General features: G+C 53.4%; 1 protein-coding gene across 3 annotated transcripts; it reads left to right on the top strand.

Moving 5' to 3' along the window:
• Positions 1–42,299: 42,299 nt before the first annotated feature.
• On the top strand, positions 42,300–122,256 carry SLC6A6 (solute carrier family 6 member 6). 3 transcript variants are annotated; one of them, XM_059940458.1, is made up of 15 exons: positions 42,300–42,516; positions 54,726–54,763; positions 81,295–81,537; positions 83,459–83,593; positions 84,668–84,902; positions 94,360–94,492; positions 101,236–101,370; positions 102,524–102,627; positions 102,760–102,884; positions 106,549–106,661; positions 111,285–111,422; positions 112,363–112,465; positions 113,055–113,155; positions 115,370–115,540; positions 118,185–122,256. In XM_059940458.1, the coding sequence occupies exons 3-15, from the start codon at positions 81,309–81,311 to the stop codon at positions 118,323–118,325; spliced, it is 1,863 nt and encodes a 620-aa protein (XP_059796441.1). In that variant the 5' UTR covers positions 42,300–42,516; positions 54,726–54,763; positions 81,295–81,308; the 3' UTR covers positions 118,326–122,256. The 3 variants fall into 3 exon arrangements, with proteins under 3 accessions (XP_059796441.1, XP_059796440.1, XP_059796443.1); XM_059940457.1 differs by having other exon boundaries at positions 42,423–42,563; XM_059940460.1 differs by lacking the exons at positions 94,360–94,492; positions 101,236–101,370; positions 102,524–102,627; ... (5 more) ...; positions 115,370–115,540; positions 118,185–122,256 and having other exon boundaries at positions 42,423–42,563; positions 84,668–84,906.
• Positions 122,257–140,879: the final 18,623 nt, after the last annotated feature.

Raw genomic sequence — 140,879 nt, 5'->3', positions numbered from 1 at the left:
TGGGCACTGTCCTGCCACTGCCCACACTGCCAGGGGAGCTGCTCCGTGCCTCCACCCAGACCCCAGCCTCCCACTTCCCTGCCAGAGAGCCTCCTGGCTCCAGGGCTATTAAGGGAGGAATCTGTGTGAAGAAGAGGGTAAACAAAATTCATGATGTGGGGCTGGGGCAGGTGCCCGTCCCTGCTGTGGCTCCGTGGGCTGATTCCAAGGGAAGCCAGCGGCACTGAGCGGGCGATGTTGACAAGAGACTTAATGAAATCCAGAGGGAGGTGCCCTGGCAGGGCCCACCTGGAAGGAGGCCCAGGATAGTAATTAAATTAATTCTGGGGTATGTCCCAACAAGCGCAGAAGCGAGAACTGAGGCCAGGGCCCATTCACTCGGAGCTCCAGGAGTTTGTCATAATTACAGGGAAAAATAAGTTTCAGAACTTACGTAACCCCACTGCTCAGGCCCTGAGGGTTAGGCCCAAATTGCTTTTCTTTTCCAGGAAATTCACTATTGCACAGCTGCACCTGCACACCAGGGTCACCTCTGTGGCTCACAGGACGTGCAAGAGCACAGAACAAGAACTTGGTTCTCGACCCCATTTCTCAGATGAGGCCAAACGAGGCTCAGGGGGTAGAAGCGTCTCGTGCAGAGTCATGTGATCTGGACATAGGACAATCTTCAAATCCCAGATCCCAGTTATCCTGCCTGGAAACCTCTCCAGTGTGGAGACTGTGGGTGAGCAGGACAGAGGGAGACTTGCTCTGCCTGAGAGAGAGGAAAGGAAGGCTCTGGAACTGGTGCCCTCCTTTAAGTATGAGTGGGGGTTGGCGGGCCGAGAAGGGGGAGGAGTGTACCAGGCAGAGGAAACAGCATGGGGGCTGGAAAGAGCAGAGCATGTTGGGAGGAAGTGATCGTCCCCTCGGGCTGAGTGCCGGTGGAGGGCTGGGCTGGAGAGGGGATTGAGGTGGGCTGGCCAAGAGGCCCAGAAGCAGGGGGAGGCACTGAAAGGTCTCCCACAGCTTGTCTTCTTTAATCCTGACAATGACCCTGTGAGCGAGATGCTTCATTGTTCCCATCTGACGGATGAGTAAGTGGAGGCTCAGGGAGTTTAAGACACACAGCCAGGAATTAGAACCCATGGCTGTAGGGCTCAAAACTGCCCCCTTAACCATGCTTCACCGCTCCCAACTCTCCCGGCTTCCTAGATCAGCTCAGCCCGGGTACCAAGGCATGAAGTTGCTCAGGCCAGGGTGGAAAACCATCAGGATCTCCAGGAAGAGGGAAAAGAGAGGAAACTGCTCGCCCAAGGGCAGGGCAGCGGCAGGGGGCTGGCTGTCAGCCTCAAGCCTCTGCAGAGCCGTCTCCAGGGTGAGGAAGCCCAAGACGCATGGCGGCAGGGAAGGGGGGAATTATGGGGAAGCCGGTTCCAAATGAACTGTGGGCTTCCTGGCCAGGAAGTGAGCATCCCATTCCAGGAGGTATGTAGGCAGAGGATGGACAGGGAGGCAGGAAAAGGCAGTCCTGGATCAGATCCCTCCCAAATCTGCTCATCTGAGCTCTCAGGAGCCCCCACTTCTCCTGGGAAAAGCCCTTCCTGGCTGTTGGCAACTGAGGGATGTCATCAAATGAAGCTCCAGGAAGTGGCTATTCCCACCCGAGGGATCCATTTGCTTCCAGAGTGTTTCCCTCTTCAGACGCCTCCAGTACCTTGAAAGCAGTCCCTGAATAGAACCTGAAGGAGAGGTCCTTAGTGTGCAGAGAACTCTCTGTGGGGTCCTGTCTCCCTTGAGCAGGAGGCAACAGACGCAGTAGCACAGAGAAGAGGAGTGACCGATGGGGCATCACACAGCATGGTCCAGGTGGGCCTCCTGGAGAAGGGATGTGGCCAGGCTCAACCCTCTGGGCGAGGCCCTCTCTTTGGGTTAGAGGGTCCTTGACGTCGCCCTTAATCAGGAATGAGAGTGTTTGTTTTTGGCTGAATATCTTCCCGACTGCAGACAAGACAGGACAGAACTGCCCATTCCAGATTTCTGGCAGCTTGGGAAACTACTGTGGGTCCTGACCGGTCACCTCGCTTCGTCCTGGTGACCTAGTGCCCACCCCTGAGACCTGGGGTCTGGCTGCCAGCTTGTATGAGAACCCTGCTTGTGGCAAAAGGTGTTGGCAAAATTCACTGCCTCTCCTTTTTCCCCATCCTTCCAGACTCCGTGGTCCCTCCCCTCAGATCTCATCTCCATAGCTGTTAACCTGGGTGGTTGGTGTTGCATCAGACACAGCAAGGACAAGCATCTTGGGCAAGGGAACAGCATGTGCTGTAGCCCGGAGGCATGACAACAGTGTGGCCTCCTCAGAGAAGGGCACATGTGCTCTGTGGCTGAAGCACGAGCCTCCTGCTGCATGGGTGAGGAGACAGATAGGCAGGTTTGACCAGCTTTCCAAGGCCCAGAGCACTAAGGACCTGTGTTTTATCCTGGGCTCAAATCTTGATGGGGAGCCCCAGAAGTTGAGCAGGGGAGTGCCATGGTCAGATATGTGTCCCAGAAAGCTGCCAATAGATTGGACAGGTGAGAGCATGGAAGCTGGGAGATTGGGGAGGGAACCAGACTGAGAGCCCAGCCCAAGCATGGTACAGAGGAAGAGACCAGACAAGCACTTCCAAACAAGAAAGGCAGGGCCAGGTGATCAGCTGGTTGTGGGCCTGACATGTGGACATTAGGGCCCCCATTATACAGAAAAGGAAACTGAGGGTTAGAAGGAAGTGACTTGCCCATGGTCACTCCTCTAGGGAGTGATGGAGCCAGCACCATAGATCCAAGTACAGCGCTGTCTCTCTCTACTGCATCCGCCTTAGCAAAGTTCACCACCTTTGCCACCTGTGGCCGTGATTTGCGAGGTGATTCACTCCCGCTAGCCAGGCCCTGGTGAACTCCTATTCATCCCTTGATGCCCACCTCCTTAAGGTTGCCCTCTCAGACTGCTGCAAACAGAATCAGTCTCTTTCTTGGGACAGACAAACTCTGGGAAGTTTGTCTGTCCCACTGCCTGGGAGGGCCTTGTGGGCAGAGGGCCTATCTCATCTCTGTCTTCCCAGCACCCAGACCAAGGCCAGTATACAGTAGGTACTCAATAACTGTCAGTTAGAGAGAGATGAAGTAACAAACAAGTGAGTGAATGAAAGAACGATAACACATACACTCAGGAGCACAGATGGTCAAAGACAGGTGTTTTTTTTTTTGTTTTTTGTTTTTAATTTTTATTGAAGTGTAGTTGATTTACAATGTTCTGTTAGTTTCAGGTGTACAGCAAAGTGAATCAGCTATACATATACATATATCCACTCTTTTTTAGATTCTTTTCCCATGTAGGTCATTACAGAGTACTGAGACAAGTTCCCTGTGCTATACAGTAGGTCCTTATGTGGAATCTAAAAATATGGTACAAATGAACTTATTTACAAAACAGAAATAGAGTCACAGATGTAGAAAACAAACTTATGGTTACCAGGGGGGAAAGCGGGGCGGGGGGAAAAAATTGGGAGACTGGGACTGATATATACACACTACTGTGTATAAAATAGATAACTAATCAAAGACAGGTTTTGAAGTCAGACAGGCCTGGACAAATCCTAGCTCTGCGTCTTGCGGGCCAGTGGCCCTGGGGCTTCAGCCCCCAAACCTTGGCTTCCTCCTCCGTGGAGTGTTGGCAGTTGCCCTCGGTGTGCAGCCTGATGAGCAAGTTTGGGAACACACTGATGCCAGACAGCCCAGAGGAGCGCTTGAGCATGTGCTCCATGAAGCCAGCAGGCCTGGGCCCAAATCTTGCCTCTGCCACTTAATGTGCGTGAGTTTGGACAACATGCTTGACTGCTCTGTGCCTCAGTTTCCCCATCTGCAAAATGGAGAATAACAATGCTCACCTTGTAAGGTTATTTTGAGGATCAGATGAGGAAATGCATGTAACATGTTTACAACAGAATGTGGAGAGTAGTGAGTGCCAGACACGGGCTTGTTACATGTGGTTGTTCATGACACGCCTGACATGTGGTGTGTGCCTGACAGGCGAGGGTCCTGCTCTCCCACCCCCTCTCCTCCATCCTGCGGCCCAGGAGGGGTGCTGCGGGGACACAGCTGGGCCAGAGGGGGCTCTGATTAGCTGTCAAAGCCTCAGCCTGTCTCTGCGGAAACATCAGTGGGTCAAACACTGCAGGATCTGCTGCTTCTCCAGACAGAAACCCCACATAGACATCAAATTAACCGCCCACGTCAGCAATAATGGCATTCATTTCAGAAACTTCAAGGAGGAGGAAAATATGAAGCACGTCTTGCTGTGATGGGACTTCAACTTAATGGTTTCAGCCTCTGAGCTCCGCTCCAGAAGTGCCTTTTTAACGTGCTCCTTTTAAATCCCAAACTGTTCCATTCTACTCAGCAAGGTCGATGTTACTATCAGCATGATTATTTTACTTGCCTTTTAAAAAAACTATTTATTTATTTAGGCTGCGTCGGGTCTCAGTTGTGGCACACGGGATCTTCGTTGCGGCATGCAAACTCTTAGTTGTGGCAGGCATGCGGGATCTAGTTCCCAACCAGGCATTGGACCCGGGCCCCCTGCCTTGGGAGTGCAGAGTCTTACCCACTGGACCACCAGGGAAGTCCCTAGCTGCCGTTTTTTTTGAGCTCTAAGTACTAGGTGATGTGCCCAAATTATGTGATTAATCCCTTCAGCCCCATAATGGAGTGTCATTCCTGATAGAAGGAGGAGACGAAGGCTCAGAGAGGTTGCCAAACGAGCCCAAGGTCACCCAGCACGGAAGCAGGGTCAGGAGTTGAGCCTACACGTATCTGACTCCAAAGGCAGTGCTCTTCACACTGGTTCTTAGTGCTGGCCACACATCAGAATCAAATGAGGAGGGACTTCCCTGGTGGCGCAGTGGTTAAGAATCTGCCTGCCAATGCAGGGGACACGGGTTCGATCCCTAGTCTGGGAAGATCCCACATGCCGTTGAGCAAATAAGCCCGTGCGCCACAACTACTGAGCCTGCGCCCTAGAGCCCGTGAGCCACAACTACTGAAGCCTGCGCGCCTAGAGCCCGTGCTCTGCAACAAGAGAAGCCACCGCAATGAGAAGCCCGCGCACTGCAATGAAGAGTAGCCCGCGCTCGTTGCAACTAGAGAAAGCCCGCGTACAGCAATGAAGACCCAATGCAGCCAAAAAAATAAAAATAAAAAATAAGAAAAAGAATCAAATGAGGAACTTTGAAAATGCTGGTTCTGGCATATGGCCTGGGCATCAGGTTTTATAAAGCTCCCCAGAAGGGGGCTTCCCCGGTGGCACAGTGGTTAAGAATCCTCCTGCCAATGCAGGGGACACGGGTTGGAGCCTTGGTCTGGGAAGATCCCGCATGCCGCGGAGCAACTAAGCCCGTGCACCACAACTACTGAGCCTGCGCTCTAGAGCCTGCGAGCCACAACTACTGAGCCCACCTGCTGCAACTACTGAAGCCCGCGCGCCTAGAGCCTGTGCTCCAGAACAAGAGAAGCCACCGCAATGAGAAGCCCACGCACCACAATGAAGAGTGGCCCCCACTCGCCGCAACTAGAGAAAGCCCGCACGCAGCAACGAAGACCCAACGCAGCCAAAAAAAATAAATTTATAAAGAAAAAAAAAGCTCCCCAGGAGATCCGCCAGGCAGCCATGTTGGCAGGACAGGTACAGGGGATGGGGGCTCACACCCAGGGGAGATGCATCTGACGGGAGAGATGCAACCCATGCAGCTCTAACCCTTGCTCCCTCAGCTCCCCTCAGCCCCACAGGAACAATGTAATCATTCGAGACCAAACCCCAGGCTGAGAACTTCCAGAAAGCTGCAACTCCACCACTAGTCAGTAAGGAGGCAGCAGGTGCTGGGGCAGAACTTCTTCCAGGAGCCGCTCTTGGGCTGGCGGCTTGGCTGCGTCCCCCTGATCTGGCCTGGGCCCCTCCCCAGCTCACAGCTCAGCACAGGCGTGGCTCTCCGACCTTTTATTCCTGTTTCAGCAATGGGATCATTTCTTCAAACAAAATCTGGGGAATTTGTCTTGTCCAGACTTTGACTCAGGCCCATTCCTTTTGACATTCCAATGAAATATCTCTGAGCCTGCATCCTCCCTCCAAAAGCTCCCCCCAAATCCACAAACGCAGGTCTTGGTTGCTCATCCACCTTCCCCGAGGCTGGAGGATTCCACAGCCCCTGTAAGATGCTGGCTTCCAATCCTGGTTCTACTGTTTCCGAACTGAGAGGCCTTGGGATGGTCGCTTAACTTCTGTGAGTCTCAGTTTCCTCATCTGTAAAATGGGCACCTACCTCATATTCATAGAAAGGCCGCCAAGATTGCAAGACAGAACAGTGTAACACCCTTTGCCAGTGCCTAACATGCAGGAGGCACTCAATAATGACACTTGTTGTCAGCCTGATTGTGATAGGGGAGGGACAGCAAGCAGCCTAGACTGCAGGCCTCTGGGATTCATACTCCATGTGGCCCACAGCTCTGACCCTGAGTCATTGTCCTGCTGCCAGAGGCTGACTCCAGGTGGCCATCCTATGGGTCATAGGCTGTCACACCCACTGATGCACTCCCTTCCCCTCCCCCCAGGCCACCACACCAGCTTTAGTAATTAACACAATGAGCCTGGCCCTGGCCAAGAGACCCACTGGGTGCCACTGCCCCTCACACCGCCCTCTAAAGCTCTCTCGCTCCACCCCCACTGCCACCACCGTAGTCCAGGCCCCCAGTGGTGCTCATTTCCTCCCTCCCACCCTGTCTCCGGGCTCAGCCCCTTGAGTGGATTCTCCACCCAGCCGAAGCCAGGTAGATCGTTTTAAAGCATTGTGATCATCTGTCACCATCCTCCATGGCTCCCCAGTCCCTCCATCTCAGCCAGCCTCTGGAGTCCTCTTGTGACCTGGCCACAGACTCTCTGTCACCTCTGGTCTCCACTGTATGCTCCACCCACCCTGCACCTCTTGGTGCTGCCCAGGTGTGCCAAGCTCTCTCTTGCCTCTGAGTCTGAGCCTTTGCACATGCTGTTCCCTTTTCCTGCTGGAATGCCCTTTCCCCATCCCCTCTGCTGGTCAACTCCAGTTCATCCTTCAGCTGAAGTGGCTGGAGCCTTCGATCTTCCATATGTGGGTCTCCACAGATGACTTGGGCTTCCTGACAGCATGGTGGCTGGATTCCAAGAGCAAGTGTCCCAGAAGACCAGATGGATGGTGCCTTGCCTTTGTGACCTAGCACTGGAAGCCATTCAGCATCACTCTGTCTTTGCCACAGGCCACCCAGACCCCAGGGAAGAGAACATGTGGACTTTACCCCCCAAAGAGAGGAGTGTCAGAGCCATATCGTAAGAAGAGCCCGTGCAATGGAAGATGTTGTGGCTATTCTTGGAAAACAAAAAACAAAAAGAGGGGGAAGGAAAATGTAAGAACTCAGCACACAGCTGGGGCCACCAGTGCGGGGTCTGATGTCCATGACCTCACTGACTTACAGCTAGTGCTTCGGTAGGCGGTATGGCTCTGACTCAGTCAGGAAAGTTTAGCAATGCTAGTCTCCTCTGCAAAGCGCATGAGGTGTCAGGGGAAGATTTCTGTGTATATTGGAAACATTTACAATTTAAAGCTCTAAATGTTAGTGATCTTGAAAATTCCCCTGTGTTGCTGAAAAAGTAAGATGGGCCACAAGTGATTTCAAAGAGGTCTGGGGCAGGAGAGATGGGAAATTTTCCAAGTACACCTGGCCCACTAAGGATCACGTCCTCTGAGGGCTGTTGGGAGAAAAGGATCTACCTGGCATCCATCTTTCCAACCACAGGAAAGGCCTGGAATATTCTGGGGGGATGTCCAATTGGTTCTGGCATGCACACACTCCATGCAGAGGTTACAGAAGGAAATTGTAAGATGGGGCTGAGGGTGCTGGTGTGAGCAGAACCAACCCAGATTTCCTCTCTTGTCTTTCACCCTGGGTTCTGCTTCCTCTTTCCTTTTGCCAGTTGGGCCCAGATAATTCAGATTTCCAGAATGTGAGGAATCTTCAGACCCCATGGTTTAGCCAGTGACACCCTATTTTGGCTGTTACAGCTGTGGGGCTCCCTCACCCTTGAGCGTTCGGCTGTGCCATGTGGGTCTCCCTGGGCCTCCAGCATTGACACCTGCTCTGTCTCCTTGGCCAGGAAAGGTGAAGCTGTGTGACTTGAATCATGTTCCCTCACTTCTCTGAGCCACTCCCAATAGCACCCTGAGCTGCTGGTCTCACGGAGCAGTTAGGGAATCACCAGACAAAAGTGATTCATGAAGAGACTCTGACAGGCTGTACAGTTAGCACTCATGGTTAATAATAATGGAACTCCATCCCAAGGTGAGAGCAAGGGTGCAGACAGAGAAAGGAGGGATTTAGGAGCTCTTTTGCTTCCAAGTGTGAGTGAACCTTTCACTGAGCATTTACTGAGCACCACCTGTATACCAGGGCCCAGGAAGCACCATGGACACAATGATGCACATGTTGTATGTGGCCCCTGCCCTTGAGGGCTCACTATCTGGACTGTTCCAGAAACAGAACAGTGAGGTCTAAGCAGAGACCTGAAAGATGGAGAACCATCCAGATGGGAGGTGGGAAGGGTTGCTTTCCTGATAGATGGAACAGCGTATGTGAGAGCCCAGGGTCCAGGGAGAAAAAGGGCTTCTGGAAGGTAGAGTTTCAGCACAGAGGTGGAGCTAGAGGGGGATAAATAGTAAGAAAAATGAATAAGTAAAATATATGGCATGTTAGGATTTGGTAAGCGCTAAAGAGAAAAATAAATCAGGAAAGAGGCTGAGAGTGTGTAGGGGGTAGGGATGGGGGTGCCATTTTAAAAAGGGGGAAGGCTGCACTGAACAGAGCCAAGGAAGTGAGAGTCACGTGAGTATTTGGAGAAAGGGCATTCCAGGCTGGGGGAAGCAAGTGCAAAAGTCCTGAGGCAGGGATGTCCCTGCACTTGGGAGGAATAACCAGGAGCCAGTGCAGCTGGAACAGAGAGACCAGGGGAGCATGGTGGAAGGTGAGGTCTTGGCGATAACAGGGCTCAGACTGCACAGGCTTTGTGGGCCACTATGAGGACTTTGGCTGTTATCCCAAATGAATTGGGAGCCATGCGGGGGGCGGCTGAACAGAGGAAGGATGAGGGTTGACTTTAACAATATCCCTTTGGGCTCTGTGAGAAGAGGCTGAAAGAGCAAGGAAGGAACAAGGGAGGAAGCGAGAGAGATTATGGTGGCTGGACCAGGTGGCAGCAGTAGGTGTGGCAAGAAGTGATGGGTTTCTGGATGTGTTTTGAAAGTAGAGCCAACAGAAACTGGAGAGAGAGAGAGAGAGAAGAGAGGCATGAAGAGGGGAGGGGAGGGGGAAAAGAGAATGGAAAATCCATGGCACACACACCTCTGTTCCCTCCTGGGTCCATGACATACATCATTAACTGAGACCTTTTCCCCGTTGATCCCAGATTGGTCCTCAGACTCTTCCTCAACCCAAACCTACAAACCATTATTCCCACTAATCAAGATTGAATACTGAATGAGGTTGGAAAGCAGTCTAGGTTCACACAGGGATGGAAACCATTATTTTGGGACATCTACCACATGCCTGGCACTAGCTAGTTGCTTTTCTCTTTATTTATTATAATTTTCAAATTAGTTAAGTAATTAAGTTCCACCTTTATTGAGATCTAATTGACATATGCTGCTTGTTTTTCACATTCTCTCATTTCAATACTCACAACATACACTCTGTGGTTGGCATCAGCATCCCCATTTCACAGATGAGGAAACTGAGGCTCTGAGAGGTATGGACACTGGTCCAGAATTTCCCAGTTAGGAAGTTTAGCACCAGGGTTCAAACACAGCGGTCACCTATTCCAGTGCCACCCCCAGCTCCCCACTGGACACCTCCCTCCCCACCCTGCCCAGGCCTCACCCACCACACCTGGGCCTCCTGGCCCTGCCAGGCTCTACATTCTGACAGGCTGGTAGAGAAAGGTGTGGGCAGAGCACACCTGCAGGCTGAGAGCCCCGCCTGCCAACCCCCAGGCCATCACCAGGCGGGAAGTTTGGAGGGGTGCATGCAACGACGTTGAGAGCCGGGCGCTGGCTGGGGGCTGGCCCTGCCTGGCCAAGGTTGTCAGTCTCTTCTCTCCTCTGCAAGTTCAGGGCCAAGACTTATTAAGGAAAAGGTAAAACTGAGGAAACGGCACCGTCAATACCGGGAGGTGACGCCAAGCTCCAGGAGGTGGGGCTGGCCGTCATCACCTGAGCCACTCTCTTCTCCAATGGGGCATCTTCCACATAATTAGAGAGTAGATGCGTCTGTCTGTCCTGATGTACTGTGGAGTCTCTAAGAGGCTACTGTGGCTTAGGAGGACAAAGAGAGTCATGATTCCATGGGGGGCTCCAGAGCCAGACAGCCTGAGCTCAGATCCTGGCTCGGCCACTTACCTGCTGTGGGGCCTCGGGGCAGTTACTTTACCTCTCTGCACCTCTTTCCAGGTGAAGAGGGAAGAGTAATAGTATCCACCTCATAAAGTTTGTGAGTATGGTGGGTAGTATACATGTGAAACATTTAGCACGGTAGGTGCCCAGGAGGGCAATAGTAGTACTATTACTATTAGTATTATTAGTATTTCATCATCATCATCATCAACATCATTATTCATCCCTGAGTCTTCAAGATCCATGTGGACCTGAGCAGGTGCCCAGTAATTCTGTGGAGAAACACAGTGACAGCCAACCTCCTTGAGGTGGTAGTGGGGGCTGGGGCCTGAAGGGTATGAGCCCATGTCAGTCACCATCTTGCTGTGTGACCTTGGGCAAGTCAAGTGCCCTCTCTGGACCTCCATCTCCCCTTTGTTCACATGCAGACATACACGAAGGTCCTCCCAGCTCTGCGGCTCTGTGACTAGAGTTTTTATGGGCACCTGCTGTCGGCCCAGCCCAGGGCCACGTGCTTGGTGAGGACTTGATATAAGATTTGGAGGGGGCTCGGGACCTCTGGGCTCCCAGTCCCTTGGAGGGGTGCTTGTTTTCTGAGGAGGGGGGATTGGGTCTTGCTGCCTTTTTGGTTTCCCCGTGCGCATCCTCCCAATCCCCGGCAGGCTGAGGTCCACGCTCTCTCCCTGGTGTGCAAAGCTCCAGCCTTTTGGTACCAAGCCAGCTCTCCCTCCTCCTTCCACACTCAGGTCGGCTCCACCTCCTCCAAGAAGCCTTCCTTGACTCAGGCTGAGTTAGTTACCTCCCTGGGCCAACTCATGGCCTTCTCTCATGAGAAGATGGAGTTGGGGGTTCATCTCTCTACCAGACAGTTCTTGGAGGGCAGGGGCTGTGTCTGACCTGTGCTGTGTCCCTGGCACCATGGAGTGCCAGCCATGTAGGCACAGGGAGTCCTTGATGAATGAAAGAAGGGAGGGAGGGAGAAAGGAATGAAGGAAGGAAGGTAGGAAGGAAGGAAAGGAGTGGAGGCCACCGAAGGCTCTAGTCGTGGAAGGAAGAGATCTTCAACACTGTCTGCCTGAAGGGATGGGATGATGCTGAGAAAAAGGCCAAGAATCAGGAGCCACACAGATCAGGATCTAAATCTGGCTCCGCTCTGTCCTAACTGGGCAAACTTCCCCTCCGCGAACCTCAGTTTCCTCATCTGTCACAAGCAGGCAATCCTCGTTGCCTCTCAGGCAGGCCCACATGGAAGCCTGGTTCCCCGAGATCCTGGAGATGGTGTGTGTGTGGTTCTGAAGGGTCCATGCTCAGTGGGTTTCTGTGTCCCCTCTTCTGGCCATGGGCTCCCCAGAACCCTCCCTGCCTCACTGGCTTCCCGACACCAGGCCGGCCCTGCCTCACACACAGGGTTAGGGTTAGGGTTAGAGTTAGGGTTAGGCTGCACTGGCCTAGCCCCCCGCACTGAGCAAGGGACGGTCGCCCCACAGGCACCTGCGGAAAGGACAGGTCCTGACGAGGTGCCAGCCTGTGGGAGTCTGAGCAGAAATCCAGGCAGGCTGGGCAGCCCCTGCTCACCCCACCCGGGCCGGGCAACCTCAAGCAAGTGACCAACAACTCTGAGCCTCCATTCTGTCACCTGTTAAGTGGAGATGCTCAGGGCTGTCTCAAAGGTTAAAAGAGCTATGGATTCAGAGCCGGGCATGGCCCTGGAGAAGAATCTCACTGTGTGAGAGCCCTTCCCTGTGCTAATCTAATGCCTTCAGTCCTTCTGACCAAGTTGAGGGCTCGGCGCGGGGCGGGGTGTCCTGGGTGCCTCTCTGCCACTGGCTATTCTGCCCTTCAGCGAACAGAAAGCCAGTCTCTGGCTCTGAGCTCCCCCAGGTAACAGAGTCTAGAGAAAATGATTACAAGACCTTATTCTGTCTGGATTTTATTTGTGTTTCTGGTACCTTCCATTCATAGCAGCCGTTTCTCAGATGTGACGTGGCTTTTCCTTTCTAAATATGCTGACCTAAGCAATAGTGTCGGGCAGCAGAGGGGTTGCGCTCAGGGACCCTGGGGCCAGGTGGTCCTGGTTCGAATCCCAGCTGCGCTCCTCCGTTGCCCTGTGCTTTCAGGCAGCTCTCGCCTCAGTTGCCCCACCTGTACAGCACGAGGATAACCCCAGGACCCCTGTCTGGCCTGAGGGCTGTTATGACGGTTGATGTGTATGCAGTGCCCAGGGCCGGGCCCGGGGCACGGTCGGGGTTACCTCTTGCTGTGAAGACAGTTTAAGAAGTAAGTTGACATAGAGCACGCTTGGGGCTAGTGACTGCAGCCATCACGCACGGCCTGGAAAACGCCAGCCTGCCCCGCTCCGGCAGGCCTGCTGCTACCTGCCCGCCTCCCTGGTAAGCCCCCTGGCAGCATCGATTTTAATCTCCAGGCTGGTAAACAAGCGATCAGGTTTCCCAGCCTTTGTCCTGTTACTTGGAGCAGTTCTCAGGCCCTTCACTCTCCTCCCACCACCCTCCTCCCACCAGCACTGCCCCCACCCTGACTCCAAAACCCCCGGTTCCCTCTGACCCTCACCCATGCCTCAGTTCCCTCATCTGTGAGGTGGGCAAGATACCTAGCTCTCATCCCGGAAATGGGCATCACGCTGTGCTGAGAAATGGCTCAAATGCTTGACGGCAGGGCCCCAGAAGATTCCACTGTGCCCTGCACCCTCCTCTGCTCACTCCCCCGGTGCTCAGCCTTTTCCTCAGCTGGGACCCTCACCCAGAATACCCTCCCACTCCTTCCTGCCCACCCATCTTTCCCACCCCCCTGACATCCCACAGTATGGAACCAAGGGCATCACCTGCTACCTGGCAGGTCGACTGGGGCAAGGAAGGCTAGCAGAGGCAGGCCAGACCTGGGCTACCCACTCATTCGACCCTGCGTGCCTCGGTTTCTGCATCTACAAAGTGGGAAGAGTAACCGTTGCTTCCTCACGGGGTTATCCTGGTGGTGCCCTGAGCCACAGGCCTGGTGCACCCTCATGCCCCCATGACTGTATTACTGGCATCATCATCTGTTTGAGAATGAAACGGGAGACAATCCTGCCTTTTGCACGTCGTTTCTGACACTGTATTCAGTCTAAGCACGTATGGAAAAATTCACCTCATCTCTCGCTCTCTGCACACAGCTACCTTGGCAGGGTGGCCCGGTGCCTCTCACCTGCCCACCACCACGTGCCCATCTCCACAGCTGAGAGCCGCGCCCCGCATCCCACCTCCACCGAGGCCAAGCCCTGGAGCACGGCTTCCAGACCCCACCTCTGAGCGGCTCCTCCCCTGCCCTCGCCCCTCCCAACGCCCTCCCACTGCCCCCCTGGTCCCCTGGCCAGGCCCTGTGACGTGTGGTTCCCCAGATATGCCTCCTGCCTTCCTGGCTGGGCCTCCAGCCCGGAGGCCTCTTGGGCTAGCCCCAGGCCGTCACCCGCTGAGATCTTTCTCCTACTTCACAGTTTCAGGCTTTCTGGACAGACCTGGCGGCGGGGGTCGGCCGGGCCTGGTCTGGGTCCTGGCTTCTACCACTGACATGCTGCCTGGTCTTGGCCAAGCTGCTTGTCCTCTCACAGCCTCGGTTTCCCTACCCGGAAAACAGGATCATGTTAGAGATCAAGGAAACATAATTTATGGTGTGGTTCCCACAGTCCAGGCACCCAGCCAAGCATTTCACCCACATGATCTCATTTTCCCTTCCCAGCTGCACTGTGACGTAGGTAACAACTGTGTGCCAAGCACTGTTCCAAGCACGTTATGTGTATTCACTCATTTACTCCTCAAAACAGTGCCGTAGGCAAGGGACTGGCATTATCCCCGCTTACTCATGGGGAGACCGAGGCAGGGGAAGGTGGAGTGACAGAGCTGGGCAGTCAGGCTTCAGAACTCATGCGCTTGGCCACTGGGTGATATGATCTCTGAGGAGACCCAGAGAGCAAGAGTGACTTGTCCAAGTCCACACAGCTGGGACAAAGAACTGAGTCCAAGGATGGAACACTCCAAACCCTACACCCACAAGGCCAGCCACCTAATAGAGTCTCCGTAGAAGGGATTGAATGGGACTCCCACTGACTAAGGGAAGATCACTTCCTGGGGAATCTGCAGGCTCTTCTCAAGGGCTCTCAAGGGCCCCTTTCTGCTTGGGGTGGAAGTGAGCTGTGAACAAGGGTAACCCTCCTACCCACTTGAGAGCTCCTTGACTATAGGGACTTGACCTCATTCACCCATCCACCTACCTACCCACTCATCCTTCCACCCATCCACACACATACCCCATCCATCCACCCATCCATCCATCTGTCCATCCATCCACCCATCCATCCATCCATCCATCCATCCATCCATCCATCCATCCACCCATCCACCCACCCATCCATCCATCCGTCAGTCCATCCACGGACCTATCTACCCATCTATCCACCCATCACCCATCCTTCCTTCCATCTTTCCATCCATTCACACATCCATCCACCTACCCACACTCCACCTTGTATCCACCCGCCCACCTGTCTTTCCATCTATTCATCCATTTTTCCTTCCTTCTTTCCTACCTTCCTTCCATCATGCATTCATCCATTCATCTTTTTATCCATCTCTTCTGTGCTAGACCTGGTGCTGGGCTGTGCTGAGAACCTGGGTGAATTGTCTCCAGTCCCTAATATCCAGGACTCACCCCCCAGTAAGGGAGACGGGGACTTACAATTCAGTGGGATATGGTGTGACAAATGCTATGTAACTGAGGCAGCAGGAAGGGCTACGATACACCAGGAAAGCAGAAGACTCTGCTTAGGGATCAAGGAAGACTTCCTGGAGGAGGTGTCCTTTGAAGGGCATCTGTATTAGCCAGGGCTCTCTAGAGAAACAGAACCAATAGAAAGTATATATAGAGAGAAAGATTTATTTTAAGGAATTGGCTCATGTGATTATGGAAGCTGGCAAGTCCTAAATCTACAGAGTGGGCCAGCAGGCTGGAGTCCCAGGAAGAGCTAGTGTTACAGTTCAAGTCCGAAAACTATCTGCTGCAGAATTCCCTCTTGCTCAGGGGAGGTCAGTCTTTTTGTTCTATTCAGGCCTTCAACTGATTGGATGAGGCCCACCCACATTATGGAGGGAAATCTGCTTTACTCATGGTCCATCAATTTAAATGTGAATCTCATCCAAAAACCCTCTCACAGAAACATCTAGTATAACATTTGACCATATATTTGGGCACTGTGGCCCAGCCAAATTGACATGTAAAATGAACCATGACAGCATCTGACATAAGGAGGAACAGGGGTTCAAAGCATTCTAGGCAGTGAAAACCATCCTTACGTTGGTCCAGAGATAGGACGCAGCTTTCGGACAGTGGATTCCGCTAAGGGCAGAGAATATGGGCAGCAAGGGCAGTGAGTAGGTGGTCCTGTGCTGACACGCAGAAGGGAGCAGTTGCTGAATTCTGACTCCCCAGGCAGATCTGGGGGAAATGGGGTGGTTCACAGCTGACACTGCCCCTCTATTCTCTTCCTCCCACCCCAAGGCCTTGCCAGGCCCAAGCCGGATGTGGTGGGCAGGGAAGAGGGCCTGGCAGGCCGGGCTGCCTCCAGCTGCCCCTGGGTTAGGGGCCCTGTGTCTGCTCTCGGGGAGGGGCAGGCCTGGCCGGGTTCACTTGTGCCCCCCTCTCCAAACTCTGATTTCTCTCACCCCCACCTCCACGCCTCTACCTGTGTGCCTCCTCTGTTCTACTTTTGTCCCCGGCTGTGTCTGTGCCCCCACCCCCTCCTCTCTATCTCTCCATCTCTGAGATAAATGAGGCATATATCAATGGCTCTTTCCCTCCCAGACATTCAAGCATCCCAAATACAGAGAATAGCCAGCTGGAAACATCTCAGAGACCACCTTTCCAACAGCCGGGACAACTGAGGCCTCTGAGTCCTGCCCAAAATCACTCAGCAGGTGCGAGGGGGTAAGAAATGCCTCCCACTGCCACTGACTCAGGGGCGGGCCATCCACAGGGCTTCTGGGCTCTGGGACCCCCTCTCCTCCTCTCCAGCTCCCACAGCAGCTAAACCTAGAAAGAACAGCAGAACCTTGAAACAGCAGTCAAACCCAAGGCTTGCAGGAGGGGCTGGTCGCCGAGGGCCTAGGACTCCGCTTGGTGAAGAACAGGCTCCTTGCAAGTCTTAGGGCAAGAGAACACGCCGGCCTCCAGGGGAGGAGGTCAGGGGCGGCGCCACATGTGGGCCTCCGTCTCTCGGCCTCCGTGACCCCGCCCATCCTTGGAGGCCAAGGCTGGGGCCTGGTTGGGACGTCCACGACCCAGCCCCTCTCTGGCCTGCACCCTCAGAGGCCCCACACATCCCGCTCTTCTGTCCTCCTCAAACCCAAGGTCTGAGGCCCAGGAGCATGGAGTTCAAGCTATGTGGCCCTGGGTGAGGCAAGCCCCCTCCTTGTAAGAATGGAGCTAATCCCCCTCCTGAGCAGGGCTCTGGGGACAACCAGGTGCCAAGTTCCTGGCATTAGCCTCCGTGTGCCTCGCTTTTCTGATCTGTAAAATGGGGAGAGTGGCATCTCCTTCCTAGAGCTGCTGTGAAATCGAGTGAGTTCAAGGTAGAAGTGCCTAGAACAGTGCCGCACAGAGCAGGGGCCATGGCCCTCCTCCTCTCCCTGTTGGCACTGTTATAATCCCTGTTCCCGCCCGACCAGTGGCAGGGCAAGACAGAGAAGATGCCGATTACGTGTGTGTCCGCTCTGGAGAAATGGCTGATGCTGCGATCTTGCTACCAGGGCCACCCAGAGGGCAGGAGGCCTGGACACTCGCCCCAGCTCTGCCGGGTGACCACAGGCAATCCCTGACTCACGCTGTGCCTCAGTTTCTCCATCTGGGACATGATTTCACTCCAAAGCTTCTTCCAGCTCTGACACGAATCAAATCTGGGAAATTTTGGCAGAAGGCTCAGCCCACCTATTTAATGTGAACTGTTGGGCAGACCACCATCCTGGCCCGAGAGTAGCAGTGCCAAGATCAGACCCAGGCTGTCTGACCCAATTCCCAAGCTCTTGCATCAGCCTGCCGTATCTCCCTCGAGGGTGGGCCCGTTGAATCACCTCATGATGGGTCACTCTGAAGCCGCTGGGGACATGGGAGGCAGAGAAAGATGGAGGTTGAAATAGATAAAGCAACAGGGTAGGGTGGAAGGGACCAACAGGGCCCTTGGCACTTGGTGACACGCCAGATAAGATTTCCAGCAGGGCCTGCTGTGGTCTGAGCCCTGAGCTGTCTCTGAGGGTGACCTGAATTGGCTCTTGTGCCCGGTGCGTGCTTGTGTCAAGCCGGTGTCTCCTGCCCGAGTGACGACGTGAGGGTGGGGAGGCTCCCCTGACAGCGGCCGCCCCTGGCAGGGTGGGCGGGGCCTGTGCCAGACACCAAGGGCTGAAGGTTTTGGTGGGTGGGTGTGGGGTGCGGGCTGTGGAAACCCTGCGAGAAGCAGCTGCCTCTCCTGGGGAGGCGGAGGGCGGAGGAGACGGCAGGGGAGGGGTTTTCCTCAGCCCCATCCTTGGGGCGACGTGACCCCGTGTCTGGTGTGTGAGCTGACCGCCGGCTGTGTCCGCGCCGCACCCCAGGGCCCTCCCAGTGTGGGGACAGCGCCAGCAGCCAGCGGCCCTGGGCTCCAGGATGCTCCCTGGTGCCCTTGCCGGCTGTGCCCTGCCCACACCGGGGAGGGGAGATGCAGGTCAGGGCACCTCCCACATCTTCTCCCACAGGAGCCGAGAGAGCCGGGCGGCCCAGGGTCGCACAGCCAGCGCACGGTCTGTGGCTAAAGCTCCGTCTGCCATGGCTTGCGGCTGTGCCCTCCTGACTCCTCATTCTCATAGACGCTGGGCCCTCAGGGCCGCACTGAGCCCCTGGCCCAGGGCAGGGGCCCAGCACATGCTTGCTGAATGAATGAATGAATCAGTCAATCAATCTGGACAAAACTGGAGTAGAAGCCCCTCGGGATCATTAAATATCAGATGCTCTAAACAATGTTCAAGCCTCCCTCTGAGCAGGTACCATGATTATCCCCAAATTACAGTTGAGGAAACTGAGGCTTCGAGTGGAGTCTGGCTCGGGACCGGCTTCTGCAGCAGCCCGGGCAGACAGGCGGTCCCCCTGTGGCCTGTGTGCTGTGTCCCTGGGCTCCCCCTGGGCTGGAGAGAGGCCCACAGATGCGGTTGGTGCGAGGGTGGCTCCTGGCCCCTGGGCTACCTTCCCAGTGGACATCATGTCAAGGCCCCCTCCTGGCTGCCCCCCGAGGGCTGAGATGGCCTCAGTGCTGGCCCGGCTGCGTGGTCTCTTCCCCTCTGTTCGTGGATCTTAATATAAAGGAGGCTGTGAGCCACATCATTTGGGACTCAGTAGGGGGGTTTCTGCCCCTTAGAAGCTGGCTAATCCCAGACAAACTCCTTGATCTCTCTGAGCCTGCTTTCTCATCTGTAGTATGAGAACCAAAATCACACCTGCCTGAACCATTGGGAGTAAAACAGGAACAACAGTTTAAGTAAGAGCCTTTCCATGGATCACTATACATCAGTGAAGAATCAGTGTCCTGCAGCTACATGCACCAACTTGCTGAACCTCAGAAATACACTGCGGAGGGAGAAAAGGCACGTTCCAGAAGAGAGTGTTCGTGTGGTCCTCTTTTTTTTTTTTTTTTTTAATATTTTTCTTAACCATATTTGCTTATTTATTTATTTATTTTATTTTATTTTTACTTTATGGCTGTGTTGGGTCTTCGTTTCTGTACGAGGGCTTTCTCCAGTTGCGGCAAGTGGGGGCCACTCTTCATCGCGGTGCGCGGGCCTCTCACTATCGTGGCCTCTCTTGTTGCGGAGCACAGGCTCCAGACGCGCAGGCTCAGTAGTTGTGGCTCACGGGCCTAGTTGCTCCGCGGCATGTGGGATCTTCCCAGACCAGGGCTCAAACCTGTGTCCCCTGCATTGACAGGCAGATTCTCAACCACTGCACCACCAGGGAAGCCCCTGGTCCTCTTTATAGAAAGATTAAAGACACACACGACCTTTGGTACATGTTATTTGTAGATACATACATAAGTATTAATAGTAAAAGAATAAAAATACATTTGAACGAGAAACACCAAGTTCAAGACTTGGTTACCTTTGCGAAGACTGAGAGGCGCCCAGAGGTGTGTGTTCAACTTGTCCAATGTACCCATATGTCTCAGCATCCTTTGTCCCACCTGTGCCTCGTCCAGGCGAGTGATGCAAGAAGATGGGACCAGCATGGTGGCAAGGACGGGGAGAGCGGGTGTTTTGCAGGTATATTTTGACAGGCATTGCCTCTGGGTTGCCTGTGCCTTTGGGCAAGTGACTTGACCTTACTGAGCTCAGTCCCCTTGTCTGTGAAATGGGGACACACCTGCATGGAGGGCCGTGGGGGCTCAGTGCAGTAATGCCCGTAAGGCACTCAGCATGATGCCTGCCTCGCCAAGGTGCTCATTCAGCCGTGATGGCCTTAGCCACTGTCGTCTGTGCAAGTGTGGGGGTGTGGAAGAGGGGAGAATCTGTGTGGGCCTCTGGAACTTGGGGCTCTGAAGCTGGGGCAGACCCCCAGGAGCCCCCCAGTAGCCCAGGGCCTCTGCAGCTCTCCCTGTGGAAGGAGGTCAGGCCCAGGGACATTTTGCTCCACTGCAATCCCCAAAAATCCCTCCCCATGTGACTCACGGGCCCCACTAATTGGTCATAAGGTTGACCTTGAGCACAGAGGCTGAGCCACACGACTCCAAACCGCCCTCCTCCCATGTCGTGAAGCCCTGGGCCTGCAGGGATCTCCTGCTGGTGGTGAAGGAGGGCCAGCACCTGCAGCCCAGTGCATCCCAGAAAGCCAGGCCAAGGGCTGCTGCACCCGCATCTGTCTGGGCCCCGGGCACGCACTTTCAAGGCCTGGGAGTAGGCCTTGTTCCGTGTCCTTGGCCAGTCTTTCCAGCCCTGAGCCTTGGTTTCCTCATCTGTCAAATGGGGATATGATCGTGCCCACTGCAATCAGATGATGGGTGGACGTTGCTTGACCGGCATAGAGCTACTTTTACTACTAGTAATCATCTCAAGGGCATCTCCAGACCCTGTCCCTGACACAGGACCATACTTTGAAGCACTGTGAGGGCTGTTTCATCCACTGCTGGATCCCAGTGGCCAGCTCAGGCCATGGCACACAACACAGTGTGTGAACAGTTGCTTTGTGTCAAGTAGGAGTTGGGGAGTGTGTCTCAGGAGGCGTGGGCTTGAGCCCCCCATCTGCCCTGACCCCTGTGTGACGCTGTCCCCCACCTGCCTAGTTCTCCTGGACGTCCACACCAGCTCAAACACCACCTCCTCCTGGGGCCTTCCCTGATTGCTGGGCCGGGAGCTTTCTCTCTCTCCTAGGTCCTTTTGCCCTTTGTCCCAGTACTCCTGACACATCGGCCGTGTATGTGAGGCCTTGGCTGGTGTGCGAGGCCCTGGCTAAGGAGGCTCTGTCCAGGTTCGGCAGCTTGTTCATCCTGCGTGGCCCACAGGGCTTGCCCACCTAATGAACCCTCTGAATGGATGGAGTTCTTTCACTGCTTACCTCACCCCTGCACACCAAGGCCTAGCACAGGGCCTGGCACACAGGATGATTGGAGGGTGGGCAAATAGACAGAAGTTCTTCCCTGTTAATTGCAATCGACTGCCTGCGTGCCTCCAAGGTGGGTCCCAGAGATTCTCTCCTCCTGATAGTCACACCCTTGTGCAGCCCCTCCCACCAAGCAGGGCTGTGTAACCCATAGGATATTGCAGAAATGACGGTGTGTGACTTCCGTGGTTGAGTCACACAGCGTTGCAGCTTCCGTCCTACTCGGGGGGAGGCAGCTGCCATGAGGGCAGCAGCCCTTGAAGAGGGCCCGAGGCCTCCCACCAGCAGCCAGCACCGACAGCTGGCCCTGTGAGTCGGCCACTGGGAAAGCAGGGCCTCCAGGCCCAGTCAAGCCTTCTGATGACAGCGATCTCATGAGAGACACCCCCCTAGACCAGAGCACCCAGCTAAGCCACTTCTGAATTCCTGACCCACAGAAAACATGAGCTGTAACCAATGTTTGTTGTTGTTTGGGGTAATGTGTTACACAGTGATGGGTAACTGACACAGGCAAACTTGGGCCAGAAGGATTCATGCAGGAGCTGCCCCCAGGGCACTGGGAGACGACTTGCCAGGTACAGATGACAGGCAGGGGCCTGACCCTCCCACCCTGGACCATGGTGGGGAGGCATGAGCCTGAGGACTGAGGAGGCCGGGAGAGCTCTCTGTCCCAGGCCTCAGCTGGGAACTTTCTGTCGCGAGGAGGCAGATCTGACTGTTGTCAACACTGTTTGTCCCTCTGGGGCAATGTGAATGGAGCTCCCCAAAAGCAGAGAGGCCTCCCTGGTGTCCGGGGCAGAGGACTGAGAGTGTAATTAATCAGAACTGCTGCAAGGCCTGCTGGGTAAGCAGGTCAGACTCTTGTTCTGTGTTTTGGGGATTTTTGTTTCTGTTTTTGTTTTTTTGCAGCATCAAACCCCAAAAGTCAGGACTTCCCTGGCAGTCCAGTGGTTAAGACTTCACCTTCCAATGCAGGGGGTGCGGGTTGGATCCCTGGTCAGGGAGCTAAGATCCCACATGCCTCACGGCCAAAAAACCAAAATGTGAAACAGAAACAATATTAGACTTTAAAAATAGTCCACATCAAAAAAAAAATCTTAGGGCTTCCCTGGTGGCGCAGTGGTTGAGAATCTGCCTGCCAATGCAGGGGGACATGGGTTCGAGCTCTGGTTTGGGAAGATCCCACATGCCGCAGAGCAGCTAAGCCCGTGAGCCACACCTACTGAGCCTGCGCGTCTGGACCCTGTGCTCTGCAACAGGAGAGGCCGCGATGGTGAGAGGCCCGCGCACCGCGATGAAGAGTGGCCCCCACTTGCCGCAACTAGAGAAAGCCCTTGCACAGAAACGAAGACCCAACACAGCCATAAATAAATAAATAAATAAATAAATAAATAAATAAATAAATAAATAAACAAACAAACAAACTCCAATCTCTTTAAAAAAAAAAATCTTAAAAAAAAAAACAAAAACAAAAGTCACAGTTTCCCCGAATTCAGGCACACCCAGGTATGACTAGGATGTCCTCTCTGCCAGGCCGCAAGCTGGGCAATGGGTGCTGGTCACGCAGAGGTGCGTGAGCCTCTGCCCTCTGGGAGCTCAGCCCGGACCAGCCGACATTGAAGGAGGGCCCAGTCCATGCAGGGGCTGCAGACACAACCATCCCCTCCACTCCCACCGCTGTAGCACTGCTCACTCGCCTGGACTATTGCAGTAGCCCCCTCACTGGTCTCCGTGCTCTGTCCTTGCCCCCTGCAGTCTCTTCTCCTCCAAATGGAACTCAAAGTGGTCTTTACAAACGTAAATCAGACCACGTCACTCTCCTGCTCAAAACCCTCCACTGACCCTGACAGAAAAATGAAAACTTACCTTAACGGTGGAAAGCTCTGGGGCCACTACCTGACCCACCTGAGATCATAGACGGTGGGACCACCTGCCATCCTGGGCATCTCTGGGTGGGATGTGATATGCGGGGCACAGCCCTACCTGCAAAATCTTGACTTGGTGAATTCGAGGCGTTTTGGTTCGTACGACATGAGGACACATTAGGTGACACCACGAGGAAACCGGCAGACACCACAGCTGTCCTGGACCCCATACTCAGTGTCGCCAGACACACCCCAAACGCCCCCCGACAGGACAACAGGAAAGTGTGTAAAGTCTGTTCCGCCCGGAGCTGAGGCGCCTGCATCCTGGCACTTCCTGCGGGTGTCAGGCTGAGTAGAAGCAGCCCTGCCCAAGAACGCTGTCTGGCCCCATGTCCACAGAGCTCCAGGACACCCGAACCGGCCTGCAGCAATGGATGGATCCTTGGCTGCCTTGGGCGGGGTGGGGATCGCCTGGAAGAGTGAAGGGAACCTTCTGGGAGAGTGGGAATGTCCTCTATCTTGATCTGGGTGGTGATTGTATGTGTACAGATTCACCAAGCTGCATCCTGAAGATCTGTTCACTGAATGTGCGACAAACCTCAATTTAATAAGGCAATCGAATGAATAATCTTTTTACAAAGTCAGTGTCAGGGGAAGCAGGTGGGAGACTGTTCTAGCTTAAAAGAATTTGACATAGTCGTCAAGTGCGACATGTAATCCTTCATTAGATCCTGGGTCCAGGAAAGAAAAGAAGGAAGGAGGGAAGACCCAGCCACATGAGACATTCGGGGTCAACTTGAGTATGGATTGAGAATTAGGGAATCATTTTAATTTTCTCTAGTATTAATGGTAACGTACTTATGCAGAGGAGCATTCTCGCTCTTAGGAGACATATGATCAAGTATTCAGGAGTCAGAAGGCATAGAGTTCTCAAGTTTTCTTCAAATGCTAAGGGGAAAATGAAAGTGCGTGTGTGTGGCGGGCGGCAGGGGGACGAGTTCCCCGGTGGCCTAGTGGTTAGAATTCCCGGCATTCACTGCTGTGGCCCGGGTTCAGTCCCTGCTTGGACAACTAAGATCCTGCAAGCCAAAAAAAAAAGAAAGAAAAAGAAAAAAGCACACCTATGTGAAGATAAGGCAAATATGCCAAGATATTAACAGTGGTTGTGGGACTTCCCTGGTGGTCCAGTGGGTAAGGCTCTGTGCTCCCAGTGCAGGGGGCCCAGGTTTCTATCCCTGGTCGGGGAACTAGATCCCGCATGTAAGCCTCAACTAAGCGTTTGCATGCTGCGACTAAGACCCAGTGCAGCCAAAATAAATAAATAAATATTAAAAAAAAAAACAACCTAGTGGTTGAACCTAGGTGGAATATATGAGTGTTTATTCTATATTCTTTCAAATGTTTCAAATTTTAGGACATTTTTATAATAAAAGTTGGGGTACAATGAATAAAATCTAAAGGTCTGGCTGTGGCCTGTGTGGTCCTGTGTCATCCTGCCCCTGCCATCCCTGATCTCATCCCCTGTCACTCTGCCCCTCACTCTCCCTGCTCCAGCCACACACGCACACACACACGCACGTGCACACGCACAAGCACACACATGCACACACGCACACGCACGCACAAGGACACGTGCACACGCACAAGCACACACATGCACATGCACACACGCACGTGCACACAATGCACATATGCACACACGCACACATGCGCACACACACACACATATGCACACACGCACACACACTGGTCCAGAATACACCAAGCTCCTTCCTGCCTGGGCCTTTGCACTGGCTGTTCCCTGTGCCTGCAACACCCTTCCCCTCAACTGCCACACGGCTGGCTCTTGTCACTCAGGTCTCAGCTCTGATCCCAGGGGGACTCAGTAGCTCAGTGCTGTCCCAGGAACCGCAGCACTTTCTGACTTCCCACCCTCGGCGATGACACCTTCCTCAGCATGTCAGAGACACCTTCCCTCATGGACACGGAAGACGGCTCCAGCTCCAGTTACCAAGTGCCCTCAGCTGCGAGAGACGGGGCAACAACTTCCTCCCCTGAGCAGTGAGGTGTCCTTCTCTTCTCTCCATGAGGAAAACCTTTCCCGAAAGCCCCTCAGCAGACTCTCTCTTACGTTTTATTGGCCAGAACCTGGTGGCACACCCACCCCAGACCTGTCACTGGCCATGGGCAATGGGAAGGCTGGTGCTCCCTCCCCCTAAAGCAGCGTCCTCTTGGCCGCAGGGGGTGGCGACCGGGGAGACCATGCCAGGGTGGTTCTCCCACATGTGTGGAACTTGGAGATGACAAAGCTCATTTTGCATCTGTGCCTTCCTTTCATTCTTCCAACAGGCCAAGGGAGCAGCTGGTAGTCTCAAGTCCCATTTTTCAGACGGGCAAATGGAGGATCAGAGAGGCAGAATGACTTACTTAGTCTTGGCTGGTCCAACTCCAAATCCCCTGTAAGTACAGAGGCTGCAAGGGCAGGGTGGGAAAAATGTCACGGACGTCCAGGAGCTGGGGGTTCCATGGGACTGGGAAATGCAGCAGGCTTCCCGGAGGGGGTGGCCCTCAATGGTGCCTGGAGAATGGAGGGGGTTCAGCAGGGACTGGACAAAGTGTCAGATGGAGGGAACAGAGTGACCAGGGCAAGGAGGGGCAGAGCACAGGGCACATCTGGGCACCAAGGATGGAGGGGGAGAGCTGGGAGGAGGGTGTGGCCAGACGTCAAGGCCTCCTAGAGCACCAAAGGAGGGGCTGTTCTTTGTTCTGCAGGTAGCGGGGAGCCACTGAAGGTTCTGGGGGCCGAGCCTTGCAGAGCGAGCTGAGAGAGGAGGACTGGAAGGGTGAGATGGAGGCCAGGAGACTGTGGAGGAGGCTGGCACAGAGCTGCACACGTGGAGAGGACAATCGGGGCCCACTGCTTTGGGGAGAAAGTCTCGACTTCCGGGGGGTTGGGCCTCATCTGTGAAGTGGCATCTGCAGTGGCCCCCGCCTTGTGGGGCTCTCACGAGGACTGAAGTTCTAACAGCGCCTGCTCATGGGGGCCTCACCTGCCCTGGGCCCTGTACTGAGAACTGCACTTGCTTCTCGTCGCGCTGAATTCCTGCAGCCCCCTGCGAGGGTCGCGTTATTTGAAAAGCCTCATCCACCACACACAGCTAGGGAAGGGGCCTGGCCGCGGTGTCCTGGAAATCGGGGCCTTTGCCCCAGCTGCCCTGTGACCGCCTGCCTGAAGCCCCACTGAGTCAGGCCAGCCCAGCTCAAGGGGTCCCGGGACCTGCAGTGGCCTCTGATGACCTCACCCACCTCTGGGCCACCTCTCGGGTCCCCATCCCTGCCTCTGTCCCAGCCTCATCTCCCAGCCCCGGCTCCCTCCTGAAAGTGCCTCTGCCCTCGGGCCAGGCAGAGGGATCTGAGCCTCCTGGAGGCCAAGAGGACAGGCTCGGTGCCAGGCGCCTCCTGCCAACCCCGGGACACAGCAATTTTGGTCTCAAGGAAACCTCCCACTTGGAAGAAGTACCTGGAGCCGGCAGGGAGCTGAGGATTCCCTTCCACTGCTGACTGGTGCAGTTCTATCCATCATGGAAGTTGGCACAGCGTACAGCTCTTCGCAGCAGAACCACCGTTGGCAACAACGGCCTCAGGTAAGCCTCTGGCTGGCATCTTCTGAGATGCTTTGGGTGCAGGATGGGGGGGCTTGCCGGCTTCTCAGGTTCGCTCAGGTTTGGAGGCCCCTTAGCCCTAGATGCTTAGTCTCTGCTGCCTGATAGTCCCCTGTTAGGACACTGGGATTCCACTGAGGCTTATCTCCTGTGGCTTCTTGGGCTGAGAGCCCACCACTGTTCCATCCTCCCCGTGAGCCTGGGGAGGTGGTGCAGGGGTGCAGGGGGTACAAAGAGGGCCAGACTCTGCCCCCAGCCTCAAGGAGCTCAGGAGTAATTGCGCAAAATGCACAATGGTGAGACAAATTACCGAGCTCTGTCCCCTAATTCAGAAGGAGCCCTCTGCTTGGCCTGGGGAATGGGGGGATGGACCCACAGAGGGGCTGCTCAAGCAAAGGCATAACAGTGGGAAAAGCCTAAAGGAAAGAGAATCCTTTCATGTGGCTGGTCAGAAGAGTTTAGGGGAGGCAGCTGGCAGTCCTGGTGGAGAGGTAGGCTTGTGAGAACTTGAGGGCTGGGCTGAGGGATTTGATCATTCGAAGGGCAATAAGGAGCCCCTGAAGGTTCTTCAGCAAGAGAGTGACATGTGAGTTGGCTTTTCCCCGGGGGCTCAAGTGGAAGTGAGCCAGTGAGGAGGGTTCTGGCAGAGGCCGGGCAGGAGGCAGGGCCTGAGTCAGGGACGGGCCTTGGCATTACATCCCCATGGCCTGGGGACAGGGAGTGATGCGGCGGGGGGGGGGGGGGGGGCTGACTGGGTGGGGCATTTAAGCCCCAGTGAAGATCAGGAAGAGGCCAAGAGAGGGGACCCTCTAGGAATTCAAGATGGCTGGGCTTAGCCCCTTTCTGGCACAGATAGGGTAACCAAGGTCCGAAGAGGGCCAGGGTCCCACGGCAAGTCTGTGGCAGTTCCGGGCCCCAACCCAAGGCTGTGAGCTCCTGATCCCAGGCTCTGTCTGCTCAGACAGCCACCCCCTTCCCCAACCGCTCTGGAATCAGGCCGCCAGGATTCCAGTCCTGCTCTCCTCCCAGGTTCTGTCACATGGGGTGGATTGCTTCATTTCCCTGTTGGCAAAGTGCAGATGATCGCAGCACCTGCCTCACTGGGCTTCCGTGAGGATTAAATGAACTAACGCGGTCGGAGAGCTGAGAATAGGAGCTGCATTAGGGCAGGGCTCAGGAGCCTTCCCGCCACCGTTACCCTGTCCCGTGTCCCTCCTGCCCCTCACCGTCCTTCCTCCACTCCACACACAACCCTTCCCCCATTTTCTTTTCCCCTTCTTAAAAACAAACAAACAAAAAAAAAACCAGGCGTTCACCTGGTCAGGTGTGTTTCACAAAAACAAAAAGATCAAACTCACAGCTCCCTGGGGGATCCGCCAGCCAAGGGGAGCCTCTCCCACCCACGTGCTGATCACGGAGCCCTCCCTCCTCGAGGTCCCCCTGCTCCTTCTCACCAAAGAGCCTGAAGCTACCACAGCTCCACTGCACAGGTGAAGAGGCCATAGCCCAGAGAGGTGAGGTCATTTGCCCAAGGTCACACAGCTTGGACGTATGAGAGCTGGGGCTGTCCTACCCCAGAGCCTGTGTGCTAGGCCCCAGTGCTATGCTGGGGCGAAAGGCCAGCCCTTGGGGGCATTTACCCAAGAAGATTTCACTCACTCATTGGTTCATTTATTCATTCATCCATGGTCTCTGTGTCTCCTCATGGATCTCATGTTTCTTGAAGATGTAGACTGTACTGTTTGTTTACTTCTGTGTCCCCCAGACCCTCGGGCATAGGAGGTGCTCCTAATGGAACTGAAGAAATGCATACATAAGAGAATATTTGGGAACATAATATGTCCACACTGCATGCCTTCCCTTGCTCACCAGCTCACTCCCTGAGCCACTGTGCTCAGACTTCCATCCCCTGCACTCCACGGAATCCCATCTCCAGGGCCATTGATGGCTGGCCTCCAGGTGGACACATCCAGTTGTCACTGTCAGTCCTCTTCCACTGACTCGGTTAACCCCTCCTCCTCCTTCATGATTCCCATGCTCTTCCCTGGGCTCCCAGGACATGCCCTCTTCCCTCAATCCCCCAACTCGTCTTCAGGCCCCTTTATGAGCTCCTCTTCTGAGGTCCACTCCTTCAAGGCTGGGGTTCCCTTCTCTCTCAACATGCTCTCTCCTGGGTGTTCCCATGGATTCCCTGGGATCTAAAACACTAGTCAAGAAGGGCCTGAAGGGTACCTAACCCTGAGCCACCAACAGGAGACCCTCTATAACTAAGACATGGAGAAGGGAACCAATCTCAGGTGAGATAAAATTGGTGGTAAAAACCACCAACCCCACAAGAGGCCTCACCTTCTTTCTTTCACCTTTGACACAGGAGCAGGAGAAGACCAGCACTTAGTGGGCCTCCTCTCTGTGGCAGGCACTGTCCAAAGTGTTCCTTACTCCTCCCCAGCCAAAGAGGATTGGAAGAGGAGGTATTAGTTAGCTCTAGCTGCGTAACAAACATCTGGAAACTAAGTGGCTTAAAATAGTAGCGACTTATTTGGCTCACAGTCCCATGGGTTAGCAATTTGGGCTTGGCTCAGCTGGGTGGTTCTCTGCTGGCCTGAGTCTATGGTCAGCTGGTGGGCTTCTCCACATGGCCTCTCATCTGCCAGTGGGCTAGCTGGGCTTTTTCACGTGGCAGGGGAAAGGTTCTGAGACAGCAAGAGCAGAAGCTGCAAGGCCTCTCGTGGCCCAGACTTGAAACCGGCACTTCGTCACTCCCGCTGCATTCTGTTAGCCTGAGCAAGTCACAGGGCAGCCCCGCATGACAGTGGTAGCAGCAGACCCCACCTCTTAATGGGGAGGACCGCAAAGCATCAAGGTCATCTTCCAATCTGCTGCGGAGACAGTCTTCATTTTACAAAGGAGGCTGGTAGTGACAAAACAGCCGGGTGGACTCCAGCCCACTGACCCTCCCACAGACCCAGACCTGTGGGCCTTCGAGCTCGGAAAGGCAGGCCTCACCGAAGAGGCTGTTCAGAGGGGTCCCAGGCAGGCCGGTGACAAGCAGGCGCTTGACTCAAGAGGAGGATTAAGGACACTAAATCCGTCCCTGAGGTTTGAAGGGTGGCCAAAGCAGCAGGGCGCCGCTCCAAGTGCAGGCCTCCCTCCAAGAGAGGGGAGCACAGTGGCCTCCCCACCCGACTACCTGGCTCCAGCCTTGCTGGCCCAGCCCACTGGGAATCTGAGCAGCCAGCATGTGCCAGGCCCAGGCATCCGATGACCGGCAATGGTTCCTGCCCAGACTAGCAGGGCACACAGGTGCCACCGACAAGAGCCCTCGGTGTTTCCCCTGGGGGTGTCCTAAGGGCCAAGGCTGAGAAAAATGAGGCTTTGGAGCCTGCCTGTGTAGAGCCCAGCCTTCCTGCTTCCCAGTAAGGGTCAGGCCTTGGGCAAGCTGCTGCTCTCTCTGGGCCTCGGTTCCCTCCTCTGTAAGATGGGATTGAAGATGATGCTTTCCTCACAGGAAGGTGACAGAGATTCAGGAAGACAAGCACATAAAGTGCTTCTCTCTGGGCTGGGCAGATGCAACATTGTCCAGAAATGGTAGCCATCACCAACTATAGCCTAGGGCCCTCAGTCCTCTCTCCAAGGGCCGAGTCCCAATGTGACTGGGGATTAGAAAAGCGACGTGATGCATATACCACATAGTACACGTCACCCCTCGGGGCTAGAGCAGCCCCCATCCATCAGACTGATTTTTCTGTGGTGGAGCTTGACTATTCAAGGCACCTGGGATCAAGTTTCCAGACAGCTTCATAGAATTTCAAGTTTTCCCACTAAATCAGTTTTTTTTTTTTTCAATTTCATTTTTCAACAAATTGTTGGCTATGAGAAGCACAGGTAAGGGATTCTTTGGATCATCGTAATTATTACTCAGCAGCTCTCAGTCTTGGCTGTGTATTAGAATGAGGTGGGGAGCAGGTTAAAATGCAGATTCTTGGGCCTGACACCAGACCAAAGGAATCAAGTTTCAGGAAGTGGGTCCCGGGGAACAGCATTTAAAAAATGCTTCCGAGGTGAGTCTGATGCATAGGCAGGGATGAACCGTATTCTAGAGATTATAAAACAGGGGAGGGGCTTTGCTGGTTTAGGAGGGTCAGGGAAGACTTCTCCGAGAGCGGGACCAAGCTTGAGCAAACTGACTGGGTAAGAAAGGGGAGGAAGAAGGTTCCCAGCAGAGGGGACAGTGGGCACCAACTCCTCAAGGCAGGAAGACACTCAACAGCAAGTTAAGGGAACGGAAAGGTCCCGGGTGGGCTGGAGCAAGGGCGAGCCGCCTCCTTGGGTTCTTCTTTGGTGGGGTTAAGGGGGGAGATTTGAGACCGGGACCTTCCTGAGGGCGAAATCTGTGCAAAGAGGCTCTTTCTCCCCAGAGAAAAGGGAGCAGCAAGGCCAGGGGAGGGGAATAAATTAAAATCAGCACGTGAGGACTTCCCTGGTGGCACAGTGGTTAAGAATCCGCCTGCCAGTGCAGGGGACATGGGTTCGAGCCCTGGTCCGGGAAGATCCCACATGCCGCGGAGCAACTAAGCCCGTGCGCCACAACTACTGAGCCTGCACTCTAGAGCCCGCGAGCCACAGCTACTGAGCCCACGTGCCACAACTACTGAAGCCCACGTGCCTAGAGCCCATGCTCCGCAACAAGAGAAGCCACCACAATGAGAAGCCCGCACACCGCAACAAAGAGTAGCCCCCGCTCGCCACAACTAGAGAAAGCCCGTGCGAAGCAACGAAGACCCAACGCAGCCAAAAATAAATAAATAAATAAATTTATAAAAAATCAAATCAAATCAAATCAGCATGTGTCGGGCTGGGAGGCATCCCGCAATCCGATAACCCAATGGGTTTTAAGTGTTTTTAAGTTATTTTGGTGGCTTTTTGTCAAACAAAATATTTTGCCACTGTCCCTGTAATGGTTGGAGCAAAGTGATGGTGATGTAGGGGATCTGGGGTCCTGCCCCCTTTGACCTTCACCACCAACCCTCCCCAGGTCCCCTTGTGACTCTGAGGAACCCAGTTTGAAAACCCCAGGGAACCAAGGCTCAGAGAGGGATGATGGGATTGCCCAAGGTGCCCCCAGTCACGAGGGCAGGGCTGGGGCAGGACCCTGGCCCCCTGGCTCCCTTTCCTCTGCTCCTTTGTCCTGCGCAGAGTTCCCCAAATCTTTGTCAAGTAGGTCTCCCTGTACAAGTTTTTCTTTTGCTACAACTCACTTATGGGTTGAACTATGTCCCCAAAAAAGATATGTTGAAATCCTAACCCTCAGTACCTTATTCAGAAATAGAGTCTGTGCAGATGTCATCAAGTTTAAGATGAGGACATTAGGGTGGCCTTTATCCAATGTGACCAGGGTCCTTATAAGAAGAGGGGAAATTTGGGGACTTCCCTGGTGGTCCAGTGGGTAAGACTCCACACTCCCAATGCAGGGGGCCCGGTTCCATACCTGGTCAAGGAACTAGGTCCCACATGCATGCCGCAACTAAAGGTCCCGCACGCCACAACTAAGAAGCCTGCATGCTGCAACTAAGACCCGGTGCAGGCTAAACAAATAAATAAATACATTTAAAAAAAAAAAAAAAGAGGAAGAAGAAGAGGGATATTTGGCTGCAGAGGAGGGTGGCCATGTGAGCTCAGAGACACATGGAAAGAAGGCCAGGTGACCCCCGAAGCAGAGATGGGAGCAATACAGCAGCAAACCAAGAAACGGCAAAGATTGATGGGAACAACCAGAAGCTAGGAAGTGGCAAGGAAGGTTTCTGCCCAGAGCCTCAGAGGGAGCACAGCCCTGCCGACACCTTGATCTCAGACTTCTGGCCTCCAGAAATGTGAAAGAAAACATTTTAGTGGTTTTTAAGCCATCCAGTTTGTGGTACTTTGTTACGGCAACCTTAGGAAACTAATATACCTCCTAAATCATTACTCATTTAATTTTTTTCCTTCAAACAGACTCGTTTTTAAACAACACATTTTGCTAAAAAGCACACATTTTGCTAAAAAGTAAATCTCCCATCGCTGCTAGAAATGGAAGACCACGATCCTTTCCATAAATAGTAGGTGCCTTAAAAGTAAAGACAATGAAAACTGGCTAATCTAGCTGGAGGAAGTTGCCTGACGGCTCTGATCTGGGGATATCTTTGTTGGAAAAGAAGATGAACAGGTGACAGAGGGCATTGAAGACACACAAGCGCCCAGCAGAGACCTCTCCATGTATCAGAGGGAGAAAATGAGAATTGAAGAGAGAAAACTCCCTTATTACCCGAAAATGTCTCATCCTGAGATGTGTCCAATGATTAGGATTTCAGGAGTGGCCATCCCCCACCAAGCCCATCCTCCTCTTATGTTTGAGGAAACTGAGGCCCAGAAAGCTTCAGTGATTTGCCCAAGGTCACACAGTGTTGGTGGCCAAGGTTGGATTTGAACCGAACTCCTATGTGCTTTCCAGGAAATTACATGTGAGAGACTTCTTGGTCCCATCCAGCAGCCCCGGGTCATGCTCGGGTGGCCATGGACCAAGCACAGGGACACAGAGTAAGGGCAATAAGCTCTGAAGGCCAAGCAAGCAGACTCAGCCTGTGTGTCCTAATCCCATAGCAGTTGTAGCCAAGTGAAGGCCATGCAGAATTATTACTATGCTTCAAGGCAATTGGACCTGAGCGAAACTTGGCTCACACCAAGCGTTATAATTCAAGTGATGATCACAAGATTTTTTTACTTCTTGATTCATTAGACTGTCCATATCGAAAATCAGGGTCGATGCGGGCAGCCGTCCTTGTCCTGTTACATATAGTCACATGCTAAACAATGGAGGTCATGGGGCCCATCCCCAAACCAGGCATCTCCTTCCCCTTCGTCTGACCAGGTGGCCACCCTCTTCCCTCTCCCTCTGCTTCTCTCTCTTCATCTCTTAGCTTCCATTGCCCGCTATGGCCCCTGTGAAGGAGCAAGGCTTAGAACATAGAATCTGATACACTTGAGTTCAAATCCCAGCTCCACTGTGTGGCCTTGGGTGGGTGGCTCATCATCTCTGAGCCTCAGTTTCCTCATCTGTGAAATGGGTCCCTTCCTCTGAGGTCATGTCTGTGAGTGTTTGCCTCAGCGCCTGGCACATGGCAGAAGCTCAGTAAACAATGATTTTCTCCACCTGCCAGGCTGCAAGCTCCTGCTTTCTCTGCCAAACCTCAACTGCCATGGGAGTTTTCAACATCGCCAGCCATAACGCTAATTGTGCCTTTTTATGAGCCGAGTCCTGTTCCTGCATTAACCCATTTCATCTTCCCAACAACTGTGTGCAGGCCATACTGTTCCTGCCCCAGACGGAGGGGCACACACCTCAGAGGACCTCTCTGGGACCCTCCCCTGCTGCTCACCTTGCCCCAGAATGAGGGTTCTGCAGGGTCAAAGGGAGGTGTACATACAGAGCCGGCACTCTACAGTACCCCAGCCCCGAGTGCTCCACTGTCAGCCCCTCCCGCATCCATCCACCTGAGGGTGGAGAGGTCCACGGTGTGCACCAAGCCCGAGGGTGGACAAGCGGGGCTCCGCGAGGGAGTGCGGGTGTGGCTGAGCTGGAATGGGAGGCGGGGTTGTCCATATAGGTGCGTGTGCAAAGCCACTCAAGGGCGAGGGCGGAGCCAGGGGTGGCAAGAGAGGGGTGAGGGGGCCACCAGCCATGGCCACAGGCGGAGGACGGGTTCTCCCCTGCCCCCACTTGAGGTATAGAACTCCAAGGAGACTGAGAAATTTTCATTCAAACCTGGCCCCTGGCTCGCCATGAAAATACACCTGCCAAGGTGAGAGAGCAGGATAGCTTCTAGTTAACAGCGCAGTAGCTTGATGTGTAATTTGTCAATATCAAGACCGATACATGTGGGTCTCTTTGAAGCCTGGGGGCAGCCCCACCAGTGTGAGGAATGGCCTGGTGTCATCTCTGTTTTCTCAACTCCCGACCCATAGAGGACAATGCATTTGTCAAATTAAGGAATGTGCTGGGCCCAAGGCTTTCTGTACACAAGTGGAGAAGACCAGGCTCAAAAACAGCAAATAGCGTCTAAGCACAAGCGATGATAACACCCCTGGAGACCAGGTTCAGGGCCCATGTGGCAGCCACCTCTGCCCTCACTGCCTCGGTTTCCCCACTTGCACAAGAAGGGCATTGGCTTCTCTCCTACCCCAGGGCCTGACTAGGATCCCCCTTGGTAACCTAGACCTACACCTGTCTCTTCCCTTCCCATCCTCTAAAACGAGCCTCTTACCCCAGGTCAGGCATCTGAGATCTGACAGATAACCTCCTATATCCCCCTTTCCCACCGTCCTCCACATGGTCTTCTCACTTGCTCATGCCAGCTGGCTTTGTCAACTTGGCAAAAATAATCAGAATGATGGAATCATTATAAGGACTCACCTTGTACAAGCCCTGACCTTCACAGTAACCCTGGAAGGGGCTCTAGTGCCATCCTCATTTTACAGATGGACAAACCGAGGTTCAGTTAGGGACTGGTCCCTTGCCTAAGGTCACAGCTGGTAAGGGGCAGAGCCTAGAACCAAATACACGTCTCTCTGACCCCCAGAGCCCACACATCTGCCCTACAGCCAGATATCACAGAGAAGAGGGGCCTTCTCGGCACTGCTGTGTGTCCTGGGACAAATCACTTGTCCTTTCTGAGCCTCCATTTTCCCGGAGAAGTGGCCACGGAGGGCGCCTGGGGTCACCTAGAGCTGACGGATTCTGGGATTCCAGGAGTGGAGCTGGGGCGGCTGGCATGCCAGGGGCCCAGCCCGTCTGGCTCAGATGACCAGTCCTGAGGGCCCAATCAGGCCAGTCTTGGATCAGGCCATAAGTGGGAACAAAACAGTCAGGGAGCTTGCCTCCTCAGCTTTGTTTATTGTCCGGGAGCTGGGAATATTTTGAATTGTTGTGTTTGGGGAGGGAGGGAAAAATAACCAAATATAAGAAGGCAGCCAGCGAGAGGCCTAGGCAGGAATGCAGAGGAATTAGGCCTGCCTGGGTATGTCTAGGAGACGGTGATGCTCCCAGAGGCCCAGCACCCTCTGGGTCAAGGATCCTCCACTCTGACGAGACGTTCAGATTGCCTGGAGAACGTCATTTAAAAAAAAAAAAAAAAAAGCCTCATTTCCTATTAAATGAGGATTTTGGGGGGAGGGTGGGACCCAGATAGAAGGATTGTTTAAGCTTCCCAGGTGATGGGGATCTGCTCACGGCAGTGCCCGTCGGAGGGCTGGGGAGACATGATTGCTGGCCCTGACCCAGAGTTCCAGATTCGGGAGGGCTGGGTGGGGCCTGGGACCGGGCATTCCTCACAGGTTTCCAGGCATTGCTGCTGGTCTGGGGGCCACACTTTGAGAGCCTCCTCTCTGTACTCTTATGACTCCAAGCGTGGTCTGGGGAGCAGGGGCATCTGAGCACATCAGAAATTCAGAGCGTCAGGCCCCATGCCGGACAGTGCCGTCGAATCTGCCTGTGAGCCCGTTCCCAGGAGACTGTATGCACTTTGCAGTTGAGGGTCCAACCTAGGTCACCTTGGCTAGCCATTCATGCCACAGATGGGGAGACCGAGGCACTGAGAAGCAGAGGCCCTCAGGGCTACAGAGCCATTAAAGACCCCTCGGTGCTTGGATCCAGTTCTCTCCGGGGAGGAGCTTCCATGTGGGGTTGAAAGCACAGTCTTGAAGATGGGGGAGGGAGGGGCTTTAACCCCAGCTACACAAACGGTTAGTTTTACAGTTTGTGGACCTGAGTGTGTAAGAGGGGGTACCCAGCACAGGGGTGGCGAGGCATCTGTAGGTGGCTGCGGTCCCATTCATTCGTTCAGCAGAGGTCTGGGGGCACCTACCAAGGGCCAGGCACTGCTCTAGGCCCTGGGACCCAGCTGACTCAGCCCTGCTGTGTGAAGCGGGCAGCCCAGATGTGGAAGCAGATATGAACAGGTAGACATAAAAACGATCAAGGTACACTGACATGGTTCTCTGAGTCAGGGTGAAAATATAACCAGGGAGGAGACATTGGCCTAAATGATGTGAAGGAGCCAGTCCGGGAAGGGCTGGGGGGAAAGTATTCCGGGACGGGGAGCAGCCAGCGAAGACCCTGAGCGAAGGAGTCTGGGGTTTGAGGGAAGCCTGAAGGGCTGTGTGTGTGGCTGGAGGGGAGGAAGAGGTGAGTGACAGAGCGGGGTGTGTGTGTGTGTGTGTGTGGGGGGGGGGGTTATCAGAGGCTGTGAGGAGTGTGGGCATGGGGCCAGCGGGCAGTGTGTGGGCTGGTTCAAAGCAGGAAGAACTCAGGGGCTCTGGGGCTCTTCCATTAGATTTTTCCTGAGGTATTCATCGCATTGAGTGATACGTTCAGATCTAACGTGTATGGGTGTTTGCAGATGTACACACCTGAGGAGGCTTCACCAGATCAGGAGATGGCACCATTCCAACCCAGAAGGTGGTCCTTCCAGCCAGCCCCTCCGCCGCCCCAGGGGCAACCACTGCTCCTATTTCCAAGACCATAGATTCGCACTCCTGATTTAGAGTCCATATAAATGGCCATTTAAACGGTGGTCTGTGGTGCCTGGTGTTTCGGCGATCGCCCCTGGTTTGGGGCATCTCAGGAGTCCTCCATCTGTTTGTCTATTTTGCATAGTCCTCCTATGGATGTTCCGTCTTTTGGTTCTTGGGAATAGTGCTGCCATTCACATGCTTGTACAGTCCTGTGTGGGCGTCTGTTTTCATTTCTCTTCGGTCAATGCCGAGGCATAGAATTGCTGGCAGATCGTTTAAGTGGATTTTTAACCTTATGAGAAATTGCTGAACTGTTTTCTGCAGCCTCTGTGCCATTCCTGCCTCACCAGCCATGGAGGAGAGTCCTGGATCCCTCCAGCTGCCGAGTGGAGATGGGCCGGGCAGGAGGGGACACAGGGAGGAGACCTGCAGTCACCAGAGGGAGATGAGGGTGGCCTGGCCTGGGGAGCTGAGGACCTGGACAGCTGAGCTGCGTGGTGAGTGAATACACAGGCGCACGTGTTCCCTCCCCACAGATTTGTCTCCTGCACTGACACTGTCCCCTTCCCTGGGGCAGATCTGCTGTTCCCACCAAGGGAGAGGGGGAAGGGCACCCTGACGGCCTGCCACCCACTGACCACCACATCAAGGCAAGGGCTTCCTGGGATCCTCTGTGCTCCGGCCTTGTGCTGGGCACTGCCAGGGACCCCTGCCTACTGGGTGCTCCCAGTCGGGCTGAGATCCAGGCTGCTGGAGGGCAATGGGCAAAGTGCTTTGGGAGAAGGAACAGCATGGGGGAGGGAAAGGCGTGGGTGAAGGCCAGGAGGTAGAAAAGCCCAAGACACGCAGGCGGGAGGGTGGGCGAGCGTCCGGTTAACCAAAGGCTAGACTGTGTGCAGCGCTCTGTGTGAGTCTCCACTTACTGCTCACAACAACATGGCATAGGGGGTCTGACCAGTCTGGTTTTACAAATGGGGAAACTGAGGCACAGAGAGGTTACACGATTCCCTCTGGGTCACACAGCCCCTGAGAGATGAGGGTGGGATTTGGCAACAGATAGGAGGAGGGTGGGTGGGCGGGAAGCAGATTCCTGAGGCTAGATGTGCCGATAAAGCCTCTGTGGTGCCACCATCTGTCCGTCCACGTCCAGAGATGTGGACACAGCCGTGCCCAGGAGAAAGTGAACAGGATGGGGCCACTCGGCCACTCCATCACCATCCCTTCCTCTCTTCAGGGAATGAGGTTCTGAGAGGCAGGGAGGCCGGCCAGATGACCCTCGGCAGGGCTGGTGCCAGGGCCTCCCTGCACTGGCCAGATGGCCCAGCACGGCTGGATCCTAGCAGTATTTCAGCAGCTCTTGTTGGTTGCCTGATAGATGGATGAGACGAACTATTCCCTGGCAAGGGACGAAGGGTTTTGTTCAAAGCCCTGGATCGATTTTACGTTATTATTGCCAGCTGCTGAGAAAAGCATCATCGAGCAGCCTTTTCAAAATCTCATTCACTGCCTTTGAGTCCAGGGCCTTCCGTGAGCTCTCCCCGCAATCGATTTCTGTTCTTGGAATGGGAGGAGTTAGTCCCCACGGAATTTCAGGCCAGGATGCCGCTTCTGAAGGAAACCTCTGCCTGGGTTTCCTTGAAGGTCCCTCCTCCTGCCAACATGTTCACTTCCTTGGTGCTCACAGCCTTGTCCTGGAGCTTCAGACACCCCACCGTGGCAGGGGGACAGGGACGTGCACAAAGGACACCCGGGTCTCACACTCAGCCCTTCTCAGGGAACTGGCCGGGTGGGGACTGGCCCCTGGGGAGCCGCATCCCCATGTGGGGGGGTGGTTGATGCCTCTCGGCTCCAAGTGACAGTAGGTAAGTGCCCTGAGGTGGCTCCATCTTGCCACCTTTTCCAGAGAAAGCAGACATTCAAGTCTGTAAAATGTCAACTCTTCCAAACTTTCATTCACGGCAATTAACTCAAAATATTTTAGAGCGCAGTGGAGGCCAAAGAAGTACATCTGGGAGCCGGATTCAGTGCAGAAACACCAGCCCCCGCAAGTTTGAGACCTCTTGTCACAATGGCTCAATGAGTCCGGACTATGATCTCCTATTATGGATGAGGAAACTGAGGCCCAGAGAGCCGGCATGCAGGCCCAAGTCCCAGCAGAAGGGGGTTGGAAACTGGGGGTCTCTGGCCTCCATGCTGGCTCTCCCCACCTCACCCGGCCCTTCTCTGCCTCTTGCTGCTTCGCCTTGGGGTGGAGGTTGGAGCATTTCCTGGTGCCTTTCCTCCTCCTCCTCCTCCTCCTCCTCTCCCTCTCCCTCTCCTGCCCTCTGGGGTTGGGTTGTGGTCTGGCAACCACTAAAGGCCCCAGAATCCCTTCAGTTAAGAGTGTGTGGCCTCTGGAACTAGATGGCCTGCTGAGTGACCTTGGGCAAGTTACTTAATTTCTCTGTGGCTCAGTTTTCCTTTCTGTAAAACGGGGGAGATTAATAATACCAACCTCACAGGGTGGTTGCAAGGATTCGGCAGGTTAAGATATTTAAATGCATTGTGCAGCGCCCGGCATGTAGCTAAGTGCCATACAAGTGTTCGTTAAAATAAATGCAACGAACATTTGTTGAGTACCTGCTGTGTGCCAGGCCCAGGTCTCGATGGAGGTACAAAGGACAAGGTCCTGTCCCTCGTGGAGTGGATGGTCTAGAGGAAGAAGGCAGATGGTTGAAAGGGCCTCATCCGTGGTCCTGCACCTTGATAGCAGATAGCAGATAGCAGATAGCGTCTGCACTGCACTGGCCCACCTGGAGGTCAGCCGATCCAACAGGCCTTCCAAACGGCAGCCCTGGACATGCCACTCCCCATCACAGGTCCAGTGGCCTTCACTGCCCTTGCTCACTCCCTGCGACGCTCAGGCCCACGTTACCTTTGCTTAGGGCCCCCCACTCCTGCCAGCAGGCCTACGCACAGCAGATTCCTCTTCCTGGAACATGCTCCCTCTCCCCTCCCCTCCACCCTTGGGCTTAGTCACAGCCTCCTGGTGGTTCAAACCTCAACTCCAGGGTCACTTCCCTGCACTGTGACCTGCCACTTGGCGCTGTGTGCAGTGACACACAGGGGGTCTGGGGAGTTTTTGCTTGCCATCTGCTCCTTCAGCTCACGGGGGAGCCTCACGCACATCAGGAGAAGGGGACAGGGGTGGGGACGCAGTCGCTCGATCTCCAGCTTTGGTTTCCTCACCTGTAAAAGGGGGGCAGGTACCCTGAACGCAAAGGAGAGAGCTGAGGTGCCCAGAGTAGATGCCACCCGGGGTGGCTGGGGTGCTAGAGGCACTGCTGGTCCCTCGGTGCTTCCTGGAGGAAGGGGCGCCTGGGCCAGCAGAGAAGGGCAGGGAAGGCTCTGGAGGAAGGTGCAGGAGGGTATGTGCCAGTGTCTGGCTTGGCTGGAGCTGCCGTGGGGGCAGAGCCTCTAGAAAGTCAAGATGGCGCCAGAGAGCAGGAGCCTCAGTGAGGAAACCGGGGAGAGATGAAGGGTCACCCACGGAACCCTGCCCCTCGCATGCCTGTATGCCTTCTGGGGCCGCTCCAAAGAGGGTGTTACCCAGCGCTTTCAGGAGGTGGATACAGGCTGGGCCAGGTCTGGCAACGGGGATGGCTCTCTATGGGGCCTGTTTGGCATTTCTTCTTTCAACCTCAATCTAAAAGGTTCTCTGCACACAGCCTCCCAGGTGCAGAGACGGAGTGAGAGAAAGTGAGACCAGCACAGGGCTCAGAGAGGGGAAGGGCATGCTGGAAGTTCCACAGCACTTCCCTCAGGCCTGGCCAGGGTGTGGATGTGGAACGTGGTCTCTGAGGACCTGCTCATGCAAATAAGGACAAGAATAATGGCACATTCCCCATTTTTTAAAAATTTTATTTATTTTTGGCTGTGTTGGGTCTTCCTTGCTGCACGCGGGCTTTCTCTAGTTGCGACGAGAGGGGGCTACACTACATTGCGGTGCACGGGCTTCTCACTGTGGTGGCTTCTCTTGTTGCAGAGCACTGGCTGTAGGCGCGCGGGCTTCAGTAGTTGTGGCACTTGGGCTCGGTAGCTGTGGCTCGCAGGCTCCAGAGCATAGGCTCAGTAGTTGTGGCGCACGGGTTTAGTTGCTCCTCTGCATGTGGGATCTTCCCGGACCAGGGCTCGAACCCATGTCCCCTGCATTGGCAGGCGGATTCTTAACCACTGTGCCACCAGGGAAGTCCCACATTCCCCATTTTCATTTAAAAATAGACTCTCACTTGGCACTTATGTGCCAGGAGCTCTTCTGAGCTCTTTGCACTGTTAACCTTGGGTCTTCATAGCAGCCAGAGAAGATAAATTCCATTATTCATATTTCCATTTTACAGATGAGGAAACTGAGGTAAGGAAGAGAGCCTGAGTAGTCCCCCAAGGTCACCCAGCCAGGGCAAAGCCAAGAAGCCGGGGTGGTTTCACATCACTTTCTCAGGTCACCCTCTGGCCTGGGGGAGGCGGGAGGGTGGAGTGGCTGTGCCTGGTTTTGTGAGGGGGGGTTTGGGGGCTGCATACAGAGGCTCAGAGAACCTGGATGCCGCCCAGGAAGACGCAGTGGAGTGCTTCAGACCTCACCACTCAAGGAGCCCTGGCCCCACCCCATGAGCCAGGTGGGGGTGCCGAGTGGTGAGCTTGGTGGCTCGTGTTGGGAGGGAGCGAGTAGGCGTCGTGGGCTCTCTCGTTCCTAATCGGAAAACAGGAGGGGGCTGAGGACCCGCTGCACTCACTCCTTGGCTCCAGGGTTTGGAAGTAAAGGGCTTCCTCGAAAAGAGCGCTCTAAGGGGGTAGGCAGGGGACCGAGTGCTCGCCCGCCGCATGAGGGTGTGTGCACGCGCGCTCGGCGAGCCCGGGCTCTTTGTGTCCGAGCCCGAGCGCGCGTGCGTGTGCGGTGTGTGTGCGTGCGTGTGTGTGCGTGTGTGTGTGTGTGTATGTGTGTCCGCGTGTGGGGCGGGGCTCGCGCCCCGGCCCCGCCCCCGCCCCGCCCCCGCCCCGGCCAAGCTGGTATTTTTCCACCCAGCAGGATGGGTGATGCTGAGAGCTGCCTGCTCAGACAACAGACACGCGAGGTCAGGAAGAAGCCGCTTATAAATTACCGCTTCCTCCGCGCCGCCGCCAGCGCCGAGCTTCGGGTCCTGGCTGCAGCACAGCTCGCTGGCCGGCGCCGAGTCCCGAGGACCGCGAGCTCAGAGGCCGAGCCCAGCCTAGAGGGAGCGCCGAGCGCGGACCCCGCGGGCCAGAGATCGAGCCGGCTGGCAGCCCTCGGTGAGCGGAACCGAGCGCAGCCGAGTGTAGCGCCGCGGCCGCCCCAGGTACCGAGGGAGAGGGAGCCGGGCGCGCGGAGCCCCCTCCCCATCCCCGCGCCCCAGCTAGCCCCGACCTCCTCCCCGCCCAGGGACCCCGTTCCGGCGCCCCTTTCACCACCCAGGGACGGACGGAGGGTCGCCCGCTCAGTCCCCCCGCGGGGCTGTTATTGTTTCTCGGGCGAAGGGGCTCGGGCTTCTCGTGCGGGAGCCAGGTGTGTGTGTTTGTGTGTGTCTGTTCTGGTGTCTCGATCTCTCTGGGGGTCTACATGTATCTCCGTGTGTGTCTGTGTGTTTCTGAGGGTGGCTGTTTCTCCATGTTCCCAGCAGCATGCACTTGTGTGTCCCAATGTGTGCCTGCTGTTCTGTGACCTGGGCTGTGCGTGTGTGTGTTCTGGTGTGTGTCTGTGATACCTGTGTGGCTGTGTCTTCAGATGTTTGCTCTTGTGTGTCCTGGAGTGTGTCTGTGTGAACCTGTGTGTGTGTGACTGTGTCTCCGAGTACCTGGCTGTGCACGTGTGTGTCCCAGAGTGTGGCTCTGTCTCTGGGTCCCTGGTTTCGGACACTCATGTGCCCTCGACTGTACCCGAGGGAGTGTCCCCGGTGCCTAGGGGGCCACACAGCCAGAGCTGGTTCTCCAGGGCAGGCGCTGAGTGGGTAGAGGTGATAGGGCGACATGGCTCCAAGGGTGCTGCCTGTGTGCAGCGTGCAGGTGGCAGTGCCAACGTCCAGCAGCCTTCAGTGGCAGGATCCAGGCCCCGAGGGACAGCTGGGAGCCAAGTGGACAGCGGGCAGGGAGGGCAGGATGCATCCATCTCGAGACCTTTCCCTTCCTTCTGGGGGTTCCTCTTTTGAGCTGGAGGTTCTCGTCCCCCTGCCACTAGGAAAGCCAGAGAGAGGATCTCAGGGATTTCATCCTCCAGCCGCTGAGGTTCTGTCCTGGACCGGAGGGGGACCTCTGGGCTGCCCTTCCTGGCACTCAGAGGGAGGTGTGTGCTGGGCAGGGCCACCGGCCTGGCTATTTTGGTCACTGCCCAGCCTCTGCCAGATCCTGGCCTCCCCCAGGACCAGCCCCAAAAGCTTGGGAGGCAGCCTGGACCCCCATTTCCTGCCTGGAGAAATAAATCAGCTCAGTAACCGCCCAGACACTTGAACGGAGGGTCTTGGGGCTGAGGTTACGAGGCACGTGGCTCCATTTGGACTTGGGTGAATTGGCCCATGCTTTGGCACCGCTGATGTTCAAATAAATGTCATGGGGGAGATCTTTTTTAAATTTCTTTTTAATTTTTTCTTGGCTGGAAAGGAGAGGATCTCATCCAGAGTCTCCCAGCCAGAAGGAGTTTATTTTTATGAGAAAGAGCGGGTGAGCGCTTAGCAACCGCCTGCCTCCCTCTCGACCAGGGAGTCATCCGGGGAGTGTGGGGTGGGCACAAGGGAGGTGTGGTGTGGGGGCGGAGTGGGGGGAGGAATTTCATCAGGATGGTTTTGGGGGCGTTTGGAGGGGGCCCGAGGGCACTGGCTGAGAACCCACCATAGCGTAGTAGTGGGGGACTGGCTAGAGGTCGTGGGCCTGGCTCAGTCCCCTGTTGACCTTGGGCAAACTTTTTTGTCCTCTGTTTCCTCATCTGTAAAATGGGTGGAGTAAAGTGGCTATGGGGTAAGCTGAGACGAAAGGCAGGAGCTCTTCCCCAGGGAGCTGAGTCCAAGTACTGTGCCTCTGTCTTAGTCTGCAGGCGACCTTGGGTGATTCCCTCAGCCGCTTTGAACCTCAGCTTCGCTGTCTGGGCAGCAAGGACGCCAAAGCCGGCCTCACTGCGTCCTTGAGGGGATTGAGGGAGATGAGGCTGAATAAGCCTGTGGTAAGCTGTAAAGCCGGGCTCGGCTTTGGAGCTGCCGATTAGAGGGTGTCACGAGGTCCTAGGTCACTGTGGTATGCGGCAAGGGCCAAGGCTCACTCTCGAGCTCTTGTCCTTCGGGGATGCCCTTGTACTGACCTGTGGCGCAGCCACAGTCACCTCCCCTGCCCCTTCCCTCCCATCTCATCCTGCGGAGATCCGGTCCCATCTGCTTTGTGGAGTCGGGAGGCCCTAGCGAGCGGGTAGTGCCTCTTTTACAGATGGGCAAACTGAGAGCCGCCCAGAGGACTTTGCCTTGATTGGACAGCGGCAGGATTGGGCTTCAAAGGCCTTCCCTGGGCCAGCCGCGAGTTTGGGCTCTGTGGGGCTTTAGTCACTGATGTCCTGGGGAGTTGAAATTGGACCAGGACCTGAGGAGAACAAGGGACAAAGGCTCCGGGTCTTCAGGGTTGGAGGGTGAGTGCGTGGGCCCCATTGGCACCTGGATTCCACCCCTGGTTACTCATTCTCCCTTCTCTGTGCCTCTCAGGGAGCCCTGCCACTCTTCCTACTCAAGTGTCAGCCCCCCACGAGGCAGTGTGGGCTCTGGGGATGGTGTTTTCTAACTCACCGCCTATCAGCTTGTCAAAGGATTTGGGAGCCTGTGAGACTTTATCTGGAAGTCTTTCCAAAGGTCCCGAAATGATAAGACACTTGTGAGTCATTCAACACATTCCTGTATATAGGAAAGAGGTGAAAAATAAATTACAAGGAACACCTGGGATGCAGCCTGGTCACAGCTGGAAGGGGTCTAGGTGGGAATTCGGGTTGGCCTTGGAACCCCAGGGCCACCCGCCAGGTGTGGGCTGACCACCCCCACCAACTTCTGCCGAAGGTCATAAGTGAGGGTCGGATTCTTCGGGGCTGCATCTCCGAAGAATGCAATCCCATGTTGCAATCCCGTCTCCAATCTCCATGTTGGCTAACTTATCTTGGCCGAAGTGTTTGAATTTACAGGTTCTGGGGAGGAGCCCTGAGTGTGGAAATGCCCAGGGTGGCCTTCAAGTGTGAATGGGAGATCTTTTATAACATGCCTTGTTTCTTTGCTGTTGTCAGTTCTGGCCAGGCACCGGATTCGGGGTAGAATATTGGCTTTCGAGGAGCTCATAGCCCAGAGGGAGATGGGCAGCGCAGCAGCCGCTGTGACCATGCTGCGTGTGGGTGCCGGCGCTGAGCGTGCCTAGGTGGCAGGGTCGCAGGCAGGAGGCATTTCAGCTTCTTAGAGGAGGTGATGCCGGAGCTGGCAGCTTCTGTGGGCAGAGGAACTGGGTGCACTGGCATTCCGGGCAGGGGGCATAACAGGTGCAAAGGGACAGGGCATGAAATAGACAAGCGTGTTTGTAGAACAAGCCTCACAGGGACCCAGCTGGAGAGAGGAATAAGAGCCAGGTGTGGCGGGCCTTGAGCGCTGGGTAGATGGGGTTAGCCTTTATTCTGAAGGCAGCAGAGATAGAAATTGCATCAGGCTGGGTTTGGGGACAGCAGTGTCGGAGCCAGTTAAACCCAGGAGTCCAGGAGACCCTCATGGTGAGTGAGGAACTAGGCTGAGGTTCAGGACCGAAGGTGGCCGGGCCACTGCTAGTCAGGGCACAAAGCATTTTCCGTGCCAGCGAATCTTGCCCTGAGCTCTTTTTGTAAACATGGGGTGAAGGCCCGGACATGCTGTCTAACAAGTACACAGGCCATTAACTGTGCCTCTGACCTCCCCGGAGCACACAGCCCTGGCGCCTTGGGTGAATTACGTCTGTCCTGGACAAGGCTTCTTTCGGGGTTTCCCTGCCCACCTCACCTGCTCAGAGGCTCCCTTTGGAAACCTAAGCAGAGGGGCAGGGATTAGGGGTGGTGGGGAGAGGGCAGAGAGAATGGAAATTGCTCTTCTGTTTCTAAAAACCAACATAGAAACAACAAATCACCCAACACAGTCAAAGGGGGAGGGGGTGTGTGGGGAGGGGGCAGGTCGCCTTAACTCTAGTCAGGCATCAGAATTACCTGAGTGACTTTGTACAGATTCAGGTTCCCAGGCCTGGACATATGGAATCTGAATCCACAGGGGGTGGAGCCTAGGAATCTGTATGTTTAAAAGTTTTCAACTGTGACTGTTAGAAATATGTATATGAAAATTGAGATATAATTTGCATTCAGTGAAATGCAAAGATTCTGTTACAGTTTGTTGAGTCTTGATACACCCGTGTAACCATCATCCAGATGAAGATATAGAAAATTTCCAGCTCCCCTGGAAAGTTGACTTGTGCCCTTCCCCTCCCAGAGACAACCAGTTTCTGATTTCTATCACCATTAGTTTTGCCAAGCCTGGAACTGGATGGATTTGTATGGTATATACTCTTTTGTGTCTGGCTTCTTTCTGCTTGATGATTTTAAGATCCGTTCATGCTGTTGAGTATATCAGTAGTTCAGTCCTTTTATTGCTGAGGAGTAAACCATCATATGGATGCCTCACAGTTTGTTTATCCACTCTCCTGTGGATGGACATTTGGCTTGTTTCCAGTTTGGGGTGATTATGAATGAAGCTTCTATGAGCCTTCATGTACAAGTCTCTTTGTGGGCATATATTTTCATTTCTCTAGGAGTGGAACTGCTGGGGCATAGGGTAGATATTTGTTAACTTTATGAGAAACTGCCAAAAGGGTCTCTTTTAATTATGAAAACAATAGACCTCAAGCAATACAGCACTGTACAAACAAAAGGTGATTCTTAAAGATCATTTTTTTAAAAAGTGCAATCTAGTCTTTAGTCGTCTGTCCATCGTCTCTATCTTCCTATAATAACAATAAAAGCCTTTAAGATTATACGTTTTCCTCTGCGTACAGCTTTGACTGTACCCCTCAGATATCTAGATGTACATATATTCCTTTTTATTCTTTTTAGATCAGTTTTCATTTCAGTTTTGATTTCCTCTTTGACCCAGGGTTATTTAGGATCATCTGTTCAGCAAGCTAGCTGTAGTTCTGTTTTGTTGTTAACGAAAATGACATCATACTGTTCTTGGTTCTGCCACTTAACACTATTCAAACAACAGACCATTGTGGAACGGTCGCTTGTCAGAACATACAGCTCTCCAGGCCATTCTGAACAGCTAGTCTGCATGTGGGAATCACTGACCGAGTCTGGCCTGTCTTAATCACCCCGAGTACTGCCACCTTAGTGAATGAAACGCTTCCACCCAATGGCTTTGAACTTAATCTGAAGGTGGGCAGAGAAGCAGCCCAAGGCAGCTCAGTACTCTGAGATGGGAAGGAACCAATACTTTTTCAGCACCACTAGGTCCTATCTCCCTTCCTGCATTTAAGCCCTGTGCCTGACTTGGGGGTTCTTACCTCCATCTTCTAGAAGAGTTCATCCAGTCTCAGAAAAGTGACTTACCGCCCCTCACACAGCTGGGACCTGGGAAGGAGAACCAGAACCACTGCCCATCCTCGTTCCACTGCGCATGCTTTTTACTGAGCACCTACAAGGTGTCTGGCATAGGGCCAATGCCAGAGGGAGGGATAAACAGATAAAACAGCCCCTGGGCTCAAGTAGCTCACAGTCTCACAGGAGGGGAGAAGATCTGTATCCGGAAGAGGTTAATGAACAATCCCAGCAGGTTATGCCAAGGGCAGGGAACCCAGGGAAGATGTCAGGGAGGGTGCGCAGTCCACTGGCTGGGAGTGTGGGGACTTTGGGGTCATGGAGTTAAGCCTCCCTGCCCACCCACTTAATGGATGAGGAGACTGAGGTCCGAATGAGGCCTAGATCAACAAGAGGGCCATTATTCACAGACTTAAGGTTCTCCCCCTCCGCACCCCGGCCCACCTGCCATTCAGTGCTGATGAAGTTAAGCACAGTGTTTCTACTTCTGTCTCAAACTTTCGATGACTCTCTTCACAGCTCTCCGATCCTGATTGTGTCACAGCGGTGGGAAGGGGGATGGAAGGGCCAAGCCATACTGATCCGAACGATTCCTTGGGCTTGGCCGTGCAGGAGACACCTGCAGCATCTGGAACAGGGCTTCCTGGGCAGCGGGACCACCTGCTCAGGGAGGAGCGGGGAGCCTGGCTCTGGTGGGCAGCTCTGGCCACTGTGTGGGACGGAATGGAGGCAGTTGTGAGAGGGCTGGCGAGTGTCCCTGCTGGAGGGCGGGGCAGCTGCCTTCTTGTTCCGCTCACCTTGGGTCCTCACTGGACAGACACCAGCCCCCAGCTTTGCCCCGCCCTCCTCCACTGAGCGGAGGCTGGGACCACATCTCTGTGGGGTCCCTAGTGTGGACGTTCTGAGAGTTTTTTCCTTCCCACCGCTCTCCTTTGCACACGATGAAAGAATTCTACCATCCACTTTCCTGCAGAAAGTCCTTAACACAGCCAGGTTGCTGTCACCTGGTGGCGGTGGAGGGGTGTGGTTGGCCTTGGGTTTCAGCAGAGTCATGCTTCCTGGGGGAAGGGCTTCGGAAGGGGGCGGTCCTGAAGGCTCTGCCCTTTTGCCCCATGGCCATTCGGCACCTGGAGACAGAGGGCTGCTCAGCCCTGATGGTGGACTCAGGCCGTGATTTTAAGAACGTTCATTCTATCACCACATGGCACCTGGTGTCTCCTCTCTGGGTGGATGCCACCACAGCTCAAGACAGCAAACTCCTCCCCAGCCTCCATGCCTCCTGGGCTCTATAGCGTCGGGGGCCAGCTCTCAGCATGTCTCTCTCCTGCTCCCAAGCCTTCTGTGGCTCCCTAGTGCTTTGTGAAATCAAGTCCAAACTCCTTAGCCTGGCATTCAGTGCCCTTCCTGATCTGGCTCCTGGCCAGTGTTTATTCTCATCTGCCACCACTTCTCTCTGCTCCCTGTGACCTGGCTGCTTTCTGCTCTCAGCCCGAGCCTCAGGCTCTCAGCCCTGCCCAGACCTCAGCCCGAAAGGCTCTTCCTCCCTTCCCTCCGAATTCCCACTCTTCGAGGGCCAGCTTGAGGCCACCTACTTCATGAAGTCTTCCTGGAACCCCTTAAAGGTGCGTGACACATCTTAAGCACCCAACAAAGATTCTCTGAGTCAAAGTGGACTTAACCTCGCCCTGCTCTGAGCCCCTGTGGACCTTTTCTCTGGCTGAAACCCAGACCTGTGTGGTCTTACCTTTTTTCCAGCCACCTGACCAGAGGCACATCAGGGGAGTGACAGATGCCCCAGCAGCCAGCCAGCACGGGGCCTGGCGCACAGTAGGTGCCCGGCACAGAAATAGAGGCCGTCTGATTCCCTCTGTCCTGAAATGAGAGCCTATGATTTGAGCATCTGAGTGGGTCCAAGCTTGGAAATTATATCCACCCATCACTATCCATCCTTCCAACAAATGTTTGTTCTAGAGCCTGTCGTAGGCCCTGGGGATGTGGCAGTTGAACAGGATGGACCAACTCATGCCCTCAGGGAGCTGACCACAAGGGTTAAGTGAATTGTTACAGGCGCACTGGATGCCCTTGGCCACTGGCTTGCTGTGTGACCTAGGCAAGTCCTTTCCCTGCTCTGTCCTAACCTGTAAGGAAGCTTCATGTTTGAGGGAAATACCTGCTGAGTGAAGGGGGGAAAGACTCTTGTTTCTCTCTGTTGGGGAGCACATGTCACTACATGGGTGATGGTCCTGTGGGATTTGATTGTAGTCCCATTGGTTTTCAGGATGTTTTAGCCCTCGCTCTGAAAGGGGGCACCCGATTTGGGGACTGGAGTTCAGGGATGCTCTGAGCAGAGCTGTAGCAACAGGATTTTAGTGGAAAACACTTCCTTGGAGAAGAAAGTGGGGTTTCTTTTAAAAATATTTATTTATTTATTTGGTTGTGCTGGGTCTTTGTTGCGGCAGGCAGGCTCCTTAGTTGCGGCACGTGGGCTCCTTAGCTGCAGCAGGTGAACTCTTAGTTGTGGCATGCGTGTGGGATCTAGTTCCCGGACCAGGGATGGAACCCGTGTCCCCTGCATTGGGAGCGTGGAGTCTTAACCACTGCGCCACCAGGGAAGTCCCAGAAAGTGGGTTTTTATTCCGTCATTGGTAGAAGAGTATAGATCAGAATAGACCTTTAAAAAAAAAAAAAAAAAGACCCAACCTGCCAGCCTCTGTCGCCGGGACTGAGCAGAATCTGTTTGTGCTTCCACTTCTCACCAATGCAAGGTGCGGGTTGTTTGCAAAGGATTGCATCCCAGGCCTGAGAAAACAGTACTAGTCGCTGCAAAATCGTCCCCCACGGGCAGCTCCGGGCGTCCCGTATGGTTTGTGTGGTCCACTCAGAGTTTTATAAAATTGAGCCAGTGTTTCTTCAATGTGGGTTTTGTTTGTTTTTTGCATCCGCCTCTGGCCACTTGGTTTCTCTGAACGGCCCTCCGTTGGTTGGGACCCGGCTGCCTCGAGGCAGGGACATGCTGCCGGTGGATCCTGGGCAGGTGGGGGCCTTCCTGCTGTGTTCCTTCAGCAGGACTGATGGTGCAGCATAGGGAAGAGGGATTCCTCCCCCTTTCAGGGGACCTGTAGTGCTTTCAAGGGGCATTTCAGGGCTGGAGCAGGAGAAATCCAGCCACCCCTGCCTGCGCACTGCTCTGTGGGGGGCTGGGGGGGGTGGCCTGGCTGCAGCACACACCTCCCAGGGCAGCCCCCTCTGCCAACCTCTGCTGGGAGTTCCGGGTGGCTGCAGGCAGAGAGGGTGATTTGCCTCCTTGAATGTAAAGCGCTCAGCCTTCTGGAGAGCGGACCAGGCAGCCGGTCTCTGCCAAAACCCGTACATCTGAGATCTGTAATTTTTTCGGTGTATTTTGTCGCCTTGGCTGAGTCGTGAGTTAAGTCCGATGGTCCGCGCCTACTCGCTAAGCCCTGTGTCCCCTCCCCTCTCCTGAGCCGTCCGGGGGCTTGTCGTTAGTTGGGAGGCTGGGGAAGCTGGAGAATTTTTCTTCCCTCTCTCAACATTTCATTACCTTTGACCCCTGCCTGCCATTCCCCCAGGCCTGGGGATTGTGGGTGTATCTTGGCTCTGCCCTGGGACGTGGCAAGAACGACAGTAGTAATTATGACATATACCAGCACTCCTCAGACTTGGAAGATGTAGGCCTCACTCGCGATCTTGTTAAAATGCCCCTTCCCCGGCAGGAGGGCTAAGGTGGAGTTGAGATTCTGCATTTCTCACCAGCTCTCAGGAGCTGCCAAGGCTGCTGGTCTGTGTGGGCGGGGCACACTCTGAGTAAAGGAGGTTAATCATAGCTTTTGCCACACTCTGTAAGCCAGGCCCTGTGCCTTGTAAGCATCATCTTCCTAATCATCACAAAAGGTACCATCGTCCCCATTTTGCATGTGAAAAGCTGAGGCCCCAGAGAGAGCAGGTAACTTGCCCGAGGTCACACAGCCGGGAGGCGGCTGAGCCAGGCCAAGCTCTCTGGGCCAGTGCCACCTTGGAAAGGCTGCTGGTGGGGAAGCCCTTTTCTGCTGAATGGTGTCCGTGGTCCAAAAGCCACAGGAGGCTTTTCAAGGCAGCCAAGTCGGATGTAAATCAAGGAGAGCCAGGGGCCAGCCAGGCCGCGCGTTGACAGCAGGGTGGCCCAAGGCAGTGTGTCAGGACCAGGCCCGCTGCGGGATTTGGTGCTGGCGTGCGGCCTGGTTGGGGGAGCAGCTGGGGGATGCCCACAGCTCCTGTACGACCGGTGTGGGGCCTGCCTGGAGCCCAGAGGCACCAAGTCACACTTACCGCCTCCCCGTTATTTAGATAACTCCCAGGATGCAGGACTGGCTGGAAGGGTCAGCAACGGGACAGGCGGAAGCTGGGACCTGGTGCTTTAGTTGTTTCAAGGCTGGCTCATCCTTGCAGTCACATGGGCGCTTTCCCTTAATTGGGGGTCTGCTCTGGGGACTGAGGGGCTGTGGTCTCCTGCCTGGCTGGGCCTTCATTTCTACACTAGGCACCTGCCCCAAGCAACTGGGAAGAGTAGAATAGATTTAGAGTCTGGGTCCTCAAAATGTGGTCACTGGGCGAGCAGTCTCAGCATCATTGGGAGTTGGTTAGAATGCAGAATCTCGGTCCCCACCCCAGCCCTGCTGACTCAGACCCTGGGGGTAGTACCCAGTCCTCTGTGTTTTAACAAACCCTCCAGGATTAACTCTGAGAAGGGCTCATTTCTCCATCTCCAGCCAGATGCCCAGGGGTAGGGGAGGATCAGTCCTAACCTTTGCAGTTGGCTAGAGTGCCAGGGCAGCAGGAGGACCGCAGATGTCATTTCATCTGTGCCTCCCTTTTCTGATGGCCTGAGTGTCAGAGAGATAAAGAGACATGCATGAACTTACACCGCAAATTCAAGGCAGATTTGGGTCTGGGTTCTTAGGGTTGCAAGTGGCAATAATCAGTTCAAACATTTACTGACTCCTTTAACGGAAAAGCCCAGAGTCGTACTTCAGGTATGGCTGGATCCAGATGCTGAGAGATGTCCCTGGGGCTCAGTTCCTTTCTCTCCCTTTCTGGCTCCATGTCCCTCCTCTGTTGGCCCCATTCTCCTTGGGGTGCCCCCAGCTGCACAGGGTGTTGCCCACCCCCCACCCCCCCCACAGCAAAGCCATCCCAGCCTAGAAAGAGCTTTCTTTTTTCCCAATATTTTCAGCACAAGTCCCTGTTGTCACTCTCAGTGTCCAGTCTTGGTCATGTGCCTGTCCTGGAGCCAATCATGACAGCCCTGATTGGCTCAGCCTGGCTCAAACACCCAACCCTGGAAATAGGAGGTGGGCTCAGCCCACCCAGAACCCCATGGGCTGGGAGTGGCATGTGGGGGTCTCCAGGGGGAATAGATGCAGGCTGTGCCGAGCAAAAAGGGTCCAGGTGCCAGCACAGTAGCTAGACATACAGGGACTTGTTGCCATTTTTATTCTCCTCTGAGTTGGACTCATGCAACTGCTAATGTCTCACCTCAGATAAAATTGTACTCTCGTTCCTCTGGTTCCTTTAACATTGTGCCTGTAATTGTGCATTGAACATACTACCTCCATTTCCCCTTTGTCCCTCTTCCCTTGGTATGGTCCTGGATAACCAGGAACACATTGCCACTTCCACCACCTGCTGCAGACATTACTAATCCACCCAGACTTCACAGAGCCGTGCGTCCACCCAGAGAATGAAGCCTCGATGGCATCCATGTCAGCCCCTCCTATGTGATTCCAGGCTCCAGGAGAGTGGCGACCTCAGCTGTCTTGTTCACTGCCGGGTTCCAGTGCCTAGAACAGTGCCTGGCATATAGTAGATGCTCAATAAATAATTGACTCAGCATTCCTACACGCAGTGCCGCAGACACAGTGGGTGCCCATGTGAGCCTGGTGAACATGGAAGTCCAAACACGGCAATGAGGTGGTCTAATCTGGGGGACAGGGGGCTCTGTAGACTGCTGGAACCCAGTTCTGAGTCTGGGGAAGAGGCTCCAAGGGCAGGGCTGCAGGTACAAAGAGGAAAGGAGTGAGCAGCCCTGGAGGCCTCTCTGCTCTTCCATCACAACCCCCTTCCTTCCCTGCTAATCTGTTTAACTGTTCATTGAAGTGTAAGATCTTCCTTGATAAGGAAGCATTTCCTGGTTTTCTGCATTTTTTATTCCAGGAAACCAGGAGAGCCTTCCAGCACAGCTCTGCTGGTGGAATGAGGCAGAGGTGATCTGCCCCCACTTGCATTGTTTCCCAAACCGAGTCCAAAAGAACGGAGGTGGTCTATTTAGAAAAAAAAAAAGGCTTCAGGGGTCAGTCACACCTGGGGAGTGCTTGGCTCAGCACAGGTCAGCAGACTTCCTTGGCACAGTGACGCTCAACCTCTAACCAGGTGATGCGTATCAGCTTCTCCATCTGGCTTTGGCGCATCGCTGTGCTCACAGGGGACGGTCACTCACAGACCCGGGCAAGTGGCTGAGCTCGTGGGGGGGCTTGGGGGAGCGCAGACTTTGGGTTTAGGGCTGGGGAGATGCTTACCTGTTCTCAGCCAGCAAGAAGAGCCTTTCCCCTCCTGAGTGCAGTCTGGGCCACCCACCCCTCCCAGCTCTGGTTCTTGCCACTGACAGTTTCAGGGATGCTGCACCCAGGCGAGGGGTGTGTGAGCGTGTGCCTGTGTGTGAACACGTGGTGTGTGTGTGTGCATGCTTGTGCGAGTGTGTGCAGGAGCACCGGGGTGCCTGGCCCCATTGGGTGTGGATGGGGCCCCTCCCAGTTGTGTGTGCTGGGTGGTCACACGGAATAGACTCTGGGTCCTGAGTACATCACACCCTGACCAGATCTCTTCTTTCCTTCTCTGCTTCCTTTCCTTGCAATAGGTCCAGAACAACAGCGCTTTGTGAGGAGCCTCCAAAACGTAAGTGGCATTTGACCTCCCCATGGTCTCGGTGTCTCGCCACGGGTGGCAGTGACCCACGGTGGGCGCTCAGGATCTCAGAGGAAGAGACAGAACCCCCGAGGCCCCAGGACCTTGTCCACAGGTCACCTCTGGGTGGCAGGTCCACGGCCTGCCTTGGCCACCTGTGCACATCGGTGGCAGGGAGGTAGCCCTGCAAATGGGCTGAGCACTGATTTCGAAGTCCTCGCCTGGACCCCAGCCTGGCTCTGCTGGTGAGGTGGTGAGGGGGCCTCATGAAGGTGAGGGGGCCTTTGTGGAGTTGAGTCTAAGGTTTGGGGTCAGAAGCGTGTGAAAGGGTGAGCTCCTTGGCTCCCAGCAGACAGGATGCTCTGGGAATCGGGCTGCTGTCGCAGCTATCTCTTTATTGAACGTTTTATTTTTTAAAAATTGAAAACCTTCAAGAAAGTTGCACGAATGTTACAATGAACTCCTGTAAGTCCTTCACTTAGGTTTTCCCATTGTTAACATTTGCCTCCTTTGCTTCCTCGCTTTAATATATGCTATAAAAACAGTCACATTGATATTCTGAATCACTGGGGAGTTTCAGGCATGATGCCCCTTTACCTCTAATCCTTCAGCATGCATTTTGTAAGAGCAAGGCCATTCATTCTCTTATATAAGTACACAATGATCAGCCCTGGAACATTTAACATTGACACAATTCTGTTATCTAATCTAAGAACTTAATGACGTTTTGCTGATTGTCTAGTATTTATAGAACCTCCCCCGCCTCCACTCCAGTTCAGGATCACAGTAGCATTTTTAAAAGGGGTTTAACGGGGCAGGAACCTGACTCAGTCACTTTTCTGCAGCTGCCTTCTACACCTTGATTTAAACATCCTCACTATAGGGGCTTTCAAAGAAGTCTTGGACTCGAGACATTCAGTAAGAAGTATACTTTACAACAGCATGCTGCGCGTACTTAACACGCGTGAAACTGAAACGAAAGTTTCACAAAATAAAACTCGTAGTCTCACCGTCTGCAGGGCTCTGTTCTGTTCTGTTCTCTTTTATAAAAATGATAACCCTCACCCTCTCAGTTGATTGCATGACCCACTAGTACACCCTGCTCTGGAATTTGAAAAACCTGGCTACCTGGGCAGACACTTCTCGGGATCACGCTCCCACGGGTCCGGGGCCGGGTTTGGTTGATTGGGGTCCCCTAGGAAGCCAGGACTGGGAGAAAAGCCTGAAGACCCTTGGCCTCTTGCTGCCGGTGGTGGACCCGATTCCACCCCAGTCATCAAGCTCCCAGCCCTGGGTCTCTGTCACCGGCAGCCACAGGCCTCCGGCACCACCCAACACCTGTTCTTCATGCTGTGACATCAGTTGCGGAGAATCAGGCTGGCATATCCCTGGTGGTCAGGAGATGCCCCGCTCCGGGTCAGCCTCCAGAGTCACCACTGTCATAAATAGCAAAAGGAATAATGGCGAACATTTACGGAACTCTTTAACAACGTTCACAATGCTGCCGAGGGTTTAATGATAGCAGCAGATTTTATCCTGCACCTGTCCTGTGATGGGCGCTGTGGTTCCACCATTTATTGAGCGCTTGCTCTGTCTCAGGCAGTGCTAGCACCTTAGTCGCCTGCAGTCCTCACAGTAGCCCTGTCAGGTGGGCGCTGTACAATGGTGGTCCCCATTGTACAGATGGGGATACTGAGGCTCAAAGGTGGTGAACTGCCTGCCCCCTCACCCCCGGGTCACACAGGATTTGAACGTGGTTGATCTGACCCTGGTGCCCACACCATCCAGCATAGCCCTCCCCTCCCCCTCCCCCAGGCTGGAGCAGACTCTGGTCCAGCCCCTTCCTGAGGCCTCTCACTGGTTAATGAGTAGCCCAGGGCAGCCAGGAAGCCAGGTGCCTGCCGCTGTGAAGCTGGAATGTGAGTTCTGCTTCCAGATAAAGAGAATCTTGTGCAAGGGGCTTGGCCTTTAGAGGCAATAAACAGAGGCCGGCCAAGGTTCCTCTCCCCAAGTCTTGCTGATCCGTCCATACTTGGTGGGAGCCCATTTTACTAGAGAGGCCGCTGAGGCTGAGAGGCCTGTCTGACGCCTCCTCCAAGCAGCCCTTTTGGTTTAGTCTTGCCAAAAGTGCTCACTGCTCCCTGACATGGCAGGCAGTGGGATTTGGAGGGAGGTGTCTTTAGAGAACAGTTGTCATCTCTGAAGTCTGAGCCCTGCTGGGTGTGCGGCCTTCAGTTCCCACCTGCGAAAGGGGATGGTGATCACTCAGGAGCCCCTGCAGAGATGACAGATGTGTGCATGTCCGTCGGGTGTTCAGCAGACCCTGGGGTATTAATGAACCAGCCAAAAATAGTATTCCTGAGCTGGGGGCAACCCGGATAGTAGAAAGTCCTTGGAGCTGGAGAGTCAGACAGCCCAGGTTCAAATCCTGGCTCCATCCCTGGCCAGCTGTATGACCTTGAGAGGGCAGTCAGAGCCTCTCGCAGCCTCCTCTTCCCCACCTGTGAAATGAAACAATAACAGCCCCGGGAGGAGCAGAAAGTGAGTATGGGATCAGGGGTAACGACCAGTCATCACGGTGGGGTTTGGAAGCGCGCGAGGGGCCTAACAAAGTCAGTGCCCCGCACCCAATAGCATTTCTTTTATTTATTTATTTTTTATAAATTTATTTATTTTATTTCTTTATTTTTGGCTGCATCGGGTCTTCGTTGCTGCGCGCGGGCTTTTTCTAATTGTGGTGAGCAGGGGCTACTCTTTGTTGCTGTGCGTGGGCTTCTCATTGCGGTGGCTTCTCTTGTTGCGGAGCACGGGCTCTAGGCGCACGAGCTTCAGTAGTTGTGGCTCGCGGGCTCAGTAGTTGTGGCACGCAGGCTCAGTAGTTGTGGCGCACCGGCTTAGTCCCTCCACGGCATGTGGGATCTTCCCGGACCAGGGATCGAACCCGTATCCCCTGCACGGGCAGGCGCGTTCTTAACCACTGCGCCACCAGGGGAGTCCCCCCAGTAGCATTTCTTACCTCATCTCCTAGGTGGGATCCCCTGAGCAACTCCCCCCCACCTGAAAATCAGGTCCACCCTCTTGGGTGCCCAGGAATTTTAGGGAGGGGGAACCTCTCTGGGCTTGTCGTGAGAATTCCCGTGCGGCCTTCTCCACCTGTGCCTCCCCCGACCTCACCGCCCTCCCTCCCCAGCTTGTAAACTCTGGCAAGGGAGGGGGTGTCAGTATGACCTCTGACCATCCACCAAAGCACTCGCTGCCTAGAAGGGCCAAGACAGTGAGAAAATGGTATTTATTGTTTGTTTACCCTGATTATAAAAGTCATACAATTTTTCAAAAATTGAGATAGGGTTGGCATACAACGCTGGTGTAAATTTAAGGTGTACAGTGTGTTGATTTGGTCCATTGCTACTGCGGTATGAGTGTCACCGTAGCATTAGTTAACACCGCCATCCAGTCACTTAATGATTTCTTCTAGTGTTGAGAAGTAATATGTTTTTCATACAGAAAATTTGGAGAGCACAGAAAAGTCAAAACAAGAAAATAAAATTCATCTCTATTCCTACCATCCAGAGATAAGCACCTAATGGTACATTTATACACGTGTGGGTAATATACCTTACTTAAAATTTTTCTTTCCAAATTGAACTCGTAGCATGGCTCTTTAGGAGCCAATTTCTCCCAGCACACCCTCCAACCTATTTCTGATAGCGTTTTGGGGTCTTGGGTCTTCCAAGTCCAGGGTTGGCAAACTTCTTAAAGGGTTGGATAGTATGTATTTTGGGCTTGTGGGCCATGGGCTCTCACCTCTGCTATTGCAGCTAGAACCCAGTCCAAGACAATAGGCAAATGATGGATGGAGCTATGGGCCAATAAAACTTTATTTACAAAAACAGTGCTGAACCTAGCCCAGGGGCCACAGTTTGCTGACCCCCTGTTCTAGTTTGTTTTGATTTGTTTGGGTAAACCATCATTTATTTAAGTAATTCCCTAGTGAGGAGAGATTGGCTGTGTGTAGTTTTTCTTTCTTGAAAACCACTCTGCTGTGAACATTTTTTTTTCTATTTTTAATTATGGTAAAATACACATAACATAAAATTTGCTGTCCTAACCATTTTTAAGTCTACAGTTTAGTCGTGTTAAATGTATTCACATTGTTGTGCAGTCAATCTCCGGAACTTTTTCATCTTGCAAAACTGTATGCAGTAAATTACATATTGGTCTGGTCAGGAAACTGGAATCGCTAGCATGAAGGGAGTGTGCATTTTTAAGATGCTGGCACTTGTTGCCAAATTATTGACCCTCCAGAAATTGCCCTAATGTCATCAGTGACAGTCCTCAGTCCTTGAGAGAGAGGTGGCACGTTCCTGGTGAATGTGCTTTCAGGGTCTTAGGGGGCAGAAGATTTAAAACAATCCATCCCAGAGGAGCTGCTCCCAGTCTGCCGGCCTTCCTTTTTTGGGAAGAACATAAAAACTCAGGAAATATAAAATGCTATGAATTCTAGGCCTCCTCCGAGGCTGATAAATACACCCTTTAGAGAGAGGAGAGGTGTGTTTAAGACCTAATCTCACCATGAGTCTGGGTGTAAATGTCTTTTGGCCTCTGCCTTGCTGTGTGACCCAGGGCATGCCACTTAACCTCTCTGGGCCCCAGGGTCTTCTGTCAAAATAGACATGTTGTAGAATCTCCCTTCTGTGGTTGCTGTGAGGATCAGGGAAGAAAAACTATGAACCTTCTCAGTAGAGTGACTAGCCCATAGCAATTACTGAAAGTGGTACTTGTCACTGTAATTGGTCTTCCTATTGCTACTATTACTGTTAATACTTTTGATACCTCTATCAGGGTAGGCTGAACATATGGACAATAATAGCGTGCACAGCTCTTTGCAATTCTCAAAAAGGTCTCCCATCTTTCATACTTGCATTATCGTATAGCGTAGTTATTACTGTCGCCACCTAACAGGTGAGAGATGTGAGGCTCAAGAAGGCAGTGGCCAGCTTGAGGTCAGCCGTGTTTCAGGACGGGACCTGGGGTGAGCCACGTCTTTGGCTTCTAGCCTTGAAGTCAAAGGTGCTGGGAGACGGGGCCTCTGGACCACCAGGCCAAGCAGGAGCCTCCTCTTCTGGCCTAACCTGTGGCGGGAAAGCTTGGGCCTCAGGTGGAGAGAAGATTCCTTGGGTGTATCTTCCTGTCTTGGCTCTTATCCCAGCGGGGGTCACACAGGGATTTCTTGAAGGAGAGAGATTATTATTCTAATGTGTGTGGTTCTTTCCCCACACCACCAAGCAATGCCCAGCACCAGCTGGGCATCCTACGACTTAAGTCAATACTGACGCTGTTGGTGAGGAGGTACTCTCAGGTTCCCCAGGTGAAGGGCTCAGTCCCACAAGACTGCCCCCACCCCCGACTTCAGCCCGAATGGCTATGAATCGGAGGGTCCCACGACCCCCTCCTCGGGTTGGATTAATTTGCTAGAGCAGCTCACAGAACTCAGAGAAACATTTTACTTACTAGATCACCGGTTTATGACAGAACGATATAACTCAGGAACCAGATGGCAGAGACACACAGGGCGAGGTGTGGGGAAAGCGAGGAGCTTTCGTGCCCTCTTCAGGCACCCCTGTCCCTGAATCTCCACGTGTTCACCAACTGGAACCTCCCCAAACCCTGTCCTTTCGGGATTTTACGGAGGCTTCGTTACCTAGGCGTGATCGATTCAACCTCCAGCCCCTCTCCCTTTCCCAGGGCTGGGGGGTAGTGGGACTGAAAGTTCCAGCCCTCAAATCACTGGTGGGTTCTCCTGGCAACCAGTCCCCTTCCTTAGCTCCCTCCTAAGTCGCCTCATTAACATAACAAAAGACACCTCGATCCCTCTCACCACTTAGGAAATTCCAAGGGTTTAGGAAGTCTGTGCTGGAAACACGGATGAAGACCAACTTTATCTTTTTTATCGTAAATCACAATATCACAGTGTTCCCCCCCCCCCCCCCCCCCCCCCGCCCAGTTTTTGAAACTGACAGGGCTTTTCAAATACCAGAGCTTCCCACAGTGGTGAAACCTGAGAGGTTTCTGAAGGATACTGCTAACTGTTAGCCTGTGCTCAGCCACCAGACTGCAAGTCCAGAAACCTGGGCTCCTAAAGCAAAGCAGGCACCTCCCAACCCCTGGGGCTGCGGTTGGCCTCTGGCCTCGGAGGGCCTGGCTCCCTGGGGCAGTTCCCTTTAGCACCTCCTTTATTTACCCATTTGCTGGGGGACCTTGGACAAGTCACTTCCCTTCTCTGGGCCCTAGGGCTTCCTCACGTGTGAAACAAGGGTCTGGAATCATCTCCCTGGGGTGGCTGCTAGCGTGACAGTGCCGAGCTTTGGCTACGAATGTCAGCTCTGCCATTTCAGAGTCAGGTGCCCTAGTGTAAAGGGTCTCCCTCCCTGAGCTGGGTGTTCTCTGTAAAAGGGGCGAAAGTGCACGTACCCCCCCGGGGTCTGTAGGTTTAGGAAAGGGGCCGCCCCCACCGCAGCCTGGCCGCTGCTGGCACACCCTCCGTGGGGCCTTACACGGGGACACCTGGCATCCCCTCATTGCTCCTCCCCCAGAGGGAATTTGGGATCGGCCCGCCCTCCTGCCCCTCATTCCCACCCTCCTCACCCCCAAGGCCCCTTCCTCACTCCTCTCCTCCTCCCCGAGCTCCTGCTCTGGGTCCATGAAGGCCCACGCCTCCCTCCCTCCCTCCTGCCACCGTGAGGGGGGACGTGGCTCTTATTTCTGTTTTGGGGGTCCCGTGCCGTGAGCTTCTGCTTGGCTTGCTGCCCCCCTAGTCTTTTCTGGGCATCCTGCCTGCCCCTGACCATCTCCCTCATGTGAGCGCATTCTCTTGTCTGTTAAGTTCCTGAGGTCCAGAGAGACGGGGTTCTGATGAGGAATCTAAGGCTGAGTCCTGATGATCGGTGGGAAGGATGCTATGATCGATTAGCAATGTCTGTTGGGGGCACGGGATAGGAGAAGGTGGCATGTGGGTGGCACACGACCCCCTTGGTAGCAGACACCTGCTTTGGAAAAAAGGAAGAGCTGAGCGGACCGTGAAAGTTCTGTGCAGCCATCAGGCAAGAGGCTTCTTCTGGGTGGGAAGAAAGAAAGGAACACGACTATGGGAGAGGGTGACCCTCAAGTCCCAAATTATTTAATTCATATTTAGGTGGAGGTTTTCAGACTAGGCACCCAGAGTATTTGATTCCTCTTATTTTCTGGGTCTCATATTCTTGCTAGATATGGGATGGCAGGGTGATAACACATCAGGACCCTCCGGATGAGGTTGCCAGATAAAATGCAGGTGCACCTGAGAGGTGCAGCGACCTGCCCAAGGTCACACAGCACCTTGACGTTGGGCATCTCTCCTCTGCTGCTTCCTGGCTGTGTGACCTCAGGTGAGTCCCATCCGCTGCCTGGGCCTCAGTTGCCGCATCTGTTAAATGGGGACCGAGATCAAGATGCCCAGCGGGTGAACTGGCACACGTAGGAGAAAGCAGCTTGGTGTACTGAAAAGTTGATGAGCTGATTTCTTATTAATGTGGCTTATGAATAATAGCTGTAATAAAGTGCTTTCAGGGAAGGGTTAGTCACACTAAACATACCAGACATTGAGTGAAGTCTCTCGCCCTAAAAGAGACAAAACTAGAAAAGCTTGGAAGGTGCCGGGTGGCTGCTTCTGGGCACTGATACCCGACACCTCGGACCCCTGGGCTAGCTGATCCCCATGTGGCCAGGCCTGAGAGCGCAACGGCTGGGCACCTGGCCTGAAGTGCTTCTGGGGAGAAGGGTCCCCCCTAACTTTATTAAATTAATTTTATTTCATATTCATAAACGTTATGATAGGTGCTGGTGATACAAATATAAGCAAGATAGTGTCAATTTTTTAGAATTTTACAGTCTAGTAGGTGAGACTGTGAACCTGTAAATTACATTAAATTTTGGTGGTTTTTTTTCCAGTTTTATTGAGAATAAATGACATACATCACTGTATGAATTTCAGATATACGGCATAATGGCTTGATTTGCATATATTGTGAAAACGATTACCACAATAGGTTCTGTTAACGTCCATCACCTTGTGTAGATACAACAGCCCCCAACTTAAGGTCATGGGGGGCAGACCTTTGTCTTCCCTTGGGCCTATCCAGTCCATTGAGAAATTCGCATGTTTTCAAACCCTTTCCAGCTCTGCTGAGTGGGGGAAAGGCCCAGGCAAGAACATTTGATGTCAGGGGAAGTTTGGGGAAAACCTGTAAGCATCTGAAAACTGAGAATTGAAAGTCTGCTCATTCAGTCATCAGGGAGTTATGGACTTGTCCTGTGGCTCAGGCCCCCGCTGGGCCCTGGGGACCCAGAGATGAGCCTCGCTCTGTCCAGCCTGGGAACTGCCTGGCCAGCAAATCGGGATGCTGCAAATCGGGCGTCCATTGGCGGGGTCTCTTGAAGATGCTTGGGCACCCAAAGTTCAAAGAACTTTCCCAGAGGCCTTGAATGGCAAAGCATGCCAGCTGGGCACAAAAGGGGAAGGGCATTACTGGTGAGGAAGCAGCCCGTGGAAGGGCCGGCAGAGCGTGAAAGCGTGGAGCGAGGACCCCGGGGCCGAAGGAGCCTGGGTGGCTGGGGTGCTGTGTTCTGGGGCAGGAGGAGGAGCCGGATGGGTGTTGGTGTAGCCTGGTGCCCCCAAGTGCCCTGCTGAGTGCTTCGTCTTGATTCACTTTGGGGAACCAGCCTGGAATCAGAGTCCTTATTTAATGCTTCCAGGTGTCCCTTAAAGGTAGTAACTGTTTAGTTGTTTTGACAACTGGCTTCTGCTCAGGAAGAAAAACAAACAAGCCCAGCCCTCACCACCCAGACTTGTAGGAGAATCACAGGCGCGGCCAGAGGTCCCAAGAGGAAACCCACTCTAATGAGATGTCTAACCTAGTTTTGCTGATTCACATGGTTTTGGGAGCACACGAAGTGCCTTGGGAGGGGATGGTGGTGCCAGCGGACTCGGCTGCTGGTTTGACACAGAACGCCGGATGGAGAAACTGTTTATTTGGTATTTTCCCTGCATGACAGATCAGCCCTGGGTGTTTGCTTCTGCCTCTCCCAGCACTTAGCTGGGTGATGCTAACAACGGGTGGAGTCCGTGTTTGTTGATTTAACTACATGAAATGCAAGGTGGCTGATCTCTCTGGTTCAGGGGCAAACTGTTTCTCCTGAGAGCAAAGCCAGGCTTGTATTGGGGCACTTCCTTGTACCTTCCCTTGTGTAATGTGAGGTGGCCCATTTTACAGATGGTGCAACTGAGGCCCCGAGGGGAAGAGACATGCCTGAGGTTACTATTTGCCGCTGATAAGTGGCAGAGTTAGGTTCCCACTAAAATCTCTTATGGTGACGCAGAACAGGCAAAAGCGGAACCAGGCAAAGGGTATTTGGGGAACAGAGTCTCGTGGGCGGGTTTGGGGGCGGGAGGCTCACTCTTGGGGAATTCAGAGAACGAAGCTGGAGAGGCCAGGAGGGTCTTTCCTCTCCACTGACATTATGGGGAGGAGGGAATTTTGTACAACTCGGCCATCTGGGGGTCAGCCGTAACTGACTGACCAAATAAATAGATGAGTCAGTTAAAAAGGACAACGGATTTCTCGACTATTTATAGTTGTGGCCTAGATCTCAGGTATCCTTGCCCCCACGGAGTAAAAGGAGACTTTTTCAGATGGCCCGGGCTCTGCACAGGGTGAATAAGCTGATTAAGTCCCAGGCTGCAGTGGATGGGACACTGTGAGGGGGGTCAGGGTGAGAAAGGTCAGAGGAGGTAGGGGCGAGGGGATGCTTCTGGGGCTGAGAGGGTGCAGACAGGCGGGTACCCCATTTCCAAAAGCGGTGCAGGCTAGCAGACCCCACACCCCTCCCTTCCTTTCATCAGTTCACTGAGATTAGCCGCATCCCTGGACATTAGCTCTGGGCAGGCTGAATTTGAAGGGTTAAAAGCTCTTGCTGGCCTAAGGGGCCAGTATTTAGCCATCCCAGCAGGTGTACATAATTAAATGGGAAGGTCCTGTAGAGCACACAGCCTCAGTGAGGTGGATTCTTTTGGTTGCTGCTGTTCTGTGGTTGAGGCCGCTGGGTCCTAGTCCATGAAGTTGTGTGTGATGTGGGCCCACTCAGGAGATTCTAATCCTAGCTGGTGAATTTGCCAAATGACACCCCTACCTCCTGCTGGCCTCAGTTTCCTCCTGTGTCAAGTGAAGAGGGGGACCTCCTGGTATCCAAGGTCATGGCCAGGAGATGCCCCAGAGCCCTGTGGTCGAGGACCCAGGACCCTCAAGTCTTGCCTCTTCCTGGCTGTGCTGGTTAAGTCGATTGATCTCTCTGAGCCACAGATGGGTAAGATCTGTCATCTCATAGGGTGGTTGGTAAGGACTGGGTAAAATAGGGAACCCAGGTGCCAGGTGGTGCCCCAGGCACACTTGGGCGCTCAGCCCAGGGACCTGGTATTCCTCTCTGGAACTGACTGTGCAGCTGGAGGATTTTTCCATACATTTAAGGCATTTCAAGTGTGCTTTTTCTTCTGTGAGACTCTCTGAAAATTCTATAAAGTCTCATTACCTTTGGACTGGTTATAGGAAAAAAGTGAGCAGCCATAATCAGTGAAAAGTGATTTAAGGAAATAAAAATATTTAGCATGTTTTTAAAAAGTTACTATTAGCTAGAATCATATCAAGTGGCCAACACAGTGCCAGGTACATAATGTCAGCCGCAATTATTATTGTTTCCAGGATGTAAGAACAGCTGGAATTAGAACAAAGGGTTGCTATGACAGTGGTAGACCAGGCTCCTCATTCGCTGCCGCCTGGGAGGAAGCCGGGACCCCTGCCCTAGAGCACCCAGACCAGGGGAGGAAGAAGACACGAGGATTACAGCTAAGGAATGAGCACCTTGTTCTGCTGGGAGATGGGCGGGGAGGGGATGGTCAGGGAAGTCTTCCTGGAGGAGGTGGCATTTGAGGATGGAGAAGAGTGGAGATGTGCATTCCAGGGCCTGGAATGGCCTGTAAAAATGCACCAAGCTGTGACAGCCTAGGGTCTTGCAGGCAATGGTATGTAGAGACGGTAAGCTCTGTGATCAAGGAACCCTCTCTCTGGTTTTAGTTCTGCTAAGGGATGTTCCTAATTGGTGGCATTTTTCTGGAGAACGAAGTCTCTGGGCACCTGGGCTGTGTTGGAAGGGGCATTGTGACCTCATGAGCAAATATTCTGAGACCCAGAGCCGAGGGGCTGGGCATCTTCTGTACTCTCTCTGGCCTCTGATGGCATCCCATTTCCCAGTGCCTGGGGTAAGTCACATTTGCTTGTCCACCCGTGTCTCTGTTTGCTCACAGAGCCTCTGTCCCCTTAGAGAACCACCCTGGGCTGTCTTCTATGATTCAAGCTTGTGAGGTCTCCAACAGCTGCAGTCGCCTAGGAGACGGTGTTCAGGGAGACTGCCCTGGAGGGGGAGCAGGAGACAAATGTGGGAGCCCTTCAGTGCTTACAAGTTCTGACCCAGTGGTCCCGCTGGGGGCCTGGTGGGAGGAAGGTATTGCTCAGAGGCATCCAGCTTGGAGCAGGCCATGGCTCCCCTGGCTGGAACTGCTCTACCAGGTCACCCACCCCAGACCACCAGTGGGACCCTCTGTTTACCCACCTCCTCAGCCCAAATCCTTGCTTGATGGAGCCTCTCAGCCCCTGAGCTGACTGCAGGTAGGTCGCCGGGTGAAGAGACACGGCATTCCCTTGGGGTCAGGGGCCTCCATGGAACTTGAGGCTCTGGATTTCCTGAGCCTTGGAAAGGGTCCTCAAATAAGTAAGGAGTCGATCTGGTCCAAGGCATCCAAACAGCAGGAGCTAGTGGGAAGGGGCACTGGCTGTGCAGAGCTCAGAGCTGAAACCTTGGAGACTGAAGCTTGTTGTACACCTGGGCCTCAGTTTCCCCACCTGTAAAATGGGCACATTAGGCCAGATGATGGTGCTGAATTTCATGAACTAGTACATGTTCAAAAATCAAATTGGGGTTGAGGAGAGGAGTGGCCCACCGTCGGACCGTACACCTGTCATTTTACCCCTTCACAGCAGTTCTATAAAAGTGACCATCTGGTCTCACTCCGATGTTGTGAAAGAAAGCCAATTTTAACCTCCCCTCCAAATAGGAAGGCTGCAGTTTCAGTAGGTGGGGGCACATGTGTCTAAGAAAGAGCCCTGGCAGCCTCCAGGCTTAGCCTGGAGGAGGTTTCATCCCAGTTGGCCCCGCCTGGTGTTGGGCAGCTCGGAGCAGAAGCTCTGAGAACCACCCCAGCCCTCGCTGTGACTCGCCTTCCTGCTGCTCGGCCCTTCCCCAAGACCAGCCTCAGTGTGAACAGACGCTCGTCCTCACGCAGGACGTGGTAATATCCCCTGTCTGTGCGCCCGCCCCGTGCAGAACGGCCTGGCCCGCCTGCATCAGCTCATGCGGTGGCCCTTCCACCCTGGGAGGTCGGCGCTGCTCTTGGCCACGACTTACAGCTCAGGAAGCAGGGTCAACTGAGCCTCCTGGCAAGCCCCCTTCCCTTTCAGGCCTCAGTCTCCTTATCTGTAAACTCTGGGCATTGGGCTCCTGGCTTGATCTGTCACTCAGTGATGGCCAGGAGAGAGGGGTCTCAGATACCCAGGGACCTCCAGCTAGGATCCTTGGGCTTTCGAGGCTGCCAGGAGTTGAGGGGTCACAGAATCTGATTTCTGCAGCTTCAGCCATCCTGGGGGACACCAGCGAGACCACCTTCCCCTCATGAAGGTTTTCTTCACTGCTGCCCAGGGTCTCTGGCTGTGACCAGGGGGATGGAGGGAGGCTGCTTGGTCGCTCTTCGATTAGCTGGTCTGTAGTTCACGCCATGGGTTGTCACGGCCACTCTGTAGCCCCATTTCCCAGCGGCAAAGCTTTTGTCCGCTCTCAAGTTCAGGTCCAGCCCCTGTAACTTCCGCCTCCCCTGCTTGACAGGTGCCACCACCCAGTGGCCCGAAGGGTACCAGCACCTTGTATGGGGAGCCGCCTGAAGTGCTCTCCAATCCCACCCCAAGACTAGGCCAGGGAGGTGAGGAAGGTTTCCATATCCAAGCTCAGATCCCCAGGGAGTACCAACCCAGGGGACCCCAGGGTCCACCAGTCCCACCCACTGTGGAAGAGGACAGGAAGTTGGAATAAGAGGGTGCAGGGGTGTTAGGGTGACGCCCCGAGTCTCATAGCTGGTTGACCCTGGTCCTGGCTCTGTGGGGTATCTGTCAGGTTCCCAGTAGGCCTGGCACACAGGAGATGCCCAGCAGGGCCTTGGCTGTGAGTCCAGGCTGCCGCTGGTCTCAGGGAGAACGTGCGTGAGTTTGCTCACCATCCTGATGCTGATAGCACACACGTCGTCCAGGTGCTGTTCTAAGCGGTCTGTACATACTCGCTTATTTAATCTCAGCAGCCCTAAGAGGCAGGTCCCCATTCACTATTACTGTCCCCATTCTACATTTGAGGAAACTGAGGCACACAGGGTTTATTGCTGACGTACATTTTCTTCTGCTGGGGAGACTGCCTTCGCTGAGGGAGAGAGGGCTGTGTGTACACGTGTGTGGGGAGGGACAGGACACTGCATCTCCAAGCTTGGGGTCTCCTGGTCGGAGGGTCTAAGCCATAGCCCAGAGAGGGCAGGCCTTGCCTTGGTCAAGCAGCTGTCACTGGCAGAGCTGACCCCACCAGGGCCTTGTGCTTGGGCGGCTGGCATTTAAGGGACAGGGGTTTCTTTTGGGAAGGCCCCCACCTGCTGCCTCCACCTTAGAAAAAAGTGACTGCCAGGGTGACAACCAGGGGATCCCCGAGTCCCAGGCGGTGTGCCGTGCGCCTCGTCCCTGTCCTTGGAGAAGCTGCCTGAGGTCTGCTCAGCTGGACTCTGCCCTTTACCAGGCTTCAAAACCAGGTCCTGGCTTCCTTTGTGTGTCCCCCTCCCAGGGTAGGGGGCTCTCTCTGATGCTTGTCCCTCCAGGATCACATATACCCACTCAACTCCCTGCCCCAGAGGCCCCAGGTAATGCACCTGCCAGCCCTCACCTTCAGTTCTCAGCCCCCTTTTCACTTTAGTAAGCGGATAACAAGGAGCGCTGGCCTTGTCCTGCGTTCAGTCCTGGCTCTGTCACTCACTCACTGGGTAACCTTGGGCCAGGTCCTGTCTCCTCACAGAGCCTCAGTTTCCTTATCTATAGAACGGGGCAAAAGCGCCCGTGCCCCGGGGTACTGCAAGGAGCAGTGGCAATGGGGAAAGTCAAGTCTGGGGTGGCCCTGGGCTCACCAGGGCTGGCAGACATGAAACCCAGCCGGCCCAGCCTCCAGCTACTCACAGTCTGGCGGAGGAGGCCACGCACGTGCACTCACACACTCACATGCTCACGTGCATTGTCATCACCAACAAGAGTCCTTTTCACTGGTTGGTTTTCTTTTGCATTTTACCAAGAGTCTCCCAGTGCATTAGCACCACTGTCCCTGGCCTCACCTGATGCTGAGGTTCGCTTGGGGGCTCTTTTAACAGCTTTGAAGATTCAGTCAGGAGAGGTGGGCGTTGGGGGAGGCGTCTGCATGTTCAGCCAGAGCCCCAGGTGATGCTGGTGTTGAGGCCCGTGTGAGGGTCTTGGGCATCTACTAGCTCTGCCCGAGAGCCCAGAGACTTCAGCCAGGGATGGCTTTATAGATTAGGAGGCCCATTTTACAGGAGAAGAAACTGAGGTTTCCCAAAAAGAACTTTGAACTTTGTCCAAAGTTGCACAGTTCTGAACAAGAGCCCAGCACCTGGGAGATGGGGGTCGGGGGGTGACACTGGACAGAGGAGGTGCGGGAAAGAGTAGGGTGGGCATGAAGGGCTTCCTGGAGGAGGCGACACTTGGGCCAGGTCTTCAAGGTGGGTGGTGGGATCCACCTAAATATAAGGGAGCCCACAAGCAAAGCACAGGGCGGAAGGGGATAATGCTGGGGAGAACGAGGAGGCCCCAGGATTCATGCAGGACAAGAGGAGAAATAAGGCGGCAGGGACTGCGGACAGGGCCAGACATGTAGAATGAGCCTTGGTTTCCAGGTGGGGAAATTGAGATGATTAGTCTCCAAACAGCTGGGATAGTTCCACTGATAGTTCTTGAGCTAAGGGCGACATGGCAGGCAGTGGGGTCTGCCAGAAACAAGCTTGGCTAAGCTGGTGGGAGCAGAGTTCAGGGCGCGCCTCTGGGGAGTTTCCAGTGGCTGGGTCGGCCTCGTCTTGTGGCGCTGCGTGAGTGGCAGGCCGTGCCAAATCCCCAACACCGTGCTCTTGGCAGGCACCACGGAGGCATAAGTGGATCGCAGGGAAAGGTTAGGGGTCATGGAGGCTGTGTGGGGCTGCCTGGGAGGTGGTCTGCACGTGTAGGAAGACCACAGTTGAGGAATGTCAGCCATCCCTGGAGCCCGCCCCGCACCCCGGGGTGGATTTTAATGCTGAGTTTTTCTTCTAGCCAAGCAGTAGCTGCTGTTAGGCACCATCTTGTAGCCCTGGAAGTCGCCGCTGCTGCTGCACCAACATTCACCAACCTGACGGAGTTAGATATGAATCCGGTCCACTCAGGTTTGGAATAAGACCTTTACTTTCCGCCTCTGGCGCCCACTGTGCTCCACTGGGTGGGGGTGTCGGGAGCATCCCCGCCCTCCATCAGCTCCTTCCAGCCTCAGTTTCCCCTCCAGCTCTGATGGTCTGTCTGTGAAAGAGGCTGATCCTCTTTGTTGATCCGCCGTGGGTCCAGGGCCTCGGTTTTTCCATCTAGAAAGTGGGCTTGCATTCACACGTGCCAAGACCTCTAAGACCCCAGCTGGAGCCTTCAACTTTTGTGCAGGATCCACTGGGATCTCCAGCACTGGGCAAACCTTTGGGGAACCAGAGAGCATTCACTTCAAACTCATTTTTGGAAGATGCTTGGGGAACACATTTAATGAAAATTGATGTCCTAAAGATTTGGGGCTCATCTCTCAATAAAAGGCAAAGCTTTGTGGAGTTTTGACCCTTTGGGGGGAACTGTGCTCAGATGCCAGGGATACATGTAACAGAGTTACATCTTTTGCTCTTTGCTCCATCACCCTCATCGAGGGGCCTCACAGCTGCGAAGTGGAAGAGACTTTCTCCGGCACTGAGTGTCCCCGGAGTCCTGAGCCCTAAATGTTCCCTCTGACAAATACTCATAGTGCCAGGTCTTGTACTGGGTGTCGGGAAGCAGGCCCGGGGACTATGGGGCAGAGGTGGAGGTGGTGTGGGCTGCGGAGCCCAGGGAAGGCACTGGGGGGTCCTCGGGGCCACCATCCTGGGGGATTGCCTGTGAGTTACTCGGGGAGCTGCTGGGCTAAGGGAACAGCAGGAGCCAAGGTGTGGAGGGAGGCATGGGAAAGCACGGGCTGTGTGGTTCAGAGGCCCCTGGGCATCTTGGGTGGGCTCTGGATGGTGGAGGATGCTTGAAACTTGACTTCCAGACAAATGGAGTAAAAGCCCAGGCAACAAGCCCCTTTGCTCTGCGGTGGGCGCAGCGGCAGCCCGTGCCAGTGGATCACCCCCTCTTCCTTGCTGAATCCCAGGCTGTTTCACTCCACAGGCACCAAACTCTCCTTGAGCTAAATTTCTAAGTGAGGGAGAGGTAAGCGTGGAGCTGGGCAGGAAAAAGAAAGTCCTTCCTCTTTGAGAAGAAACATGATTAAAAGAGGAACGGTGAGAACAGGGAGCTTGTTTACAAACACTAATGAGCTAGGAGTTGTCACAATGTAGACAGGATGTGATGCCCATCTTACGGAAGGTGACACCGGGGCTGAGAGCAGTGACTTGCTCAAGGCCCTACTGCAAAGGCTGCCCTGGCTGGCTTCCCTGGAGCTGTAACTTCCAGCAGAGCCCTGGTGACAGAGTTGGGGATGGCCGGCTCTGAGCGAGCGCTGGGCCGCACGCCTGCCCTTAGCTGGCCTTGCCCCGAGGGCCTGTCTCTCTCCAGTTTCTGTAGAGGGAGGGAGGGGCTGCCCTCTGTTTGCTTTTCACAGTCAGCTAGAGGAGTGAGGAGCATTCGGGTTCGTACAGCTTGAAAGGGGAAGTTTGAGGAAACAGAAACCGAGCCTTTCTTTTTTCTCATGTCTCTTTTTTTTGTGGCCTCCAGAAATAATCCTGGGTTCTGCAGAGCCTGTCTCAGGATCATGGTTGACCTACTCTACCCACACTTCCGGCAGAGCCCGGCTGGGGCCGGGGCGGTGGGGAAGCAGGCGGGGAGAAGAGTGACAGGCTTGCGGCTGGTGAGTCAGTGGCAGGAGGCCGTTGCCTGCTGACTCACCACCCTGTACGTGAAAACAGGCCCCCTGAGTCCCCCGCAGCCACGGCGCCCTCCCGGCTCCCTGCTTCCTCTCTTTCACCTGATTGGTGGTTACGGCGCGTGCTGGCAATCTCAGTGGCATTTGGGGTCCAAGCCCCCTCAAACAGATTCGTGCAGCCTGACTGTTCCTGGACCTCCGCCTTCCCCCAGGGACCAGGTCCAGCCTGGCCGCGGGCCCAGCCCAGGGGGTGTCACGGGACCTGCTCCTTGAAGCCTCACTCCAACCAGACGCGTGACTCCTGTCCTCCTCCTGAACTGAGAACCATTTCTGTGATATTGTGACGAAATGAGCCCCCCACCCCCAGATATTAGTACCCTGAGGGCAGGAAGGCGGTAGGTGCTCGGTCCAGGTAGGGCAGGTGGGGTTTTTCATGGAACCAGTCCGAGGGAAGTGACGTGTCCCAGATCGTATAGCGTCAAAGACTGACCCTGTTCTTTCCAAAACCCATGGGTTTTATCCACGGAAGGGCCAGGGGTCTAGACTCACAAGGACATTTTCTTCTCTCGGTCACCCATGTTGTGGTCCTCGGCCAAGGGACAGCCGTTCTGGCCGCCCATCCTTGGCTGGTCCCTCTTTGCAAAAGATGACGGTCACTTCAGCCTGTCCCACAGGTGCTCGGCTCACAATGAGGAGGCCGGCGGCTCTGAGGTGTCGGGGTTCAGGACTTGGGCTCTGCAGGCCCCACTAGAAAGTCCCTACTGGCAACAGCTTACAGAGGAAAGCCCAACATGGGCCCTCGAATCCCTTCAGGGTGGGAGGGAGCCAGGTGGTCAGGGATAGCCTGAGTTGAGCACTCCTTGGGGCAGCACAAAGCTCTCCAGGGGCCCTCACCACCCGCTAGATAAATCCAGGTTCTGACCTGGCCTCCAGGCCTGGCTTCTTCTCCGGGTCGCGCCATGCCCTGTCCCCCTTGCTCTGTCCCACACTGGCCTTCCCTCTGTTCCTTTGCCGTGCCCAGTGTGGCCTTCTTCACACACGCTGTCCCTGCTCTGAGAATACCGTTCCCCCAGATGTTTGCCGTGCAGATCCCAGCTTCAAGGTGGTTGAAAGCACAGACCCTGAAGCCCATTGCTGTGTGACTTTGGGCAAGCGACTTCACCTCTCTGGGCCTCATTCCTTCATCCAGGCTGGTGAGAGGAATAGATGAATTGGTACCTGCAAGGGCTTAGCACAGGGCCTGCCCAGAACCAGTCTTTTTTTTTTTTTTTTTAAGTATTTATTTATTTATTTATGGCTGTGTTGGGTCTTCGTTTGTGTGCGAGGGCTTTCTCTAGTTGTGGCAAGCGGGGGCCACTCTTCATCGCGGTGCGTGGGCCTCTCACTATCGCGGCCTCTCTTGTCGCGGAGCACAGGCTCCAGACGCGCAGGCTCAGTAATTGTGGCTCACGGGCCCAGCTGCTCCGCGGCACGTGGGATCTTCCCAGACCAGGGCTCGAACCCGTGTCCCCTGCATTGGCAGGCAGATTCTCAACCACTGCGCCACCAGGGAAGCCCCCAGAACCAGTCTTTAGTGAGCGTCTGCCGCTATGAAACGTCACCTCAGAGGGTCCTCTGACTCCCTGTGCCCTCATCTTGCTTGGTTGTCTTCTGCTCACCGGTCCCAGTCGTAAATATTTATTCATGTATGTACTTAGTGTCTGTCTCCCCTTCTGGAATGTCAGCTCCAGGGCTCACCTCCGAGTCCCCAGTCCCTACAGCAGGGCCTGGCACCTAGTAGAGGATGCTCTCAGTAAATATTTATTCGGTACTCACTGCTCGCCGGAGCTGCCCTCTCTCCGTCTTACCCCCAAATATCCAAGAGGCACAGGGGAAGTGCTTGGCCTGCAGAACTGGAACTGGAAGCAGACCCAGCTTTCTGCCTCTTCACCTACTGCCCTGTCCCCTGACTCGGTGGCCTACTGGGCCAGGGCCTGGGGCACCTCTGTTTTGGGCGTGTTGTGTGCCCAGCTCGCGTTCCCCTCGAGGGCAGTGCCGGCCTTCCTTCACCTGCTGCCCACCCATCCCCGGGCCACGCGGCCACAGAGCAGCCTGCTCGCGCCTTCCTCCCCCCGCCCGCCTGCAGGTTTGGTGCCGGGGAGAGGAGAAGGCTGTACATTGGGCCCACATCCTGCCCCCCGCCCCGGCGTTGTCCTAGAGGCCAGTTCTTTGCAAAACCTGCTCACCTTCACCCACTTTTTCCTCCGCGAACCATAGATCAAGAAGTACGACCTGCTCTGTTAGGTCCCTGTACAGAGGCCACCTTACCCTGGGGTGGCACCAACTGCATGGAGTCAGGATCTAGGTGTAAACCTTGGCCTCGCCTGGTGGCTGTGTGACCTGGGCCAGACCCTCCCCTTCTTCGAGCCTCAGCTTCCTGATCTGTGAAAAGGAAGGCTCCGTGAGGCTTGGGGCGAAGTCAGCGCTCTTGTAGGTTGAAGGCCAAGCCTGAGCCAGGCAGGGTGCTCTCAGCAGAATGGGGGTAGACATAAGCCTTCGTGGGGGGAGGGGAGGGCCTTGCCCACGGACGCTGAGCCCAGGAGATAACAAACCCTGTCCCCAGAGCTGCCGTGCTGAAAACAATTCCCCAAACAGAACTCACTTTCACTAGGACCACAGAATTGTCGCTCATTGTTTCGACTTTGTTCCTGGCAAAACAATGCCGGGCTTCCTGGATGACCTCACTGGGGCGAGCCATCGGACCTTGGAGGCTGGGCTGGTAAGCATCTCCAGCCGAGCCTGTCCTGCCCTTTGCTGTGACTGCCTTGGGTGACCTGAGACAATGGTCTGACCAAAGAGGACAAACTGGGTACTTGGCCCACACGATGTTGTAGAAATTGGAAGTTGTATGTGCACATACATCTCAGATTTCAATACCTCTCCAGAAATTGGAGGACCTGGCCTCAGTGGCCTCGATCCCAAAGGCAACCACAGCAGCTGGAGCTGAGGAGAGCTGCCCGTGGCATATTCTGCAGGCCCTTCCCCACTGGCGTCCATTCTTTGCCTGCCAGGTCCCTGGAGGCCTTTGAGTTTGTCATGCTTGAGTTAGCCTGAGTTAGGAATAGATAACCAAGACAGAAGGATACAGACCTTCTGATTGAAGGTCAATCAAATGATCAAATGATTCAATCAAATGATCAAATCTTTTAAAGGTGTACCTTTTCATGAAAAAGAATAAAAAACCCTTTTTTTAAAATTACTTCCTGCCTTCTTTTCAAAATCAGCTGCCCTAGATAGTGAAATAGTGCTCTTAACGCACGTTTTTTTTTTTTCCTTTGGTGCTTAACTGTTAAATGCTCTCTAGGGCCAGGATTGTATTTAAGCAGCGTGCCTGGGGTAGACATTACTAATTGGTCCTGGCCCTCCTCCTTGCTGAGCCTGTCCCTCACCTGCAGTCTGTGGGGACAGTGCTCAAAGGAGCCCCTCCAGGGCTATCAGAGAAGTTTGGGAGAAACTCTTCCTGTTCGCTAGAGGAAGCCTCAGGTCCATGGCTCCATCTGTCATGCCCCAGTCAGTGCGTTCCGTCGGCCTGCTCAGCCCACCCCTGTGGCCCTGGGCACTGACTGCTGCACGGGTCCCCAGGCCCTGCCCTGTCTGTCTCTGTCATGTGGCCCCTCACTTCCCTGTTTGCCTTCACCTACTTCCCTAATTTGTCAGCACAGCCCAGTAGCTTGAAGCTGGCATAAAGGCGCCAGACCTGATTTCACTTTGTGACATATCTAGAGCAAGTGATCCAAAACAGCCGAGTGGCTGAGAACATGGAATTGAGAGGCCAAAATAGACCTGGGAGCCGTTCGAAGCTTCAGCGGCCTTTTGCTTGCTATGTGACCCTGGGCAAGTAACTTCACCACTCTGTGCCTTGTCAGCAAAAGGCAGATGGTAATGGCCACCCATGGACAGGGTTAATTCAGAAAATGCTTGCAAAGCGCTTAGCACAGTGCTAAATAAGTGTGCATGCAGCCAGTGCCCAATAAATGCAGCTTGCTTTCTTTTTCTTTTTTTTAAACGCTCAGGATACGATGCCTGCCACATAGTGTAGTAAAATCCCAATGTGATCAGATGTTTTCTTCAATAATAGCTAATATTTATTAATCACTTGTATGTACCAGGCACTGTGCTCAATATTTTACAGGCATCATCCTATTTGATCCCTATAAGGGGAGTTTTACTTTTACCCCCATTTTTTTTAACCAGTGAGGAAACTGAGGCACAGAGTGGGTTGTCACTTGGACCAGGTCACTCAGCTTAGTTGTGGCCTCTGTGAGCCCAGAACACTGGCTCTGGAGTGGAGATGGGGGACAAGGAAAGGAGAGAGGAGGAGGGACCCCTGCTCTGGAAAGGGCAGACAAGGGGTCCAGCCGCTTGCTTGTTTCCATAGCAGGCCCAGAGGGCTGGGGGCCGTGCAGGCTGCAGCCTCCCTACCTGTGAAATGAATGGATCTGTCGTCCAGCTGTCCTCCTGCCCCAGTTCGGGGATTCTGGGAGTCGCTTGCCAAACCCCAGATGTCAGGCCCGGAGACTGATCGTATAGCCCAGCTGTGGGCTACGCCCTTTTGGGGTGGGGACAGTAGTCCAAAAAGGAAACAGAAGAAGTACCTGCCCTCTTATTTAAAAACCTTGTAGGGACTCCTGAGTGACAACAGGGGACTTGAGTCATTGTTCTCGACAGGAGAGAGCCACATGGGAAACCGCTTACTTGAGAAAGTTCAAGTTCTGCAGGGGAGGGCAAGGCAGAGAGCCCCCCAGCTTCTGGGCTTGGTTCCCCCAAAGCCTTGGGCTGAGGTGGCAGGTGTCGGGGAGGAGCCTCAGTAGAATCTCAATTTCAAGACCCAGCTGGCTGGTGCGTGGGCACCTGGGGTCCCCAGCCCTGCCCTGCTGCTGGCTCTGTACCTCTGCAGTCCTTTCCCTCTGGCCTCAGTGTCCCCATCTGCAAACCCTGCAGAGGCTGCTCTCTAACCTTCGCTCCAGTGCTTTCAGCGTTGGGCAGACCAGCTGGGAATTCTGCCTCTAGTCTCCTTCCCACCTGTGTATCCTCAGCCAGGCCACCCTCTTCCCTGCTTCAGCCTCAACTCCCCCTTCCGTAAAACGGTCCTAAAAATCCCTTGTGCAGTGTTGAGGGTGTTTGAAGAGTGCATAGAAAACTGTGTACAGACAGCTCAGCACAGAATTAAAGTACTCAAAAATTTGGTAGTTTTACATTGGGAGGAAGCAAAGGAACATCTTGTCAACCCACGGCATCGCTGGCACTAGGTTGACTCTGTCTGAGTACATGTCACAAGCCGACCAGGTGATCTGCACGTTGGTCTTCAGGCACCAGAACCAGGCCCTGGCCGTGACCTCCACCCCAGGAACAGAGTAGGAGTTTCAACTGGGCAAGAAGGGAGCCTTCGTCGTGGAACCTCTGTATTGGAGCCCATTCTAATCACTTGTAGCTGTAATAAGCAAATAGGAAGCTCTTAAAATGGGGAATAATGCATCACGGTCGCTACAAAATAGCCCTGGGCCTGGCGCCAAGGAAAACAGCGCTCAGCGGCGGCCTGCAAGGCAGCGGGTGTCTGGGACACCTCGGAGGGAGCTCGTTCCCAAGTGCTGGCTGCACCAGGGGGTGCGATGTTGGTGAGTGACGGGCGAGAGAGAGTTAGTGAGTCTCTCGGGGGTCTGCAGAGTTGGACGGGCTGGACTGGCCACGGGACAGTGGAGGCGGAGCTGGGGGTTCCAGAACACCATGGTCGCTGTCACTCCCAGCTTCGTGACCTCAGCAGTGTCACTTGGCCTCTCTGGGTCTTGCTGATCTCCCCCTGAGTAGGACTGAGGCCTTCCGTACCGCATGGTCAGCGTGGACCCCGTAATAATTAGAGCAGTAACAGCAGAGTAGTACTGGCAGATACTAGCTCAGGAGCACTTGCCGTGGGCACCCCCTCGTTCAGTCCTCATAACATCCCTATGAGGTGGCCACAGTTATCCTTCTTTACACACGAGAACACGGGGGGCCAGAGGGTGGAGTAACTTGCTTGAGGTCACCCAGCCAGGAAGTGGCTCTCAGCTCCTAGGCCAGGGCTCTCCCTTTGATTCCTGCAGGGGCCAGGCTGCCACCAGAGGGCCTGGAGCCGCCATGCAGGGAGCCCAAGCCTGAGGGGTGGGCTGAACTAAAGCAGTTACGTGGGACCAGTGTCCCAAGGAAAAGGGGCCTGTGCTGAGACCCAGTAGCTGTGGTGAGGAGCTTGTGTTTTCTTCCGGGAGGGACGGAGGGTTGCGGTGGGAGGGCATTATGATCTGAGTCTGCTTTGTAAGTTGCCTTCAGCTGCTGTTTTGAGAACAGATTGTAGGGGTGGGGTGGGCAGAGTAGCAGCAGGGAGACCCAGCAGGAGGCTGCAGGGGATGCCCGTGGAGGGCTGTGGAGCCCGGAGCCAGGCAGTTGCCATGGTGATGGAGAAGCGGGTAGATGCCAGGAACGTACAGGAGGCAGACTCCGCAGATCTTGCTGCTGGGGCTTCCTCGGACACCCCAGAGGAGCTTGGAAGGAGCCCCCCTGAGAGGGAGTTGGGGTGTCTGCACGTGGGTCAGACCTCATCCAGGCGTGCGTCTTGAGCGAGGCCATGGACATCCCTGGGCTATGTGTTCTCAATGGCCAGGCGAGCCTGTGATGGCAGCAGCCACAGGTGGGACGGGTGTCAGTGATGCAGGAACACATCTCCAGGTACACCTTGGCAATGAGCAGTGAGGAGACCACTACAACACCAGGACATGACAGGCCTCACCCCCGATCCTGGTTCAGGTACAGGCGTCGGGAAGATGGGGTCCTGAGTGCGGAAAAGGGGGCTGGAGGTCTCATCTTATATGGAACCAGAGCCTGGAGCCGAGGGTCTCAGGGACCTTGTGGCTGCTCCCTGCCTCATGTTTCTAGAGAGTTCTCTGAGGGCCAGAGTGGCAAGTGGGCCTGGGGCCCAGAGGGCAGAGCCAGGGCTCAGGGTAGCTTTCGCCAGTGCCCCCAGCCTATGTGAGCAGAAGCTGGCCACCTCCCCCCTCCTCCGTCTGGCTGACCTGGTGAAGTGCCTTCCGGCCCCGAGATCCAAGGAGGGCCCGAAAGGGCGGCACCGGCCCTTCTTGGTGAGGAGGCTCAGGGGTCATTCCCTGGAAAACATCCCCACTAGGAGGGAGTGGAGTCCCACATCCTCCAATTATGCTCCCATCCAGCCGGCCCACAATGGGCCGCTCAGATAACCATCGGGGGCTGCACGGATCAGCGCTGGAACAATGCTGGCCGCCCGGGCTATTTTTACAGCAGCCGTGCGCTCGGCAGAACCCCGCGTCGCCCCGAGGGAGCGGGCAAAGAAAGGCCTGCGGATGCCGTCGCCGGGAGACAGAGGAAGGCCCAGTGAGCCGCCCGGCGGCTCCAGGAAGCCTTTTCTTGGTCTGCTCACCGCCAGATAGCGAAACAATCGGGGTCCCCCACCCCCAGCCAGGAGAGGAAGGAGGCGTGGGGGAACGGGGGTTCTGTTGTGCTGCGTGCCTCTGCTCCTCAGAGCACGGCCCTGGAGGGCCCCCCCCCCGCCCCCGTCCTCGGCAGCCCTCACCTGGCCCTGCCCCCCCCCGCCCCCGTCCTCGGCAGCCCTCACCTGGCCCTGCCCCCGATGCCTCTGGGCCACACGCCGAGGACCTGCCAGTGTCATGGGGTTGGGAAGCGGCAGAGCTGGGGTTGGTACTTGGCCCCAGCTGCTTGTAGACACACTCTGGGAACCATCTACCCAACAGTCCTTGCCTGACGACCTACTGTGCGCCAGCTCGGGGCACCCAGCAGTGGACAAGGCAGGTCCCGGTGCCACGGAGCCTCTGTTCTAGTTGTGGAGGAGACCATTAACAAGGAAGCAAGGAAGGCATTTTCAGCTAGTGCCACTGTGACAGGCGGACTCAGACGCCCCTGGACAGGTCCCGTGAGCCGGGTGGTGCCCTGGCCCCGGTGTGCCGGGGTGATGGCCGCCTCTGGTCCAGCTGATGGTCATTGTGGGGAGCATGAACCCAACGTGGCCCCCCTTCCGATTTTGTAAGAAAACCTAGGAATCTTGACTTTTCTCTGGAATCTGATATTTCAGTGTTGGCCACCGATTTGGATCACGAAAACAAGCAGGTTGTGTTCAGAGCTGCTTGGCTATGAGTCGGTCACCCCTGCCATCATCCTTTTCATTCTGCACGTGGGGAAACTAAGGCTCATCTGTCTTCATGGTCCTCTGCCAGGGACAGCGAGGGCTCGGGGACCTGAGGAAGTACAGAGAGCAGGGGCGCTGCACTGGCCGGTGGCTGACTTCCTCTAGAATGGGGTCCCAGCAGGGGTGGGCTGAGGGTGACTGTGAACGGCTCCTGGGGGCTTAGAGATTTGATATCCCCTGGGGCCTTCCCTTGCGAAACCCACAGGGTAGTCAGAGGGCCAGGGCCCTGGATGATACAGGGGTCAGAGCAGGCCAGAGCATGCAGAGAGAGGGCTGGACACGTGGGGATTAACCGGCATTCTTCCATAATCCTGACCAGTGCAAATCCCTTATTTCTTATGCCGCAGAGATGTGACTGGTTAATAAGTTGCAAATATATTTTATAAGCATCCATTTTCTGTATGTGATGGAAACCCTGTTTTCAAATATCGTTTCCATTCCAGCCTGAAACCCCATTCCTCACTTGTTTGTGTTTATCCATTCTTTAAACAGTGAGGAACGAGCACCTCCTGTGGGCCAGGCCCTGTGCTGAGGTGTGAGTGAAACGGGAGGCATCGCTTTCTGTGCAAATCTGAAATTTGGAGATCATTTCTAGAAAATGCAGGCAGGCTGTTATTCGGAAGCTGCCCTAGACTTGCCTGGAGGGTGCGGTATTCTGCAGAGATGCTGCCAGGGCTGGGTGGCTTCATGCTTATCTCCCTGCACCGTGGAGGGTGGGGTGTGACATTCAGGGACGCCGGGCGTGGGCCCCGCTGCTTCTGTTGGGAATGGCACCTGTCAGTCCCTGGATCACTAGGTCCCCGATCACCTAGGGGGTCAGAGGAGTGGACAGACGAGGCGGCGGCAGGCCAGAGCCGGCCAGCCGGGTTGTGTTAAGACACACAGGGTGTCCCTTAATGACGCACGTTGCGCTCTGTTCTGTCCCCCACAGAAAGCGAGAAGGACATGGCCACCAAGGAGAAGCTGCAGTGTCTCAAAGACTTCCACAAGGATATCCTGAAGCCATCCCCAGGGAAGAGCCCAGGCACACGGCCTGAGGATGAGGCTGAGGGGAAGCCTCCGCAGAGGGAGAAGTGGGCCAGCAAGATTGACTTTGTGCTCTCCGTGGCTGGCGGCTTCGTCGGCTTGGGCAACGTCTGGCGGTTCCCGTACCTCTGCTACAAAAATGGTGGAGGTGAGCCTGGGTTGGGCAGAGAGTGGCATTGGAGGAGAAGGGTCGGGCCAGAGCGTGGGTGGCCTCCCCATGCCTGGCTTTCCAGGCTCCCACCTTGACTTCCCCCGGGTCAGCCTGCTTTAGCCCCCAGCCCACTCCTCAGAAGCAGGAGATGAGCATGACTGGGAATCAGGTGGTGTTCTTTCAGGGTCTTACTGTGTTACCTTGAGCAGATCCCTTACCCTCTCTGATCCTCCAGTTTACCATCTCTGAAGAGTGCCATGAGGCCAGGCCGGAGTCCCCCGAGCCTCAGATATTCACACGCCCCCTTTGTAAATTCCCTCACAGCTCTGCACTTCCCCACTCTTCCTTACTTTATAACTTTTTTAACCTTTGCTTTTCTAACTTAAACCAAATGTAGTTGAAAAGCAAGCTTGGTTTCCCACCTTAAATGTAAAAAGCCAGTATCATTTGCCATAATGGAAAGGTGGTATCCAGGGAAAAAAAAATACAGTGAAGATTTTTTAAATTTTTAATTTTTACTTTTTTCCAGTTTTATTGAGATAGAATTGACATGAAACCTTGTTTTAATTTAAGGGATACAATATGATTTATGTCTATATTGAGAAATGATCACCACAGTAAGTCTAGTTAACATCCGTCACCTCACATAGTTACAGATTTTTTTTTCTTGTGATGAGAACTGTTAAGATTTTGCTCTCTTAGCAGCTTCCATTTTTTTTTTTTTTTTTTTCTGGCCGCGCCGTGCGGCATGCGGGATCTTAGTTCCCTGACCAGGGATCAGACCCGTGCCCCCTGCGTTGGGAGTACAGAGTCTCAACCACTGGACCGCCAGGGAAGTCCCTTAGCAACTTTCAAATGCACAGTCCAGTATGTTGTTACTGGCGTCACGATGCTATACATGACACGCCCAGGACCGATTTATCTTATAACCGGAAGTTTGTCCCTTCAGACCCCTTCACTTAGGTGAAGGTGTTTTTTAAGTGTACATTCTCTGTTTGGTCAGTTGGTTAGTTGGTTGGTCTGAGTTTTTTGGGTTTTGTTTTTTTACCTGTTGAAGGCTCTGAGCTAGAATCCTCTCCTGTTGTAGAAGTTCAAGTTGGTCAGACACGATGGAGACTTTCTGGCTGACGCAGTGAGAACTCACTCCCAGCTCCCCGTGGCAGCCCATGACCGAGGGCTGGCGCGCCGGCAGAGCCGGGCATGCGCGTGTTGCTCCCATCAGGAGAACCACCTTTCGGGAAATTCTGCCTTCGAGCCTGGTTTCTTAACCTTTTGTAGGTCTCAGGTGCCTCTGGGACTCTGATGAGTACCCTAGACGCTCCCCAGAACAAAGTACATACACGTAGACCCAAGTTGCCCACAGTTTCAAAGGGTTTATGGACCCGCTGAAGCCATTAGTGGACACCAGGTAGGAACCCTTGCCCGATTCTTTGCCCCTCCCTCGTCCCCTGGCTCCCACCTCCGGCTGGAGAGGCCCACCTCTCGCTTCCCATCACCCTTCCTAACTAGTTCTTCTCAGCTTCCTGCCCCGGGCGGGCCAGGGAAGGCTAGCTGAAGGCTTTAACGAGGAGGCCCGTTTGAGACGGGTGTTAAGGGCTGAGCATTCCTTCTTCGGGTGGACGGACGTTGGGTAGGCAGGCAGGTGGGCAGGCACGCAGCTTAAACAAAGGCTCAGGGACTTCAAGCACCTGGTAGATTTGCAGAAGGCAAGAGGGCACCCGGGAAGGGTGATGCCGGCTGGACAGGTGGGCAGGGCCTGGAGAAGTTTCAGCCAGGTCCAGGAGTTTGGCCTTTACCCTCATGTCCCTCACCCATGCCCTCTGATTCCATTGGCCGGGAGGGCTTGGGAAGGAAACCTACAGCCTCGGCCCCATGACAGCCGCTGCCTGAGCCTCACCCCGCTCTTCTCTCTCTGCAGGTGCATTTCTCATACCATATTTCATTTTCCTGTTTGGGGGCGGCCTGCCTGTGTTTTTCCTGGAGGTAATCATAGGCCAGTACACCTCTGAAGGGGGCATCACCTGCTGGGAGAAGATCTGCCCCTTGTTTGCCGGTGAGTGTGGGACAAAGGTCACCTGGGGCCTGGTGTTCATTGGTTCAGCAAATTTTTATTGAGCACCTACTGTTTGCCGGGTACAGTGGAGCCTCATGCAGGCCACTTGGCACCATGCCTGACGCAGGTCACGGCCAGCACATTGTACACGTGACGCTGCTACTCATTCCACGTAGCTGTTCCCGCCTCTCTGGGTTGTTAAAGGATAAGGGAGCCGGTAGCTGCTAAGCAGTAGAGTGCAGAAGAGAAGCCTTTCAGGAACCGTTCTGTCTGGCTTCAAGTCCCAATTCCTCGTTTTGCTAATTCTTGTGACTTTGGGAAAGTCACTTAATCTCTTTGTGCCTCAGTTTCCACATCTGTAACATGGAAATAATATGCTTACTTCAAGGATTGCTATGAAGACAAAATGACATAGCCATGTAAAAGTGCTTTGTGCACATAGTAAGCCCCAAACCAGTGGTAGCTTTATTATTATTGTAACATTTAGTCCTGTGCCTAGTTCCTAGTATGCCCTCATAAGATAATACTGTCATGATTATAATTGGCAGGGGCGGGAGAATGTGTGAGTCTCTTCACTCAGTCATCCATGTAAATCTACCCATCCATCTATCCATTAAACCTTTCTTTCATTAAACTAGTCAATAGTTAGGCAATCCATCTATCCATCCAACCATCCTCCCTCTACCCATCCACTCGTTCATCCATCCGTTCATCTGCCTAACCTTCCCTTCAACCACCATCCGTACATCCATCCAACAAAGTGAATATCCATCATTCCAACATCCATCCGTTCATCTATGAGTCCATCTAACCATCCATCCGTCCACCCATCCATCAATCTATCCCTCTTTCATACATCCTTCGATTCATCCAACTATCTGATTTATCTAAGCACCCGTTCCTTCACCTATCCATCCATCCAGTCATCCATTCATCCTACACATATTTGCTGGGCACTGTTGAAGGGCCCCTTCTGGCCCCAGGCCTGCAGATTCCAGGGTTTTCTGGTGGCGGGTGTGGCCGTGGTGGGTCTGGCCTCTCTCTGATGCTCGTCTCGCTTACCCGCACTTGCAGGCATCGGCTATGCCTCCATTGTGATTGTGTCCCTCCTGAACATATACTACATCATCATCCTGGCCTGGGCCACGTACTACCTGTTCCAGTCCTTCCAGTCGGAGCTGCCCTGGGCGAACTGCAACCACAGCTGGAACACGCCCCAGTGCTTGGAAGACACCTTGCGCAGGAACAAGAGCCTGTGGATCTCCCTCAGCACCGCCAACTTCACCTCCCCCGTCACCGAGTTCTGGGAGTAAGGCTGGCCTCGCGGAGGACGGAGGGGGCAGGGGAGGAGGCAGTGGGCAGCCCGCTCCCTCGTCTTCTCCCCAGGGATAGGGGAGCCACTCTCTTGGGGTGGGGTGGGTGGAAGGAGGGGTACAGATCTGGAGATAAATCCATGCCTTTGGTCTCAGACAGGCCTGGAATCGAACCTCAGTTCTGCCATTTTACTGGCTGTTTGACCTCCAGCAAGTCACTGCCCCTTTCTGAGCCTCAGTTTCTTTAACTGTCAAATGAGGGGAGTGAATCGTTCCTACACCCATGGGATCTCTGTGAGGATTGTTTCCCAAAGGCAGGTATATGTTCTCATGTTGTCTGAAAATGATATAGTTTTCTTAATGTATTTTAGAAAAAATAATAGTTAGCACATCAAACCTGTTATTGCACAGAGAAAAATGCATATATGAAGCTGAAGTAGTTACTCAAGTCAAGAGGTGAGTAGCTAGAGTGAAAAATATGTATCAGTTAGCATTTGCCGGGTAACACCCATCCCCAAATTCAAACAGCCATTTATTTTATTTGGCTCATGGTTCTGCTGTTTGGCAGTTTGGGCTGAGCTTGGCTGGGCAGTTCTTCTGGTCTTTGCTGGGCTCCCTCACTAGTAGGTCAGCTGTAGGGCATCAGGGTAGCTCTTCTGGAAATTGGCTGGCTATTGGCTGGGGTGCCACAGGCAACTGGTCCCTATGGTCTCATTACCCTGCAGGCTAGCCTGGGCTGGTTCCTAGGTGGCTCAGCATTCCAAAAACAACAGATGGGGAAGCCCCAGTGCAGGAGCACTTTTCAAGCCTCTGTTTGCAGCATTTTTGTTAATGTCCCATTGGCCAAAAAGAACCACAAGACTAACTCAGACTCAAGAGGTGGGGAAATAGGCTCTGTCTCTTGATGAGAGGAATGGAGAATTATGGGCATTTTTGCAGTTTTCCACAATATAGTCAATAACTGCAGAAGTATACACATAGGCCAAACATCAGAAAGGCAGAACATGGAGGCCTGAAGTTTAGGTAGCTCTTAGCTGACATACCGGGAAGTCCTAACACAGTGCTTGGAGATGCATCAAAAATGTATTAGTGCATTGCTTTTCCTGCTCTCCATGAGCTATTAAATTGGGTGCTCAGTAGTCCCTTCGATCCTGGAAATAACAGATGAGTCCTTGCGTGGGGTTGAGAGCCAGGGGCAGGGGACGGTGTTAAGGAAGGGGGTGGCCCCTTACGATCACAAGATGAGACTCCCTCTCTTTTGTGTGTGGATTTGCTGCTTCAAGGTATCTCTCCACCTCTTAGAACCTGGCCCAGGATCAGGCCCACAGAAGAGGGAGTTAACTGCTGGCTGGTCCCAGCCAAGCGTTAGGACCAGGGCTGGGGAATCTTAGGCCAGAAAGGGTCAGTCGGCCTCACCCAGGTGGTCCACGTCCGTCTCCTGAAACGCGGACCTTCAGTATGTGCTCACAAGTACCCGGGCTCCTGGAACTGGGGCTCTTTTCCATGGACATATTTCCCACTTGCAGACAAAAACCGTTACAGACACATTCACCTCCCACCCTTGCTCCCCACCCTCTGGACAGCTGAGTTTACAGACAAAGAAATGCAGGCACTTCATTCTTCTCGCTTGAATGGGGCCCGAGACCACAGCCCTGTCCGTTCTCTGCCGTGCCTGGCACAGCCTGACCACCCAGGGCCCTGGCATTCACCCAGCTAACTCAGGTGCCCGCCGGGACTTCGTTGCCTCAGACATGGTTTGGCTACCTGGGTTGAAACCCTTGTTCTGCCACTTCTAACTCAGGCAGGTGCCTTTTCCTCTCTGGGCCTCAGGGTCCTCAGCTATACTTGGGGAGATCTTAACCCTGCCCTCCTAGGGTTGTAGAGCCGCCCTAATGGAACAAGATCGTGTATGGCCAGCCCTGAGAGCCTGCTTGATAAATGTGGGCCATTACTATTAATTTAGTGTCCTCATTGTGGATAAAACTGCCCCCTGCGGACATTTGAAACTCAACTTCAGAGGGACTAAGAATGGCCCATTCTCAGGTGCCCGTATGGTCCCGCTCTTACAAAGGGGCTGTGCCCTCTATCTCAGGCCCGAGGGCTCTTGGGAAGGAGCTCATGTGAGCCGTGAGGTCCTTACCCGTGCCTCCTCTCCTGCCTGTCCTCCAGCCTGGGCCCTCCTGAGGGGTTCTAGGCCTCCTGCCTTCCAGAACCCCCATTCTGAGTGCCCGAGTTCCCTTTCCTGGGCCAGAAGACATTGACAGGATTAATCTTCGGAAACATCCTGGTGCTGCAGGCACCTTCCCAAGCCTCGCATGGTCCACATAGACTTGCTCAGTCCAGAGAATGTCGGCCGCCCACCTGGCCTCCCCTCCCGCTCTAGCCTTCACACCCTCCCCTGGGCCCCGGCAGGGCTCTGTGAGCCCACCTGAACATTCACGCATAACCTTCCCTCTTTTTAGAACCCTAGGGAGGACTGGGGTCCACAGAGGGGAGGAGAGGACCTGCCTGCCACCTGTGAGAGCGGAGAGGCTGAGGCCACCTGCCTTCAAGGGCCTTCCCTTCTCTTGGGCATGAAAGAGGGGGAAGGAAAGAGAACTCGTGTGGAATAACTGACTCCCGTGAGCATCGTCCCAGGAACTTGCCCCTGTCATTTCTTCCCATCTTTGCAGAGGCCCTTTAAGGAGGGAACATATCTAAGAATCATCCCAAACTCCTTTCTGCCTCAAACCCCACATCCAATTCGCGGTCCTCTTGGCTCTCCGTTTAAAGTATATCCAGAGCCTGGCCACCCTCCCCACTTGCACTGCCGCCCTTCCCCCACAGGACCCCCTCATCCCTCTCCCAGACCCAGCATGGCCTCTTAATTGCTCTCTCCACCTTACCTTTGCATCTCTGCAGTCAGCTGTGAATCCAAACACGTCATTTCTCAGCTTAGAACCCTCTCATGGCTTTTTCCATGATCATAATCTTGCCCAGCCAGGGAGGATTAAGTGAGAGTGTTTCAACACTGAGTAAGTGCTCACTGAGTGCTGATTCTTATTCATTCCATGTTTGCATCCACCTGGCTGTGTAGCTTGGAGCAACAAGTCACTACCCCTCTGGCCTCATTTCCCCGTCTGCAAATGGAGGGGCCATGTGAGCTGGGCTTTGAGGGATGAGTAGGAGTTCACTAGGCTGGAAAAGAGAGAGGAAAAGACATCCTGGACAGAAGGAACAGCCATGCTGAGGCTCAGCGTTCGTAAAGCACATGAGTAGCAACGAGTCATTGGTTTGGCCGGAGGATAGGACACATGGGGCCAGGAAGAAGGCTGGAGGCCTTGGATGTTAGGCAGATAAATTTGGGCTTTGTTCTCTAAGAGGGGGAGCCACGGAAGCTAAGGAGAAGGGAAGGGGAGTCATGCGATTGAATTTGTGTTTTCTAGACTTGCTCAAGGAACACACTGGTGAGAGAGAGGCTGGGACATATATTAAGCGCCTACTGTATACAGGGCCTCAGAGGGCTCAGCCATCAGTATGTGGGTTCCCTTTAAGGTGAAACTTAGCTTATATGATTTCCCCTGAAAATAGCCACCAGCCCGGCAGTGACTAACTCTGGGATTTCCACTGAGAGAGAATTGCTGGGAAGTGACTGAGGTGTCGCTGGCTGGTACCCACTGGGCTGCCGAGCAGTAAGCATCCTCTCAAGGCTGGTCTCCGGGCCCCTCGAGCCAAAGCCCAGCCCCGGCCATCACTTCCTTCACCTCTCTCATCTGCACCAGACACGTGGGTCCCTGAGCTGGCCCTTCTTTCTGCAAAAGAGGCCTGACAGTGCTCGGGAGCCACCTGGGGTTCCAGATAACAAGACACCACGGAGCTAACTAAGCCTTCCTCCTGGCTCTGGACAGGCAAGGACCTGGTTGATCATCCCTGCCAGCCCCTCTGCCCCCTCTGGTTTTACAAGAGGAGCTAGTGGAGAGCCATGGGCCATGCTCCCGTCTCCTAGAGCAGGGACACTGACTCTGGCCCGGCGTCCCAGCTGCATGGCCTCAGTGCAGTCACCACCTCTCCAGAGCTCAGAGGTAGCGTGGTCCTAACACCTCACAGCCTGGCTGAGTGTTAAAGTGCTAAAACAAGCGATATGCTGAGGATGGAGCCTCTGGGCGTGGCTTATTAGGTGGAACGCTGAGGACCAGAATGGTTAAGTGACTTACCCAAGGTTACATAGGCAGCTAGACAGTGCAGAGAGCTCAGCCCTGATCTCCAGTACTGGACGCCACCTCCAGGGTCTACATCCCCACCAGCCGTAAGTCCAGGACAAGTCCACGGTCACAGGTAACATTGTGCCGTGTGTGTGTGACCCCACTGTCAGGTTACGCATGGGGTCTTCTCTTGGCCTGGATCCCCACGCCTACCCCGTCTGCAACGCTAAAGCACCATCCTCAGCGGGAGCTGGTGAGATGCCCCTCCCTTGAAAGCCGCCCAGGCCCCTGAGACAGTCATTTCACGCTGGCTTTATAATTTAACTCTGAATCGCTCTGTGATGGGGAAGCAGAGCTTCTGCCCCCAGTCAGCCTCATCCTGCTCGCCGCTGCTCTGAGGTCACCTCAGTCCCGAGGGTCCTGCTTCGCCCCCAGCCCTGGAAGACGGGCGGGGCCAGATCTGGCTAAATGCCCTCCATCATCCTGGAGCCATGCCTTCCTCCCCGGTTCCTCCAGAGCCCCCTGGGAGCTCAGCACATATCATTAGACTTTATTAGAATCAAAGAAATGAGTCATATTTGCAAACAAGCCCTGCTCAGCCAATCTTCCCCTGCAGCTATCGGAAGGGAGAGACGGCGGAGAGAGCCCTGTGCGGCCCCATGCTTGGGGCGGATGGGCTCTTTTATAATTGTTGCCTCCGCCAGTCTCTAGGGAAGAGCCATCGCCAATAAATGGCTGGCCGGCAGTCAAAAGGAAACGATTTGGCCCACTCGGAGGACGTATTTACATCTCTGAGTGCCGGCTGGACGGCAGCAGGGCGGCCGACTCAAAACAGACGTCCAGGCGATTCTTTTTTGGATCCCACCCTGGAATGAATCATTACTATTCTTGGACAAGAATGCAGCTCACCTCTAGGTCTCCTTCTCTCTGTATGAGAGATGCAGGGAAGCCTGGGAAGCTGGGGCCCCTCTCGAAGGGTAGCATGGTACCCAGCGCATGGGTGGCTGCTCCCCAGGGTGGGGTCAGAAAAAGAAACCAGGCCTAGGGTTGATTATTTTTATCTGGGTAATTTCAGGTGAATTCCTGAACCTCTCTGAGCCTCAGTTTCCCCATCAAGCACATGGGTATAATTAATTTACTCAACTAATGTCTGTTGAGCATTCACTATGTGCCGGGCACTGTTCTGAATCCAGCAGTGGTCAAGACAGACACAGGTCCTGCCTCCATGGAGATGACATTCTAGTAGGACAGACAGACATTAAACAGATGATACAAGTAAAATTGTAATATACAAGCGATGATAAGTGATGTAAAATAAAGCCAGGGCAGGGGAAGGAGAGTGACCAGGGATGCTTTTTACGTTGGGTGGCCAGGAAAGGCTGCCCTGGTGAAGTGGCATTTGAACAAAGACCTGAAGGTGGTGGGGTGGCATGTCATGTAATGAGTGGCCAAGGGAAGAGCCAGTTCAAAGGTCCTGAGGCAGGAGCGTGCTGGACCTGTTCAGGGAACATTCCAGAAGCCAGTGTGGCTAAAGGAGGAGGGGAAGGGGCCACGAGGATGAGGTTTGAAATGGGGCCGCTACACACGGAGCTTGTCCCGGACAGGTCCCATTTATGCCTATGGTCCCAGCCTCTTATTAATAGGCACCACCCTCGCTCTTTAAGATGTCTGGGTCTGAATGATAGAGTATTTGGTCACCTTATTCAGGGAGGCAAAAAGGAATGGGGCAGGTAGGTGGGAGCCATGGGGGTTGTGGAGCAGAAGTGGGGTGTCACCTGACTTGGGTATTGCCAGGTTCTGTCTTGATAAATCCGACTGGGGGTGAGAGTGGAGGCAGGAAGACCAGTGAGGAGGCTGCTGAAACAGCCCTGGGGAGCAACGGGGCCTGGACAGGGGTGGTGGCAATGTTGGGGCGATGTGGCCAGATTTGGGGTAGCTTGTGCAGCCTCCAGGCGAGGTTAGGAGGCACTGGTGAGGGGCCGTGCACCATGGCAGTCCCTCTGGGGCACAGTACTCTACAGTGTACTGAGCACTCCCATGCACCAGAGGGAGAAGGGTCAACAGATCCTGGTTTGTGCCTTGTGGCCGAGACTGTGCGGGCCCGACAGGGAAGGGTCCTTCAAACTGGGTCCCTTCAAGAAAGGGTTCAGACGGACTCACACAGTCTCCGGCCTCCTCGGCTATCCCTGAGATGACTTTGGAAAGGATGTCGGTTACTTTGGCCCCGAGCCTACATCGGGCTCTGTTATGACAACCGCTGTTTGATAAGACAAGTTCGCTCCATTCCTAGAATGTCTGCATGGCCCCATGCAAGCATTTTTAAGAATTTAAAGTAATTTTTATAAAGGTGATATGAGCACGTTGAAAACATTCAAATAGTTTAAAAAACATATTCAATGCCAAGTGAGTCCCCACGCCACCCCCCCACCCCTGCATCCCCCGGGGCAGCGGCTGCACCATTGTCTTGTGTGTCCTGCCAGAGTCTGCGAATCTGAGCACGTGTGCCCGCCTTCCGCACAGTGAGGCAGCCTCAGCACTGTTCTCTGTTCACTTATCTCGCCCCTGGGACGTCGCCCCTTATCAGCACACAGGGAGAGTCCCGAGGTCTTAAGGGCTGCGCGACATTCCGCCAGGAGCCTGCTCCGTGCCTGCTGGGCCCCGACCCATGGCCATCTGGATGGTTTCCAATCATTTGCTCCTGCTGACAGAGTGGAGATGAATAGCCGGGGGTGGACCCTGTCGTTGGCCACACCTGCACATGTAACTGTAGGAGAGTCTTAGGATAGAACTGCTGGGTCACAGAAAACGTGCCTTAAACTGTCGCAGGAGGGCACCGCAAAGGGGAGTGCCACCAGCAGTGGAGAAGCAAGTGTGTGGCTCAGTTTCCCTCTTGTGGCCTCCGTGGCTGGTCAGCTGCCCAGAGCAAGGCCACGTGGCAGCCTCCTGTCCATAGTGGACACCACAGGTTTGCCCAGCACGGTGCTGGGAGAATGCAGAAGGGCACCAGTGACCTGAGCGCGGGCTGGGTGTGGTCAGAATTGGGACTCTGGGGTTTCAAACTCTTGGCCAACTTGCCCTAAAGGAGAAAAGGAAAGGCCGTCTTGTGACTGGGCACCCCCTCGGCATTGGCTGAGCGCCTGCTGTGTGCCTGCCGTGGTGTGTCTAGAGTCTGGTAGGCAAGACAGACTCTCACCTGAGGGCAACGTCCAGTGTGAGAGGACGGCCTGGGAGACAGAAGGACGCTGGTCGTCCGGAGCATCATGGGAGGCCTCCCTGGAGGCACGGGGATGGTGTGCCTGGCGGTGGAGAGGTGCCTACCCGACGCAGCCCATTCACAAGGAGGCCTTGGCTGCTGCCCAGCAGGCCCTGGGCTTTCATTGAAGGCGCCGAGCTCTGGAGGCTGCACAGGGAAGGGCTTTTTGTTCTAAAGCTACCGTAGCCGCCAAACCCACGTGCTTGGCAGGGCCCCAGCCGGGACGTGGTTGGCCCACAGCCTGCCTTGTGAGGAGGCCCCCTGCCCTGAGGCTGCAGTGACCCCTGTTGAAGCAAGGCCTGGAGAGGTTCTTTTTAAAGTTTAGGCTCTGTTTTCTCTATTAACCAGAGGGGCAAGGTAGTGGAGTCCAGAGAGCACTGGCGTTGGGGATCAAGACAGCCCGGGTGTAGGGTGGCAGCTCTGCCACCTGGTGGCTGTGTGTCCGTGGATGATTGGTTCTCCAAACCTCAGTTTTCCCCATCTGTAATATGGGGCAAGTGACTTCTAGTCCTTGGACCAGATGAGATAAATTAGAAAAGCTCGTTGATGGAGCCCCTTGATGTCGGTGTGACCAGGAAGAAAGGCCTCACTTGAATGCCAGTTGAGGTGGGAATATTGGATTTATTCAAGGTCCTCGTGTTGAAGCTTCTTTGGGAAAAAAGGAAAAAGCAATGAGAAAGTGTCCTGGGCCAGTGGGCCTTCCGAGCCCTGACCGTGGGGCTCATCCCACAGGCTAACTGAGAGCTGGGGATGGTCTGGGGGGCAGGAGCTAGTATTCATGTTTTACAAAAGAGGAAACTGAGGGCAAGGTCGCACGCCCCTCCTGCCTCTCCTGCCTGAGACTGTGGCCCTCGAACAGGGAGCTGACTCATTAGAGGGAACCCAGCTTCTCCCCAGGGAGCACAAGCCCCCATCTCCTGTGACTCCTGTGACTTCGGTGGCAGTGACCCCTGTGGACCGATGTCCCTGTGCTCGGCGTGGCTGCCCTTGGTCACTGCCACAGCAGTCGGAGCTCTGGGACCATGGGGACACTTTCTGGGCATTAGGTCTCGTGGTCTCTTGGCTGCCAGCGTCCTGCGTCATCCCAACCCACCTTCAGAAGGCTCCTGCCCCTCGGGGGTGTGTCTGAGTAGGTGTTGCGTGCGTCTGCCTCGGCCAGCAAATTTCTTGGACTCCAAAGAGCCAGGCTCTGCCATGTGATGCTGGTCGGGGTTGGTGGCCGCCTTGTGCTGATTATCCTTCAAACCGTCCACTCACCTCCTCCTGAGCCCTTCACAACCCTGGCAGGGAGCAGGGGAGGAAACGGCACTGCTTAGGTGTCCGGAACTGCTCTGGGGTCTCTGCGCCACGACGGTAACAACCGCTGAGGTTTACCGACTGCTGGCTGCATCCCAGGCCAGTAGCTAATACTTCGAGTGGGCTTTCTCCTAACCCTGTAAAAAGGTGTGTGAGTGTCCTACAGCCACAGATAGAACAAACACTCTGCCCCCTTGAGGCTTACCTTTTAGTGAGAGATCCAGGTAAGAAACAGGGGCGAGTACAATAAAAGAGGGACAGGACAGAGAATGTTGGGGGAGGGTAGTTGTTCCCATTTTAGAGATGAGGAGACTGAGGTCGCGCAGTTGGGTAACTAGCCCCAAGTCAGTGGTTGAGTGGTGGAGCCCAGTTGGAACGCAGTGTTTGGCCCACAGTGGGCACTGAGGAAGGGTCTGCCAAGAATCAATCACACAGGAATCAGCACTCAATTCACAGATGAGGAAACTGAGGCTTAGGGGTTTAACTTAACTTGCCCGAGGCCTGGCTGGGTAGAACCCAGGTTCGCCTGACTCAGGAGTCCAAAGCTATCCCCTTGTTGGCCTCCATCACGACTCTGTGACACAGGTGTTAACTATTCCCCAAGACCAATGGGATTCCACAGCTTGGAGCCAGGATTTGAGCCCCAACCTGTTGGAATCCAGGCATCAGCTCTCTCGGCCCCTGACCGGGCCCCGTCTGACTTGTGGCTCTGTTTGCTTGAAGGCGTAATGTGCTGAGCTTGTCTTCTGGAATTGACGAACTGGGCGCTCTGAAGTGGGACCTTGCTCTCTGCCTTCTCCTCGTCTGGCTGGTCTGTTTCTTCTGCATCTGGAAGGGCGTCAAGTCCACGGGCAAAGTAAGTTGTGCTCCTGTCCCTCCCCTGCCTCATGGAGACTGGCCCTCTGCAGAGACCGGCTCCCGCGCCCCGAGGCCGTCCTGCTCGAAACCAGTCCTCCCAACAAATACAGAGCCCTGGTTTGTGGCATGTGCCCACCTCATGATGTAAATATTCCCACCAGCTCCAATTCCAAGTTATTGATGGTTCAACGACCAGCTCAAAAAATTCCTGAAGTTGAGCTGTCAGCTCTCCTGAGCCTGCACAAGCGCCCACACACCACTGGTTCCCCATCAGGCAGTGGGCAGCAGTGTGAATGTTAGCAGATAACAAACCTTGGAGATGCCACTGATAAGTTAGCTGGTAATTGCATTGTTAATTACCAGCTGCTGTCCGACCACATGCACCCTTGTAGCCTCAACATCCACTGGGGGCTCGTTAGAAACGCAGACTTGTGGGCTGACCCCAGACCAACAGAATCAGAAGCTGCATTTGAACACTTTCCCCAGATAATCCAAATGCACACTGAGGTTTGAGAAGCACCAACTGGGATTTTTGCTGCTAAATCAGATTAACTGAATTATCTTACGATTTGCATTTCAGCTGGTAACTAAGATGTTAGTTATTAAGGAAAGCTTTCACTGATGATTAAGTCGTTCGCTCATAACCAAAGTGTTAGTTGTAACTAAAGTATCTGCTGCTGTTTAATATGTTACATGATGACCAAGATGTTAGCTATTAGCAAAGGTGGTAGCTGATAATTAAAATATTACCTTATAATTCAGGTTTTAGGTGTAGCTGGTATATTGTCAATATGAAAATGTTAGCCTGTAACAAAAATCTTACCTGTTAGCAGAGCACAGCAATTACCTGATAACCAAGACACTGGCTGATATGATATCATAGTTTTTCTGATGACAAAAATCCGTGCAGAGGGTTCTGTTGGGATCACAGGTGTGAACCCAGGGCACTAACTAAGCCACAGCAAAGGTGTTGGCTGATCTGCCCTACGTGCCCCCGTCTGTCATGCCCCAACCCCCGTCATTTGCATCTCGGTAGGGGGAAAATCTCTTTTAAGATCAAAAAGCCTTCAAAGGTCAAAAGAGTAAGTTAAGGTGGCATTTGAGGGACATCGATGGGCAGTGGGTGACACATTCACCCCAGACAAAGAGGCCCTTAGGCAAAGTCATGGATCTGAAGAGACCCCAACAGTACTCAGGGACACGCCAGGCAAGAGGTGGGTCCCCGGTGGTGGAGGCAGAATGAGCACGGAGGCCTGCGCGCCCACACCCTCCGCCTGTTTCTCGGAATAGAGCCACCTGCAACCCTAAAACCCAATCTGGAAAGGAAGCAGGCCAGGCTTCAGAAATCTGCACGGGCACACGCCCCGCTGACGTCACCCACCCCGACAGGCAGGAAGAGGGAACATGGCGTATTCCCGCCTCTCCTTGGGACGCGCGTCCTCCTGTCTTGTCCCATGTCCTCCACCGTCTTGTGTGCGAGCTGTTTCCTTACCACCTCTCTTTAAACAGTGAGGGAACTGAGCTGGGAGACGTTAATGACTTGTCCAAGGTCGCCCCTCCCTCTGAGCCTCAGTTTCCTCATCCAGAGATGGGTGAGGGTTAAAGCAAGCTGTGTCAGCACCCGGCACAGTGCTCGGCACAGACTGTGCGGTAAGCGCCAGTCCCTGCTTCCCTCTGTCCCTGCTTCCCTCTGTCCCTGCTTCCCTCTGTCCCTGCTTCCCATGTGGAGGCGAGCCCATCAGGAAGCTCTGTGGACCCTGGTCCCGAGCGGTGCTGCAGACACACTTACGCACGCGTGCTTTGAGCCTCTGCCGTCTGCCGGGCGCTGCCGTGGGCATGGGCCCCAGGGTGCACAGAACAGACAGAAATCCCTGCTGTCCAGGAACTGACAGACCTGTTGGCTGCAACAAGGGGAAGGTGTAAACCATACAGGAGTCGTCAGTTGGCCACAAGAGCTATGGATGAAAACAGGAGTGTTGGGTGCAGTTTAAAGGGGGGGGGGGCGGTTAGCCAGGCAGGGCTCTCCGAGAAGGGCACTTGGAGGCAAGGATCTGAAGGAAGTGAGGGTGAGCCGTGCAGAGGCCCGGAGGTGTGAATGACTAGACCCTCGGGGAGCCCCCAGTCTGATGGAGGAGCTGATGTCCACTAGGATCAGTGAGCAGCGCTTGAGACACTTGCTGGGGCAGGAGAGTAGAGTCAGAGCGAGCAGGAGAGGGTGTAGGGCTGCATCGGTGGCGGGCTGAAGGACGTGACTTGCTAGAGGTCCCCCTGCCCACCCCCAGAGACGAGGCACCAGGCCCCCAGGGGTGGGTGTGGTTCCCAGAACAATAGCAGGGCCTGGGCCAGCCCGGAGAAGCCAAGACAAACACGGTGAGGCTCAGTGGACTTCCTCAAGCCCCTCCGCCTGCCTGCCCGCCCACCGCCAGCCGGGACTTCCAGCCCTGGCTGCAGACCAGGCTCGCAGCCGCCATGGGGGCTGGGCCCACGGGCAGCAGGACGGCTTCATCCTGGCCATGGCCTCGCTCCAGTGGCTGACCCTGGTGCGGCAGGGGGTGGAAGGAGGGAGCGCCGGGTCCTGGGAGGCTCAGGACCTGAGTTCAATCACTTTGCCTCTCTGGGTCTCAGTTCCCTTTTTTGTACTATTCAGCCTTCTGAGGGTCTGACACTTGGCGCCGAATTTGCTGCCGCTTCATTCATTCAGGAAATGGGGGTAATGGCGGCAAATGCTCTGTGGCACGTGTGTGCCAGGTGCTGTTCTCAGTGCTGATTATTAGTTATTAGTTCATTTAATCTCCTGATGCCTGAGGTATGTGTGGCTCTTACTACCATTTTACAGATGCGGAAACAGAGGTGCAGAGAGGTTAATGAACTTGCCCAAGGCCACACAGGTTGTCGTGGCCGAGGTGGGATTTGAACTCGGGCAGCCCAGCTCCTAGCCTCCGTGCCCGTCGCCCGCTCTCCGCCCTCAGCCCTGTGCTGGCCTGACGGTCGTGTCCGATGCAAGTCCCAGCACGTAAGGTCCAGGGAGGTGACACAGAGGCCCAGATCCTCACACAGGAAGTGCAGCTCTGTGGACCCAAATGGCCGTTTGGTCCCGGACGTGAGCACAGGCGCTGGCCTCTCCGTCACCAGCCTCCAAGGCAGCTCTTCTGTCCAGTGCTTAGAAACAGGCAGGGGCGGCCGGCAGAGCCAGACCTGGTTTGGGATTTCAGCTCTGCCCCCATAGCCTACATGACTGGGTGCCAGTCCTTTTCCCCCTCTGAGTCTCGGTTTCCCCTTGTGTGAAAAGAGTAGCGGTACCCACCCCCCAACAGGAGTGCTGTGAGGACCCTCAGGACCTGCCCAGGCGCTGGTGCCAGACCCTCGGCCCCAGGTCTCTGGGATGAGTGACCCATGCTGCCCAGGCCTTCTCCTCAAAGGAAGCTCAGGGCAGCAGGAAACAAGCCCATCTCCCTCCTGCCTGGCCAGCCACCCTCTCCCGACCGTCCCTAGGGAATGAGGAAGCGTTGTCCTTGTAAGTTTCCAGGGCAGTTGGGCCACAGGGCTTTTGGGTCGAGGGCTCAGAGGAGCTACGGAGCTTTGCCAGCAAGAGTGGAAAAATACCACAGCCCGTGGCAAGGCCTGCTGGGCCCCCGCCAGAGGCCCGCTGGTGGCGGCTGGCACCAGCGTCTCCCACGAGCATCCCCGGAGAGTCACCGAGAAGTTGAGAGAATGGCTCTCAGGGGCTTGTCCTCAGCGACAAATTCTGCAAAACAAGGGTGTCTTTCCAAAGAGGTGGCTGAGGTGGCATGACCAGGTGGGCTGTCCTGTTCTGGTTTTGGGGAAGACAGCGGACACACACACACACACACACACACACACACACACACACACAAGCCAGCTGGCCTGGACCACATCCCACCTCTGCCACCTACTGGCCCTGGGCCCCCGGGCAGCTGACGTGACCTCACTGGGCCTCCGTGTCCTCATCTAGAAAATGCAGGTGATAATAGTCTTACTTCTTCCAGTTGTGAGTTAACACGCATAAAGCTCTGGCATAGCGCCGGGCACACAGCAAGCACTATATAAGTGCTTGTGAAACGAATTAAATACATGGAAACAAGGGAAGCCACCCCCACCCCGGGAGGTGTCCTGTGTCCGTGACACAAAGCCCTCTGGCCACAGCCCACACGCCAGCCCAGCCCAGGGGGCCCTCAGGCTTTGAAGCAGCTGCCCTCCGCCCTCCGCCCTCTGCCCTCCACCCGGCCCCGCTGTCAGCAGCCATTGTTCTCCAGGCCCTGAGCTAGGGGCCGGCAGGCCTGTCGGCAGGAAGGGAGGAGCAGCCTGCGGGCTGGTCTTCTTTCTTCTCTCACCCCTTCTGTGGCTTCCTGACCTGCCTCCACCCTCCGCGTCTGCCTTCTGGTCCCTGGGAAATGGAGGGCTCTCTGCCTCGGGAGAAGACAGTAAGGTGGCTGGGGAAACTGAGGCCCGGGGGAGAGGGCGTCCAGGGAGGGTGTGGCAGAGGCGGAAGGAGGGTGACCCTTTTAGCCTGGGATCCTCAGGAGGACCCGCTGCTAGGGTGAGTGGGGAAGCCGCCCGCTGGGAGGGTGCAGAGGTGGATAAGGACCCCAGTCTGTGCAACCCCAGCTGACTCTCTTGGCCACTCCACCCCTCCCGCTGGCAGAGCTGGAGGGAAACTTAGAGCCCAGCTGGTTTTAGCCCCCCCACTTGGCAGGTGGGGAAATGGAGCCCAGAGAGGGGCAGTAACTTGCCCAAGGTCTCACAGCAAGCTTGTTACTGAGCCTGAATTCTGACCTGAGCCCTAGAGCCCTTGGGGAGTCCAGCTTCCCTCTGGTCTTTGGGAGGATTGAATGAACTGCCAGACGTTGAAGGGCTTTTTACTGCCGTGCTGTTGTCACTGGAGGAGGTTCTAGGCTGCCCCCGCTCTGCTGCTTAAATGCTGTGTGACCTGTGGGCAAGGGACAGACTCTCTGGGCCTCAGTTCCCTTGCTTTCAAGATGGGATTGGGGCAGGACCAGGTGAGTGTAGAAGTCACTTCACTTGGATTAGCACTAGGCACACAGTAAGCGCTCAATAAATGCTGGCTGGTGGTATTGACTGAAGGCAGCTGAGCCCGACAGGCCCTGAAATCTTCCTTCTTGCCTTTTTCCAAAGCCCCCTGCTAGTTGTTTCTACTCAAAGGGATGGCGGCTGTCCGAGAACTGGGCTCCATTATGGCAGCTGGGCAAGGTTCAGGGCTCTGTCACCCCCCTGTCGGTGTCTGTTACCTGCCTGAGTCCCAGAAGTGCCTGGCAGTGTTCTGGCACCGCCCCCTCCCACAATGCCACGGGCCTTTCATCCTGTTCTCGGTCTCAGTTTCCTCACCTGTAAAATGGGTACGTTGGCCATGCAGTGGTCCCTCCCTGGGCCCCTGGCCCCAAGGCCCTCAGAAGGGGTCAGGGGCTCTGTGAGCTAGTCTTAGCATTTCCACAGGTCACCACGGACTTTTGTATGTCCTGCACCGCACAGTAAGATGCCTCATGCCTTGGCTCAGGGCTGACCCTCCGCCCGCTGGGTGCAGGCCTTGAGCACGGTGGTGACTTGGAGAAGTCTGGGAGCCCTGCCCAGCCTCAGTTCCTTCTCCAGCGGCAGGTTAGCCAACATACCGATTTGGGGGTGTGGTGAGCGTGAAGTGGGCTGGTGTTGAGGAGGCCTGGCTCAGCTGGTGCCCTGCTGAAATATCAGGATTTCACTGTCCATTCAGCCAGGCATCTTCGAGCTCCTCTCAGGTGTAAACCCTGCCTGGGAACTTCTTGTGTTGAAGAAAAAAGTTGGGAAAATCCATCCATGAACTGAGGCTACAGGAGGTATGAAGGCTGGTGCTTTCGGGACAGGAGGAGTAGAGAAAGTAGGGCAGGGCCCTTAGGGATGGAAAGGCCTGGCCTGGGTCATCTCTGGTCCCCACCTTGATTGACCTAGGCCTGCCTGGGACGTGCTGCGTGACCCAGGGAAGGCTGTGGCTGCCTGCACCCCCAAGGAAGTGGAGGCCTTCCCCATCCTCGTTTCCCCTCTCCAGAAGTTCCTGTGTGCTTCCTGCACAATCGCATGGCCAACGACAGGCCGCATTTCTTGCTCAAGCACCTAAGCGGCCACCTAAGTGCCACGCACTGTTTTGACCATGTTACGAGCATCATTCCATTGAATCCTTGCCTTATCCCTTAATGAGGGCCTTCTATTACTCGTATCTCCATTTTACACATGAGGCCACAGGCCCAGAGAGGTTAAGCATCATGCCCAAGTTCATGCAGCATGTGAGGGGACAGAGCGGGGATTTGAACCTACTCTTAACCTGGTTCTGAACCATGAGTCATACTAATGGTGGTAATGTTAGCTGATCTGTGCTACATCCTGTGGGCCAACCACTGGGCATACACACTTAATAGTTTACTCTCTTATTGTGCATTTTCCTTCTTCACTTGCTAGAATGTCAGTTCCATGAGGGCAGAGATTGGTTCTCTGTATTTCCCGGGCCTAGTAAATATTTATAGATTTTTTTTCATTGAATCTCAGTACATCTATGAGGTAGGTACTTGTATTATACCCAGGTTACAGGTGAGGCACCTGAGGCCCAGAGAAGGTAAGCAGCATGCCCAAAGTCACCCAGCAAGGGAAACATCAAGCTCAGCTCCAGAATGCCTGCCTTGGAGAGGATGCTCGAGTGTCACAGCAGCGGGCCCCCTACATCGCTCTCATCCCTTGCAGGTCGTCTACTTCACTGCCACTTTCCCGTTCGCTATGCTCCTGGTGCTGCTGGTCCGGGGACTGACGCTGCCCGGTGCAGGCGCAGGCATCAAGTTCTATCTGTACCCCGACATCCGCCGCCTGGAGGACCCACAGGTACTGTGGGGCAGCCTGGCCTCCCTCCCACCCAGGGCCGCTGTGGGGAAAGGAAGCTGAAGCAGTGTCCGTGGTTCTGGGCACACAGACCTAGCCGGGCCGTCAGCCCTGGTACTTTTCCACTGGGCTGTGGCGGGTTGTTCACGGTGCTCGTGGGCCATTCCGCCTGCGTGTATCTTTCCACATCGAGGACTCCGGAGGCGGGCCAATTATAAAGCTTCTTTAGGTATTGCGCCAGGTAAGGGAGAGAAGCCGCTATGAGCTGTTCTCCTCCTCTGCCACAGTGGCCTTGAGGGCTGCATCGTGGGGGTGGGAGAGTTGGGCTTCCTTGTCTGAGGACGGAATTCAGAGTTGGTGACCACTTAGAAGGTCGTGGGGTGGGGGGGCAAATACTAAACGTCCACCTCCAGGCACTCAGCCGCATGACCGCAGGCAGTTGAAGAGTTTATTGGCCCATCTGGGGATCTGGGGACCTTCTGTCCCCAGGGTCCTCAGCCTTTAGGTTGCCTCCAAGGGCCTGGGCTGCTTCGGGTCTCTTCCCCGCTGTCCTCTCGCCCTGGGCAGGAGGTAGGTGGGAGGGGCTTGACCATCATCAGAGGACAGCTGGGGAGGCAGCTCTCCTGGCCGTCAGGAGCCACTTGATGAAGGTTCTGGAGAACAGCTTTGCCTGCATAATCCATTCGGGAATTCCTCCCCCTTCCAACTCGGGGGTCCCCAGACAATAACAAGTACAATAATGGTAGCAGCCGTGACTTACAGGCTTACCATGTGTCTGGCACTGGGCTAGATCTTAACTCTTTGAACGTGCAAAATAGTGCTGTGGGGCAGGGCAGTGGAGCCCATTTTACAGATGTGAAAACTGAGGCTCCAGGAGTCATATTTACATCATTCCACAGTTGGAATCCAGGTCCCTCTGCTTCAAAAGCCAGCCTCTTAACCCTGATGCTGAGTGACTGGGGGGCTTCTTAGACTTCTGGGGTTCCTTGCAGCTTGGATTCCAGCACAAACGCTCCAATTGCATCGAGAACCTGCATACTTTGAGGTGCAGTCCTCGGGGCCCGGTGGCCAGGGACCCGCGCCACCTCCTCCAGGCAGCCGGCTCTAATGTCTCCTTTTCTGTCTCCTTGCCACCCTCCCCCCGCACCCTTCCCAGGTATGGATCGATGCTGGGACCCAAATATTCTTCTCCTACGCCATCTGCCTGGGGGCCATGACCTCGCTGGGGAGCTACAACAAGTACAAGTACAACTCGTACAGGCAAGTGTCGCACCAGCGGGCCTGGTGGGCCTTAGAAATGATGATGATGTTTAAAGAAAAAAGAGAAGAAGTAGGGAGCGTGGCTTCCTTGTGTTGTGAATTAACTTGCTCCCTGACATATGTGTAACATAGGGACTGTATGCTGCTGGGATGCCTGAACAGTGGTACCAGTTTTGTGTCTGGCTTCGCAATTTTTTCCATCCTGGGCTTCATGGCACAAGAGCAAGGGGTGGACATTGCTGATGTGGCTGAGTCAGGTATGGTGGTATCGGTGGCAGTGGTGGTGGGCACTGCCACCTAGTGTGTAAGCCGAGTACTGCAGGCATGAAGCCAGACCCCCAAGGGGGCTTTGTGGGGGGGATGAGCCTGGTTTCTGAAATGGACCCCCCCCCACCAAGACGTCCCCCAAGTATCAAAGAGTATAAAAGCTAAATTTTAAACACTTCTAATTGCAATTTTGCCCAAGGGGCGGCAGAAACATGGGGGTTGGTTAAGTTGGGGAATATTCAGCTCTTCTCATGTGGTCTTTCCCCCTCCCTGTCCTTCCCCAGCAAACTCCTGGTTTCAGCAACAGAAACCACTTCCTAACTCAGGCCCAAGGCAGCCACCAATCGGCATTCCATCACCACCTTCTCAGCTTTGGTTTCTGTATTTTGCACTTTGCTCCCAGCACGCCCCCTCTAAGCGAACCCATTCATTCATTCCACCGCTGTTTCTTGATTTGCTGAGTCTCTGCCCTGTGTCAGGCACCACCGTAGGCCCGGGTGGGGGAGGGACAGGGGGTGTAGCAGGCCACCCTCTGAGACGGTGACAGGTCCAGTTTGGGGGAAGGTTGTTGGGGACACCATCACCCCCCTGGGGTGTGGGCCCCATTGGTGGGGCACTTCCTGCAAGACACCTGCCAGTGGAGAGAGAGTCTTAGAATCAGAGTCTGCAAAGCCTGGGGTCTTAGGCTGGGATCCTGGGGTTCCAGCGAGATGGTTCTGGAAGCCGAGAATTGTGAGGGCTTCAGCTGCTAGAATCCTAGAGCCTCAGAAGCACAGGTGTCCCAGTTCTAAGACGTGCCCGTGGGTGCTCCCGGTCCTGGACCCCAGCTCTACAGCTGCAGGGGCTTCGATGTGGGAGTGCGAACCTTATTCCCAGGGTCCCCAAGGTCTGCCTTTCCGGCCTCTGCGCCCTCCTCCCATCCTGCCCAGGTCACTTGGAAGGTAGTTGTTGCTGTTGCTGTTGCCACTTGGAGGCAGGTGAGGGCCCTGGGCTGAGGCCCCTCCCAGGCCCAGAGGAGAGCGTGAGGTCCTAATTCCAGGGATCACAGACCAGGGTCAGGCACAGCTGGAGTCCCCTTGTTGGAAACGGGCTGGTGTCCTGGTTCCCCAGCCAGGGACCCTAGTGTTGGGGGGTTGGGTGCCTCAGCGTCATGCTTTCAGATGTCACCACCGCAGATGAGGCCAACGGCTTGAGACCTAGGGCCTTGCTTGGGCTGGTCAGGGTCAGAGCTGGGGTCTCCTGGACAGGCCCCTCTGACACGAGGATATCCCCCTGCAGCCTCCCCATCCCACCGTGCACACATGCGACCTCTGGGTTCCTCTGGCCTCTCAGAGCCCCAGGCCCCGCTTACCCCCTTACTTGGTGAAGATGCTCATTGCCCTGCCCCCTCCCCCCATGCCCAGTGCCGCAGGACAGGCCTGACAAGCCCACGCCTCAGCCCCACAGCTGCCTCCACTGCCCCCGCTCCCAGATCGGACCTTCAGACATAGTTGTCCTTCCCTGAGAGCCCCCAGAGGCAGGCCAGAGACTGAGGACACAGAAAGTAGTTCCAGAAGTGAAATAGCCGCAGCCATGTGGGAGTTTGGCAGAGTGACGAAGGGGAGACATCCCAGTTGACATCTCCTTTGCAAATGGCTTTTTTTTCGGTTGAGGGCTTGCAAACCAATTCTGATTGATGGGGAATCGCCAGGAGCATGGAGGGAATTTGGCAGTGGGAGATTATGAAATACGTGAAATAGATCTTTCAATAGATCTGTCGATATATGAAATAGATCTTTCTCTGTGGACAGCTAGATACTTTTATATACGTATTCATCGTCAAGATAAGTTGTTTCTTATTCCCATCCACTGCAAAGACCTTGTCATTTATTCCCCACGGTGATGTCTGAACAGCCGACACATCAAGGGTGATTATTTCGCTAATAAGCTTTTAACAAGCACCATATTGAGCGAAGTGCGTTGGAACAAGATAATTATTTAGCCGAACGGGGTGCAAATTGCAAATGAAGCGTAGAGCGGGGCATCTCTGCTGCCCCAGGGGCTCCAGCGGCTGCCGTGTCTCCCCGACTTCTCTCTCTAGTTCCCGTGCTTTCAGAGAAGGATGCTCAGACCCTCCCCCGGAGGCTGGCTTGAAAAAGGCAAAACTGAAATACAGAAACAGCCATTGAGAAGCTTCAGGGCCCAGCGGGCGGGCGGGGGAGAGGTGGGGTGAGGGCCCCATTTTACATCTGTCTCGCAGCGGCTGGATTGATTTCTCCCAGTGCCGCCTACCACTCAGGCCGGAGCTGCCCTGGGGGGCCCAGGGGGCCCCAGCCAGGTGGAGATGCGGGTCCTACTCCAGCTGGGGCTTTGGGGTTGGGACGAGCACCCTTCCACCTCTTCCGGGGGTTTTCCACCATCGCCTCCGAGGACATGGTCACAGTCACCGTTGGGCTTTCCTCACGTCGGGGGACTCTGGCTGTACAGGGTCTCGCCCTCGCCGCCACGCGTGTGGTCAACGCCGTACGATGTGGTTTCTGGCTCCAATTTATTTCAAAGTTTTTTTTTTTCATTCTCAGACCATTCATTTGGTTCCTGATAACCTGTTTCAAATATCCTGCCCTCCAGCCCTCCTTATTTCCCGTTTCTTGCCTTTTTTTAATTGTTCTTGAGTTGTGGATTTTGCTCTATTTTTTTTCAGCCCAGGCCCTCCCTGTCTCCTTTCTTTGGCGGCTCCCGACCGTCTGGTGGACCCACAGGTCTCGGTTACAACTCCGTCTTTCCCCCGGCGTCTTCTCTCAGGCCGACTGGAGGCGAGAGGGGACGTTTCCAGTTGGAGGCACCCCCAGAGTTGGTGGGGCTTCTGCCTCCAGATAGTCCGGCCCTCCCTAGAGACCAGAGCCCTTTACCAGGGAAATGGCACCAGCACCCAAGAATCTGAGCAGGAGAAGCCTCGTTGGGGTTCACGTACGGGAACCTGCCCCTCACTTCTGGGGGGAGCCTGAGGCCCCGAGAGGGCGTGTGGTGACCTGACGCGGAGGTGGTGGGCCGAGGACTGGACTGCAGCCTGGGGGGCTCTCCGCCTGGGGTCTTTCCCTGCACTCGCCTCCCTCCGGCTTTGGGCCTTGGCTGTGACGGTGTCCAGTGGGTGCACAGATGCACCCCCAAGAGACATCGGCCCCGCGGGGCGTGGTTCTGAGTTCTTTCTTCTGGCCACTCATTTAGTGTTTCAGTAGAAAGCTTTTCTTTGCAAACAGGGCGTTAGTAGTCAGATAACTCTAGTAGTCAGGATGATCCCTGTTGTTGCTTCCTTCCAGCAAGCGTTGGTGTGGTTCTCTGGTTTGGGGGGAGGTCCTCCTTTTCCGAGCCGGCAGACTGAGTCCCAGGCTTGGTGCTATTTCCCACCCCATAACCGGTGTCCGCTCGGAACCTGGCGTGTGAGGAGGCCACCTGTGCTGCTGCATAGGAGACAGATGCTAAAACGGGGCCCCGCCTGAGCCCCGGTGCGTCCCACCCCACAGTGAGACAGGCCTGGCCTCTTCCCCCAGGCGGGACCCTGCATCTGGGGCTTGGGAGACCCGCCTCAGACCCGAGTGTCTTGTGTGGCTCCGGGGCTCGGGGCGGCTTGGGCGCTGATGTCTCCCCTCTGCCCCTCCCCATCTTCTCTTCCGTTAGGTCCTGGCCTGGCCTTCATTGCCTACCCGAAAGCTGTGACGATGATGCCGCTGCCCACGTTTTGGTCCATCCTTTTTTTTATTATGCTTCTCTTGCTTGGACTGGATAGCCAGGTATGTACAGAGCGAGGGGATGGCCCCTGGGTGAGACCACCTCCGCCCCCCTCCACCCCCCCGAACCTTGTTCTGGAAGAGCCTCCCTCTTTGTGCTGTGAGTAAGCTGGTCACACCCCTTCACACCCCTCTGCAGACCTGCAGCAGCTTCAGCCAGCGAGGGTTCCTCTGGGACCCCAGGAGTGGAAACAGCCCCAGGGCAGCAGCAGGATGTTGTCTGCCCCAAAGCTCGAGTCTTTGACCTCGGCAAGGGGAAATGGACAACCACAGGGTGTGGTCCACAGGGAGCCATGTGTACCCGGGCAGGCCAAGGAGGGACATGGCACACAGGCCGTTCGGGCAAGGGGCCAACACCTCTGTCTAGGGCACGAGGTGGTCACTGGCCAGGCCATCACTGGCAGTCCTAAGTGTGGCCGCAGAAGCTGGAACCCGGGCTGTGTTCTCTGCTTCCTGGGGCACATGGGTCGGCGAGCTTGGCCCCCACGGGGAAACTGATCCTCCGGAGCCTTGCCAACACCCATCCTGCCCTCCGGCCTTCCCGGCTTTCTGCCCCCGCCCCACAACAGGCAGGACTCCACGTATACCATGGTCATTTCCTGTGCTTCTTAACCCCCACGTCCCATCCCTCCAGGGCTCAGGCCTCCCCCCGACCCCCTGGGGATGTCAATGAGAGCCAGCTGGGGGCGGCATCTGGCTTTGGAGTAACACTGTTCCCAGCCCCCACACTGCTCTGTGTCATGGAACACATTTCCTCCCTCCCTCTGAGCCTCAGTTTCCTCATCTGGTAAATGGGTATGATTATACCTACATTGCCTTGTGGGAAATGCCGGGCACAGTGCCTGGTAGGGAGCAGTCAGTGGTGCTCGGAGGACCTTAGAGTGAGCCCCTGGGACACCTTCCCTGGAGATAGGTGTGTTTTCTCTGAGGCCTTCTCGAGAGCACAGGTGTGGCTCCAGGGGTGGGCAGTTAAGGTGTGCAGGGTGGGCTGGCCCTGTGCGCATGGCCACACGGGCCTTCATCTGAGGTCAGTCACTGAAAGGCAGCCTCGTCTGCAGGCTGGGGTCCTGCTGCCTCACAGAGGTCTGGTCTCACCCTGTGAGAGGTGGGGGCCTGCTCCTGTTCAGGAGAGAGCTTTGCCACTGCCCCCTGGGCAGCAGCCTCAAAGCCCGTGCCCAGATGGTCCCCGGGGACTCAGAGGAGGAAAGTCAGGGTAGGAGGAAAGTCTTAGAAGGTCAGGCAGTGGAGAGGAGGTGGTCCGCCAGCAAGGTCAAGAGCAGAGTGGAGGATTTGGCAGAAAGAGGACCAGGATTATCAGAGAAGACGGAAGGAAAACATTTGGGAGACTGTAAACAAAATACTTGTGCGGTTGTTGATGGGCTTGAGCTGTGTAAACAGCAAGAGGACTCCATCCATCATTCCTAGTTAATGAGTTTGGCCTTCAGAGGCCCCAGGCAAATGGCTTTTATAACTTCTTCCAGAGCTCTCAGTGAAAACCAAAGACAAAAACAGAAAGAGGTTAATAAATGAGAAAGCATGACATCTCCATGGGCCCAAAATTGGCCTCTTGGGCTGCGGAACTGCTTCGTGAACGGGCGGAGGTGGTTATTCATTAGATTCCCCCTGGTTGAGGGTGTGCACCGCTGAGCCAGGCCCACTGCAGCTGTTTAGGGAATCTCAAAGCTCTCAAGGCCAGCCTGGCAGGGAGCCGGTGCTCTTCTGCTTCAGAGCATGGAACTCATGGCACTGAAAGACCTGCCTAATTGATGTGCCGGGAAAGGGCACGGTGCGATTCGAGCCCTGGGATCTCTCCCTTGCATCTATGTGCTCTGTGAAGTCAGGGATGTGGGGGAAGGTTTTGCAGATGCCAGCGACCACCTCGTACTGCACCAGCAGTGATAGGGGCCCTGCCCTGCGAGCTGTCCACTCGGACCAGGCCTCACGTGTCATGTGTGGCAAAATACACAGAACACAAAATCAACCATCGTAACCATTTTTAAGTGCCCAGCTCAGAGCGTTAAGTACACTCACGTTGTTGTGCAACCATCCCCACCATCCATCTCCAGAACTTTCTCATCTTCCCAAACTGAAACACTGTCCCCACTAAACACGAACCCTCCCCCCTAACCTAGCTCTTATGCATCAGCTCCTTAATTCACACAGGGTCATGATGCCTGGGTACAGCTGTTCCCCAGAGCCGAGAAAACTGAGGCTCAGAGAGAACTGGACCTGGGCTGAGGCCGCACCCAGTGGGTTAAGGACTGGAGTCACGGCTGCCTGTCCCCAGACCTGCTAGTTGGCCTTTCCTTTGAGTTCCCCCCCAAAGAACTCCGTTCTTTGGACATGCAGGGATCCACAGCCAGTCTCAGGCAGGGGGAGCATGAGCCTCGCTCATTAGAGGAGAGAGGGTTCCTAGCATTTGGGGGGAGCACTCTGTTGGGCTGAGGGGCCCTCGTACCGCTATGTGTTTCCCAAGGAGAGGGAGTAGGACCGTCACCCACACGGAGGCAGATGCCTGTCGCTAGCTGGCCTGCCCGAGGGGGACACAGTCTGTGAACAAACAGCACGAGGAGAAGAGAGCTGGCTTCCCTCTCCCCCAGGAGCTCACCCATCCAGCCCCTGACGTGCGTTAGCAGGAATCACCCCATTGCCAGTCTACTCTAATGATTTCCCATCTTTCTCATCACCCCTGTTGAGGAGGCAAGATGCTCCCATTTTACAGAGCAGGAAGCTAGGCTCAGAGAAGTCAGGGTCACACCACTATTAAGTGAGGGAGGTCTCGAGAGGCTGGTGGAGGGGGTGAGGGCTGGGGTTGGTGTCCCCCACAGGTGCAGTGAACTTGGAAACAAGGAGCTTGTGCTGGTGTTGGCCCTGACTCTCAGTGACACTGGATCTTCCTGTCTTTAATTTTCCAATCTCAAAAAAGGAAAGAACCTTTGTTTTTTTTGTTTTGTTCTGTTTTTAATTAATTAATTTATTTTTTACCTTTGGCTGCGTTGGGTCTTTGTTGCTGCGCGCGGGCTTTCTCTAGTTGCGGCGAACGGGGGCTACTCTTCGTTGCGGTGCACGGGCTTCTCATTGCGGTGGCTTCTTTTGTTGCGGAGCATGGGCTCTAGGCGCGAGGGCTTCAGTGGTTGTGGCACGCAGGCTCAGTAGTTGTGGCTCGTGGGCTCTAGAGCACAGGCTCAGTAGTTGTGGTGCACAGGCTTCATTGCTCCGCGGCATGTGGGATCTTCCCGGCCCAGGGATCGAACCCATGTCCCCTGCATTGGCAGGCGTATTCTTAACCACTGCACCACCAGGGAAGTCCCAGAACCTTTGTTTTTAACTGCTTTTCAAGCTTAATGTTTGAGCTGTGGGTCTGCTATAATCCAGTGGCAGTTTAGGCTCAGAACCCCTTTGGCTGACACATCAATCAGAGGTCAAATCATCAGCCCCCTGTTCTCTTTGGACCCCTTTCAAGAGCCTCTTGATCATCTTTTCCATGAATTTCCAGCCCCTTTGGGCACATGAAAGGGACTTGCTCCTTGTGTATGTTCCTCGATCCTCCCGTGATGCTTCCCAAAGGAGTCAGCGGTTGGCCATGTCTTGTAGGAAGGCTGGGGAAACCTCCTTCCCAAAAGCCTCTCCCAGATGAAAGAGCAGACAGGTTTTAGCTTTTTAACGTTTAAAGGAGTCAGATGGCCTCAGAGGGTGTGTTGGTTGGCAGAGCAATTTGGCTGTAGCCACCCCAATTACAAGTGCGTCTGCGTGCCCTTTAACTCTGAAGTGTACTTCTAGACTGTGCTACGGATACTTGTGCACACATGCCTAAAGACAGACTTGGGGGAAGAGTCCTGCCCAGGTTAGCAGCCGCGGAGGCTGGACACCGTCTGCAGGGCACTGGTTAGATCCATGATGATAAGCATCCACAGGATGGAGTTTTATGCCACCATTTAAGAACCGAGGCAGCTGCATGGACTGATGTGGGATGACCTCCGGGATAAATCATTAGGTGCAAAGATGAGAAGATTTAGAAAGATTGAGGGTCACCCTAGAAAGTTACCCATGGACTGGCCTTTTCCGTCAGCTGTTTTACCTTTGGGAGCCCAGGGATGGGTTCTTGGGGTCACGGGCAGCATTTGGCTCACACACATGGGCCTGTGGGCATGCACGCACGTGTGCAAAATCCCCCCACGGGCCCACGATCCCCACAGGGTTAAAAACCACCATGTGAATTGGATGGGGAACTAAGGCCCAGACTTGCCTGGGTTACCACCCATTGGTCACGTGCTGCCATGCGGCCCTTTGTGCCAGGCCCGGCCGGGCGCTCAAGGCCCAGAAATGATGGGGCACCACCCTTGGCTTCAAAGATGACCCAGACCAAAGTGGGAGGTTGCCGCGTCGACGCACGCGCACCCGGTGGAGGGTCAGCACGGGCCTCAGAGAAGCGCTCAGGGCCGCAGAGGTGTGGAGTATTTGGACAGCTGCACGTGGCCCGCCAGGCCTGGCTCAGCGGGCAGGACTAGTCACCACACGGAGCCCAACGGTGTGGACTCTACCCCACAGCCGACCTCGCCGGGGCCTTGTCTCTGAGCTGAGGGGCTGCTGGACCTCCGCCACTCACCCCTCTCCTTTCCTCCCCAGTTTGTGGAAGTGGAAGGACAGATCACGTCCTTGGTTGATCTTCACCCATCCTTCCTAAGGAAGGGTTTCCGCCGGGAAATCTTCATCGCCTCCATATGTTGTGTCAGCTACCTGCTGGGGCTGACCATGGTGACGGAGGTAGGTGGCTCTCTCACCTGGCATGAGGGACCTCCCCTGGCAGGGCCCTTGGTGCTCTAAATATGTTTCAAAGGTCAGTTCAAGGCCACGCCACCTCCCCGCTCCCCCTGTGGAGGCAGCTGGGTGAGAGGGCCAGGCCTGCTGAACTCCCGGCCACCCTACTTCAGGGGTCCTGCCCCACCCAGGGGCAGCAGGAGGCAGCTCAGGACCCAGCACTTGAGCCAGACTCCCTGCCCCACTTCCCTGTTACCCTGGCAACACAGTGGCCACCCTCTGCCCTCTGTCCCTCCTCATCCCCAGAGCCCTGAGGAAGGGGTGCTTCAGCCGAAATCCATTTTTAACCACAGCTCTGTCCCCCCGCCCCCCGCCCACTGTGTGCAGTGGCCCTTCTCAGGCCTGCAAGGGAGGCGTGTGAGTGTGTGAGCCTAAGCCCGGGCCCAGGCTGATCCGTCCTGTGCCCCTCACCCATCTCTCCAGCACAGGGTTACAATTGCCCCCAAATTTGGGGTTTCACATCACCGATTGTCCTTACCAGAAGTAAACATAAATGCTTTTCTCGAAGTGTCTGTAAGAAACACCCCCTGAAAGGCAGACCACAGGTTCATACACTGAGCAACGGGGTCTCAGTGAAGTCTTCTGTGTTGGCCACAGTGAGTGTTAAGCCCCTCCTCTGGAAACAGACTTCAGAGAACCCATCATTTTTTGCTAAGAAAGACATGTTTTGCTTTCTTTTCTCTGTGTGTGTGTGTGTGTCTTTTTAATTAAATTTGTCAAACATGAAGTTAAGCATCTTTTTAGACATGCATCTGGTCCTCACACCCTCTGCACTTTTTTTTTTCCTTGGGTTTTCTATTTCTTATTGACAGGCCAGATCTCTTTATATATTGAGGGAATGAGATGCCAAATAACAAATCCACCTTCTCTGGTTTTTTCTTCGCAGGGTGGCATGTATGTGTTTCAGCTCTTTGACTACTATGCAGCTAGCGGTGTATGCCTTTTGTGGGTTGCATTCTTTGAATGTTTTGCTATTGCCTGGATATATGGTGAGTAGAGATGTTTGCATATCTTACTCAAGTCTCTCCTTTGGGCTTCTCTATCTAGAAGCTTCAGAAACAGAATTCTAGTGGGAATTTCATTTTGAGTCAGACACAGAGGCGCTCCCTGCCTGGACTTTTCCTCTCAAGGCCGCCCCTTCCAGCACAAATAATCTGACTGTAGCCACACCGAAGATTCTCGCCATGCTGAAGGTGCGAGGTGTGAGTGGATGCTTTGACAAACACAGAATTTGGCCATGCAGGGGTCTGTCTTTGGTGAACCACTCTAGGGTCCAGGAATGGTCCATTCTGACTTCCTCGAGACCTTGGAATGGCCACACCGGGATTTGGGGGTCTGTGTAAAGTTGCCAGAAAAATACCGGGTGCCCAGAGACATGTGAATTTTAGATCATTTCAGATAAACGTCTGCCAACACTTGGGTCTATGTGGTGTGGAGATGCAGGGACCTGGATGAGGCCCTGGAGACACCCCCTCCCCACCACCACCCCCAGGGCCCTTGAGCCCCTGCTGTGCTGTTCCCGGGGCGGATGCTGCATCGGACACCAGGTCAACATCTGTCTGCCTCTGTCTCTTGCAGGCAGTGATAACTTTTATGACGGTATTGAGGACATGATCGGCTATCGGCCTGGGCCCTGGATGAAGTACAGCTGGGCCGTGGTCACTCCGCTTCTCTGTCTTGTGAGTGTCCTTCCGCGCGGCCGTGGTCAGTAGCCGTTCCTCCCCGGGGCTTGACAGTTTCACCTGCTGACCCATCGTTCACTCAGCATCTGCTTAGTGCTGGCCTCTGACAAGCCTAGTGACAGCTCTGCTCGGGGAGGGGGCCAGGCTACTCCGGAGGGTTCCCTGTGAAGCATGAGTAGGAGCTTGTCAGGAGGAGGGAGCAGGAAGGGCACTGCTGGCAGAGGAGCGTGAGTTGGGCACGTCAAGAAATTTCAGGGGCTCCATCACTGAGTACATGACCTTTCCCCAAACCCTTCCAGAGTTCATGGGCACAGTCAGGGTCCCTGATTAAGTTGAGGGGCCTTGGGGAATGTTGAATGGAGACGTCATAGACCCTGGAAATGTGGTGTTTCCCATGGAGGGCGGGGCTCATGCCTGGAGAGGGGAGGTCCCAGCAGAGAGGAGCCCTGGGCTCTCCCAGGAACAAGGAAGCTTAGTAGCCGCCAGGACCCAAGGGCAGTGATGTGCACGTCCCCCTTCGCACCGGGGTTCCTGCGCCTGCCTTCTCGGGATGTGGCCTTGGGGCCCAGGCACCCATTAGGCTCCACTAGGAGGCTCTGGCCCAAGGGAGGTCCTCTGCAGCAAAAGCTGCTTCCCTGCCGGTGTTTGAAACCTATCGTGAGCTTGGAGCTAATTGCAAGGAAAGATGTCTGCAATGCTGCTCTCAGCTCAGACCGTGGGGAGCACAGATGGCAGAAATGTTCCTTGTGTTTAGGAACCAGGTGCCGGGAGATAAATGGGCCCTCCCCTCAGTGACCTCTGTTTCCAGACCTTTCCTCTCAGGGCCCCAGTTCCTGCATTTGTAAAACAAGGAGACTGACTGATGCGGGGCTGAGTGGCAGCGACCGTCTTAGGTTGTTACTTTATTACTGAGCGCGGTCTCGGCCTTTTCATCTGAGATGCAGATTTCCCCCACAAAATTAAGGAAACTGTGGCAGCCCATAACCACGATCGGGGAGTGCATTGTTGGAGGTGAATTTAGGTGGGTGCAAAGCCCGTGTTCTCATCCTCACTTAATGATTTATTTGTGGGCAACTCCCCTCACCAGTCTGACCATCCGATTCCTCCTCCCTCCCTCCCTCGGGGACTGGATAGGCGAGAGGCTGCATTCCGAGGTGGCGGGAAGAGGAGGTGGCGGGAAGAGGAACGTGACACAGGCAGACACGCTGCTTCCTGGGTTGGGTTGGGAGAACAGAGCTGCCCTCCCTTGGGACCCTCCCCCACTAAGCTTCACCCCACACGTAGGACAGCAACAACAGGGCCAGGCATACAGTAGGTGCCTAATGAAGAGCGTTCCCCCCACCCCCTCACCAATTCTGGTTTAGATAGGTTTGTCTTCCCTTCAAACCCCCCTTATTAGATAATGAAGGTTTAAGTCATTTTCACTGGGTTCTACACGGAGAGGCGGTAGTTCTGACCAGAAGCAGCCCTCCAGCCAGCCTAGAGTGCAGGCTTTGGGGCCAGAGCTGACCCCACCCCACCCCTATGTTCCTGGATGGACAAATGGCTTGCGCGTGGCTTAGGCTGGACCCCCAACAGGGCAGCAAGGCCCAGGTCCACACCCTGCCTTGGGGGCTGGGCCTGGGGCTCAGAGGGAGGTGGAGGGATGGCAGTGGGGGAAGGGAAGCTGTGTGCCCCTGGAGCTACACCACATGTCAGGGAAACAGGGGAATGAGACAGACACACCTCCCGCTCTCATTGACTCAGGCTGGGTGGGGAACGGAGTAATTGTGACCACGAAGAATCGCGCTTTCCGCTTTCCGAGAAGGGAAGTGTGGGCACCTGACTGAGCCTGGGCGGGGCCTGGGCAGGACCATTAATGCAAATTTAGGATGAGGAGAAGGTGAGCTCAAGAGAGGTTCCCAGTGAGTGGGAACAGCCTGCCCAGAGGCCCCAGGGCAAGCGGCTGAGAAGCTGAAAGGAATTCCAGGTAGCTGGAGTATAGTTGCGGAGGAAGAGGCAGTGGGTAGGTGACAGGGAATTGCCGGCCAGACAAGGACTTTGCATCACGAAGGTCCTGGGGAACCGCAGAAGGGTTTTGAGCAAGGAGGCGGCTTGATCAGGTTTACCCTGGGGGCGGCCCTCCTGCACCAGAGGGAGAAGGGTGTGAGCCCCTTGGGTGGAGCCTGCTCTGGTCCCAGAAACCCCCTGACCACCCCCGTCTCTCCACAGGGATGTTTTATCTTCTCTCTCGTCAAGTACATACCCCTGACCTACAACAAAGTCTACGTGTACCCCAACTGGGCCATCGGGCTGGGCTGGAGCCTGGCCCTGTCCTCCATTGTGTGCGTCCCCTTGGTCATGGTCATCCGCCTCTGCCAGACGGAAGGGCCATTCCTCGTGGTAAGCAGTCAGGGCCCCGAGTCTGGATTTGTGGTGGGGGCAGGATGCTGAAGGCCAGCCAGCTCTCAGTTTGCTGTGTGACCTTGGGCAGGTCACTGGCCCTCTCTGAGCCCCAGACTCCTCACCTGCCCTGTGGAGTGGTTGAGATTGTGGGCAGGAGAGTGTGTAGTGGGAAAATGGGCAGCAGTGACACATTCAGGGGCCGGGCTGGGGGCCGGAGAGGTGGTGGTGGCTTTGGATGCCAAGATAAGAGCCAGGGCTTCACCTGGGAGCAGTGGGGGCCAGGTTTCCCAAGTGGTGAGACAGGAGACAGGAGCTCATGAGCAAGGCTGAGCTCCAGCCAGAGGCCTTCCCTGGCCCTGGAGCCAAGTTTCAGATGAGCCCAGCCCGTGCTGGTGTTCCCCTCGCCGGACCTGTGGCCCCATCTGCTGTCCGACCCTCAGAAGCCACCTGTGCACCGAGCAGACCCTCCAGCTCCCAGGCCCCTGTGCCCGCCAGTCTCCTCCCTGCGCCTCCCTCCCGCCACCATCCTCTCAGAAATTCCTCCAACAATCCTGGAGATTCCAGGCCCTGGCAAAAGTCGGGGCTCTTTCCAAGAAATCCTTTTCTTAGAATCTCCCTTAACCTTTGGGCTTGGGCTGGCTCCAAGACGGCACTGTTTTGTTCTGGGCTGTTTTTATTGTTATTCTCTTAAAAATCTGGAGCCAGGATGTCCTGGGGCCCTGGCTCCTCTTGGGCTGGGCCGGTTTCCTTGTGGGCAGGGGATTGGCCTGGAGGTGTTGTTGGTGGGGAAAGATGCCAGGCCGGGCAGAAGGAGACCAGACCAGCCTTCCCGAGACAGAGGAAGTAGGCAGGGGTATGCCAGGAGGAAACCATGAGGCTGGGGTCTGTCTGAGCCAGGAGGACCCTTGGGGTGTTCCTGCAGCACTGGACCCATTGTATTTTCTCAGAGGACACAGGGAAGGACCCCAGTATTCAGCCAGAATGCTGATTGGCCCTATCGTTTGTCAAAATGCTGAAATACTGGGCCTGGGACAGACCCAGGCCCTCTCACAGGAATTTCCAGAATGTCCCTACCACCCAGAAACCAAAGGGTTAATTGAGGGCACAACAGGGGGTGTTGGATGTCTGTCCTGATTGCTCAGTGCCCACAGCTATACCCAACAGATCACTGACTTGTGTCTCTTCAAAGCCTAATTTTAAAATATTGTTCCATCCCAAGTTTAGAGGTTTGGGCAGAGTGGGGTTGGTGTAGGGGAAGGATTCGAGTCCACCCCGAATTCACAACCGGTCTTCACCCCCAAACCTGACCATTAACCAAAGCCCCCTCCTCTGAAGGCAGCTGGCCGCCATCCACCTGTCTTCACCACGTGCCCCTCGACCACCTACCTGCACAGGTTGCCAAGGGGTCCTCCCAGCCGTGAACTTCTCTCTGAGCTCCATCCTGGGAGGATTCCAATTATGTCTGCACCTCCTGCAGAAACGGGGCCCCAGGTAGCTGCCCGGGGGTGTTTGCCTCGTGTCCCCCGTTTGGGGCGCACACCCATTGTACAGATGTCCGGAGAGAGGCAAAGCGATGAAGGGGGGGCAGGGCCCTCCCCTCCGGCTGGCTTCCACCCTCGCCCTGTACCTGGGGCCTCTGGTCTGGTTCCTCCAGGGCCCAGGCAGCCAACCCAGGTGGGGAGGGGGACTGGGGAGCTGGGGCTCGGGGGAGGCGAGCACCATCGCAGGATGCAGTGTGGCTCTCAGCTCTGGCCCCCGTTTTCAAGGAGATGTGGGCCTGGGGTTGCCAGACCTGTGGTTTTTAAAGAGCAGATGGAAGTCTGGATTTTCAAATGAAATATCGTAGCTTTTAACAAGCAGCTTTTAAAAATTGTTATATACCTAAATTGAATGTAAATGCTGAGATAGAGGGTTTCTTGTTAGCACCTGCTTCCTACTTAAGCCTCTGAGTGGACGCTTGGCGGGAGGTGGGCTGGGAGGCGGGAGCTCTGAGTTCAAGTCCCAGCTCTGCTGTTGCTTTTCTGGGTGCCCTGGGGAGGGCTCTTTCCCTCACTGATCCTATTATCTGGCAACCTGGGGAGGACAAACTGCCGCGTGCCTGGCAGTGGTCCAGCCTCTGGCCCCTCTGTTGGGAGGGGCAGTGCAGACCCAGGCAGTGGTCTCCAGGCCCTCAGTGGGGAAATGGAGAAGGCAGGACATGCAGCCTGTGGGAGACGGAGGTTCTCCTCGGGGAAAGTGGGAGCCATGGGAGGCTCAAGACAGTTACCCAACCTCGGGCATACAAATTGCAGAAACTCAGCTGCTTTGCAAGTCAGAGAAATAGGGGAACGGGAATCACAAGGAGGTGTATTTCAGCTCCATGGAAGAAAGAATGGGGAAAGAGTTTGGAGGCGTGAGTCCCCCTGTCCCTGAGGTGTGTAAGCAGGGCTTGGCCAAGGAAACTACCGGCGGGCACTCTGCCCTCATTCAGGGCCTGGAGGGACCTTAGTTCAAGTCCTCTATTTGTCAGTGGATGAAATGGGTGGTCCAGAGAGGGTACTAGTTTGGCAAAGGCCACACAGCACACTGGCAGGACCCGAGGTGAAGAGGGAAACCAGGCCCGCTGACTTGCCTCCCCGTGCCTGTCCTCTTCTTTCTCCAGAGACTCAAGTACCTGCTGACCCCGAGGGAACCCAACCGTTGGGCCGTGGAGCGAGAGGGGGCGATGCCCTACAGCTCTCGCATGTCCGTTAACAGCGCGCTCAGGAAACCAACCCACATCATAGTGGAGACCATGATGTGAGCTCTCTCCCAGTCGACGGGCTGCTTTCCTGCTGTTTACTAACATTAGATTCTTATAGGACCAGGTTTACAGAGCTTTATATTTGCACTAGGATTTTTTTTTTAATTGTCACAGAAAATGTTTGTGTGTGTGTGTGTGTGCGCGCGTATGTGTGTGTGTGTGTGTGTGTGTGTGTGTGGTGTCGTGTGTATGTGTATTTTGTTTTGATTTGGGGATATTTTGTACAAAAAGAAAACCCACGGGCAGCTGTCCGGGGTGAGGCAGAGCTTTCATATGGAATTAGATGTATTTTATGGGAACTTGGTCAATTTTTCTTTGTATTTTTTTTTAACATATAACTATGTACACACGTAGAGATTGTCCTACACTTTTACCACTTGAATTGATCTTGCCAGCAATAGATCTTGTTTTCAAAAGCAATTCTTCGGTGCTGTGTAGCTGGCAGAAAGTTCTGCCCCCAAAATGCAGGGTGGAATTTTCCTGGGACAGCAGACCCATTTTAAAGGTGTAGTACCTTACCAGCCTGGTTCAAGTGAAGCAAACAGCTATCTGGCCAGACCCCAAGGGGCTGGAGAAAGGAAGGCTGTCGGGAGACGCCTCACGACACTAGTCTTAGCCAACAAGAGAGATGCCAAAATAATGAACCAAGCCCTCAAATATAAAGGGACTCAAAGCCCACAGATGAGGCCCAACAGGACAAGTCTCATGCTAAGAGCGCCGGGAAGCACTGCATCAAGAGCAGAGTCCCTTTTACTTCGAGATTGAGGGGGGATCGTCAGAAGGACTGTCAGCAGCATCCGTCTGCGAGGGAGCGGCGTCCTTCCTGGGGCGTCCCAGGGAGCGAGTGGAGGCCGCCCAGCAGGAGCTGGGGGTCTCAGGGCTGCAGACCTCACACAGATGGGGCTGTTGCCTGGATGGGGATTCCGATCAGGTCCTGGTTGTTCCCCCAGCCGACCTCTCTCGCAGCTGCCTGTAGGGGAAGCGTGACGTATTTGGTGAGGGGCGAGGGGTGAGCAAGTGGACCAAAGGACGTGGCCCCAGGCGCCCGGGACCTGATTTGGGGGAGGGGGCGGTGCTCTTCTTTCCTCATCTCTCCACCCTCAGCTCTGTATTCATCTCTCAGAGGCTCTTGTTGAAGACCCCAGCCCGGGGCCACCCTGGCGCCTAGCAGGGGGTGCCAGGAGCGAGCTTTCATTGGGGCCAGGTGCTACCCAAACTCTCCTGCAAATTCAGGCACAAGTACAACCCACGCTGGTAACCTGGGAGATAAGGAAACTCTTTATTCCCCCTTCCCCGCAAAAGCTGGGGTCGGGTACGCACACTGTGGGGATCGAGGTCAGGAGGTGAGTCAGGGTTGTTCGGGGGCAGGCACCCCAGAACCGGCGTTCCTCCCTGAACCAGGACGGAAGGCACTCCACCTTTAAAATCCCAAGTACGGACACGCCTCCACCCAGCCCGCATTTGGATCTAAACTGTGCCATTTAAACAGAAACTTCCAAGTTCAGGGTCTAAAGTAAACTGAAACGTGGTCACGCACAAACGGCAGTGACTGCCTCGGGGGTGTGGAGAGCGGGATCCGGCTCTGGCGTTCAGAGCAGGGGCTCTCTGAATCCTGGGACCCCCTCCCCAAATCCGGGCAGGGGGGGAGTCTCGGGTGTCCCCCTCCCAAGGGGCAGAGACAATTCTGAACCTCTCGTCTTGAGCAAGCATTCACAGTCCGCTGTCTCCAAAACATATACCCTGCCAAACAGCACCCAATCCTATTCCAAACCGTCAGCAAGTCTGTGTGCCTGTTTTATGATGCAATTATGGTTGCTACTGTGTCTGATTTGATTGTATTGTTTTTGGTTTTTTTCCTAATTTTATCAAGTAGCAATGTGACCTGTTCTCCTTTGTCTTACGGAACTTTAGTAAACTAACCACTGTCGATGACTGGGGACAGGTTACTTACGTGGGGGGGCGAGGAGGGCCACAGTGTTTCGGGTTGGTAGGCAAATTGCAACATTCTGGAAATGGCCCAAAAAAGGCCCCTTCTTCTAAGATTCCCAGACCAAATTCTAGACCAAAGACACATGCAGACCAAGTCCCCAGGCCCCGCCTGGAAGGACGGTCAGCCACTTTTCCAAGCCTGCTCCTCGCCCTTCTCCCGGAGCACCTGTCTCCACTTGTGACCCTCCTGTCTGATACCCTAGCTCTTGTGTATCAGCAGAACTCTGCTCTATGAGTACAGTGTGTAATGGTGTGTGACTTCTATGTCTCCACATAAAGGAAACTTGTCATTGGAGCTCACGACTCTGGTCCGCCTGTCTCTGGGCAGTCCCCCATCCATGCTCTGTCTGGGATGGGTTGGAAATTCTGATGCTCGCAGCCAGATCTGGAAGGGATGCAAGAGAGAGGTTTAGAGGATGTTTTTAGCATGCGGAAATGGGTAATGGCCCCAGGATAATCTCACCTGGGGAGATGCTCTGTCCAGCTGGGCCTGGGCCCTGTTAGTCCCTATGGTGGAACCGCACGGTCACTGATAGAGAGGTTTCCTGGGCCCCCCGGTCAGCACCCTCGTTGTCAAAGGGGCGTGTTCTCCCTGAAGACCAAAGACCAGCCTTTATGAAAAGGGACATGCTCCGTCCCCAGAGTTCAGGGACGCGGTGAGCTGCAACCCACCCTGTGACCACGCTCATGGGCCAGCTGGATCCCAAGCTATGGCTTAGTGGGACGGGAGCAGCGGTCCACCCGGCCCCCTCCCCTCAGCAGCCGTCTGGAAGCGAGGCACTGAGACGTCTGTTGCACCACAGGAAACTGAGGGGTCCAGGCAGAGCCCCTCAGACAGGATTTAGCCTGAGGCCACGTGGGAAATTCCCAGGTGGCCGGAAGTGGCCTTGGATGATTTCTGGGCCATACACAGCTCCCTCTCTGTAGCTCCGGTCCCACATTCTCACCCCAGATCCCCAGCACACCCCAAGACGGTGGGGAGACAGAGGGGAGAGGGAGCCCCCCTCAGCCTAGCCCAGGGTGTTCTTGTGTCCCCAGGTGCCACCGCACTGTGGTCAGGGCCCCAGCCAACGTCTCCCAGCACTACCCCTCCAGCTGGGGCAATGCTTTGGGCAGCCAGTGCTCCGGCAGGCGCGCCTCCCTTCCGCACCAAGCCTCAGACACAGTCTGGGAAAGGACCCAAGAGAAACCCCCTCAAGGCGGCTAGAGGTCCCATCCAGCCCTCAAACCCAAGGTCAGGTGGGCCAGGCAAGGCTGTCCACGTGGATGCTGTGAATATCACTGTGCAGAAATCCAGCAAGCACAAACCCACAAAACAACAAAGCTCAGACATCGAAACCTGGAGAGGGGTGTAGGTACCCAGAAGCCAGGAAATAGCGTTCCCCCCTCCTCCGTGCTCCCTCTCAGTGCCAGGCTTTCAGACTGCAGCTCGGAAGCTGGCTTTCATTGTTCTCTTATGGGTGTCACTACAGACTGTTCTGCCATGTTCCCTGAGGGATTGGAGCATCTTGTTATATACTTGGCTTCAAATTGAGATGTTGGCTTAATTTTTTTTTTTTAAACCCAATTAATTTTCGAATCCCTAGCAACTGTGACTGTATTTAGCACAAGAGAATGCTGAGAATGTGGGTCTTGCTTCCTTCCAGAAATATGTCTGGCTCACCAGAACTTTTTTTGAAACTTCAAAATATTTTTAAGATATTTTAAACTTTTGTAAAAAAAAAAAAAAAATCAACCAACAAGAGACTCTTCTGAGGAGGAGCATTTGTATTTGAATAAAATCCTTGGTGTGTAATTAAGTCTTGCAGTATACAAGCTTTTATGTATAAATGTTTTCTGATATGAATCCCTGTATTTTGCAGGGGTTTTCTCTTCCTCTTTGGCTTTTTAGATAAATATGTATACCTATATTTTAAATTCATCTTTGCTTTTTTTTTTTTTTTAGAGGAGTTTGTAATCACCTTATAACATGAAAATAAACATTTCCTTTTTAAAATCCAAAACGTGTGGCTTCTGTTCTGATGCAGCTGTTTCTCTTTACGTTTGGCAAGCACTTTACAGTTTACAAAGGGCTTTCATTTCTGCCCCGGGACATTCCTCAGAGCGGGGTGTTATTCTCTGAGGTTGGAGACACTGAGGTAGAGGTTCAGGAGGGGACAGTTTGCCTCAGGGCGCATGAGTCCCTGAAAGAGTGGGGAATCTCCCCAGATTCCGGGTCTGCTCCAGCTGCTTCTACTGATTTCCTGCGACTGGGAGGTCTTATCACCTGATCTGGAGTGAAGCACCACCCCCTTCATGCTGATTGGAGGTGGTGCTCACCACGCACCAGCACCAGGTGGTATCACTTACACCCAAACCAGGGCTCTGACCTTCCGGCCAAGAGAGCGCAGGCTGCTGGGAGGCTGGTAAGAGACCAGCCCTGGAGGGATGGTGCCGCGGACACTGGGACCTCAGAAGCGAGGGCGGTCAGGACCCCAGAGGTCAGTGGTTGGCACAGACGTGGTTGGCCTTGGGAATCATGAGCCCAGCCCGCTGTTACAAATGGGGAAACAGAGGCTGGGAGAAGGGCCTGGCTTCCCTGGGGTCACAGAGGAGGTCCATGTTTGAGGCAGCCTTCGGGCCCACTGGCCCAGCCACCTTTGTGAGTGTGCGAGGTCAGGGGGCTTGCAGGGTCTTTTCCTCAAATCCCCAGACCGAAAAACCTTTCTCAGTAACTCATTCTACATAGACAATGCTAGAGTAAAATCTCCCTCCCCACTCTTTCTGTCTGTCTCCCTCCCTCCCTTCTTCCCTGGGTGTCTTGGTCTCCTGGCCTGCGTTCACATCCTGGTTCCATCCCTGACTACCTGTGTAAAGTACTTAACCTCTTGCCTCCTTCGCTCCTCTCTGATGTTGAGATCATAATACAGCTCCCTCCGAGGCTGTTGGGGAGGATCTATAAGGGGATTTCTTTTTTTATTGAAGTATAGTTAATTTGCAAAGTTGTGTTAGTTTCAAGTGTACAGCAATGTGATTCAGTTGTACATACATATATACTTTTTCAGATTATTTTCCATTATAGGTTATTATAAGATACTGAGTAGAGTTCCCTCTGCTATACAGTAGGTCCTTGTTGTTTATCTATTTTACGTAGTGTGTATGTTAATCCCAAACTGCTAATTTATCCCCTCCATCCCTTTTTGTAATTATAAGTTTGTTTTCTATGTCTGTGGGTTGATTTCTGTTTGGTAAATAAGTTCATTTGTATCATTTTTCTATACTCCACAAATAAGTGGTATCATATGGTATTTGTCGTTCTCTGATTTACTTCGCTTAGTATGATAATCTCTAGGTCCATCCATGTTGCTGCCAACTGCTTTATTTTATTCTTTCTAAAGCTGAGTAATATCCCATTAAATATATGTACCACATCTTCTTTATCCATTCATCTGTCAGTGGACCCTTAGGTTGCCTCCATGTCTTGGCTATTGTAAATGGTAATGCTGTGAACCTTGGGGTGCACGTGTCTTTTCGAATTATGGTTTTCTCTGGATATATGCCCAGGAGTGGGATTGCTGGATCGTATGGTAACTCTGTTTTTAGTTTTTTAAGGAACCTCCATACTGTTCTCCAAAGTGGTTGCATCAATTTACATTCCCACCAACAATGTAGGAGGGTTCCCTTTTCTCCACACCCTCTCCAGTATTTATTGTTTGTAGATTTTTTGATGATGGCCATTCTGACTGGTGTGAGGTGATACCTCATTGTAATTTTGATTTGCATTTCTCTAATAATTAGCGATGTTGAGCATCTTTTCATGTGCCTGTTGGCCATCTGTATGTCTTCTTTGGAGAAATGACTAGGTCTTCTGCCCATTTTGTGATTGGGTTGTTTGTTTTTCAATATTAAGCTGTATGAGCTGTTTGTATATTTTGGAAATTAATTCTTTGTCAGTCACATCGTTTGCAAATATTTTCTCCGAGTCCATAGGTTGTCTTTTTGTTTGCTTGTTTATTGTTTCCTTTGCTGTGCAAAAGCTTTTAAGTTTAGTTAGGTACCATTTGTTTATTTTTCTTTTTATTTCCACTACTCTAGGAGACAGATCCAAAAAAATATTGCTGCGATTTATGTCAAAGAGTGTTCTGCCTATGTTTTCCTCTAGGAGTTTTATAGTATCTGGTCTTACATTTAGGTCTTTAATCCATTTTGAGTTTATTTTAGTATATGGTGTTAAGGAGTGTTCTAATTTCATTCTTTTACATATAGCTGTCCAGTTTTCCCAGCGCCACTTATTGAACAGACTTTCTTTTCTCCATTGTATATCCTTGCCTCCTTTGTCATAGATTAATTGATCATAAGTGTGTGGGTTTATTTCTGGGCTTTCTATCCTGTTCCATTGATCATTATGTCTGTTTTCTGTGCCAGTACCATATTGTTTTTTTGTTTTTAATAGATTTATTTATTTATTTATTTTTGGCTGCGTTGGGTCTTCGTTGCTGCGCGCGGGCTTTCTCTAGTTGCGGCGAGCAGAGGCTCCTCTACGTTGCGGTGCATGGGCTTCTCATCGCGGTGGCTTCTCTTGTTGTGGAGCGTGGGCTTCAGAAGTTGTGACACGCGGGCTCAGTAGTTGTGGCACACAGGCTTAGTTGCTCTGCGGCATGTGGGATCTTCCTGGACCAGTGATCGAACCCATGTCCCCTGCATTGGCAGGCGGATTCTTAACCACCGTGCCACCAGGGAAGCCCACTATGTAGCTTTGTAGTATAGTCTGAAGTCAGGGAGCTTGATTCCTCCAGCACTGTTCTTTCCCAAGATTGTTTTGGCTATTTGGAGTCTTTTGTGTTTCCATACAAATTTTAAAAAATTTTGTTCTAGTGCTGTGAAAAATGCCATTGGTAATTTGAGAGGGATTGCGTTGAATCTGTAGATTGCATTGAACAGTATGGTCATCTTAACAATACTGAGTCTTCCAATCCAAGGACACAGTGTATCTTTCTGTTTGTTACAGGGTAGCCTTGCAAAGCACTCAGAACAGTGCTTGGCTTGCAGCCAGGCTGTAGGACCAGTGCTGCCTCTGTCTTGCCTGGCCTGGCCCACACCTCCGTCCTGTTTCAGAAAAGCCCCAAGCCTGTCCCCCTCCCAGTGCTAGGGAGAGCAGCAGTGCCCTGTGCACAGCTCTGGCCCCCAGCGACTCTGGCCCAGCCACATAAATGCACCCGGTGTGACCCAGAGCCTGCTTGCACACCCTCCAAGACAAAGTGCTCACTCCCTCCTGCATAGCTGATGGCAAGAGGCTCTTCCTCTGCTCACACAGAGCTGTGGTTCTTCCAGCCAGGCCCAGCCCTGCTCTCTGGACTTATCCTGGCCTGGAGCCCATTTGGAGACGCAGGGGCATCACTGGGCCCCCACCCAGGCTAAAGGGGCTCCATACAGCAGACCCAGCACTCACCTGCCTCAGTGGCTTCCCCTGCACACAGAACAAAATCCGTAGTCCCCACTCAAGCCTCACACCTGGGCCCTGCAACCTCGAGCTCCACACCTCTTCCTGGCCTCCTTTCTCTTCCTGAGCCCACCAACCTCATTCCACCTCAGGGCCCTTGCACTTGCTGTGCCCTCTGCCTGGGACACTCTACCTCTAGATATCAGCACAAATGTCACCTTCCCGACCCCTGAACTAAAGCCCCCGGTCACTCTATCCCATGACCCTCTGGTTCTCTCCACTGCACTATCTACCTCTTAGAATAATTCCTTATGACTCACTCACTGGTTCACTGTCTTGCACGAGAATATAACCCTCCTGCATGCAGACAGGTCCTCATCTGTTTTGTTCATGAAGTTTGCCAAGGGGGTAGAATGATGCATACTATGTTAGTGCTTTTTGAATTAATGCATTAATCAAAAGCAGGTGAGATGTGACAAGATCCAAAAGAAAGATGACTCTTGCCAACCTCTGATTTTCTTTCTTCTTTATTTTAAATTGACGAATAGTTCATTTAAAATACTGTTATGTTCTGAAATACAGCGGAGTGATTCAGATATATATGTATATATAAATTTAAGTATAGGGCTTCCCTGGTGGCGCAGTGGTTAAGAATCCGCCTGCCAGTGCAGGGGACACGGGTTCGAGCCCTGGTCCCAGAAGATCCCACGTGCCGCGGAGCAACTAAGCCTGTGCGCCACAGCTACTGAGCCTGCGCTCTAGAGCCCGCGTGCCACAACTACTGAGCCCGCACGACTACAGCCGTGCTCTGCAACAAGAGAAGCCACTGCAATGAGAAGCCCGTGCACCACAACGAAGAGTAGCCCCCGCTCGCCGCAACTAGAGAAAGCCACACGCAGCAACGAAGACCCAACGTAGCCAAAAATAAATAGATAAATAAATTTAAAAAAAATTAAAAAATAAAATAAATTTAAATATACATATATTCTTTTTCAGATTCGTTTCCATTATAGGTAATTAGAAGATAGTGAATATAATTCCCAGTGTGTATACTACGACACTGTTGGTTATGCATTACGTGTATAGACGTCTGTATCCGTTAAACCCAACCTCCTATTTATCCTTCCCCCACACATCTCTCCTTTGGTAACCGTAAGTTTCTTGTCTATTTCTGTTTTGTAAATAAGTTCACGAGTATCATTCTTCTAAATTCCACATGTAGGTGATATTATAAAATATTTCTTTTCTCTGTCTGACGTCTTTCACTTAGTATGATAATCACTAGGTCTATCCATCTTGCCAGAAATGGCATTATTTTGTTCTTTTTGATGGTTGAGTATTCTATTTTGTGTGTATGTATATATATCTATACATACACATGCCACATCTTCTGTGCAATTTATCTCTCACTAGACACTTAGGTTGCTTCCATGTCCTGGCTATTTTAAAATAGCTCCTATGAAGGCTGAGGTGCATGTCTCTTTTCGAACTATGGTTTTCTCCAGATGTATGCCCAGGACTAAGATTTCTGGATCACTAGGTAGCTCACGTTTTGGATTTTTAAAAATCCTACACACTTTTCTCCATAGTGGCTGTTCCCAATGTACATTACGACCAGCAGCGGAGGAGGTTCCCACTTTATCCATATCCTCTCCCAAATTTATAATTTGTACTCATTTTGATGATACACATTCTGACTAGTGCAAAGTTACCTCAGTGTAGTTTTCATTTGCATTTCTGTAATAATTACCAATATTGACCAGCATGTCATATGTGTTTGTATTATTACAAACAGGGTGAGTAAAATTTCCCTCTTGAAATTGGCTATGTAAAAGTCTACTCTATTTCGAATTTTTTTTTGATTACCTACTCCAGGTCATTTTTTGAGGACACGTGTCATGAAAAGCCCCAGAGGCTTTGTGAACAAAACATGATCTGTAGCACCCGTTGTAAAATTGTGTTAAGGGAAACGTCCAAAAGGAGGCAGCATTTCTTCATGCCCAACCAAAAGCTTTAGGAAACAAAAGCAACCAAAGCAACCAAAAGCTTTAGGAAGAGTCATCTTACTGGGCTGTGAATTAGAGGGGATGGTGCCAGAGGCAACACCCAAGGGCTTGTGTGTCACTATATCTTCCCCATTAAGCCTCACGCCCCTGAAAATTCCAAACCCTGGCTAAACCACTCTGCTGGGGTTCCTGCGGTGTGTAGGTGGGGTGACTCCTGGAAAGGAGGCTGGATGTGGGAACCCTACCACCAGCAGCTGTGGAGGCTGGGTCACTTTTTGAAGCCCCTGCAGCCCAGAGAGTCCCCCATGGTTTGGGTGCACTTGGCTTCCTTTTAGCTCTGGGATGGCCCACCTGGATTCTGAAGTTTTGGTTCCACCCAGAAAGGAAGAGACATTACAGCTTTAAGGGGATGCATTTACAGGCACATCCTACTCACCTCTCTGCGCTCCACCTCAGTGCTCCATTGGGACCCTAGGCTGCTCAGGCTGCGGGCATGTGACACCAGTGCATATCACCGAGGCCAGAGGCGAAAAGTGTACCCATTTCTTTCCTTTTGCATTCATACTACCTTTAATTCTTATGGTATGTTGCAGTAGAGGTGATTTACAGTGTGGTGTTTGGTGTAGGTGTACAGCAAACTGATTCAGTTACACATGTAATATATCAACTGTTTTTCGGATTCCTTTTCCATACAGGTTATTGCAGAACGTTGAGTAGAGGTCCCGGTGTTGTACAGTAGTCCTTGTCGAGTGCGTGTTTTATATATATGTTTATAGGTATTTTACTGTCTATGTGTTCATGTGAACCGCCTAACTTACATCTCCGTGTCACCTTTCTTTTTTGGTAACCCTTTGTTTACATTGCAAGTCCGTGGGTCTGTTTCTGTTTTGTAAACTAGTTCAGTTGTGTGTATGTTTCCATTCCTCCTATAAGTGATATCATATGCTCTTGGTCCTCCTCTGCCTGCCTGAGTTCACTCAGTATTTTGGCATCCCAGGTCCATCCATGTTGCTTCCAATGGCATTATTTCCTTCTTTCTCCTGGCTGAGTAACAGTCCCTTTTATACACGTAGCACCTCCTCTTTATGTATTCATCACTCGCTGGACTATTTGTTTTTGTGTCTTGGCGATTGTAAATATTGCCGCAATGAATGTTGGGGTGCATGTGTCTTTTTACATTATGGATTTTCCCGAGTAACGACCAGGAGTGGGACTGCTGAAGTATAGGGTCGCTTTCTCTTTAGTTTTCTAGGAACTGGGCTACAGTGCTTTCTAGTGGCGATTACCAATGTACATGTCCACTCACCGAGTGGGAATGTTCCCTTTTCTCCACTCTCACTCCCCCATTGATTGTTTGTAGACCTTTTGATTGTGGCCGTTCTGCCTGCTGGTAGGGGATATCTCGTTACACTTTGGATTTTGATTTCTGCAATAATGAGCCATGTTATGCATCTTGTTGTGGTGTGTATTTTTTATTTTTTAAACAGTGTTAGTACACTTTCCCTCTTGAAATTTGGCTGAATGAAAGTCTGTGTGTTTCGATTTTTTTTTCAGTTACCTAACCCAGCTGATTATTGAGGATACGTGTCATTAAAAGCCTCACAGGGTTCGTGAATATGAGGTTCCCTGAAGCACCGGTTGTAAAGTTGTTGTTACAGGAAATGTCCACAAGGCGGCAGCATTTCTTCGTGCCCAACTCTGGCTCCTAGGCAACCAAAAGCTTTAGGAAAATTCATCTAACTGGGCTGTCAATTAGAGGGAAAGCTGCCAGAGGTAACACCCAAGGGCTTGTATGTCACTACCTCTTCCCCGTTAAGACTCATGCCCCCGAAAAGTTCGAACCCAGGGTAAACCACACTGCTGGGGTTCCTGCGGTGTGTAGGTTGGGTGACTCCTGGCAAGGAGGCTGGATGTGGGAACCCCACCACCAGCAGCCGTGGAGGCTCGGTCACTTTTTGAATTTCCTGCAGCCCAGACGGTCCCCCATGGTTTGGGTGCACTTCGCTTTCTTTTAGCTCTGGGATGGCCCACCAGGATTCTGAAGTTTTGGTTCCACCCAGAAAGGAAGAGACGCTACAGCTTTAAGGTGATGGATTTACAGACACATCCTACTCACCTCTCTGCGCCCCACCTCAGTGCTCCATTGGGACCCTAGGCTGCTCAGGCTGCGGGGATGTGACACCAGTGCATATCACCGAGGCCAGAGGCGAAAAGTGTACCCATTTCTTTCCTTTTGCATTCATAGTACCTTTAATTCTTATGGTATGTTGCAGTAGAGGTGATTTACAGTGTGGTGTTTGGTGTAGGAGTACAGCAAACTGATTCAGTTACACATGTAATATATCAACTGTTTTTCGGATTCCTTTTCCATACAGGTTATTGCAGAACGTTGAGTAGAGGTCCTGGTGTTGTAGAGTAGTCCTTGTCGAGTGCGTGTTTTATATATATGTTTATAGGTATTTTACTGTCTATGTGTTCATGTGGACCGCCTAACTTACATCTCCTCGTCACCTTTCTTTTTTGGTAACCCTTTGTTTACATTGCAAGTCCGTGGGTCTGTTTCTGTTTTGTAAATTAGTTCAGTTGTGTGTATGTTTCCATTCCTCCTATAAGAGATATCATATGCTCTTGGTCCTCCTCTGCCTGCCTGAGTTCACTCAGTATTTTGGCATCCCAGGTCCATCCATATTGCTTCCAATGGCATTATTTCCTTCTTTCTCCTGGCTGAGTAACAGTCCCTTTTATACACGTAGCACCTCCTCTTTATGTATTCATCACTCGCTGGAGTATTTGTTTTTGTGTCTTGGCAATTGTAAATATTGCTGCAATGAATGTTCGGGTGCATGTGTCTTTTTGAATTATGGATTTTCCCGAGTAACGAGCAGGAGTGGGACTGCTGAAGTATAGGGTCGCTTTCTCTTTAGTTTTCTAGGAACTGGGATACAGTGCTTTCTACTGGCGATTACCAATGTACATGTCCACTCATCGACTGGGAAGGTTCCCTTTTCTCCACACTCACTCCCATATTGATTTTTTGAAGACTTTTTGATTCTGGCCATTCTGCCTGCTGGGCGGCGATCTCTCATTACACTTTGGATTTTTATTTCTGCAATAATGAGCCATGTTATGCATCTTGTCGTGGTGTGTATTTTTCATGTTTAAAACAGTGTGAGTAAACATTCCCTCTTGAAATTTGGTGGAATGAACGTCTGAGTGTTTCGAGTTTTTTTTTGGTTACCTAACCCAGCTTATTTTTGAGGATACGTGTCATTAAAAGCCTCACAGGCTTCGTGAATATGAGGTGCCCTGAAGCACCGGTTGTAAAGTTGTTGTTACAGGAAATGTCCACAAGGCGGCAGCATTTCTTCGTGCCCAACTCTGGCTCCTAGGCAACCAAAAGCTTTAGGAAAATTCATCTAACTGGGCTGTCAATTAGAGGGAAAGCTGCCAGAGGTAACACCCAAGGGCTTGTGTGTCACTACCTCTTCCCCTTTAAGCCTCACGCACCCGAACATTTCGAACCCTGGCTTAACCATTCTGCTGGGGTTCCTGCGGTGTGGAGGTTGGGTGACTCCTTGCAAGGAGGCTGGATGTGGGAACCCTACCACCAGCAGCCGTGGAGGCTCGGTCACTTTTCCAGCTCCTGCAGCCCAGACGGTTCCCCATGATTTGGGTGCGCTTGGCTTCCTTTTAGCTCTCGATGGCCCACCTATATTCTGAAGTTTTGGTTCCACCCAGAAAGGAAGCGACACTACAGCTTTTAGGGGATGCATTTACAGGCGCATCCTACTCACCTCTCTGCGCTCCACCTCAGTGCTCCCTTGGGACCCTAGGCTGCTCAGGCTGCGGGCATGTGACAGCAGTGCATACCACCGAGGCCAGAGGTGAAAAGTGTACCCATTTCTTTCCTTTTGCGTTCATAGTTCCTTGAATTATTATGGTATGTTGCAGTAGAGGTGATTTACAGTGTGGTGTTTGGTGTAGGTGTACAGCAAACTGATTCAGTTACACATGTAATATATCAACTGTTTTTCGGATTCCTTTTCCATACAGGTTATTGCAGAACGTTGAGTAGAGGTCCTGGTGTTGTACAGTAGTCCTTGTTGAGTGCCTGCTTTATATATGTGTTTATAGGTCGTTTACTGTCTATGTGTTCATGTGAACCGCCTAAATTACATCTCTTCATCACATTTCTTTTTTGGTAACGCTTTGTTTCCGGTGAAAGTCCGTGGGTCTGTTTCTGTTTTGTAAACTAGTTCAGTTGTGTGTATGTTTCCATTCCTCCTATAAGTGATATCATATGCTCTTGGTCTTCCTCTACCTGCCTGAGTACACTCAGTATTTTGGCATCCCAGGTCCATCCATGTTGCTTCCAATGGCATTATTTCATTCTTTCTCCTGGCTGAGTAACAGACCCTTGTATACACGTAGCACCTCCTCTTTATGAATTATCACTCGCTGGACTATTTGTTTTTGTGTCTTGGCGATTGTAAATATTGCCGCAATGAATGTTGGGGTGCATGTGTCTTGTTGAATTATGGATTTTCCCGAGTAACGAGCAGGAGTGGGACTGCTGAAGTATAGGGTCGCTTTCTCTTTAGTTTTCTAGGAACTGGGATACAGTGCTTTCTAGTGGCGATTACCAATGTACATGTCCACTCACCGAGTGGGACGGTTCCCTGTTCTCCACACTCACTCCCCCATTGATTGTTTGTAAACTTTTTGATTCTGGCCATTCTGCCTGCTGGGAGGCGATCTCTCGTTACACTTTGGATTTTTATTTCTGCAATAATGAGCCATGTTATGCATCTTGTTGTGGTGTGTATTTTTTATTTTTTTAACAGTGTTAGTAAACTTTCTCCCTTGAAATTTGGCTTCTTGAAAGTCTGTGTGTTTCGATTTTTTTTTCGGTTACCTAACCCAGCTGATTTTTCAGGATACGTGTCACTAAAAGCCTCACAGGCTTCGTGAATATAAGGTGCCCTGAGGAACCGGTTATAAAGTTGTTGTTACAGGAATTGTCCACAAGGCGGCAGCATTACTTCATACCCAACTCTGGCTCCTAGGCAACCAAAAGCTTTAGGAAAATTCATCTAACTGGGCTGTCAATTAGAGGGAAAGCTGCCAGAGGTAACACCCAAGGGCTTGTGTGTCACTACCTCTTCCCCTTTAAGCCTCACGCACCGGAACATTTCGAACACTGGCTGAACCACTCTGTTGGGGTTCCTGCGGGGTGGAGGTTGGGTGACTCCTGGCAAGGATGCTGGATGTGGGAAATCCACCACCAGCAGCCGTGGAGGATAGGTCACTTTTTCAAGCTCCTGCAGCCCAGACGGTCCCCCATGGTTTGGGTGCACTTGGCTTCCTTTTAGCTCTGGGATGGCCCACCTGGATTCTGAAGTTTTGGTTCCACCCAGAAAGGAAGAGACACTACAGCTTTAAGGGGATGCATTTGCAGGCACATCCTACTCACCTCTCTGCGCTCCACCTCAGTGCTCGCTTGGGACCCTAGGCTGCTCAGGCTGCGGGGATGTGACACTTGTGCATATCACCGAGGCCAGAGGCGAAAAGTGTACCCTTTTCTTTCCTTTTGTGTTCATAGTTACTTTAATTCTTATAGTATGTTGCAGTAGAGGTAATTTACAGTGTGGTGTTTGGTGTAGGTGTACAGCAAAATGATTCAGTTACACATGTAATATATCAACTGCTTTTCGGATTCCTTTTCCATACAGGTTATTGCAGAACGTTGAGTAGAGGTCCTGGTGTTGTACAGTAGTCCTTGTCAAGTGAGTGCTTTATATATATGTTTATAGGTATTTTACTGTCTATGTGTTCATGGGAACCGCCTAAATTACATCTCCTCGTCACCTTTCTTTTTTGGTAACCCTTTCTTTTCCGTTGAATGTCCGTGGGTCTGTTTCTCTTTTGTAAACTAGTTCAGTTGTGTGTATGTTTCCATTCCTCCTATAAGTGATATCATCTGCTCTTGGTCCTCCTCTGCCTGCCTGAGTTCACTCAGTATTTTGGCATCCCAGGTCCATCCATGTTGCTTCCAATGGCATTATTTCATTCTTTCTCCTGGCTGAGTAACAGTCCCTTGTATACACGTAGCACCTCCTTTTTATGTATTCATCACCCGCTGGACTATTTATTTTTGTGTCTTGTCGATTGTAAATATTGCCGCAATGAATGTTGGGGTGCATGAGTCTTTTCACATTATGGATTTTCCCGAGTAACGACCAGGAGTGGGACTGCTGAAGTATAGGGTCGCTTTCTCTTTAGTTTTCTAGGAACTGGGATACAGTGCTTTCTAGTGGCGATTACCAATGTACACGTCCACTCACCGAGTGGGACGGTTCCCTTTTCTCCACACTCACTCCCCCATTGATTGTTTGTAGACCTTTTGATTCTGGCCATTCTGCCTGCTGAGAGGCGATCTCTCGTTACACTTTGGATTTTTATTTCTGCAATAATGAGCCATGTTATGCATCTTGTTGTGGTGTGTATTTTTTATTTTTTTTACAGGGTTAGTAAACTTTCTCCCTTGAAATTTGGCTTCTTGAAAGTCTGTGTGTTTCCATTTTTTTTTCGGTTACCTAACCCAGCTGATGTTTCAGGATACGTGTCATTAAAAGCCTCACAGGCTTCGTGAATATGAGGTTCCCTGAAGCACCGGTTGTAAAGTTGTTGTTACAGGAAATGTCCACAAGGCGGCAGCATTTCTTCGTGCCCAACTCTGGCTCCTAGGCAACCAAAAGCTTTAGGAAAATTCATCTAACTGGGCTGTCAATTAGAGGGAAACCTGCCAGAGATAACACCCAAGGGCTTGTGTGTCACTACCTCTTCCCCGTTAAGCCTCACGCACCCGAACATTTCGAACCCTGGCTAAACCACTCTCCTGGGGTTCCTGCGGTGTGGAGGTTGGGTGACTCCTGGCAAGGAGGCTGGATGTGGGAACCCCACCACCAGCAGCTGTGGAGGCTCAGTCACTTTTTGAAGCTCCTGCAGCCCAGACGGTCCGCCATGGTTTGGGTGCTCTTGGCTTCCTTTTAGCTCTGGGATGCCCCACCTGGATTCTGGAGTTTTGGTTCCACCCAGAAAGGAAGCGACACTACAGATTTAAGGGGATGCATTTGCATGCACATCCTACTCACCTCTCTGCGCTCCACCTCAGTGCTCCCTTGGGACCCTAGGCTGCTCAACCTGCGGGGATGTGACAACAGTGCATATCACCGAGGCCCGAGGCGAAAAGCGTACCCATTTCTTTCCCTTACCGTTCAGAGTTCCTTTAATTCTTATGGTATGTTGCAGTAGAGGTGATTTACAGTGTGGTGTTTGGTGTAGGTGTACAGAAAATTGATTCAGTTACACATGTAATATATCAACTGTTTTTTGGATTCCTTTTCCATACAGGTTATTGCAGAACGTTGAGTAGAGGTCCTGGTGTTGTACAGTAATGCTTGTCGAGTGCGTGTTTTATATATATGTTTATAGGTATTTTACTGTCTCTGTGTTCATGTGAGCTGCCTAACTTACATCTCCTCACCACATTTCTTTTTTGGTAACCCTAGGTTTATTTTGAAAGTCCGTGGGTCTGTTTCCGTTTTGTAAACTAGTTCAGTTGTGTGTATGTTTCCATTCCTCCCATAAGTGATATCATACGCACTTGGTCGTCCTCTGCCTGACTGAGTTCACTCAGTACTTTCGCATCCCAGGTCCATCCATGTTGCTTCCAATGGCATTATTTCATTCTTTCTTCTGGCTGAGTAACATTCCCTTGTATACACGTAGCACCTCCTCTTTATGTATTCATCACTCGCTGGACTATTTGTTTTTGTGTCTTGGCGATTGTAAGTATTGCCGCAATGAATGTTGGGGTGCATGAGTCTTTTCACATTATGGATTTTCCCGAGTAACGACCAGGAGTGGGACTGCTGAAGTATAGGGTCACTTGCTCTTTAGTTTTCTAGGAACTGGGATACAGTGCATTCTAGTGGCGATTACCAATGTACATGTCCACTCATCGAGTGGGACGGTTCCCTTTTCTCCACACTCACTCCCCCATTGATGGTTTTTAGACTTTTTGATTCTGGCCATTCTGCCTGGTGGGAGGCGATCTGTCATTACACTTTGGATTTTTATTTCTGCAATAATGAGCCATGTTATGCATCTTGTTGTGGTGTGTATTTTTCATTTTTTTAACAGTGTTAAAAAATTTTCTCCCTTGAAATTTGGCTTCTTGAAAGTCTGCGTGTTTCCATTTTTTTTTTTCGGTTACCTAACCCAGCTTAGTTTTGAGTATATGTGTCATTAAAAGCCTCAGGGGCTTCGTGAACATGAGGTGCCCTGAAACACTGGTTTTAAAGTTGTTACAGGAAATGTCCACAAGGCGGCAGCATTTCTTCGTGCCCCACTGCGGCTCCTAGGCAACCAAAAGCTTTAGGAAAATTCATCTAACTGGGCTGTCAATTAGAGGGAAAGCTGCCAGAGGTAACACCCAAGGGCTTGTGTGTCACTACCTCTTCCCCTTAAAGCCTCAGGCACCCGAACATTTCGAACCCTGGCTAAAGCACTCTGCTGGGGTTCCTGCGGTGTGGAGGTTGGGTGACTCCTGGCAAGGAGGCTGGATGTGGGAACCCCACCACCAGCAGCTGTGGAGGCTCGGTCACTTTTTGAAGCTCCTGCAGCCCAGACGGTCCGCCATGGTTTGGGTGCTCTTGGCTTCCTTTTAGCTCTGGGATGGCCCACCTGGATTCTGGAGTTTTGGTTCCACCCAGAAAGGAAGCGACACTACAGATTTAAGGGGATGCATTTGCATGCACATCCTACTCACCTCTCTGCGCTCCACCTCAGTGCTCCCTTGGGACCCTAGGCTGCTCAGGCTGCGGGGATGTGACACCAGTGCATATCACCGAGACCAGAGGTGAAAAGTGTACCCATTTCTTTCCTTTTGCGTTCATAGTTACTTTAATTCTTATGGTATGCTGCAGTAGAGGTGATTTACAGTGTGGTGGTTGGTGTAGGTGTACAGCAAATTGATTCACTTACACATGTAATATATCAACTGTTTTTCGGATTCCTTTTCCATACAGGTTATTGCAGAACGTTGAGTAGAGGTCCCGGTGTTGTACAGTAGTCCTTGTTGAGTGCGTGTTTTATATATATGTTTATAGGTAGTTTACTGTCTATGTGTTCATGTGAACCGCCTAGGTTACATCTCCTCGTCACGTTTCTTTTTTGGTAACCCTTTGTTTCCATTGAAAGTCCGTGGGTCTGTTTCTGTTTTGTAAACTAGTTCAGTTGTGTGTATGTTTCCATTCCTCCTATAAGTGATATCATATGCTCTTGGTCCTCCTCTGCCTGCCTGAGTTCACTCAGTATTTTGGCATCCCAGGTCCATCCATGTTGCTTCCAATGGCATTATTTCCTTCTTTCTCCTGGCTGAGTAACAGTCCCTTGTATACACGTAGCACCTCCTCTTTATGTATTAATCAATCGCTGGACTTTTTGTTTTTGTGTCTTGGCGATTGTAAATATGACCGCAATGAAAGTTGGGGTGCAAGTGTCTTTTTGAATTATGGATTTTCCCGAGTAACGACCAGGAGTGGGACTGCTGAAGTATAGGGTCGCTTTCTCTTTAGTTTTCTAGGAACTGGGATACAGTGCTTTCTAGTGGCGATTATCAATGTACATGTCCACTCACCGAGTGTGGCGTTTCCCTTTTCTCCACTCTCACTCCCCCATTGATTGTTTGTAGACCTTTTGATTCTGGCCATTCTGCCTGCTGGGAGGCGATCTCTCGTTACACTTTGGATTTTTATTTCTGCAATAATGAGCCATGTTATGCATCTTCTTGTGGTGTGTATTTTTCATTTTTTTAACAGTGTTAGTACACTTTCTCCCTTGAAATTTGGCTTCTTGAAAGTCTGTGTGTTTCCATTTTTTTTTCGGTTACCTAACCCAGCTTATTTTTGAGGATATGTGTCATTAAAAGCCTCACAGGCTTCGTGAATATGAGGTTCCCTGAAGCACCGGTTGTAAGGTTGTTGTTACAGGAAATGTCCACAAGGCGGCAGCATTTCCTCGTGCCCCACTCTGTCTCCTAGGCAACCAAAAGCTTTAGGAAAATTCATCTAACTGGGCTGTCAATTAGAGGGAAAGCTGCCAGAGGTAACACCCAAGGGCTTGTGTGTCACTACATCTTCCCCGTTAACACTCACGCATCGGAACGTTTCGAACCCTGGCTAAACCACTCTGCTGGGGTTCCTGCAGTGTGGAGGTTGGGTGACTCCTGGCAAGGAGGCCGGATGTGGGGACCCCAACACCAGCAGCCGTGGAGGCTCGGTCACTTTTTGAAGCTCCTGCAGCCCAGACGGTCCCGCATGGTTTGGGTGTACTTGGCTTCCTTTTAGCTCTGGGATGGCCCACCTGGGTTCTGAAGTTTTGGTTCCACCCAGAAAGGAAGAGACACTACAGCTTTAAGGGGATGCATTTGCAGGCGCATCCTACTCACCTCTGTGCGCTCCACCTCAGTGCTCGCTTGGGACCCTAGGCTGCTCAGGCTGCGGGGATATGACACCAGTGCATATCACCGAGGCCAGAGGCGAAAAGCGTACCCATTTCTTTCCTTTAGCGTTCATAGTTCCTTTATTTCTTAAGGTATGTTGCAGTAGAGGTGATTTACAGTGTGGTGGTTGGTGTAGGTGTACAGCAAATTAATTCAGTTACACATGTAATATATCAACTGTTTTTCGGATTCCTTTTCCATACAGGTTATTGCAGAACGTTGAGTAGAGGTCCTGGTGCTGTACAGTAGTCCTTGTCAAGTGAGTGCTTTATATATATGTTTATAGGTATTTTACTGTCTATGTGTTTATGGGAACCGCCTAAATTACATCTCCTCGTCACCTTTCTTTTTTGGTAACCCTTTCTTTTCCGTTGAATGTCCGTGGGTCTGTTTCTCTTTTGTAAACTAGTTCAGTTGTGTGTATGTTTCCATTCCTCCTATAAGTGATATCATATGCTCTTGGTCCTCCTCTGCCTGCCTGAGTTCACTCAGTATTTTGGCATCCCAGGTCCATCCATGTTGCTTCCAATGGCATTATTTCATTCTTTCTCCTGGCTGAGTAACAGTCCCTTGTATACACGTAGCACCTCCTCTTTATGTATTCATCACTCGCTGGACTATTTGTTTTTGTGTCTTGGCGATTGTAAATATAGCCGCAATGAATGTTGGGGTGCATGTGTCTTTTTGAATTATGGATTTTCCCGAGTAACGACCAGGAGTGGGACTGCTGAAGTATAGGGTCGCTTTCTCTTTAGTTTTCTAGGAACTGGGATACAGTGCTTTCTAGTGGCGATTACCAATGTACATGTCCACTCACCGAGTGGGACGGTTCCCTTTTTTCCACACTCACTCCCCCATCGATTGTTTGTAAACTTTTTGATTCTGGCCATTCTGCCTGCTGGGAGGCGATCTCTCGTTACACTTTGGATTTTTATTTCTGCAATAATGAGCCATGTTATGCATCTTGTTGTGGTGTGTATTTTTTATTTTTTTTACAGGGTTAGTACACTTTCTCCCTTGAAATTTGGCTTCTTGAAAGTCTGTGTGTTTCCATTTTTTTTTCGGTTACCTAACCCAGCTGATGTTTGAGGATACGTGTCATTAAAAGCCTCACAGGCTTCGTGAATATGAGGTGCCCTGAAGCACCGGTTGTAAAGTTGTTGTTACAGGAAATGTCCACAAGGCGGCAGCATTTCTTCGTGCCCAACTCTGGCTCCTAGGCAACCAAAAGCTTTAGGAATATTCATCTAACTGGGCTGTCAATTAGAGGGAAACCTGCCAGAGGTAACACCCAAGGGCTTGTGTGTCACTACCTCTTCCCCGTTAAGCCTCACGCACCCGAACATTTCGAACCCTTTGTAAACCACTCTGCTGGGGTTCCTGCGGTGTGGAGGTTGGGTCACTCCTGGCAAGGAGGCTGGATGTGGGAAATCCACCACCAGCAGCCGTGGAGGATAGGTCACTTTTTCAAGCTCCTGCAGCCCAGACGGTCCCCCATGGTTTGGGTGCACTTGGCTTCCTTTTAGCTCTGGAATGGCCCACCTGGATTCTTAAGTTTTGGTTCCACCCAGAAAGGAAGCGACACTACAGCTTTAAGCGGATGCATTTACAGGCACATCCTACTCACCTCTCTGCGCTCCACCTCAGTGCACCCTGGGACCCTAGGCTGCCCAGGCTGTGGGGAAATAACACCAGTGAATATCACCGAGGCCCGAGGCGAAAAGCGTACCCATTTCTTTCCTTTAGGGTTCATAGTTACTTTAATTCTTATGGTATGTTGCAGTAGAGATGATTTACAGTGTGGTGTTTGGTGTAGGTGTACAGCAAATTGATTCAGTTACACATGTAATATATCAACTGTTTTTCGGACTCCTTTTCCATACAGGTTATTGCAGAACGTTGAGTAGAGGTCCTGGTGTTGTACAGTAGTCCTTGTCGAGTGCGTGTTTTATATATATGTTTATAGGTATTTTACTGTCTATGTGTTCATGGGAACCGCCTAACTTTCATCTCCTCGCCACCTTTCTTTTTTGGTAACCCTAGGTTTATTTTGAAAGTCGGTGGGTTTGTTTCTGTTTTGTAAACTAGTTCAGTTGTGTGTATGTTTCCATTCCTCTTATAAGTGATATCATATGCTCTTGGTCCTCTTCTGCCTGCCTGAGTTCACTCAGTATTTTGGCATCCCAGGTCCATCCATGTTGCTTCCAATGGCATTATTTCATTCTTTTTCCTGGCTGAGTAACAGTCCCTTGTATACACGTAGCACCTCCTCTTTATTTATTCATCTCTCTCTGGACTAGTTGTTTGGTTTTGTGTCTTGGGAATTGTAAATAGTGTCGCAATGAACGTTGGGGTGCATGTGTCTTGTTGAATTACGGATTTCCCCGTGTCACGCACAGGAGTGGGAGAGCAGAAATATAGGGTTACATTCTCCTTAGTTTTCTGGGAACTGGGATACAGTGCTTTCTAATGGCGCTTACCAATGTACATGTCCACTCCCCGAGTGGGAAGGTTCTCTTTTCTCCACACTCACTCCCCCATCGATTGTTTGTAGACTTTTTGATTCTGGCCAT

This window comes from Balaenoptera ricei, chromosome 11 (assembly GCF_028023285.1).
Source record: "Balaenoptera ricei isolate mBalRic1 chromosome 11, mBalRic1.hap2, whole genome shotgun sequence".
NCBI lineage: Eukaryota > Metazoa > Chordata > Mammalia > Artiodactyla > Balaenopteridae > Balaenoptera > Balaenoptera ricei.
Note: the sequence above shows the minus strand (reverse complement) of the source record. Positions and strands in the feature narration are given on the sequence as shown.

Coding starts and splice junctions, on each gene's coding strand:
- SLC6A6 (XM_059940458.1), top strand. CDS start 81,309: ATGGCCACCAAGGAGAAGCTGCAGTGTCTCAAAGACTTCCACAAGGAT. Junction 101,371..102,523: donor GCCGCCTGGAGGACCCACAG/GTACTGTGGGGC, acceptor CACCCTTCCCAG/GTATGGATCGATGCTGGGAC. Junction 102,885..106,548: donor TGCTGATGTGGCTGAGTCAG/GTATGGTGGTAT, acceptor CTCTTCCGTTAG/GTCCTGGCCTGGCCTTCATT.